Source organism: Struthio camelus, chromosome 5 (genome assembly GCF_040807025.1).
Source record: "Struthio camelus isolate bStrCam1 chromosome 5, bStrCam1.hap1, whole genome shotgun sequence".
Lineage (NCBI taxonomy): Eukaryota > Metazoa > Chordata > Aves > Struthioniformes > Struthionidae > Struthio > Struthio camelus.
The window spans coordinates 84,174,131-84,316,772 of record NC_090946.1 but is presented as its reverse complement, the minus strand read 5'-3'; the positions used below and the strand labels follow the sequence as shown (position 1 = coordinate 84,316,772).

Here is a 142,642-nt window from a genome sequence, read left to right as displayed (position 1 = left end):
GGCTGCGGCGCCGGGAGCACCGCCTGCGGACGCCCCGCTGCGGGGCCAGCGCCGCCGGAGCCGCCGGAGCCGCCGGAGCCGCCGGAGCCGCCGGAGCCGCCGCCGGAGCCGCCGGAGCCGCCGGAGCCGCCGCGGAGCCGCCGCCGCGGAGCCGCCGGAGCCGCCGGAGCCGCTGGAGCCGCCGCGGAGCCGCCGCCGGAGCCGGGTCAGCGCGTTCTGCTGCTCGGGCGCCTCCGGGCGCGGGGTCGGCCCGTCCTGCGCCCCGGGCGGGCGTGAGGAACCGGGAGCGCCGGCGCCCCCGGGGTCCCGGCCGGTTCCCCCTCCCTCCTGAGCCCGCACCGGGGCTCCCCCCGGGAACTCTCACAAGAGCCCCTGAAGTATTTTTTGAATTTAATATAAAACTGTATCGCTGCTATAAAATTGTACATGACACTTAAGACTGTAACTTCAGAGAAGTTACAGCGCCTCACAAAGCTCGTTTCTCCGACCGCTTCTTCCAGCCTTCAAAGCGCCGCTTCAGGCTGCTCAGGCTCCAGGAAACCTGCTCCAGCCCGGCCCCGCTCCCGCTCCCGCTCCCGGCCCGGCCGGGCGCGCTGCCCCCCCTGCGCCCCCTGGGCCCCCCGAGGGCCGGCCTGCCCCCCCGACCCTGCGGCTGCCGAGCCCGGCGCCTCCCCCAGCCCCGGTGCCGCGGCCGTTCGGGGCCCGGCGCGCCCGCGTCCTGCCTCGCCGCTGCCGCTCCTCGGCCCCGGGCCGCTGCAGGCAGCAGCTCCTCCCGGGGATTTGTTTTGGCCACAGAAGTAGTTTAGGGCCACGCGCATTCCTAAACGCTGCCGGCCCCCGGGGAGGGACGGACGGGACCCGCCGGAGGGACCGGGAAGCGCGGTCCCCGCGGTCGCGCCGGGGAGAGCAAGAGCAGCGGGAAGGAAGAGCCCAGGGCTCCTCCACCGCGGGAGCGGCCTGGCCGGCCCGAGCCGTTCGTCGGGTCGCAGAACAGCCCGTGTCTTCACCGGCTGGAACTTGCTCTGGACGCTGGCTGGGGAGCCGAGGGGTTTTATTTATGAACTTTTTTTTTCACAAAAATACCACTTTTTTGATCATTGCAGACCTGCTGAGATGCTCTCCACTCCGAGAATAAGGGAAATAAGAAGTGATAGCTAAGTTTTGACAAATACAGGTTTTTATAAACTCTTTGGAAAACAAATCACATTTTATATTAAGTTTACAATTTTCTTTGTAGCTTTAAATATAAATATGTATTTTAAATATTATTATTATTACTACTGTTTCCTTGTTGCTGATGTCTTATAACCATCTAAAATGTTTTACTAATAAGCTTACAATCAACTTTAACAGATGCCACTCAGTGAACATCCTTTTATCTCTTACTGAACGTCCTTTTATCACTTGTCAGCCCTCTATCAAGCACTTCAAGTGGAACTTTAATGTAAGGGATGAGGTATATAAAGGTTTTTAAAGACTTCTAGGTCTATGCCTCCAGATTTTGGAAAATAAATCTAGTAATCTTTGGGTCCAGTCCTGTTTGGAAGCTCTAACAAAGCAAGTAACAAGGGAAACAGGGGCCATGCATTTAGAACTTGAATAAAAGGTGGGTTCAAAATATTTTTTCTACCTTTTGATTTTGCTTTGGTGGGCTAGAGTGAATTCTTATGAACACAAAATGTAGCTTAAATACCCAACTCCTTTTCGGAAACAAATTTCAAACAGTATGTTTGATTTCAAAATTTGTGATGCATGCTTCCCTGTTCAGTTGCATCATCAGTCAACTGTGCAAGGAACAGCAGCGGTGCTGCACACAGTGTAAAATTATGTTGCTTTTCTTTTCTTATAGAGGCAGACATTATTCCAAATCTAATAGCCCATGACGCTGACACCTGGGGAGAGGCCCCGGGGACGGGCCCGGAACGGGAAAGGCGCAGAGGTACCTCTCGGTTTTAGACGTAAAGATGCTATGGTCTTCCAAGAACGAAAAATGAACTCTAGTAGGTAGTCAGCCTGCTTTTACCTCCGAGAAAGTAACAAGGGAAAAGGAGACAACAGGAAGGCACCAGCCTAAGGGCATTTGCTGTGTGTTTGTAGACGTAGTTAGCTCAGTTGCACGCGCGCCGCGCAGATGCTCAGGGTCCCCAGAGTTGGTCTGGGGCCGCACGGCGGCCGTGGCCCCGAGGGAGCCCGGGCCGGGTCTGGCCCACAGGCACGGGGGACGCGGGGCTGGAAGTCCTGGGCGAGAGCTGCGGCCGGCCGGGGGTCCTGGGAAGGCACGAGCAGCCCCCACTCTGCCCGCAAGCGCCCCCGCCTCGCTGATGGACGTGGATCTGCCAGCTCCTGGGGAACAAACCCGCGGCCTGCTAGTGCTCGACAGCAATGACGATTCCTGCGCTACGCTTGCTCGTTGGCAGCAGCTGCAGTGATCGATCAATGCGACGGGTTGGCCTAGGTTTGTTTTAAAGCAGGTCTAAGGAACGCTCTTCAAACTCGTGTCCAAAGCTAGCGGTGTAGCGTTCAGAGAGGGGAAAGTCTGCAAACTGAATAAGGTGGACAAATTATCAAGTATGTGGTTGAACGTGCTTTTGATCTATCTGCTCGCCTCAGGTCCAGCGAACGGCCAGGGCTGACTTAAGGTAACGCACGTGAATAAAATGAGATGCGGGGGCCTGTGAAGGTTGTTCCTGGTTCCCCACTAGGCAAGTGTTGGCGGTAGCCGTACATCAAAGCAACAGACAGCCATGGCTTTGCTCTTCAGAGTCTCCGAGTGGGAAATAACATTTGAAATGTGATGGTGTGTGAAATCCTAGCTAATTAGGTGAATGATAGTTTTGCTATTAATTTCAGTGATGTTTAAATGGGTGTTCAGAAACATCGATCCTAAGTAACATGGAAATTATATTGACAATCAGTGAGTTTAGGCTGATATGAAGCGCAGTTCTGATTCTCAGAGTTGCAAAAGGCTTTTTTTTTCAATTAGTGCTTCATTAAGGACCTCGAGATATTCAAAGAGGAATGTGATAGCAATAAACAAGCAAATACAGAAAAGTGAAGGCTCATCCTGGGATATCCCCTGTTCTGCTTTGGCCAATTACTTCCTGCTACTGAATCAGAATAGACATACTGTCTCAGGAGGACACTCAGCAAATTATTCTTGATGATAACTTTGGGGTTCAGGGCTGGAAACTGGCCTGTGAGCACAGGTTGTGTGGGTTTGCTGGCAGTCCCAGAGTGAGATCCAGAGGTTAATCCTATGGACGAGTCTCCATGGAAATAGCCAAGTGTGATGAAGCTCATAAGGGGAGCGGGGAGGAGTCCCAGCTGGACCCAGCAAACCCCCCTCTGCCCTTGGCAGCCCGGCCCAAGGCAGCCTGCGCCGCCAGAGAGCCGGCCAGCGCCCGGCAAACCTGCTCGTCCGTTGTCAGAGTAGCACTGGTCCGCTGGCCCTCTGGGCTTTCGCCTGTGCGGAGGAAAAGGGATCGTCTTGGTCACGAAGTGCCACAAATCCCTGAGCTTGTTTTGGCAGGGCAGTGGGGTCAGGGCGCCCGGGAAGCGAGACCCAAGCGCAGCTCCTCCTCGGCAGAGCGAGCGTGCCGGTCTGAGCGCATCTCGTCATTCCCGCAGCCTCGCGGCCGTTCATCGCTGAATCCCGAAACACGGCGGCGGCAGCGGCGGTGGCGGCCCTGCTTTGCCAGGCAGCTGCTCCCTGGTGCCGCTGGGGAGCTTTGGGCTTCCACCGCTGCGTGGGCACCTGGGACACGGGACACCAAAGCAAGGCGCTCTAAGGGGATGCCAGGGATAACGTTTGAAGAAGAAACCCACTATTTATCTCCAAAGGTCCATGACTGATTGCCTAATCACCAGAAAGGATTTCGAGATGTGATTGACATCTGCTAAATCACCAAATCAGACACCAGAATTTCATACACTTTCTGCTTGGAGTGACAGATAGGAGTTCCCTTTGGGCATGAGTTTCTGATATTCAAAGAGGAGGAAAGGGCGCCATGCCGATTTATTCAGTTCTGCTTTGAATAAGTTGTCTAGAAACGTATATGTTTTGAAAGGTGAAGAAAACTGCTCTGAGAACTACTTGCACGGGGAGGCGAGGTCCCCGCCGCGCTCTGCCGCCTTCTCCCTTCGCGCCCCCTCCGCTCCCTGAACGGCAGCTTCTGCTCGGGTGTAAATCTGCCTTTATGAGCGCTGCGGTGCCCTTCATAGATACTGCTTTGAGATCGGCTCTTCATATGCAGATGAAGTAATAAATATCCTTGAAAAGCTTGAAGTGAAGGCTTGCAAAGAAAGATATATGCAGCGTTATCCTTTAAGTGTATAGCGCATTGTGATTACAACATGCAGTATTTCTAAATCATTTTGCTTGGATTCAGCAATGAGGATTAACAAAAAAATAGTTTTTATTTATTGCTCAGAGTGACTAATATACAGAAAATAATTGAATTTAACTATGTAAGTACGGTCTTGTTTATAAACAAAACCCACATGTCCAAACATAGAAAGTGTAGAAGCAACAGCCACATAATTTTTGCATTTAGCATGAGTTTTCTCTACATGGACCACTAATCCACCTTTCTCGCAGGAATTTATTTCATCATTCCAGATTCCTTTGAACTCTTTTAAATCAGGCTTAAAGAGAGAAGGAATAAAATAGAGCCATCTCTCCTTCTTTCTCCTCCAAGTAATATTTCTTCATCCACTGAACAGAAAAGTTAACGCTTCCAAACTCCTGAAGGGAAAATATATTTCAATTATTTTGTAGAGATGTTTTGCGTATGTTAGCAATGAAGTCTTTTCTGTTGAGGCTTATATCATTGAACTCATTGTATTAAGTTATTAGGTCACAGGCAGACAGACAAGGAAAGTAACTGCCGTGCAACAAAATAAAACAAAAATAAAACAAATAAAACCAAAGTTCCCCGTCCGGAATCAGCTTGCTGGGGACCAGCTGCGCTGCGGAGCAGGGGGCGGGTGCTGCTGCCTGCGTCCCCCGGCCGGACCCCGGTCAGACCGAGCGTCCCTGTTTCCCACCTGGACCCATCCAGCATTCCTGCCACAAAACTTGGCTATGTATACCTGGAAACTAGCAGCACTCTTAAGTAGCTACACCAACGCCTTCGCCAGCTGAAACACCCAGGCCACGAGCTAAACAGATGCTGCACAGAAACAGCTGCTCAGCAGCACCCTACGGCCCAGCGTCGCTCGGCATCGACGGCTCCGTTTGCACCAGCACCGCGTGGTTTGGCTTGGTGGAGCCGCACCTGCACGTGCCACCGTTGCTCTGCAGCTTGACTCTGCTTTTTTCCCTTTTTCCTAAAAGGCCCTTTTTCAGAGCCGGCTGGTATTGCCAGTAGACAGGTACGTGCAGTAGTTGCCATATGGGTGACTGACTGCTTCCAAGAAACCCTTCATATTTGCATCATCTGATACTTGCATACCTAAGTTTTGAATATACTGTTGCATCACAGTTCTGTAATTAATTTTAGTAATAGAAGTTTGGGCTCTACATTCGAAAGATTCAGATATCTTCAGTCTGGTTAAGTAGGCAAAAGCTATTTCTTTTGCAAAACACTTATAAGATTAAAGTTAATACAATTCCTCACAACAGACTCTTATCCGAATTCCATGAATGCAACAGTAATTCTAAACGATGGGGCGCTAGTTGCCAGCATTATGAGATAAAAGCTGACGACATGCTCTGCAAATGTGTTTGCCACTAAGTATGACTTTTAAATCGTTAATTACTTGATATTTTGCATTTTACAGATAAAGCCCCTATTTCTTATCCCCCTCAAATCATTTCAGAATATTTATTAGCTCTTCAGTAATAAATAATTAAGCATTTTATCTGCTCACTGCCCAGAAGCAGCTACAATTCGATGTTGCTGATGTGGCGCCCTGCGCGCAGCAGTGCTGGAAGACTCCTGGGTGAATCCGGCCGGCGAAGCATTTGCTGCCGGTTGCTCGGCCCCGTCGTCCGCCTCGGTGGCTCCGAGCAGCGGCGGCGGGCGGCGGACGGCCATCGCCCCGCGGGGTCCGCAGGTGGCGCGGGCGTCTCCCTGTGCCCCCGGCCCCCGGGACGGGAGCTGCCGGTGCCTCCGCGGCCGGGGTGACGGCCGGAACGAGGGTATAGATATATACATGTCCACACATATATGCACACATGCATATATGTATGTATATGTCTGTATAAATATATACATCTTTTATATATGTGAATAGGCTGAAACTAGCAGAGTTGGCCCAGAGTGTCCACAGTTAAAGCTGACATGGAGCTGATCGACCATTCTCACCACAGACCTGATGAGACAACTGCACTGGTTTTGGCGTGAGCAAGTTACAAGTTTCATGAGTTTATTTACTTAGCTTCATTAAAAAGAGAGACTGTGTAGTTGCTCATAAGGGCCAGAGCGTAAGCTGGGGGATTCGAGAATTGTGTCCTAGCAAATACTCAAGCACAGCCAAAAGCAGACATACAAAACGTACGCTCTAAATGGGTTTGAGACATACACAGCAACCCTCTTTCCATTGAGCTGCCTCATTAAAATGTCAGGAATAACTTTGAAAGTTTACAAAACTGTGGCATTTTAAAAGCAAATGGGAATTTTTCTTTTTTTTTCTTTTGCTGTCACAAAGCTTGCTGTTCGCCGCTCCCATTTGGAAAGAAGGCGAAAGCGACCGTCACCAGACGACCTGCTCCGCTGTCGGCGCCGGCACTTCGCCTCTGCTGGCAGCCGCTGCCGGAGCCCTGCCGCGTGCCGCCGGCCGGGGCGCTGTCCTGGGCTCCAGCAGCAAGGTGCCTGCTTGTGCCACCTGTGGGTAGCATACAGCACAAAGAAAGGTGGCTTGCCTTTAAAATGTTTTTTTTTCAATGTTTTACCCTGATGTTCCCTCTGGGAGACACACTGCTCGAGCTGTGTTTGCATGCCAGTGCTCCTGGCCCTTTGATCGAACACGCTCCCAGCACGCCAGGGAGGGGGAGAGGGTACGATATGCTTTGCAGCAGCTGAGGTGAAGCTGAGATTTTTATATCACACTCAGAAAAAAGTTGAAATGGAAATTGGGAAGCCTCAATAGGAGACCTATCCATCTTGCTGTCCTTTCAGGAAAACCCAGGTAGGGACGTCTGCTGCTGCCGCCAGCATCCTGCCATATACCAGTCCATCATCGCCTATGAACATACATTTTTATTTCATTTATTCGTTTGCTTGGTGGAGCAGTATGGAAAGGTGTCCTGGAGTCTGTTTTGATGACTTAGCCAGAAAATCAGCCCGCGCTCAGTCCTGGTGGCAGCGGGGCTGGCGGGTACGCCTGCTCCTCCTCCTCCACGGGCGGGTGGGCAGGCGCGTCGGCAGGCGCTCGCAGCGCCCGCGTGTGCCTGTCCGCCCCGGCGGCCCGGCCGGGGCGTCGCTGGATGGAGGCGAACACAAAACCGCCTGCGCAGGCGGAGTGCTCAAGGCGAGTGCCGTCGGCGGCCGTCCCAGACGGGGCTGCGCGGGGCCCTGGCAGCGCCCGCGGGAGATGCCCGTGGACCCACCAGCAGGTGGCGGAGCTCAGCCGGCAGCGGGGCAGTCCGAGCACTGGGGCGCTGGCGGGGTGGTGGGCAGCGGGGCGGTGGACAGTGGGGTGGTAGGCAGCGGGGTGGTGGACAGCAGGGTGGTGGACAGCGGGGTGGTGGACAGCGGGGTGGTGGGCAGTGGGGTGGTGGACAGCAGGGCGGTGGACAGTGGGGTGGTGGACAGTGGGGTGGTGGACAGCAGGGTGGTGGACAGCGGGGCGGTGGACAGTGGGGTGGTGGACAGTGGGGTGGTGGACAGTGGGGCGGTGGACAGTGGGGCAGCGGGCAGCGGGGCGGTGGACAGCGGGGTGGTGGGCAGCGGGGTGGTGGACAGCGGGGTGGTGGACAGTGGGGCAGTGGACAGCGGGGTGGTGGACAGCGGGGTGGTGGACAGCAGGGCGGTGGACAGCGGGGTGGTGGACAGTGGGGTGGTGGACAGTGGGGCGGTGGACAGTGGGGCAGCGGGCAGCGGGGCGGTGGACAGCGGGGTGGTGGGCAGTGGGGTGGTGGACAGCGGGGTGGTGGACAGTGGGGCAGTGGACAGCAGGGTGGTGGACAGCGGGGCGGTGGACAGCGGGGCGGTGGACAGTGGGGTGGTGGACAGTGGGGTGGTGGACAGTGGGGCAGTGGACAGCAGGGTGGTGGACAGCGGGGCGGTGGACAGCGGGGCGGTGGACAGTGGGGTGGTGGGCAGTGGGGCGGTGGGCAGTGGGGTGGTGGACAGCAGGGTGGTTGGCAGCGGGGTGGTGGGCAGTGGGGTGGTGGGCAGTGGGGTGGTGGGCAGTGGGGCGGTGGACAGCGGGGTGGTGGGCAGTGGGGTGGTGGACAGCGGGGCGGTGGACAGCGGGGTGGTGGGCAGTGGGGTGGTGGGCAGTGGGGCGGTGGACAGCGGGGTGGTGGGCAGTGGGGTGGTGGACAGTGGGGTGGTGGGCAGTGGGGTGGTGGACAGTGGGTCAGCGGGCAGCGGGGTGGTGGACAGCGGGGCGGTGGACAGCGGGGTGGTGGGCAGTGGGGCGGTGGGCAGTGGGGTGGTGGACAGCAGGGTGGTGGGCAGCGGGGCGGTGGACAGCGGGGTGGTGGGCAGTGGGGTGGTGGACAGCGGGGCAGCGGGCAGCGGGGCGGTGGGTAGCGGGCAGCGGGGTGGTGGGCAGCGGGGCAAGGGAGCGTAGCTGCCTGCCTGAACACGAGGTTGTAAAGGTTAGGGATGGCCCGTGCGGGTCTGTAATAACCCTGCGACCCAGAAGTTATTACATCCAGCATGTTCTTGGCCGCCTGCTGCCGGCTTTGCTTTTCCATCTCTGCTGGATGAGCGGCCCCATCCCAGCCGGCCGCCACTCAAGAGGGACGCGCTGGAGGCCACGGGTCTGGCTGGTGCTGCGTGGAGGGGAGGGAGCGGACCCAGATGGTGCTCGAGGACACGGTCCTCAGCCTGGCAGGGGATGAGGCCAGGGCGGCTCTGGAGACACCGGCTGGCTGGGGCCAGGGGGGCTCTGGGGCACGCGGGGGACCGATGCCTGCGGTTAGCTCAGCTGGCTGCACAAATTGCAGTATTTACACCTGAAGCACCCGGCTGCATGCGTGCGCTCTGGTACGCTGGCGCGGAGGAAATGCCAAGACTAGATAAAGGAAGGTAAACCCACCTTCCAAAAAACCAAACCTTTGCTAAGGAGAAAGCAAGGCATTGCTGCTGTCACGGCAGGAGAGCACCAGGGACTGAAGAACCTGTAACAAGGATGGCAAAAGGCGTAAGAGGATTGTTAATGATAGTCAAGTGAGAAAAAAGGCACTGACCTTTAATGCTGATGAATATTCACCTCTGAGACTCCGAGGGAAAACAGTGGATTTACGCCTCTTGAAGGCTGCACTTAAGTCAAACAAGCTACTGGGCTCAGCACGACTCTCTGGCTTAAGTTACTCAGTCTATTAGATAAAATGATTTAATGGTCCTCTTTGGTCTTAAAATCGATGTCCTTAAGAGCAAAATGCAGGAGGGAGCAGAGAGACGTCTCCGTGGGATCTTCCATTATGCGTGTCCTCCTTGGAGGTGGAGCTGCAGACACGACGGGATGGGACAGGACGGAGCCTCGCCGGGAGGCTCCCTTTTGTAGGGAAGAGTGCCCAGAAAATGGATCGACAAGGTGCCAACTGCGCATTTCACAGAAGATACAAGTGCCGAGAAGAGGCCAAGGTGACATCCAGGAGGTTTTGCTGGCATAACTCTGGAAGCAATTCAGAAGGAAGTCCTGGAGCGCTGGTTATAATGTGAGGTCATTACACAAGTCCTTTTGCTACGCCGTAGTACTAGGACAACGTTTTAATTTGCTTCCTGAACGTTAATTCAGCATTATTGAAGAGTTCTGGCAGCACAAGAACCTGGCTTCATTTCCTAGTTTGTTTTACTGTCATTGTGTTGGTGTCCATCCCGCCAAACGGTGTCTGCTTCACATTGTTATGTAAATCGTCAGTATTCCTGACCTCTCCCCTTATCACTGCCCACTGCAATTTGCAATTTAAAATACTTCTGCCCCCGCTGATACCGGGGCAGGAGCGAGCCTGGCGTGCTCCGTCCCGGCCGCACGCCTCCAGGCGCTGGCTGCTCCCAGAAACTCGGGAGCGTTGCGCCGGCGGCAGCCCCAACGCTTCTCGGAGAAGTCCCTGGCTTCTCCCCAAACGTTCCCGTTTTTGGCAGGAGCCATCGCTGCTGGAGGGGGCCGCCGGGGCAGTGCCGCGTGGCGTGCTGGCTCCGCGCGGCCGGAGCGTGCCCGGGGCGGGCAGGGACGTTTGCGCGGTGCCCTCGCAGCCGGGGTGCATGCGGCACCGGCCGCGCGCATCCCACCGTTCGGCAAAGCAGGACTGAATTCCCGTGACAAAGCACCTCTCCAAGAATCAGTCCCAGAGGGAAGGTAAGTCCTCGCTGCAGAACGGGTCGGGGCGCAGGCCTGCTGCCCGCAGAACCGGGATGCACGAGCTGGTGTTCGACGGGTGAGCAGGACGCACGTTCTTCTCCATCTCATTCTTGCGAACGGTGGACGCCAGCGGCGGGGGGAGCCGCAGCTCCCGGGTGGACACTGCGCCCTTCCGCCGTGCGGTACCCGCCTGTCGGCCCCGGCCCCGGCCGGGGGCAACCGGCTCCCTGGGGCGAGCCCGCCGGGCGCCAGCGTAATTAACAGCGCTGATGACGAAGGAATAATCATTTCGAGCAGAAATGCGGCCAGCGCGTGAGCGCAGTCAGCATCGCCAGCGCCGCTGTTACACAGCTTTGTCCTACGCGCCTATGACACCAGAAAAACCTCTGAAAGTAAATTAGTTTCATGGAAAATGTATGAAATATCATTCATCAGTAATTCCAAGGCTTGCAGGATTCGTTTAAAATGACTAAGAAAGATATTTCTTTTTTTTTTTTTTCCTCAGGACAAATGTCCCTGTCAGTTAGAGTCATCATAAATACAAGTACAAATCGCAGACGCTTGTATGCCTTGGCCAGATGAATAAAAACGGATGTGCTGAGTGCTGGAAGCAGAAATAACAGATGTGTAAACTACTTTTGAAATTTGCATTCTAATTTAAAAAAGAAATATTTATTTTAGTATTTTAACGGCTGGAGGAATCAAAATGGATCATGCCTGGGGCAGAGCAGCACGGCCCCCGGCGTGGGGCCGGACCCAGCGCGCGGGCGAGGACGTCCGGGGGGGCGTCCGCAAGGCTGGGACCACGGAGCAGAGCGACCCCTCTCCAGGGCAGGGGGACCTGGTGGGGGACGGGGCCCAGGCGTCCGGGAACCTGCTGTGAGCTCCCCCAGGGCAGTGCCCTTGCACGCTTGTGTCGTCCCACCAGGCCCACGTGAGGTCCGTTGGTCGCTGCCAGTGCGGTTCATTGCCCCCGACCTGGGTGGCCTGGTGCTGGGGGGTGGCCAGGCAGCAGCCCCACGTGAGTCCTTCCGATGTGGCATGGCGACTGCATGCTCCAGGCTGTATTTTGCTTCACCGGTTAAGGGCAGCGTTTTCCTCCGAAGAGGAGAGCTCTCTTGGAGGCACTGGCACCTCAAACAGCGGTGTTAGCGGGTAAAAAGGAAACACCCTGAGAAATCAAATTTTGCAAGGTCCGAATACCTCCCCAGGCCAGTTAACCCCTGGCAGCACAGAGTTACCCATCCCGACAGGGAAAGCTCAAGCTGTGAAATACTTTGGCTAAAGGATCCAAAGCAGGTGTGGGAAAGGCTTGGAGCAAGTTTCCTTCACCTGACTGAGTTCTCTAGTAACAATTGAGTGGAGGAGAACAACAGCCGTTCAGGCAGAGAGGGGTTTTATCAGTCCTTTCCTGAGCTCGTCTGGCAGACGCATCGAGCGATAAAGCAGAGCGAAGTCAGAGTCAGCGCTCAGAGCGCGCCAGCGGCGAGCGACCCGAAGGCGCCGGAGCTCCCATCCGGCCTCGCTCTCGGCCAAGCGGCAGCAGCGAGCGCGGCCGGCTGCGGGAGCCTGGGCGCCAGCCGTGGCGCTGGGGCCGCCCGGCCCGGCAGCCCCCAGCCCCCGCTGACCCCTGCCGGGAGCGCGGTCCGGCGGCGGCAGGGCTGCCGGGAGCGGGGCCGCTCTCCGGACACGCTCAGGCTGGCTCCTACCGAAGACACGCTCCGGGCTCGGCAAAGACGGCCACCCGTAACCTGCCCTTTCTCAAGCGCGTCGCCCGCAGACAGCGTGGAGCGAATATGTGACAGAACCGGTGCAAAAACTAAACAATTGGGGCCCTGCCTGAGGGCTAGAGCCAATCTGAGTCTTGAAGAACTGGAAGGTTCAAGCTCCTTCACTTGGAGTGCGACTCAAAACCTTCATCAGGTGTCTCAGATCCCTACAGGAGATCTGGGATCTCCCTTGGAAGGGGATCTGCATCCACCAGAACGTCGATCATCCTGAAATTAGGGTTATAATAGGAAACGTGCAGCTGCTCCGGAGCAAACCAGCCACGGGGAACGGTGAGGATGGTACGGACACACGCAGACAGGAATGACATCACTGGGTTAGAGCAAAGGCCTCATCTACCCAGTGTCCTGTTCCTGATAATGACTGCTCTCAAGCGCCTAAGGAAGGAGGGTGCTTCCTTTTATACAAGAAACAATCACTTTAAAAATGCAGCATGATGGTGGGAAAACCATCTATGTGCCTGGCTCCATGGAGTTTCCCTGCAGCTGAGCTGAGTGTGCCCATAAATCATAAGCATGTGCAATGAAACCATGTGCGTTTGGGCTGGCTACACATGTGCAATTAAAATGTGTGTGCAGCTCATTGTAGACATCTTACCCCACAAATTAACTTCAGAGTCTGGAATGTGGCAGAAGGCAGAGCACATGTGAAGTGTCTTTGCTTGGGATCACAGAATCACAGAATCACAGAATCGTTTCGGTTGGAAGGGACCTCTGGAGATCATGTAGTCCAACCTCCCTGCTCAAGCAGGGTCACCTAGAGCATATTGCCCAGGATCACATCCAGACCGGTTTTGAATATCTCCAGCGAAGGAGACTCCACGACCTCTCTGGGCAACCTGTTCCAATGCTCTGTCACCCTCACAGTGAAGAAGTTTTTTCTCAGGTTCAGGTGGACCTTCCTGTGGTTCAGTTTCTGCCCGTTGCCTCTTGTCCTGTTGCTGGGCACCATGGAGAAGAGGCTGGCCTCATCCTCTTGACACTCCCCCTTCAGATACTTGTACACGTTGATGAGACCACCTCTCAGTCTTCTCTTCTCCAGGCTGAACAGGCCCAGCTCTTGCAGTCTTTCTTCACAGGAGAGGTGCTCCAGCCCTCTAATCATCTTGGTAGCCCTATACAAAGGATATCTCAGAGAAAGCCTTTGAGATAACCACAAAATTGTATTATGTCAGATACATTTTAATTTATGTTTTACTACTTCTGCAATTTTCTTTTGGAGCTCTGCCTCCGATTTGGTAATGCAGAATTCATTTCTTTGCTGTGTTAAAATTATTTCCTTGCTTAGCTTTTGTGGAGCTGAGTGGCTTCAGGTAATCCTGAGCGTCCACGGTGTAAGGGTATGCGGAGAGCACCTGCTTCATCATGGGTATCGGAGCAACCCAAATCTGGTCAGTTCCAGGAGTCATAAGCGCCAGGGAAATGATAAAACACACAGAGGCATGAAGCTGATTGATAGACAAGGGATAATGGAGACAGTGACAAAGACCAAAAGTCTCCAGTCACTGACTGATGGGCCATTAGGAAACGAAAGGTGTAGTGCTGGAGAGGGCCAGCCTGGACTTTGCAGCCGATAAGGGGGAATAAGACAAAGATGCGAGGTGAGACCTGTCAGAGGGTAGAGCAGGCAAAGCCACCGCAGCAGAAGACCTGACTTCTGACCACTCTGCTGCTCTGCTGCGCTCGTCCCTGCGTGGCGCATCCACCCGCGGCAGGAGTGGCGGCTGTTCTCAGCCAGCGTTTGCTGCAGAGGCAGAGGTCCGGTAGGCCAGGCAGGGTGTCACTGCCCAGCCCCGTCATGAAGACCACGGCTGGTCCAGGACTGTCCCCACCTTTCCGGTGAGGACGCAGAGGCTCGGAGGTCAGACCAGAGGTGCCCACCTGCTGCCCCTGCTGCTGCTGAGGCAGACTCAGAGTGCGAGGTGCCCAGAATGACCTAGAAATTTTATTTTAAAATAAAAAAAAAGAAGTTTGTCCAGATCTGAAACCGCAGCACGGATGAGGACCCTCTGTTCCCCCTCATGTTGTCGGGTCTGAGTCTTCTGCATGGAGGCAACGGTACGACCCAGGTGGAGGCATCACAGCGGCTTTCCGAGCATCACCCGGCCGAGGGCAGCCCCGTTCCCACTGGCGCAGCAGGCTGCCCGAGTCAAAACGAAATGGCGGGGAAGGAAATGAGACAGCGGCAAAAAGTCTCAACAAGACACTACACTTCCTGCAGTCAGCCGAGCTCGCTGGTCCTTTTGTTCCCGGCTGGCAGGTTCAACTGAAAAATATGATTATCCATTATTTAGTGAGCAGATGGAAATTAGCACATAATCTAACTTTATTATTTTCATCATTTCTTTATCTTTCATGTTTTAATCATTATAGCCTAAAGCATGAGGTTATTATTAATAATTCCCTATCCAATTTACATTCCTGCTTTATATGCTAAGAGAGACAAATACATAGCCGTGCCTTTCTATGAGACAAATATCCTTAAAAAAAGTGTAACTAGCTAAATCCTGTTCCTGAACTTTTCTACCAGTCGCACCTGCTGCACCATGTGAAATAACCCCTTCCCCGGGAGCGGCAGCCGCGGCACAGGCGGCACAGCGCCGCTGTCCTGCGCATGCCGGCGCAGGGCAGCACAGGAGGCTCCGCACGCCCCGGCGCCCGGCGCCTGGCTTTGGGAGCGTACCAGCTCCCAGTTACTGCTCGCTGCTTTGGTTGCTAAATGCTATTTGCTCAAGTCTCACACCGCGTTGATAATTTGATGATTATCCCTTCCCTTTGTGAGAAAATACATGGCAAATGGGAAGTGTTTGTTGAACATCGGTTAAAAAGGTATGCTAGTGACAAAAGTTCTGGATCCAGGAAAGAACTGGGAAGGATAGGAAACATGGTATGCTGACTGTTAAAACTAAGTCATGGGCAAAGACTAGCTAGGATATAGTATACACGTTACCAAGTTTTTTTCCAGTTCTGTTACCCTTCTATGTGTTTTGGTGTGGTCAAAACCAAGAAGTTTTCATACCTGCTTTGCAAAAAGGCCAGAGCTCCGTTGTTAATGCTACTGCACTTTAGCTTTAATTCAATAAAATAGTCCTACCTCATGGCTTGCACATCTCATACACAATTTTAGCTCTGTCTCCTGCTGATATGTAATAACCAAAAGATATATGCATCTGATAGCTTTGTTTGTAAGAAGACCTCCAAAGGTCGATGTCTCCACGCCAGCCTTGCCTGCTCCGTGACCTGGGGTCACTTGCTGCTCCGTACGTCACCCTCGCTCAGCAGCTGACACGCTGCTGGACATTGCAAAGAAAGACAAAGGTTTGCACGAATGTGCCAGGTTAGTGCTGCACTCTCTTGCAGGGACGGCAGTGGACGCGGGCGGGAGAGTTGGTGCAGGTTCACTGCTACGTGTGTTTTATTGCCTCAGCCCTGGGGGCTGTCAGCCTGGTACCTTCCCCTACACTGTATAAAAGAAAGACCTAAGTGATGCCCAGCAGTGCCTCACGCCCAGTTAATTTGCTGTCGTAACCATGCCTGCCAATATTTGCCTTCTGTGGCCTGTAAATGTTTAATGCTGAGAAGAATTCAGCTGGCAAATAGTGGTAAACAAGAATAAATGGCTTTGATTGCTATCATGCTCTACACAGAGACAGAATGCACTGGCAGCGTCTCCGGTGAAGATAACCTAAGGTACCCAGAGCACCGGAGAAACGGCAGCTCCTGGAAGGGGAGTTACGTGAAGGGTCCTGCCTCGAACTGTCTGGGCCTGGAGAAAAGATAGGGAAAGAAGTAAGGGACCAGTGAGGTTGTGTCAGAAGCTTTTGGAGAACCCCAAACAGGAAAGAAGAAACATACAAAGCGTAGAGAAGAAATCGAGACCCATCAGAGGGAAACTGGAAGGACGAAGGCATAAAACCAGGGAGCAGCACGAAGGCCCTGACCGCGTGGTGTCACCAGCCCCACCGCGCCGGCGGCGGGGCGACACCGCGGGAAGAGCTCTGCCGCCAGCGGGAGGCCACCAAGCTCCTCTCAGGTGTTCGTTGACCCAGCCGGGCCAAAATAGGTGAAAATCCAGGCCAGATTTGATTAATAACTGCACCAGGGAAAAATACGGACACAGGGACAGGGCAAGTTGACAACTGCACAGTTTTCTGGTTTCTGGGGTAGATCCGGGGGGCCGTGGGAAAGGAAGAGTGCATCTGTAAGTCAGTGAAGAGAGATGGCTGTGCTGGGCAGTTATGGACAGCGAGCAGGGCCAGGGCTTCGAGGAGGCGGGAGCAGACAGCCCTGGCTGCGGCAGCGCCCGGGGGGCGTCCGCCGGCTCAGCCCCCACCGCCTCCAGCCCGGCGGAGGGAGCGGGGACGCTGCCTCCGGCTCATCTCGCAGTGCAGGCGCGAGAAGTGGCAGCACGGCTCGGGCAGAGGTGATTTCTGACATACTTAGGATGTTTTCTTGCTATTTTTTAAAACGTATTAATCTGCCACTTCAAATACTTATTTCAAAGACCAGATTTGCTGGGGAAAACGCAAGCAGCTTGTGACACAGTCTTGCAGGTGAGCACGTGTGTGGGGGTCCGGCGGCGTGCCCGCAGCGAGACCCCGCGCGCCTGCAGACCCCGTGGCACGCACAGCTCTTGCCAGCGTGAACCGTTTGCTGTCTGCTGCGACAACAGACTGGTTTCTATCGACACCACCCAGGGACTCATCCTCTCCATCAACATCTTCCCTTAAACTTTCCTGCTGCCATGCGCAACATGCTCATCCCTGCTGCAGGCGAGGGGCTAAAGTTTCGGAGGTTGCCGAACAGTCGCTGGCACCTCCAGCGCCTCGACCAGAGCACGTCTCTGGAAACGGGTGTTTTCTGCAGTGTGCTCTGTCACGGTGCACGCGGAGGGCTGCGGAGCGGATGCTCCTGCCGGGACGCCGCTCCAGGAAGCCCTTTCCAAACCCCCGCCGCCGCGCTGGGGCCAGCAGCTGCCCAGGCGCCGCAGGGGGACCGCGGGCGACCGCCTCTGCCTGCGGCGCGGGGACGCGTCCTCCGCCCGGTGCCCGCGGGGAACGCCCCGATGCGAGGCGCGGGCGGGCGGCGATGCGGCCGGAGGGAAATCCTGCGGGTGGGCGCCGAGCTGGTGCCCGGAGGGACCGGAAGGGCCGGCGGGGGGGCGCCGACGCGTCCAAGGCGGCAGAGCTGCCGCGTGCATCGACTGCTCACGTTAGCGCCGGGAGCCTGGCTGGGCGCTGCAGGCCGTTTACCGATGGAAAGGGGAGACAACAGCGCTGCGAGGATGTGATTTTTGCACCGGATCAGACCGTACGGCAGGCTAGTCCGGCTTGCTTCGCAGCTGACCGTTGCAGAGCTGTGCCGCAATTGATTTCTGGAGCAGGAAACACTGCAGAGAAAATACAGACAGAGCAACTGCACGAAGCAACCTGGAGAGTACACAGTGGTGCCGGCTGGCAGGTCAGGGACCAGCCTCTGAGCCTGGCCTGACCCTGCATACTGGACAGCGCAGCTCAGCACAGCGTGGCACGGCATGGTGCAGCACGAAACAGTGCGGCATGGCACAGCACAGCACGGCACGGTACAGCACGGCACAGTGCGGCACAGTGCAGCATGGCATGGCACGGCATGGTGCGGCACGGCACGGCACGGCACGGCACAGTATGGCACGGCACAGCGCGGCACAGCACGGCACGACATGGTAGTGCAGCATGGTATGGCACGGCACGGCATGGCACAGCACGGCACGGTACAGCACAGCACAGTGCAGCACAGTGCAGCATGGCATGGCACGGCATGGTGCGGCATGGCACGGCATGGCACGGCACAGTATGGCACGGCATGGTGCGGCACAGTGCAGCATGGCACAGCACAGCACGGCACAGTATGGCACGGCACAGCGCGGCACAGCGCGGCACGACATGGTAGTGCAGCATGGCATGGCATGGCACGGCATGGTGTGGCACGGCACGGCACAGCACGGCACAGTATGGCATGGCACAGCGCGGCACAGTGCAGCATGGCATGGCACGGCACGGCATGGTGCGGCACGGCACGGCACAGCACGGCACAGTATGGCACGGCACAGCGCGGCACAGTGCAGCATGGCATGGCACGGCACGGCACGGCGCGGCACGGCACGGCACGGGGCAGCACGGCACAGCATGACACGACACAGTACGGCACAGCATGGCACGGTGCGGCACGGCACAGCACAGCGCGGCACGGCACGTGGACGCCGGCAGCCTCCCGCTGCCGCCCGGCAAGCGTCCGGCGCTCGGTCCGCATCCAGCCCGCGGTCGGCGCTCCCCGCGGCGCCGCGCTCCTCGGCGCCCGCCGCCCCCGTTCACCGCGCTCCGCTCCCGGCGAGGGCTGCCGCTGACCGCCACCGCCGAGACGTGCACCTCCGGCGCGCGGCGGGGAGCCGGCGATGAAAACGGGGGCAAACGCAATTTCAGAGTCGTGCTGCTACGGCCTTGCGGCGGGACATCGGCATCCGTCGGCGGGGACGAAGCTTTGCAGTTCACTGAGGCGCGCGGCGCTGTTTGCAGCCCGGTCGGTCGGTCGCGCCGGATGGCGATTCCCGTCCCCGGCACCCGCCCGGGGCCCGCCGGCCCGGGGCTCCCCCGGCGCCGCTCTGCAGCACGGCCGGCCCCGCACGGCGCTGCCGGGGCGCAGGGAGCGCCGGCCCGGCTCTCCGGGCAGACGGCGGCGAACGAGCGACCCCCGTGCGGCCGCGCTCGCAGCCCGCCCGCCGGCTGGGCTGGACGCACAACGCGGTGCGTGAGTTATTCATTGCGACGTGCTCACTCAGCTCCATTTGTCACTAAAGACCTGCTTTAGGAGCAAATGCTGCACTACCTTGCTTTACACGAGTAGCAGGGGATATTGTTTTTGCAGTACATCGCAAACCTAGGCACGTTTCCATCTCGGGTGCTCTCTCTCGCTTTCTTTTTCTCTTTCTCCTTTTCTTTTCCTGTTGCAATACATTTCCTAAGCTAGATTTTTCTGTGAATTAGTTTTTAATGCCTCCTTATGAGAGGCAGTTTTTCATATTTTATATCTCCATCAATAAAGATTTCTTCCTTATCACCAGTAAAATTGGACTTTTGATTAAATACGATCCAGCAGCTCTAAGCACACAGTCTGTATTAATTCCAATGCCCCATTATATGCCAGTGATATTTATATGGGTTTATATATCAAATATACTATGTGTGTATAAGCAGAGACTTTCAGAACAAATACCAGATATATGAACCATAAAAAATATTTAGAATGGAAGAAAGCCTCTCACTTTGACCAGCCAAAAGAAGAGCATTTACTGCTCCCTCCTCCAAGGTCGCGGAGGCAGCGGTGTGGCAGGGACCTTTCCAGCGACAGCAGAGCCCCAGGAACAGCAGCATCCTCAAGCCTGGTGCTCCTGCACCAGACGAACCCAAGGGTGCCGGGATCGCAGGTCGCCGCCCACGCTGCGGGTTGTCCTCAGCTCTCTGGGACAAGGACTGATGGCCAAACATCTCTAGATAGACCTCTCTCTCTGTGGAGATGAGTGAGGCAAGCCTTGCAGTGGCCACTCTGCATCCCACCGAAGTGTGGTGGTCATCCTGCGCCGGCATGCAGATTTTGAGAAGTAGTTCTCAGTCCCAAGAGGCAAACAGCGCTGGGACAGCAATGCAAACCCCAGACAGACCGCACTTGGCCTCACTGTGGCTCCCCGCTGTGTGAACTGGGCATCAGGTCCAAGGAGAGGCAGGAGAGCGGTCTGCAGACCAGCCCTGAAGCTTTGCGAGCACCAGCACAAACACAGCCCCGGAAGGGACTAATGTCCTGAGACCAGAGGCTGACACCCCAGCTAACCAGGACTGCTCCTGGTTGTCACCCAGGGAGGTGCTTCAGCCTCTGTAAAGGAGGAAAGACAAAACCTTTAAGCTGGAGTTTGTCTCCCTTTTCTGAAAGTCCAGAGAAGGAAGCAGCGTGAGACTTTTCGTGCCAGTTGCTGATAGCTGTCAGCACTGATGCTGCCTCCAGGAATGAAGCCAGTGTAAGGAGCGCTAGCTCCATCACAGGTGCCTCCACACTTCAGGCATGAGATGTTTGTTTGAGCATCATGCACCATTTGTATCTCAGGCTTTTAGAGCATCCTTTTGTGGACAACAGATAGATGCTGCACCAGAAAAACCCTCTGCTGAAAGCTCATACAATGTCCTGCGCTGACAGTATTGATGGCTGTCAGTTCATTTAGGAAAAATGGTGATGTTCACATGTTTTTATTCACTCTTCTTTCCCAACATGATCTGCTCAGGTTCAGGGCAGTCCTAGCTGTGTGAGCACTACATAATATGGGACCGTGCCCAGGGGCTTGGTCACAAATGACCACTATTGCGCAGGAACTCCTAGCCTAGGGCTCAGCATCGTACAGGCTCTCCTGTTGGTCCTTTGGAAAAGCCCTTCCTATTGAGAGAGCATCATTTCTTTATCACCAAAACCCAAATTAAACAGAGGCAACAAGAGTCTATCAGAGACCTTGACAAAGTGTGCAGCTCCTTGGCTGTAGAAGAAATACTCCATGAGAAGTGAGCCTGGTCTGACCGGGGCCAGAGGGGCTGCACTGAATACAGCCTCCAGGGCTGCTTGCACTCCGGTGTTGTGTGTTCGCCTTGAGGAAGTGTGTGGTGTTTTAGAAGTCACTAAAGGGAAAGTGGACAACGCAGACGTCTGTACTCAACCTGATTCCCCCACAGCAGCTCCCCACGGTGCGGTCTCCCTCCTTCAGTCTCTCCATTACTTTGTCTTGAGCCCTTGGACAGGCTGGAGGCATGTGCAGACTGTCCATACACTTGTCAGACTTGCTCTGTGCACAGCGGCTGGGCCGTGCGTGTCCAGGAGACCGCACTCGCCCGGAGGCATGGCTCTGGAGCAGGCAGCCGCGCAGAGCGTGCACGTGTGGAGCATGAGACATGTCTGGGGCTTCTGGACTGCCAGCCGCCAGCTGGAGCTGCTCCAGGCTCAGCACCAGCCATCTGGAGACCATGCACACTCGAGCAGGGACTGGACATTCCAGCTCTCCGTAGGGACAAAACCGTGGGGTGGAGAGAGGGATGCACCCGGATGGAATTCAGACATATGGTAGCGTTAGATTAATTCATGTTCAGCAAAAGCTGTCCCTTCAAATGCCAGGGAACTACCTGTGAGCCTGCTTTCTTGGGTTAAAATGTGTTTTTTCATACTAACTTTCCTTACATCTTAGCCTAGAGAGTGCTTCAGATCCGCACCTCTGCCCTCCTTTCTCCACAGTCGGATCTTGCTTATAGATAAGACTGAACGGACCAATCCAGAGGACTGGAGAAAGAGGAGGAGAAGTCTGAATTCTGCTCTGCTTCCTCACACAGTGCCCTATCATCTCACCAAAGTTTTTCTTACTCTTATTTGGGCTAGTTTGACACTAGGAGCAATGACATGCTGCTGCCTCCAAAGGCAGTGCACACCTGGTGATGCTACTGACGTCCCTGGGAACTCTGCTCTCATTTCTTCCTCCGCTAGACACAGCGCAGGCGTAGCACAGCCTTGGTTTACACGAAGTGCATCAAGATGAGCAAGGTCAGGGTGACTGATCCCTCACAAATCCTCATCCAAGGCAAGCTTGGAGCAATGTGGGAGTGTCCGTGCTCGTGCTGGAAGGGGACAACTGGTGAAGGAGCAAGGCCAGGGTGAGCGCAGCAGGAGGCATGACTCGTGCTGGTTGGGTCTGGCATGTCGGAGGAACTGCATTAGCAGCTTGGGTAGCAGCATCAGCCTCCCCACGCGGTGGCAGATGCCATGTACCAGGGGTTGATGCAGCGCAATTGCTTGGCTCCCGGGCCGTGGGGCCCAGGACGCCATGCTCAGCTCTTCTCCAGGGCCTGGGGCAGACGCGTGTCCGTGCTGCACGCACCCGGCCGGAGCCCACCAGCGCAGCCCGCCAGCGCAGCTCCCCACCTCCGGCCACCCCGGATGGGCTTCTCTGCGGCGTTGGGCAACGCTGTGGCTGATCTGTGCCTGTTCTCAGGCTCAGAGCCGGTAATTGCAATCTCTCCTTCTTCATTTTGTTTCTTGCTGAGAAAACATCTCAGGGGAACATGCCTCAGTTGTGCCATCTGACAACAGCTGTGAGATACCATCGGCAGAGGACCAGCGGAGGGATACATTTGCTGCTATTTCCCACTCCCATTAATAATGGTGTCACTGAATCAGATAAAAATCCTCACTACTGTTCTAAAAAATGTGCACCGTGTGGCTCCCTGAAAACAGATTAAGATTTACTGCTCTCCATTTTGATAACAGCTGATGAGGATAATGGGTTATCTCTGCAGGGCACCGTGCAATTTTCACTTGCACAGACTCTATGGAGCACCTTATTTTTATTCTCATATTTATAACCAAATATGTCAGAAGAGTAGAAAAGGAAACAAATAAATCATCCATATTTGAAATATAGTTATGACTCAAGTGAAGAAAAGTGTAAAAATTCCAGATTGTTCTCAAGGAAAATTATTGGTATGTACCCAGTAATGGAAGCTTTTCTTATCTCTTTTATGTTGAATATCTTTATTTTCCCCATTTGCCATTATCAGAGAAGAGCAGAAAACAATTAACTTCTAATAGTCCTTGAACCTTCTCTCTGAGGGTTCTTTACGTTTCTTTAAAATAAAAGGCATGATTTCACTGTCCTGTAATGGGTGTCGTATGTGTGGTTTGCAGCTGCAAAGCTGATACTGTAGTTTGCTCTTGTTCCTGCTTGAGGGGAAAACATTTTCTGTAAATGATGAATCTCATCTCGTCCCTATTTAGAGCTTTTTCATGTATTTTAAGAAAAAGTCTGGAATGGAGGCTTGAAGTTAGCACTTTTCACAGATGTCCACGTATTTTCCCTTCCTCCAAACCGTGCGTGCCTCCACATGGCACACGACCGGCAAGCAGCCGCGGTGGAGCTGGGCTAGCCTGCCCCAGCTAAGACCGGCTTTTAACCCGGGCAGGAGCCTGGCCTGCAGAGCCGGCCTGGGAGGCCTTCGGTCCCCAGGAAAAGCTGCCGCTGCAGGAACCCGCTCCCGAGAGCAGCAGTTTGGAGCGCCACGTGGCGGGCCGTCAGGAGGGCAGGACCTGCGTCCCGAGCGGACCCGCGCTCGCCCGTCCGCGTGGCGGTCGGTCCTGGAGCGCAGCCTTGTCGCGACCAGGCAGCCGGACGAGCGCCTTTGCTCTGGGTGGCTGCAAGCCTGCTGCAGAGCCTTTCAGTCTGACAATTTTTAGTGCTACATCTGCTGAGGACTTCTTCTCTTCATCTGCCTTTTCCAAGAGGAACACGCATGGACTAGATGTCAGAGGATCCCTGGTCTGGCTCACAAGGCCTGTGAAGATGCGTTCGCACTCTCGCCACGCTGGTGCCTAAACTGCAGAGGAGAACGAGGGCAAAGGGGAACTTGCCTCCCCGACATATTTCTCCAAGTGTCTCTTGGAGGGACGGTATGACCACGCCGCTGCCCCTCTCCAGGAACACAGCATGAATAACCTGATGCATGCAACAGGGGGCTGCAGGGAAGAACGTGCTGAATGCAGTAAATGTAGTAAAACTGTCTCTGGAATTAATAGCTTGAAGTGGCCACAAAGTTGGTTGGAACATAATTGCTACGGATGACGCTTTCCTGCTTTTTAGCGGAGAGTTTTGGCTGGCTGGGCTCAGCACAGGGCAATGCATGTTGGCTAGGAACAAAACTGTTCCCAGCACTGCCCAGGCGCCTAGCACGCCAGCAACACACAACAGCTCATGCTGCGCCTGGACAGATCCGGGATGCTGGAGCAGGACAGGGAGTCAGGTAGCGGGGTGCTGTGATGGCCCAGACACAGCCAGAAGCGGCCCCAGGGCAACTCCTGCCGCCGTGGGGCGTGTTCAGGCCATTCCCATTGTATGCAGCTCGTTTAAGACCAGCCACGGAATTACTCAATCTAGTAATGAATAAACCACTGCCTCCATTTGCAGTGGTTCAATTTGCATTTGGCAAAATAGAACTATATGGCTGCGCCCCACACCTCCACCCGGCCCATACCCGTCCACCACAGCACCCCGCCGCGCGAGCTGTCCTCCTCCATCTCTGCAATTCCCCTCAGGTCACAGCTCGACAGCTCTGCCTTGACTTCTCATCCTTCCTGTTTGCTTGCCCTGCTGCATGCATCAGCTTTAGCTTCTTGAAATATTAAAAATTATTTAACTTTAAATATATTTTAAAATAATATACGTTGCTGGATGGAGTCCTATCTCACTGCAATAAACTGAGAAATTATCTTGACTTCAGGGGAGCAAGGCTGGGTTTTAACACTCAAATGGTCTAACCTGAGCTCACGTGCAGTCTCACACACTTTCTTCGGGTTAATCCTGTTCCAAGCCCCAAATGTTCAGATACTGCAGAGAGAAATTGCCTGGAAGCATCCAGTCTGCACTGAGTAACTCCCACCAAAGGAAAATCCTTCACAACTACTGGAACTACTTTTTGGAGGAAATCATTGTTTAAAAGATATCTCATTTTTAGTTATCTAGCTTGAAATCATGGTTCTGAATCCTGTAGGATGTTGTCCAAACTTCATTAGGATATAAAAAAAGAGTAATTTTACATAACTTAATAAGCTAGCATGCCTGTGAAATTTGCTTTTTATCAGAAATCCTGATTCAATGACAGAAAGAAAAAAGTAGAGATCAGATATTAAAATTATCCTTTATACTAAGATGTTGCAAAAGACACCAAAGTGACAATGTGATTTCAAGACGATTAATCAATCTGTTCACCCTGCTATGGGTGTAATTATATATGGGTGTAATTATACCTTCCTGATGCTGTGACTGCAGCAGCCGTCCTTCCTAACAGGTTCTGGTTTTGTCTGGAGCTCAGGCAAGTCCTGGAACTTAATTACAGTTCTAATACTCGTGCTAATGAATTTGAGCATAATTATGGCATGGAGTGATTTCAGAGGTACTTTACAGGAATACTAATCACTGCCTCGCAATGCCCACGCTTTGCAACGCCTATGCGGGTTCCCCCCGGCGGTCCGCAGCCGCCAGGGAGCCGGGCGGGAGCGCAGCGCAGCGCACCCGCACCCGCGCAAGGCAGTGCAGTGCAGCGCAGCTGCAGCCGTGCAAGGCAGTGCAGTGCAGCGCACCCGCAGCCGCGCAGTGCAATGCAGTGCAGTGCAGTGCAGCGCAGCGCCTCGACGGCCGCGCGGGCAGCGCCGCCAGGGAGCCGCCGGCTCGGGGGCGGGGGCGCTCGGCCCCCCCTACCCTCGGCCCCCCCCAGCCCCGGCCGCGGCCCCCCCAGCCCTGGCGCCCCGGCCCTCAGACCCCCCGGCCCCCCCCAGCCCCGGCCCCCCCAGCCCCAGCCCCCCCGGTCCTCGGACCCCTCGGCCCCCCGGCCCCACTTCCCCCCGGCCCTGGTCCCCCCGACGCGGCCGCGGCGTCGTGGGGGAGGCCGGTCCCGGCCGGCCCGGCCGCGGCGGCGCTGCTGCGTGGGAGAGGCGGCCCGGCCTTGCGCCTTTCCTTAAAAAGGGCGGTTTTGTGCCTGTCCCTCTATGCGCGGGGCTGTACGCGCGAGCCCCCGGCGGCGCGGGCCCCCCCTCCGGCTCCGCCCCGCCCCGCGCAGCTCCCCCCCTCCGGCTCCGCCCCGCCCCGCGCAGCTCCCCCCCGCGCAGCCCCGCCCCGCCCCGCGCAGCTCCCCCCCGCGCAGCCCCGCCCCGCCCCGCGCAGCTCCCCCCCGCGCAGCCCCGCCCCGCGTAGCGCTGCCCCAGCCGCGGGGGGGCGCGGGGGGCGGCGGGGGGGGCCGTCGCGGCCGCCGGGGGGGTGCGCGGGGCGGCTGCGCGGGGCGGTCCCGGTGCGCCCGGCGCGGGTGGGCGCCGTGGCGGTGCCCCTCTGCCCGGCCGCGGCCCCGGCGGGCTGCACGTGGGACACGCGTGGGACGAGCCCTCCCCGCCCCGCGCGGGGCCGGCGGGGCCCGAGGGCGCCTCTTCGGAGAGCGTCGCGCCAGCGGCGGCGGGAGCACCGGGGTCTCCACCGCGGCCCGGCGGTGGTCCTGGCCGGGCTCGTCCTTGGGGAGCGGCAGCTGGAGCTTTCGTTCCTGCAGCAGCCGTGGGGTCGGCGGGCCATAGCTGCGGGGCGAGGAGCAGTGTACAGCAAAGCTCAAGCAGAGACGTGGTGCTGGATGGATGCTCTTCTAAACCGTGTACGGTGGAACGGAGAAAGAAGCTGCCGCAGAGTCGACGGCTGAAGGATGCAGAGAAGGCTCTAGCTGTCAAACGGGCCAGCCTAAACTGAAAAAAGAGCCTGAATTTTACGGACTGTGCACAACTAATAAAATCAACAGAATTCTGTTCCTCCAGGCAAAAATAACACTGCTGCTTTTCTGCCTCTTTTTCATGTCTCATTCTATGGTAGCAAAGCATTCCAGGAGTCTGAAACATGACATTTCTCTTCGTAGGGTCTCTGTCTCAAGGCAGAATTTAACCTCTGTGAAAGAATATTGATTTGAGAAGTTTTGCAAAGATCAATAAAAATGACAACTGTTATTAAAATGAAAGCTCACGGTTTGCTTTGAATTAATGAAATATCCATATTGAGATGTGTTCTTTTCTTTCTTTCAAATAATTTAATAAAGTTCAGATCTCCTCTGAGAAAAATAATTAACTGAGCAAAATGTTAATTAAGGAAAATTATTTTTCCACAGAACAGTTCTTCTAATGGAATAATACTGAGAGAAATGACTAAAGTGTAACTTGATTAAAATTGGTGTCACTATTTGCATAGTCTCTCAGTGTGTGCACTCTCTGTGCCTGGCAAAATTAAAACTTCAGTTTAGCGTTACTACTGCGAATGGCCCACAATCATTTCTTCAGCCCTTCTGCACTGTGACAAGTTATGACACCACTTGCAGAAACCCATTTTTAAGTGGAAGACATATATCTACCTTGTTATATTTACATCATGGTAATTTACTCTTCAGTGCCAGGAGGTGGATTACATGCCGAATGTCGCTACTGAATCCTGCTTTCCTCAAGAATTTTGACTCTGGAAAAAAAGTTCAGAGATTTAGACAGGAATGCATATATATTAAAAATCAAAGCACATTAACACATGAATCAAATCATGGTCACCAAAAAGCACGCGTCGACAGACGAGGGTGCAAGGGCACGTGCACGCCGTGGGCAGCCGCGGCGCGTAGCGAAGGGTCGGGAGGAATTCCCGGTTCCCTCGCGCGGCCGCGGCGGCGTCTGCACCGAGCGACGTGTAACGAAAGCGAACTGAACCTGAGAGCAAGGCACTTAGAGTATGGCCGGATGGACAATATGTCTTTGATTTGATTTTAAACAAATTCTTCCTTCACCGCTCTGCTTTTGATCTTTGCGTGGCGGGGCAAGGTTTATGTAAGACAAATGTCTATCAAAGTTTTATATAAAAAGCATGCTTTTAACAGAAGGTGGGACACTGATTAGAGTTGGCATTTGCAGCAAGGCAGTCTGAACAGCCCAGGAATGCAGAAGAGAAGTCTGACATAAAAAATATTGGTCTTTTATTAGGCAAGTGTGGCCTTTTAGGCAATGGAGTTTGGATGCTATTAATCTATGCTGACAGATACCGGTTAATATCTGGGCAGCTGTGAGTTTTTTTCTGCTATCTTTTCTGGTTAATAGAGCAAGACGGCGCAGAAAAGACTTTTCAACGGTTCTACTAAATGTAATTTTGGGGACAAATAATAGCTATTTCACAGCAACACTGTGTCTAGCTCTCGGGGACCGTTGGAAAAGCATCATTTGCAGTCAAGGCTGAGATGGTTCGCAGCTCCTAGGAGCTAAGGACGCCGAACCGGCTGCTCAGGGCCGGCGTTACCGCGCCGCGGCAGAGCCGGCGCAGAGCCGCGGGAGCGAACGCGCTGGCCGCTGCAGGCGGGGGCCGGGCTGCGGTCTGCAAAGGGGCTGTTTGCCCCGTCGGCACGACTTGCCGGGATCCACGTCCCGCAGAAACGACCGCGAGGGTCTCGTGGAGCGGGGTGCTCGAGGGCGGGCACGGCGCCGAGGCGTGAGGGTGGCGCTGGCGAGGGGAGACGTCAAGGGAAGGCATTGCCAGCCTCTGCCTGCGGCGATGCCCGCGCTGGGGCATCCTCCCGGCTGCATCCTGCAAGGTGGGTCTGGGGACCTCCCGGTGCCGCGCAGAAAGCCGCGCGGCTCTGGCCCGCGTGTTACGAGTGGCGCAGGCCTCAGGTGCACCGGGCAGCTCGGCGCGCAGGGAGGAGCTGCGGGATCATCGCTGCCGGCCGGCAGACAGCGGTTTCCTGCAGTTACACAGACCAGGTTTCAGTGCTGTGATTATGCCTTGACTCCGTCTGGATGATTTCAGGCAAATCCGTCAGGATCTCGGGAGAAGCTCCTCCGAAAACGGACAGACTTGGCTCCTTTACATCCACAGGGACCTGGGCGATGTCTCCCCAGCCCCCGGCAGCTGGTGCTGCCCAGGAGTCAGGCACATCCCACGCGCCTGCTCGTCCGAGGCAAACGCCGTAGGTCAAACAGGAGCCGCCTGCGCGCAAGGACTCTGCAAACAGTGTGCGAAGTAGGGCCATCGCCGTCAGGATGGCAACGACCCTCGTCTGGTGCCGGGAGTCCTGGCCCCGCGGTGGCCATAAGGCTCCTCCCTGCCCCAGCGGAGCAAGGCAGAAGGGCGGTGGAGACGCGCGGGGGAGCGCGCGTGGCACGGTCCCCGTCGGCACCGCTGCAGGGGTCGCAGCGCGTGGGCTGCAGGGCGCACGCAGCCCGGGGAGGATCAGCATTTGGCATCTTTTCTTTTTAGGGCTGTACCATCAGATTTCTTCAGTGAAAAGGTGCACAGACCCTGGTAGTGCCCGTGTTGTTGTCTCAGTGGGTTCACAAAGTGCAGGGAAAAGTTTTAACTGGTACTAGCTGCCCACACTCTTTAGCTATGCTTAGTGTGCACAGAGAGATCTTCTGTCCTGCTCTGTGCTATGCAAACCCATTGCGAGATTGTTCCCACTTCTGAACTATTGCAACATTTTGGAGAACCATGAGACTTAGTGTTAGAACTGTATTACATTTCTTGTTGATTACTATTTCCTTTTGCCTAATTCATTCTCTTGCATAGCAGTCAGAAAGGTTGAAGAATAGCATTTATTGCTGTAAAAAGTAATAAATTTTCCAGCAGAACAGAGTTGAATTTTAAGGAACGCGATTGATTCACAACATACTAATCTCAGTTTCTATTTGTCTATAATAAAAAGTGTCTATTCACGTCTTTGCACTTCTGATGATCATAAAAATGAAACAATCAAGAGACCCGGCTGATTTATTCCCTTATCAGATAGATCAGATCAGAGACACAAGCTGCATGTGCGTGGACTTTTTCATTTGCCCCAGGGGACAATTTACAAAGCACTGCAGACAAAAAAGGTCCAAACATAAGAAGCCGACTTGAGCAGCACCAAACACATGATCCTGCTTCCCACTGGTGAAGGGAGCTCCGTGCCGCTCTCCCTGCCGAGGGCAGACTAATGGCAGCAACGGAGCAGGTCAGTCGGGGGAGTTTGCAACGCTGGAGCCATCCAGCGCTGCCGGCACACCAGGGCACCAAGGCAAGGGCTGCAGCGAGTGGTGATGGAGCACCCCAACATCCTCTTCCAGTGGAAAGGAGTCGATCCACGCCGGCCATGGCACAGTCAGCACCCTCCCCAGGCTTTTCTGTCCATGCAGGCTGGTGGTAAAACCCCGCAAATGGGTGTTGGTGGCCCAGGCTCTGGTCGGAGGCAATGGCCCACCTCACGGGACAACAGCAGACACATTAGTGATCTCCTGAGCTTTGGTCTCTCCTCGACCAGGGTGGCTGGTGTACCCTAGCGAGACAGTCATGAGCTGCTGCTCATCTGGGTTAAGGGCATTTTGAATACATGTGCTAATTTCAAACTGAGTGTGCTAAATTCAAACTAAGCATGAATGCGGATATGAACATCCTCTGCACTGTGGGACTGGACTGGTTCCTGCATGAGCTTTCCTAGTAGGTACTACGACAGTAATTTTTAGAAGTCTGGTCCACTCTATAAAATGATTAACACTTAAAATGCCATGACTGGTGTCTGAGAAGGAAGCTTGCTGAGAGGGGTGGATGCTGCAGCAGGCGTGTAGCCCCCAAGCAGCACCGGGGAGCAACAGCCCGCGGCTCCCTGCTGCCCAAGCAGGTCTGACCCTCATCCTGACGTCCCCCTGCCAGCGGGGCTGCTCCCAGCGCCGGTGGCACCAGGCCGCCTCTGCTCCTTTTTCTGCAGGAGCAGGAGAGATGCAAGGATGGAGCATCCCATGTTGTGCAGGTGATCTGTGGAAAAATCAGCATCTTCATCCCCGTCTGGTGCTCACCCTTCCTACCTTGCTTCCTTTGGTGACTTAAGGACCGAGCAGTAAGTGACCAGGAGTCGAGGGCTTGTGTAAGTCAACAGCGGCAGCATTGAGGACGGCCGCAAGCAGAGCTTGCAGGATCTAATTAGGGAGCCGGGTCCTCGGTCCACCGACTGACATCACTAATGGCCTGCCATGAGATAATAATTGTGCTAAACTAAATACCCAGCCATTAGGGACCTGAAGGAGTTATAAGAGCACAAAAATAAATTAAATGTCAGCAAATTAAATAGTATCTGGGTAAATCTTTCAGTGCCTTGTAATTAAATAAAGGATTCTTTCAACTGGGAACGGTAAAAGCCAAGTTTTAAGTAGGGCTGGTATCAAGGTATTAGCAAGGATGTTTTGTCTGCGCAAACTGACCAGGCCCAGGCAGGAGGAGCCGCAGCGCCTTGTCCCAGCGTGGGAACCCCGAGCTCCCGGCGGCTACGCTGGCACGCGGGTTAAGGCGCGCTCTCCGGACCGGACTCGCGGGCCGAGCGCTTCGCGCCCTGTTTGCCCAGACCCGGCTGGGGCGGCCGAGCCGACGGCCGGGGCGGGCACAAAGCGGAGCGAGCGCGGAGGCGCTGCTCCCTGCGCCTCGACCGGTGGGCTCGTCCTGGGTCCTCCTCGTCCTTGTCCGTGCCTGCACCTGCAGGAGCTACCTTAGCAGCATTTTCAAAGACCAGGAACATTCCGGTTACACAAATTTTTTCCGCGTGAAAGAAAAATATTTTTCCCAGACTAATTCCACTCAACGGTCAGTGGGAAATAGAGCAGCAATAGTAGTTGTCCAGCCCGGAAACCGCTGAACGCTTTCCTGGTAGCTAGAAGGAAGGAGCTCCGGGAGCGTGCCTGCTGTGCTCGCTGCAGCCGCGGCGCGGACAGGCGCGGGCCCCGGCGCAGCGCTCCCAGCCCGTCTAGGGGCAGGGAGCCCAGCGAGCCGCTGCGGCTGCGGCAGGCCGTTCTCGCGGCACTGACCTGCGGCGGGAAGGTGCCGCCGCGGCGTTTGCCGTGAGAACAGCTCCGGGGGCGGCAGCGGGGGCTTCCCCGGGTCTGGGGGTGGTGGCGGGTGCCGCTCCTGGACAGCGTGCCGAGGGGCCGCGGCCGCGACCGGGGTGCTGGGCAGCGCTGTCTTCCTTCTAGCGGAAACAACATCCCTCGTGAACCGTCTGGAGAACGCTGGGACGCCAGAGCAACGGCGGAGGCGGGCACATCCTCCCGAGCGACAAGGAGCGTGGGCCGCCCGAGGAAGGATGACCAAAGAGTTTTCTCACTGCCCAGAGGCGTCTGGCACGGAGAGGGAAACACACTGGGACAAATCCACGGCTGCAGCACAGGCTGCGCCCACGTCACCTAGGGCGCAGACAGGGACAGCGAGGACGGCGAGCGCCGGCCAGACGCCGGCGTGAGACGGGGAGGAAGAAGAAAGCGAGGGGGTTCAACCCACGACTGCTCATTCAAACTGCGAGGGAGGCTCCGTCCAGCTGCGCTGAGAGCAGTCTAGAGGCCGTGCGCTAGTGGCTGAAATTCTGAGCACTGAAAAAATGTGAATAATGAGGAAAATTTGATTTAATACTGATTCAATTAGAGAGACTTAATAGCGATTTAATAAGAGCGAGTGTCCGCACCATACGCCCAGCTGGTGGAATTAATCATTTGGTCAGAAGACAGACTCCCCGAGGCGTTCCCGCCCAGCTCGAAAGGCAAACCCAAACAGCTGCTAGTCAGCGTGATGGAAGTCGTCACAGGAAAAGGAAACTCACGACGGTCTTCGGACAGCTAGCCGAGGGAGCTGCCCACCGGGGAGCGCACAAACGGGCGCGGAGGCTTGGGGCAGACGGCAGTGCAGGGCCCAGCGCCCTGCTGCAGGAAGGAGGCTACGGCCGGGCGAGACCGCAGCCGAGCGGGCTTCCCCGGCCGGGCGCTTTCCTCACCGACTTCCCGGGAAAAGCACTGCGGGAGAGAACGACGGTTTGGTAAACCCGGGGGTCATTGCCTCTGCTTTCCTCCATGCTGTGTCTAGCACGGAAAGGCTCCGGTTTCCTGGTATTCATGCCAATGAAATATTTCATTGAAATAAAATATTGTTTCTATCCAATTCCTTTCCCTGCTCAGATATGGTAGCTGATCCCCAAAAACATTTTTTTTACCCCCAGAGTCATAACTACAGGATCTCACACTGGGTTATGTTAAAATAAACGATCCAAACAAAAAGATCCCTCACACTGGACACCTGCCTGGGGCAGGTAAATACTGACATCAGAGAAAGATTCAGTGCTGGAGGGATTCAAGAACGAGACCGACTTGTTGCTTCCCTCCGAGCACCTCTTCTGGCATCCTCAGTGCCAAGGAGCCCTCCGCTTCCCTTCCCGTCCCCTCCCTTGTTCTACAGCCTGCCATCCCATCCCTTGCCTTTACTGAGCAGTGAGCTCCTTACAGAAGTAACAGAAAAGGAAAAAATCCTCTCTTCTGGTGTGAATTTCCAGACAGAAATCTGTTCCCAGTTCTCTGATTGCTCTATTAATAAATTAGTAACAAAATAGAGATTGACCCAAAATGATTTCATTACGTGTTGGGTGTAGTATAGCTATACTGTAAAAGATTCATGCTTAGAAATTAACTTAAATCCTTCAATGAAGTACTCAAGTATTGCTTTTAATTACAAGTATTAGTTACACATTACTGCTTTCAATTCCAAGTCACAACAAAATCTGTATTTTTCTGCAAGATGCTTTCAGCAAGTGATAAATATGGAGCTCTTGGAGAAATCATGTTTCTTCGTTAGCCCTGTGCACTTGTTCTTGATTTATCTGATTTGTCTCCTATTGCAATAATAAAAGGAATGATAGACCCCCATCTGCTTATCACTACATGAATCAATGCATTATTAAAAAGTAAGGCACGTTTTTGGTTGACTTATGCTGGCAAATTACATATTTTCACTTCATGCAATGTGAATGTTTATTAAGGGAATGTTTATTAAGGGAAGAATATGTTTATTAAGGGAAAAATGTTTATTAAGGGAAGAATAGTCACTGTATCACCATTCTCCACTCTCTGGGACTAACCAGTTTATTACTGGTCTAGATTTTGGGAAAATCGGTTTAACATGGCAGGGAGCGTGTAAATGTGAATCAATGGTTTCTTTCCTCTGGCTTGTTGTTGCTGTGGAAACAACCCTTTTTTAATCGTAAATCATTTGATCATAACATTTTCCATCAAGCAGATTTATATTCCTCGCAGTTTTGGTCACACTTTGCTAGTAACAGTTTCTCGAAGTGATCACTAGCTATGCACTACCCCAGCTTTTAACATTTCTTCATTACTCCAGAGACACAAAGCCGTGAAATCCTCCCAAACAGCTTGTCCTCTGCAGCAGCAGCGTCACGAGGCACATGGGGCTCTGCAGGGCGGGAGGCGCAGCGCTCCCACGCGTGTCCCGGCGCTGCAGAACCCCTGCTCCCACGCGTGTCCCAGCCCCGCAGCACCCCTGCTCCCACACGTGTCCCAGCCCCGCAGCACCCCTGCTCCCACGCGTGTCCCAGCCCCGCAGCACCCCTGCTCCCACGCGTGTCCTGGCCCCGCAGCACCCCTGCTCCCACGTGTGTCCCGGCGCTGCAGCACCTCGCTCACACGCGTGTCCCAGCCCCGCAGCACCCCTGCTCCCATGCGTGTCCCAGCCCCGCAGCACCTCGCTCACACGCGTGTCCTGGCCCCGCAGCACCCCTGCTCCCACGCGTGTCCCAGCCCCGCAGCACCCCTGCTCCCACGCGTGTCCCAGCCCCGCAGCACCCCTGCTCCCACGTGTGTCCCAGCCCCGCAGCACCTCGCTCACACGCGTGTCCCAGCCCTGCAGCACCCCTGTTCCCACGCGTGTCCCAGCCCCGCAGCACCCCTGCTCCCACGCGTGTCCCAGCCCCGCAGCACCCCTGCTCCCACGCGTGTCCCGGCCCCGCAGCACCCCTGCTCCCACGCGTGTCCCAGCCCCACAGCACCCCTGCTCCCACGCGTGTCCCAGCCCCGCAGCACCCCTGCTCCCACGTGTGTCCCAGCCCCGCAGCACCCCTGCTCCCACGCGTGTCCTGGCCCCGCAGCACCCCTGCTCCCATGCGTGTCCCAGCCCCGCAGCACCCCTGAGCACCCCTGCTCCCACGCGTGTCCCGGCCCCGCAGCACCCCTGCTCCCACGCGTATTCCAGCCTTGCAGCACCTCGCTCCCACGCGCGTCCCAGCCCTGCAGTGCCCCTCACTGCCCCCGTGGTTCCTGGCCCCGCAGTGCTGCCATGCGTCTCCTGGTCCCGCAGTGCCCCCACGCGCGTCCCAGCGCTCCCCTGCCCCGGGGCGCCCCCCCACACTTCCCGGCGCTCCTGGCGGCGCCCCCACGCGTGTCCCAGCGCTCCCCCCAGCGACCCGCCGGCCGCGGGCCCGCGCGAGGCGGGTGGAAGAGCCGCGGTGAGATGCTGCTCGGGCTGAGGCTGGGGCTCTCCCGCCGCTGAAATCCGGCCCCGGGAGGAGTCGCCCTGCCCGAGGGCAGGAGGGCGCTGCAGCTCCTGCCCCGGCTGCAACGCCGGTCAAGCGAAGCGTTTCCTCAGCGATGTCTCAGAACTGCTTTGGCGGAAACGTCTGTATTCTGCCTGGGGGGAAAAACAGATTAAAAACAGCTTGGGGCAATCAGCCAGTTTTCACAGCTCCTACACAGACAGCTAAGTTTGAAAACGTTCTAAACACCGGAAAAGAGAGTATTTAAAAGAAAAGGAGCCTTGGGCAAGGAAAAGAGTATCCATGCAGTGGCTCAAAACTCCTGCGGGGAAAGGAGCGTGTGTGCTTGGCCCCGGTGAAGGGTTTCACACAGCTGTTAAACCTGCGCGTGGTCCTGTCTCGTCCGGGAGCCGCTGCTCCTTTCCAGCTCCTCCCGCTCCCCCCGTCTGCGGGCACCGGCAACGCTCTGGACGGAAACGGCATGCGCCAGCGCCAGGGATGTGAGCGTGAAAGACGACGCCGTGAAGTATGCAGCAAGGTGCACTTTGAAATTGCATGATGTTCCAGGAAGGGCACTGCAGGCGTTAGAGGTTATCAAAGAGAAACTGAGCAGCACGAGCAAGCTGAGTACAGCAAGAGCTGTACTTCCATGGAGAGGTGCTTCGGACGTTTTCTTCACACCCACAGTTCCCCTAGCTGTAAAAAGATAGTGTCCTTAGTTTGTCATTAGACACTTGAGGGACAACTGCATTGGTATCTATTACCTCCCATCTCTGTGACAGGGGAAAGCACGGACCGTGTTTCTTGGACTCTAGGGTAATTAAGGTCGAGATTCTGCTTTGTCCAGTGTTTGAGAAGCTTTTGGATAAAACCTTTTTTTTTTTTTGTTTGTTTTCTCCTTCAACTCTTGTTATTATTCTTAATCTCTAAATAAAGATCTCTCTAGCCCGTATATCTGTCTCAGCACTCAACTCTCCAGCGGATACTAGTCCCTCCTAGGGTAGCCAGGGTAATCCAAACAAAGTAGTAACCTTTCTTGCTTGAGAATGGTACCAGCTGTTCTTGAAAAATATCTAGAGACCTGCACCTGCTTTTTTTCTATACAATGCGGTAGAGACTTACTGGAATTATCAAGGAAATACCCTCTTCCTTGGAAGTATGTGGGCACTAAAGAAACTAGAGCAGCAGCCTTGAGGTAGAACAAGATGCTGAAGAGGCATATGGGAATTTGCTGCCATTCGCTGCCTTTCCACACAGTTGCTAATCAAAAGGTATTGCAGTGTTTAAACCCCATGAGGTATAATGACTCCCAGGGTCAGCAACGTACCTGTGATTTGCTTGTGAGGTGAGAAGGAAGAGACACCAGCCTAAAACGTCCTTGTGGACCTGGTGCACGTTGCACTCGCATACGGGGCTCTTCGCTGAGCACCGCACAAACCCATTGGAAGACATTCCCCAAATTTACCATCGAATTGTGGCCAGCTTTTTTCCTTCTGTCAGTGTTTACGAGCCTTTGAGAGATATCGCCGAGACAGACTGTGGCAGGCTAAAGCTGAACAGCTTGTGGAATAACAACTTGTCTTTGCCCTTCCTTGCCCAGTGGTGGAAGTCCAGACAAACACCTCGCCTAACATCGAAATGCCCAGGCACATTTTTGGGGTTCAAGCTGTTCACAGACACCACACAGGTAACCTTATCACTGTCCTAGGGGCCAGTGGCTCTGACACCATCATTATGAAAGCCTAGTTTCCATGGAAATGGGGTTATTTCAAGCAAGCGCTTGTTTAGAGCTGGAGTTTGGCGGGTCTCCATGCATGTTCGTGGCAGGAAGAGGCAGACTGGGAACTGCTGCCTGTGTCGGGCGCGTTCAAAGGCTGGTACTTTGGAGACACAAGAGGCGAGCAGTAGCTCACCTCTCGTGTGACTGAGACAGCGGGGAGGGCAACCGAGTGCTCCTCAGCACAGGCCTGGTACGTACGTCTGCGGGTCTGCTCATGGGCGCGGGGTCCCTTGGGGCACGGCCACCAGGCACTGGCGCGGAGCAGGGCCCGTCTCCTCCAAGGGGACCGTGCCGTGGACCCGCTGTCCGTGCGAGCGGGGCAGGGTCCTGCCGCGGCAAGGCAGAGGTTAGCTACAGGTCTGCGGTCTCGCTCACCAATCCCAAAGCAAATTAAATAAACTTCAGTGCATTAGCGCGCACAGATCTTGTTGAAAGCCTGATCTGTTTCTTTCCTTTTTCACCTTGCTACGGGTCTTTCGAGGACTTCCCATCATCAGAAAGCATAACACTGACATAACATCCTAATTTCCTTCTGCAGAGTCTGACCTAGACTCAGAAATGTCTTTGTGTTCGTCAGCCGCAGCCCCTTGGATAGCTCTGGTGGAAGTGGACAGAAAGGGAGAAAAAGGGGATTTTTAAATACAGCCTTGAGGTAGGTAAATTCTCAACAGACAGGTCTGGATTTATTTATTTTGGCAAACAATTATGCTGTGGACTCTTGGGAGGTATTTTGCTTAGAAAGTAAGGTTCAATCTACGGTGCGTGCCGCGCACAGCTCTCTGTGCTTATTTGGTCAAGCATTACAGAAGGCAGAAGAGCACTTGGGCTAAATTGTACAAATCTTTTTGACTTTCCTCTGAAGACTGGCAGTTTCTTTGCAAAGCTTCTGAAAAACGCAGCACGTAAATGTTTGACAACAGTTCTGACTGCTGAATAAATGCCAGTAATTATACGATCAGTTTATTGTAATTTATTGCATTAAAAATCCTCCCCGTTAATCAAGACCCACCTGTGTACATTATTTTCAGGAAAGTTTCTGTCTTGTTAAAGTTGTACTAAGTATTTTGATGTTAGATGTAGGCTTGCCTGTATTTTTTGTTGTTTTTACCTCACAGTTGATGATTAATGTTCTTATTTATCATCACACGCAAGTCAGAATCTGGGCTGATGAATGTTGTTCTTTGTGCTTTGCCTCCCACTCACACATTCGCAGCGTGATCCTAATGTCAATAGTCTTAAACCTGGGACTCCTCACTTACACACAGCTGCTTCCAGGGGTTAATGGCTGCAGCAATTAACTTTGTTTTCACTGACTCTCCTTGGCTGTTCTCTTGCTTTTTGTGCAAATTTGGTACGATATGGTACTTACATTTTTAGAAAAACAGATTGATAATATAAGGATGTACATTCCTGGAAAATTAGAAATTATACTCATCTCATTGGTTTGTATATTGAGATTATAGTCAGGTTAACATTGTCGAAAACGGTTAATAAGCAAGCGTCTACGCATGCCCACAAACACGGGTCAAAACTACCCTGGAAAAAGGAAATAAAAAAAAGCAGGAAACAGCCTGCTGCTTGCACAGCAAGGAGACGCTCGCCGAGCTTCACACATCGTGTGCCTTCTCCAGCGCGCGGTGGTGCCTTGGACGCAGGCGGGAGCAGGGCTGAAACCGGGAAAGAAACGCAGCGCCCCGCTCAGCAGCGCGAGCGGGCGGACGGCGGGGCTGCGGCGACAGCCGGACGGGGGCCGCGGGGGCCGGTGGGGGCCGGTGGGCACCAGTGGGCACCAGCGAGCACCGGTGAGCACCAGTGGGCATCGGTGGGCACCAGCGGGCATCAGTGGGCATCGGTGGGCACCAGTGGGCACCGGTGGGCATCCGGGCACTGGCGGGCACTGGCGGGCATCGGTGGGCACCAGTGGGCATCAGTGGGCATTGGTGGGCACCAGTGGGCACCGGTGGGCATCGGTGGGCACCAGCGGGCACTGGCGGGCATCGGTGGGCACCAGTGGGCATCGGTGGGCACCAGCGGGCACCGGCGCCATCGCGTCCTCCCTCGCCGCCGCTGCCGCCGCCAGCCCCACCGCGTGAGAAGCAAGACCCGTGCTGTAAGATGCGGTTTCGGAAAGGAGCAGCGTGTTCCCCCATCTCCCAGAGAAAGAAGACGACAGACTGACAGCTTGTAATGAGCTGCTGACTTCAGCTCTCGGCTCCTCGGTCATGAATAAATGATTTATGACATCTGAAGGTGAGCGTGGTGCAGAAGGGACCGGCCTCGGGGCTGGTGTCGACTGACTGCGCAGAGACAGCTAAAGCTCTTTGTTTTGCCGGGCTGCGTTCGAGACGCTGATGAAGGAGAACTTCAGTCATTGGAAGGAACTTGGGCGTTTCAACGAGACACGTAAAAATTGCCATGGGCACGGAGAAGAGGACGTTTCCCTTCCACCTCAGCGTTCAGTTGTTCGGGGGCCGTGTCCGACCTTTTACCTCTGACGTAGGAAAATTAGTTCCTAATTATCATTTTTATTATACCTATACATGTATTGTGATATACAATACACAAGATATACTCAGTCATTAACATTAATTAATTAATCATTTTACCATATCTTCCCCCCCCCTTTTTTTTAATCTGACATCAAAAATTGTTTCTAATGTGACGGAATCGATAGATCTGTTTCTTGAGAAAGAAGTTAGAGCAGCAGAGGAAATGTCACTGCGCTGCAGTGTGACTATTTTTTTTTATCTGCGGAAATATGAAAATATTAGATCATTTTGTACTTTCTGTTTTTCCTGCCTTGGTCCCAGACACCGCACACGACACTTGTCAGCAGGGAGTCTGCAAGGTCGTCATTCTGTGTTCAACCATTTTTATGGCCATGCTAGTACACAGGACAGCCAGTAGAAGCTGACCCAGATCTTGCCTGGCTGGGACATCTGTAGAAGACCTGTATCCCAGTAGGCCGGGGCAAGGTTCAGCCCTGAGAGTGCAGGACCTTCTCAGGGAAGGCTGGAACCAGTTTATGGTTCCTCATCAAACCATGCTTAGTTCACAGCTTTTGGGTTGCCTGTGGGACCAGAGGTTTTGTTCTGACTGTGGAGAAAGTTTGAAAGCAAATTTCAATAGACATTTTCCTGAAACCAGAGGCAATGTATGCATAAGCGTCTAGTTTTCACGTGTGCTCCTTTATTCCGGTCAACACTCATACACCAATCGTTAATGTGAAACACTGAGCGCATATGGAGAAATGAAGAGCCTGTAGGCAACCCCCAGGCCATGTACTACAACGGCTTGAATTTTTGTAAGTTGTTCAGAAACCCAGAGATGCTGGGAGAGCTGTTCTTTGGTGCCTGACACAACAGGCAATCGGATCCATAATGACGGAGAGGAATGAAGAAGAAGCAGGAAATTCTCCCTCAGCTGCACTTTCTGTTTTTCACCCAGGAGTCTCATTTGCGGAGCTAACGGGGGTGTGCGCAGGAGGTACTGCTCTGCCGAGCGCACACGGCGCGCCGGTGGCGTGCACGCTGGCGTGCCTGCACGCTGTCTCTTCCCGTCCTGCGCTTCTGCCGAGCGCTGCTGCGACGCTGCAGCTCAACGCCTCTCACGCCTGTGCCCTCCTGCAGCGTTTCACCGTCACCGCTCAGCGCTCGGCCTGGGGACGCCTGCAGTGACAGGACCTCCAGAGCCTGCGTCATCCCTCGCCCCGCTTCCCTGTGGAAGCCCAGGCTGCGGAGAGCTCGGCGCGCGTGCGCCAGTGCGGCCGTGTGCACGTGGGAGGGCCAGGCGCAAAGGGGAAGAATAAGTATTAAGCTGATAATTTCCAGCTGATACTGGGCAGATAGAGCAACTCTTGCCTTTTGCAAGAAAGTTTTTGTGACAGAGGACATAAGCAGCATCCATCTAGACGTTTTGTCTGCCCCTCTGATTAAGAAGGGAAGTTCTCCTTGCTTTACAACTTACTTTTGATTAATTTTAACTCAAGTTTGATGATGCTGTCCTTAGAAAAGTTCAATGGCATGTCTGTGTCGTAGGCTGTGATAGGACATCTGTAAGACGGTACTCAAATGGTGCCTGGATAGGTTAGTAACATAAATGCATGCAGGGCAAGAGAATTATTGCTGTGAACTCTGTTCAAGCAGTGACAAACGCATACATGTGCAGAGAACGGGGAAGTCTGGTTGTTTTACCAGTAAGCTGGTGAAATGGCAAGTATAGTGAGTTTGATTTCTTTGCGAGCTCTTTCAAACATCTTTAATTCTTCACAGTCTTGTTTGTTATCTGTCTGGCTCTTTGTGCTTACTACTGTATTTTTCTCATGTGCTCTTACATTTTGTTGGAAGGGAGAAAATAAACAAAAATTATTTTTCCCCACAAACTCATATGCACAATTTTGCTACATCAGCTTTGTGGTGAGCTGGCTTTGGGAAACAATTGACAATATATACATTTCTTCCATTGTTTTTAGATGACAATCAGCTGTGCTTTTCTTAATTGAAATGTTTTAAGCTTGTCTTTGTTAGGTAATATAATTGTGTTTCTTTTTATCACTAAATAACTAGCGATACCTATTTCAAAGACTGACATTTCCCATGCACTAACACCCTTGAGAGGCAAAAAGCTATTCAATTTCATGTGTAAATTCATCCATATATGTATTAAAGATGCAAAGAAAGGTCAATAAGGACACCGGCAGCGTGGTTTGAATGCTCCACGCTGACCTTGTCCAAGAGCAGTGGTTCAGCAAAGGAGAGAAGGGATCTGGCATCAGAGTTCGTTTAGTGAAGTTAATCTTCGCATTTGATAGGTTGCAAGCAGTCTCAGCAGGGAAGCTTGAAAAAGCAGCTAATTATAATAAGAGCCCTCCAATATGCTCCTCAGTTTTGAGCTCTGAGCTCCAGGCACTTTCATACCTTTCCTGTTTATCCAGAATCCGAGGCTGGTGCCCTTCACAAGAATGCCTCATCACAGATTTTATTTTGTGCGTTCACACAAACAGTTCCTGTTCGGTCTGTTTATTGATCTATATTGGAGTGAAACACCACCAGTAAATTTTTAACTTTATCTCTGTGCTAACTGGTGCCATTTGGCAACTTTTGGAGTCTGCCCCTTTGGAAAGGTTTGCCTGCATATTTGATGCACTGTTTTTCCTAGTCGGACACTATTCATGCGCTGGCTTCAGTTTTGTGAAACAGCTCGTTCAAGGTGCAGTGTCCGATGACGGCGGGCGTGTGACCGCTGCGCTGCCGCCCCTGGCGCTCAGCCACGGCGTCCCCAACCCTTGCGGTCCTCCTGGACGGCCTCGGAGGCGTGGGGAGAAGCGCTCTCGGGCGGAGGTTTCCCTCGCCCTCTGTCATCCCTCGGGGGCTGCTGCTGAAGGGGCACAATCGAGGGTCCCAGTGCCCTGTCCTGGTCCGATCCAGCTGGTGGGGCGAGACGTGCTGACGAGCAATGCCAGCACCGAGCGCGAATGGAGAGCGTCCCACGCCGATGGCCAGACTTGGTTCGTTATTCTGCCTGAGCGCTTGCGCTGCAGCGGTCCCAGGTGCGAGTGTGCAACCCTGCATCACCCTGACACGGGACAGTGTTTCGAAACGGGGAGAACTTCGTGTCTGAGGCAAGAGGTCCCGTGGGACCGATCTTTCCTTTGTGTGAGGGCAGCCTTGGCTCCTTGCGGGCATCACTCATTTTTGGAGCGACTTGCAAACACCACCCAGGTACCGCATAAGACAGGGGGGTTACGGGACAGGTTAGAGCCTTAGCTGCTCCAAAGCAAGTCTCAGGACAGAGCCAAGACGTGAACTTCACGTTCCTCATTCCTGCTTCATTCTAACAAAACCACATGTGCAAACAGACTGAGTTAGAGAGAAAGGAGCTACCGGTTCGGAGGCAGCCTAACGGACGTTAATGACTCAACATATTTTCTGGGGATGTGATAGTGTCTCCCTCACTAATCTTGCCGTAAGGATGGATCATTAAAAGCAGGCCTCTAGGACAAGCTCAACACCTGAGCTTGACAGGACTTTCACGAGATGGCGTCATCTGGCTGGGATGCCACAGATGATGACCACAGTGGTACCCTGGATTCTGCTGTGTGCCTGGGGGGTGTCAGACTTTTACCTGTGCTATGGGCAGGATGACATGCAAAGACCTATTGACTTGGGCCCTCTGCTCTCTCACAAGCTCTATGAGGAAATCACGTCCATCCAAACCACACACCCGCCCTGCTCCATGGGCAGAGGTGGCCAGGACTGGCTACCCATCCTCCTCTACACTTTTGCAGTGCCTGAAGCTTCTTCGTGCACCACTAATGCTGGTGCAGAGGGAACCAGACAAACATAATACAAAGGAAGAGGAGGGTTGAGTCCACACTTGACTCCTTTTAGGGCAGTGCTCCCCTTGTGATCCTGGTTCCCAGAAAACTCTTACCAGGATGGGTAGCTGTCCTTGTCCTGCAGTAATAACACCATCTACTAATGACGCTGGGGTAAAAAGCACCCTAACTACCTACCATAACAGCAGGATTGCTGTAAGAATGATTGACTGTGCCTCTTGTTTGAAAGTGGTGTTACACCAGCGTGGTTCATGATGGAGCATTTCAGGGAGTGTCAGCTTCCATTACAGCCCCTGTCACTGAGACCGACACGCGATGTCAGCCGGAGACAGGGGTGGCTGAGGTGCCAGCAGGAAAATTCAGAGGGGCTCGGGGAGGCTAGAGGTGACTCTGCAGGCAGCAGGACAGTGGAGACCTATCTGGGCAATGCAACAGTCCTTGGTGGCTTGTTCTGTCGCCCTCCCTGAGCAGGACCCAGCTGGTTCGTGATGCAGCTAGAGAGGCAGATGCTGCCCTGGATGCACTAAGCAAGCTTGCAGCCTGCAGAGCGTGCACAGCGGCACTGCTGCAAACCCTGGCTGGAGCAGCTGTGCCCGTCCTGGCACTGCGCTTGGGGAAAACACTGCTCAGTGGGGAAACCCGAGCAGTGAGGGGCCAAATGCCAAGAAAACACGACCTGCAAAGAAAGAGGTGAGTGGAGGGGGACTGCGGGAGGCAGGAGGGGAGGCAGGTAACAGCCTTGACTACATGTGATCTGGTGCAGGGTGGAGTAATCTGTCCTCCTCCTCCACAACACTGGAGGGAAGGAGGAGCTGAACCGGACCTGCGGGACCTGCTGCGGTGCGGGTGGGGACACCAGGAGGGCCCTGCCACAGCCTAGACCGCTAAGCTGAGGGCGACCACAGTGAAGCAGGTCCCACAGGCAGGGACAGAGATGACTCCTGGCGCTGGATGCGGCTCCTGCATGACAGCTTGGTGTGAGGAACTGCTCCCGTGCCATGCAGACAGCCAGTGCGTGAGCAAATTTGATTGCATAATATATCCATAGGTACCTGCCCCTGAAACGGAGAGAAAATAAATAGACACTGGGCTCAGCCTTCTGCCGACGTTCAGGACTGCTCCCCGGTGCTCCTGCTGCCCCGGGCTGCTGGGCTTCGCAGGGAGGTGAACCCAACTGGTGGACTTTGCTGGGAGCTTTAGCCGACCCCTGGTCCGAACTGCTGAGAGGGCAGGACCCCTTGGGGAGCGCCTGCAGGTCAGCGAGGACCAACGCGGACGCATCGAGACGCTGCAGCCCGCCCCAGGAGCTGCAGCCGCGGCGGGGAGCGGGACGAGCCGAGGCGCCGCACCGCGCCGGCACGCCTGCGCTCTGCGGCGGGAGAGGCAGCGACGAACCCTCGCCCCGCTAGCAGCAGTCGGCTTCACGCTGCGAAACACGGCGAGGCCATCTCTGCTGACCCAAATCTGCGGAGCTGCCACTGCGGGGAGCGCAGCACCACGCGTTTCAGCCTGGTGCGTGACACGAAGCAGAAGGGCCACACAGCATGAGCCAAAATTATCTCCAGACAGCTGATTTTACTTTCTGGTGCCAGGACTGTAGGTCATAAAGACAACACCAGCCTCAGCTGCTTGCAGCTCTCTGCGCCTTGACATTAAATATTTACGTCTCCTGCTGTCCTCAGTGCGTGGGAGTTGCTCAGCTCACCCAGTGAGGGGAAGCTACGATGATAGCTCGTGGCACTTTACCAGGCAGCTGCTTCGGAGCGCTGCACGTGCTTCTCTGAGGCCGCGGGGAGAAATTTTCTACATGTGCAAAACCAAGAAGCGGCCACTGATGCCTACGCTTCCAGAAAGCTGCATCTTCAGTTTCTGAGGGACTTCGTGCAAAACCTTGCCAGTGACAATCCGTGCCCTGGCCAGGCTGGGGCGGGTGGCACGGACGCCGGCCAGGCCTGCGGCAGCCTCCTGGGTCGGATCCCTCCTGGGTGCGTTCGGGTCCGCACACGCCGCGGCATGGGCCTGCACAGCCAAAAGCAGCGTTGGCGTTGGGCTGAGAGAGGCCGTCTAGCTAGAACCGAAGCGTTTTTCAGGAAAGCATAACTGTGGGCTGCAGAAGTACCAAGGCTTTCCAGCTGAAAGTATTTTCTCTTGAATAAAAACTCTATTAGAGCAGAGAGATGAAGGGGTCTAAAGCATTGGCTCTCCTGCTAGGGTCCTCCTGCATTTGCCCGTTAACAGGGGTTTTCTGGGAGGTGCATTCCTACGGACATTCGTCATTGTCCTCTAAAAAGTCCTGCAGAAACAGAGGTGAAAACGGAGAGGGAGAACTAATGCCTGGGTGCCCTGCTATGAATATTCATCCGGCAATCCTTTCAAAATGTGAGTTCCTTCTATTTTTTTGTTCTAAAAAAGTTTATTTCTATGTTTATGCAGGCTTGAAACTAGGGCTAGCACAGGTTTTGTTAGTCCTGGTTATATTAGATTTAGGCTTTGCACTATGGTTAGCAGAACCATAGTGTGGAGGTTTTGAGATGTAGAAAAATGCTCATCAGGTTCTCAATAAGGACCCAAGCCTCATTTAACCTAAAATCCTAGGCAAATGTGAAATGAGACATTCAAAGCGGAAGACAAGTGCAGAGCAAGAAAATGGATTAAATTTTGTTTAATTTAATAATGGATTTTTTTTGTCCATTCTCAGTTTTGAAAGTCATACACAGACAGTCAATTTTTAAAATTTGAAAGATGAGAAGCACAAGAGTGATAAATCCAGTCAAGACCCTACAGTAATAAATTATTAAAAACTTTCTCAGCTTCACATGCTATCACACATGTATAATAACAGTATGTGTGCGCATTTAGGAGTATTGAGAATGAAATCTCTCTCTCAGATATAATAATTACAGTCATGTGAATACATGTATGTATAAAGAGAGATAAAAAGATTTTATACGTTGAGAGAAAGAGAAAAACAAACAAGAGCTATCACTTCTCCTAAGTTTCTATGCTTAAATTTTACACCTACGCTTTTAGGAGATTTGGTTAGAATTTATGAAAGAGCACTGTTATATAATAATTTAGGTTAAAAGGGACCTCTGGAGGCAATCTGGTCCGAAGGCATGCTCACGGCAGGACAAATCTCAACGCTAGGTCCAGTGTCGAAGTGCAGCTGGGGCGACAACCCGCCGGCTCTGGGCGTCCCCCGGACGGAGGTTTCTGCACCGCTCTGGGCCCGTTCCAGCGTCTGATCGCCCTCATGGGGACGTTTTTTCCCTGACATCCGATAGGAGCTTTCCACGTCCCGGTGCCGTCCTGCCGCCCTGTGCGGCTGCCTGCTCGGCGCCGGGGGTGGCCGCCGGCTCTCGGATCCCCCGCGGCCCCCGGCCCCCGGTTTGTGGCGGGAGAGGCTGGCTGGCTTGGCCCGGCCGGCGCCCAACTGGGGCCGTCCAGCCGGAGGCGGCCAACGATCCCGCTGCGGCGCCAGCCCCGCAGGAGCAGGGAGCCTCCGGCCGGCGCCGAGCCCGGCGGCAGAGGGGACCCCTGCTCGGGGGCCAGCGCCGCCCAGGGCCGCTCGGCGGGCAGGGGGGACGCAGCGGTGCCCGGGGCCGTCTGCCAGCCGGGAAACCACCCTGCTGCAACGGCAAAAGGCAAAAGCACCCTTGAAACCGTGGATGCCGTAAACAACCTCGGCGGCGACGGCACAGCAGGGCGCGACTCAGACCGGTCATTAGGATTCAAGCGACGCCAGCATGAAGGTTGAGTTCTCACCCGCTTGAAATGCGCTGCTGCTGCAGGACAGAGCCGGGGGAAATGCCGGCAGGGGAGCCGAGCGCAAGCTTGGGACCGGCCGGCGTAACGCGAGCAGGAGATCAGGCACAGGGCTGAAAAGGGCGCGGGAAATCCTGGGGGCAAGCAGGGACTTCACCACAGCACAGCTTGGAAACCTCTCTGTATCGTCTTTACTGCATCTCGTGTCTCCTGACTGCTGGGGGCCGGTTTCTTCATTTCTTTGAAATGTTCAGTTATTCTTTGCACTGTTTTATACCTTTTCCACGATGGTCAAATGTTCATACTGAAAAGGGGCAGCACCGGGTTATCTCAGTGCACCTCTCCCCGGGTGCCCCGCAGCCACCGCGCGACTCTGCTGCCGCTAGCGGGGCGAGCGCGGGGCAAGAGGGGCGGCCTTGCCGGGGCAGCCGCCCCCCTCGCTCGAGCCCGTGAGCCCCGGACGTGCTGCTGCGACCGCTCCTCCTGCCGTCTTCAGTCTGCTGCAACCGCTCCTCCTGCGACCGCTCCTGCTGCCGCCTTCAGTCTGCTGCAACCGCTCCTCCTGCGACCGCTCCTCCTGCCGTCTTCAGTCTGCTGCAACCGCTCCTCCTGCGACCGCTCCTGCTGCCGCCTTCAGTCTGCTGCAACCGCTCCTCCTGCGACCGCTCCTCCTGCCGTCTTCAGTCTGCTGCAACCGCTCCTCCTGCGACCGCTCCTGCTGCCGCCTTCAGTCTGCTGCAACCGCTCCTCCTGCGACCGCTCCTCCTGCCGTCTTCAGACTGCTGCAACCGCTCCTCCTGCGACCGCTCCTCCTGCCGTCTTCAGACTGCTGCAACCGCTCCTCCTGCGACCGCTCCTGCTGCCGTCTTCAGTCTGCTGCAACCGCTCCTCCTGCGACCACTCCTCCTGCCGTCTTCAGTCTGCTGCGACCGCTCCTCCTGCGACCGCTCCTCCTGCCGTCTTCAGTCTGCTGCAACCGCTCCTCCTGCGACCGCTCCTCCTGCCGCCTTCAGTCTGCTGCAACCGCTCCTCCTGCGACCGCTCCTGCTGCCGTCTTCAGTCTGCTGCAACCGCTCCTCCTGCGACCGCTCCTCCTGCGACCGCTCCTCCTGCCGCCTTCAGTCTGCTGCAACCGCTCCTCCTGCAACCGCTCCTCCTGCCGTCTTCAGTCTGCTGCAACCGCTCCTCCTGCGACCGCTCCTCCTGCCGTCTTCAGTCTGCTGCGACCGCTCCTCCTGCGACCGCTCCTCCTGCCGTCTTCAGTCTGCTGCAACCGCTCCTCCTGCGACCGCTCCTCCTGCCACCTTCAGTCTGCTGCAACCGCTCCTCCTGCGACCGCTCCTCCTGCCGCCTTCAGTCTGCTGCAACCGCTCCTCCTGCGACCGCTCCTCCTGCCGCCTTCAGTCTGCTGCAACCGCTCCTCCTGCGACCGCTCCTCCTGCCGTCTTCAGTCTGCTGCGACCGCTCCTCCTGCGACCGCTCCTCCTGCCGCCTTCAGTCTGCTGCAACCGCTCCTCCTGCAACCGCTCCTGCTGCCGCCTTCAGTCTGCTGCAACCGCTCCTCCTGCGACCGCTCCTCCTGCCGTCTTCAGTCTGCTGCGACCGCTCCTCCTGCGACCACTCCTGCTGCCGCCTTCAGTCTGCTGCGACCGCTCCTCCTGCGACCGCTCCTCCTGCCGTCTTCAGTCTGCTGCAACCGCTCCTCCTGCAACCGCTCCTCCTGCGACCGCTCCTCCTGCCGCCTTCAGTCTGCTGCGACCGCTCCTCCTGCAACCGCTCCTCCTGCCGTCTTCAGTCTGCTGCAACCGCTCCTCCTGCGACCGCTCCTCCTGCCGTCTTCAGTCTGCTGCAACCGCTCCTCCTGCAACCGCTCCTCCTGCGACCGCTCCTCCTGCCGCCTTCAGTCTGCTGCAACCGCTCCTCCTGCGACCGCTCCTCCTGCCGTCTTCAGTCTGCTGCAACCGCTCCTCCTGCGACCGCTCCTCCTGCCGCCTTCAGTCTGCTGCGACCGCTCCTCCTGCAACCGCTCCTCCTGCCGTCTTCAGTCTTTCCACTGGGGCTCCAACGCTGGTTCACAATATACCATTATATACTTTCTTAAAGTCTATGCAAGTGGATTTACAGGGACTCCAGATGTTTCCTACCTATTCTTTTATTTATTTTACCTTTTTCCTCATAACGCGACCGAGATTAGTGAAGGTGAAGCGTTTCTCGCTCTTTCCCCCCGTGCGAGGTCTGGGGTTGGTTTAGGAGCAGCAAAGCGCCACCACCACCACCGCCGGCCACTTTCCTGCCCAGCCCACGGGGTGAGGGCAGCCAGCACCCGCCGTGCCCTGGGGTGCCCGGTCTGCCCAGAGCCCCTCCGTGCCCCCGTGGGGTCCCCCCGGCGGCGGTGGTGGCGGTGGCAGCTCGGTGCCCCGTGCCCCAGGCTGGTCGGGGCTGTGCCAGCCCGTGCCCGCAGCGGCCTCGGCTCCGGCCCGTCCGCCCTCCGGCCGGGGGGTCCCAAAGGGCCGGGATTTCCCAGCGATTTTCCAGCTGAAGGATGTTTTGCAGCAGATGCTGCCGGTTAAATTTAAAGAGAATGCATTCAAGGGAAAGGATTGTTTTCAACATATTCCCCAGGGCAGGAAAGAGAAGAGTGGAAATGTTTATGAAGCTGTAGTTTCTTCTACAAAACCCTTTCTCACATTAAAAACAACTTTTAAATAAACTTTTAAAATAATCAGTTCATTTTACCAACCCAGACGATTAAAATAAGTTTCACTTGAAATAAAACTATTTGAAGTGATATGAATGAAAGATTTCCAGTGTTCCTATGGTATTATTTTACTTTGATATTTTATGATTATTTTTTATTAATTCATATTTTCATTTGTCTTCCAAATAGCGATAAGGGAAAAGCAAAATCTCACATTTTGGATCCCTAGTAACAAATGCCTGCATGAAATGGTGATGGTGAATCCCGTAAAAGGGAGAAGTGTGGCAGTGGCCGCAGTATCCATCTGGGGCTTGCTCGCAGCAGCGCCGTGGCGCAGGGTGAGCCTTGCCCTGGCCGGTGCCTGTTGGCGCGAGACCGTCATCCACACAAGGTATGCTCCGGTCGGGCTGAAGATGTACTTAAAAATGCTTCATTTTAACGTTTCTTGCATACTCACAGCTTCTTAGCTTCCATAGATGTGCCTGGACTACCGAATTCTTCTCTCACGTTTTCCCTTTTTTAATGCATTTAGCATTTAGCTTGCTAGCTAAGGTGCGCTGTTCACATCTGTCACCATGGCAGCACAATCAAGCCATCCAAACCCCCACAATTTTAAAAACTTTGATAGTGTTTCATAGGCATGATTAACTATAAGCAGCAACCTTGTTGGGTTTTTTTGGTACAGATTTCTTCAAAGAAAGCAGAGTCAACAAGCAATTGTTGATTGTTCAGCTGTCAAAGCTCAGTGATTATTTTCTGCGTGAAACTAAGTGGAGCACAGCATTAACTCGCTTCTTTTGCAACTGAAAGCAAAGCTGCCAGTGGACAATTGGAATCTGTGTAATAGGAACAGAGCAAAGCAGAAGACTTTTTGGAAAGCTAAACAAGAGTCAGTGTTATTGGGGCACATGTGAAATCTTGGGTGCTCTGGAGAAGTGGCAGAGGAGAGAGCGCAGATGCTGTCAGGCAAGCTTTCAGTTTCCAGAAGCATGTGGGTTCCTTGGAGACCTGCTTCAGAAACCCCCACAGGCCTCGCGTTACCCTGGAAATTGCTTGACCCACGAGCTGAAGAACCTGAAGATCTCTCATCCAAGATCTTTGTTTCTCCACCAGTTGTATGGCAGAGGAAAAGACTAAGAGAAGTGATTACTGCTTTGAATTTTTTTTGGCTTTTAAAAAAAGCAAGAAGCGGATGCATCCAGGCAATTTCCTTAGGCGAACTGCTTGACGTGAGTGCCTCCGAGGTGAGTGGAAACGAAGTCTCCCAGGAAGAGCCCGTCAGCGCAACTGGAAGGACGGGGCCAGAGCGCTGGAGCTGCACACGGACCGAGCCCCGTGGGCGCCCCTCCAAGGGCTGCCCTGCATCCAGGCAGCGGACATCAGCAGCACCGCGAGGCCACCCGGCACCGCCGCGTGCACGACCCGTGGCTGGAGGGACGCGGGCGGCCAGCCCCTGTCAATTCCAGCCTAAATCCCTTCATGGCTGGCTAATTCCTGTTCGTTCCTGTGCTGGCACTGCTCTTCAGTTCTGTGTGTTATGGGATGACTGCTGTGAGGATCTGTGGAAAGTGAAGGGTATGAGGACATCTGGCTAGTGAAGACATCTGCCTGGTGAGGGCATCTGGCTAGTGAGGACATCTGCCTGGTGAGGGCATCTGGCTAGTGAGGACATCTGCCTGGTGAGGACATCTGCTTAAGGGTGGCCATGGGGAGGGTCGGCCTCACTGCAGTGCTGGATGCGGAGGAGAACAAGGTGGTGTCGGGGCCGGCAGGAGGGAGCACAGACGGTGCTGGGGGTGGTGGGAGTGTGCACAGCTCCCTGCAAGGCTTTCTGTGGGCATGTTAAGGTTATGCTGGGGTGGTCAGAGAAGGGCCAAAGGTGGGGAAGAGGGGCCTGGGAGGTGGCGAGGGGGGCACAGGGGCCAGTGCAGGGCTGCCCAGGGCTCACTGCTGGAGCCTATGTCTGCTGGCCGCAGCCCCTCCACATGGCCAGATGAGTGGACGGTGAGGTGGATTGAGAACTGGCCGAATGGCAGAGCTCAGAGGATCGTGATCAGCGGTGCAGAGTCTAGTTGGAGGCCTGTAGCTGGTGGTGTCCCCCAGGGGTCGAGACTGGGCCCAGTCTTGTTCAATATATTCATCAATGACCTGGAGGAAGGGACCGAGTGCTTCCTCTGCAAGTTTGTGGATAATCCCAAACTGGGAGGAGTGGCTGTCACACCAGAGGGCTGTGCTGCCATTCAGAGCGACCTGGACAGGCTGGAGAGGTGGGCAGAGAGGAACCTCCTGAAGTTCCACAAAGGCACGTGCAGGGTCCTGCACCTGGGGAGGAACAACCCCATGCACCAGGACAGGCTGGGGGCTGAGCTGCTGGAAAGCAGCTCTGCAGTAGTGGATTAATATGCTAAGTGGTAGACTTGAAATCTGCCAAGTATGTTGTTTCATGGTAATCCAGAACTCGCATCCTTGCTGCATTGTCACAGATCATAAATGAGGACACTCACTTACATTTGAATCTGTCTTCTCAGATTCCCAAACTTCTGCAGTTTGGGACTAGCTCCAAAAAGCCCCAAAAGTCAAGCATAAAATAGAGAAAAAATTTGTTTTAAATACTTTTAAAGTGACTTTTCCAAGATTTCTTCTCTGCTACTACGGCTAGGTAAAGTCTTTGCTCACTTTTGTGTATTTTCAGCTTTTCTGGTGGGAGGGAAAGAGACAATTATGAAATGGGCTTCACAGACCACAGGTGGGTTTCGTGGGTGGAGAAAGTGAGCAGTCCGAGCAGAGCACAGGCAGTTCGCAGCAGGGGACATTTGCCTTTATCTTCCGTTTCTCCCTGTCCAGAAAGGAGCCTCTGATTTCCCCCAGATCTTGTGCCAATGTGAGAAGCTTGCCCCGGCCCGCAGTGAACCCAAGCAAGGAGGCCGGGTCGTGCACGGCAGCCGCAGCCGAGAGCGTGCAACGGAGACCGCCCCGAGGGTGGGAGGTCACCCCTCGCCCTGCTGCACCGCTGCTCCGTAGACTCGAGCGTGGCAAATCCTCCGAGGTTCGGACTTGTGGTGAACCGACGTCAGGCTTAATGGCCGCTGCTGTTAGATCCGCGCTGAAAAATAACCTGTGTGACTTCCTGGGTTTAGCACAACAAATTACCAACGTACGGAGCCGTTTACGCGTGGAGGCCAATCCCTCCCGCTCCTAAGGGAGGGTGTGAAACGTGGAGGAACGAAGTGCGACAGAGGCCTTTGGAGCAGCATGTATAAAGCATTAATTGCATCTGTCTACGCTGTATATGAGCAAATAATTCCTCAAATTGACTTTGAGCATTTCTGTTTTTACTGCTATCACATGTTATTTTCTAATTCTCTTTATAACACCGAGAGAAAAGGGGAAAGCACTTTTTCAGCAGTCTGTCTACTAGCTAAAGAAAATACCTTATTTAAGCTTTCATGGTTCTGTCTTCTCTATTCCTTTCTCAAGAATTTGATCATGAATTATGCATTTCAGCACAACATGAAATATTCAACTCAAGCTCTTCAATTCCTGTTCAACTTCCCAAACAAAGAAATGAGTTTGAGTACAGAAGAGACGGGGTATGTAGATACGAATCCGCTAGTGCTTATAAAGTGCTTATAACGGCTCTCCCCTGCTCAGCGCCCAGATCAATAGCTCCGCAGCCCCCAGAAGGCCTCAGGTGGTCAGCACCGCTCTGTGTGCTGCTCCGTTAATTACAGGAGAAGCCCGGCTTAAGCCTCTGCAAATACGAATTCAGGCTTGATGCTCTGAAAATGTGCCTGCAGCTTTCTAGAGGTTAGGAGGAAAACGTAAGGAAAAAAAAGTACAATAATTGCTCGTGGATTGTAGCTATTCCCTTGTTTTAGAATTTCTTCAAGCCAGCAGAAAGATCATAGCGCTATAAGGGGATAACAAACTGTAAGGCAGGACGCGGTCTTAGCGTCCTGGACCACTCGCTCACGCGGTCGTGCTGCGGTCGTGCGGGCTCCTTTCAGAGCCGTGCGAGAGGAGAACCGGCACAAAGGGCACGTGAATCAGGGCAAGTGTAAGCAAGTGCATTCAATGTAATGTTAATGAGTGTGCATATGCATACAATGACAAAGAGACTTAAAATAGTTAACCAGAAATAGTGTATCTGTCAGGGCCTTTATGGGACCTTAGCCTGGAGCTCCTGCTGCTATGTTTTTAAGATTGATGGATTTCATCTCAGGACCTCACTCTCAATGGACTACTGCCTGCTTAAATTTGGAGGCCAAACGGCCAGTGAGCGGCTCCGACAGCAGATAACAACGGCTGCCCCAAATCCCTGTGGAGGGGGCTGCGCTGCCAGCCCGGCAGAAGGGGCCTTCGCAGCTAGGGCGATCCTCAGCAGGGTGATGTCTTACGCGAGCTTGGCAGACACCGAAAACAGCTGGAAACGGAAAAGCACATCCCTGACGAAGTGGTTCATTTACACATAGGTTATAGAAGATCTTTTATCGCAGCCTGTAAAAACAGCCACCGCTGCAGTGGTGGGGGCAAACGCCGTGCCGAGGAGGGACCGGCCAGCTCAGGGAGCTCCTCCGGCTGCGGCGTGGATGCGTCCTGCGCTCGCGCTGCCACGTGAGCCTCCTGCTCGCGCCGGCCCGGAGGTGGGAGCGGAGGAGCAGGGGCAGCGCCGCCCTCGCCCTTGTCCTGCTCCCGGCCTTGCGCAGGCTCATCAGGACTCCCAGCGCCTGGGACAGCCAGAGAAATCGTTCATCTGCTGCGCAAACTTCCCTAGGATTATGATTGACTCTTCAACCAAATTAGCTTCATTCCAAGACTTGCGTTTGCTGCTTGGTAATGGGGCACTACTGGGCCACGGAGGCAAGCGTGTTGAGATGAAGAGTCAGGTAGTTCCCACAAACAACATCCCTAGAGCACGGGAACAGGGTCACGTCTCGGAGACCAGAAGCAGCTCCTCGCAGGGTGAACGAGAAATAAAAATGTGTTTGTGCATGTGGCAGAAGGTGGAATAAATACACTGCTGTTTCTCTCTCTGGGCACATGTGGCTTTCTCTCAAGCGGATGGTAAATCCTGAAAGCAACACTTTACCTGAAATGTGCCCCTAAGTGTTATGGATAGGGGCATTAATCAGGTAAATAGGCACTTATCATATGCAGTTGAAATCCTTACTCATAGTAGGCATGTTTTATACATGAGGGTGAAGTAATGCACGTATGTAAATTATTCAGGCTCAGTTTTACACTGGTAAAGAAATATGTATTTTCCTGGGCCAGTAAAAATAGACCACTTGTAACATGATTCAGCCTTATGAGTGCCCCTGAGTGGAGTTGCTCTGAAGTTATGGGCTACGTGCATTTCACATGGGAACGTCTGCTGAAATTAAAACTCAGCAGGAGAAACGTGCTTTGCCTGGGCTCATCTCCTGCTACTGGCCCTGAAGGGTCATCGTGGAAACCGCAGCGCTGCGCCGTCACCTGCAGAAAGACCCACTGTGAGGGGACGTGAAACGCGGCTGCTAACCGAATGGACAGATGCTTCGGAGGACGTGTTTGGAGCAGGAGTGTGTAAACATCTGGAAAGCCCTGGACCATGACCTGGCCTTTCTGTCCATGTAGATGTCTGCTCCGGCTCCCACACCGTCCAGCCCTGGACGTGGAGGTGTGGATGGGAAGGGCACCATGTGGGACTCGCCGGCCGGGCTGCCACGTTGTCCTCAGAGCCGGTGGGGCCTGGCCCTGGCGCCATTGGCTGTCCCCATCCACTGCAAACGGCTACTCTCTCTCTGCAGAACTGACCAACTTCTTGTCCCCTCCCTCATCCGGCAGTTACTGGGTTTTATTCAGTTTCTTAGTAAAACAGCAAAATCCCACAGTAAAGCTGGGTGCATTTGGCTGATTTTCCGTAGATCCTGTCTCCTGAGGAGACGCTGTGGTGTGGGAAGAAACGTAAGGCAAAGACTCATGAAAACACAAACCTCAGACCAGAGACAGGTGAAGAGCGGTTGTTTGGGTCTCAGCCAGCGGGGAGTTCGGTGGAAGCACACCCAGCGCCACCAGGAAGTCACCAACATCTGCCTTGGAAAAAAATCCTGAGCTCTAAAATTTTGCTCTGCATAACTGAGGAGAGAAAGTCCGCTCATCGGTTATTTTGGTTATGCTTCTGGCCACATTACAGAATTGCAAGGAAGCGACACAACGTAAGTAGAGATAAGGAAGTGGACGTCAAAAGGTGAGAAGTAACTCAGCCTGGTACTCTCCGTTTCAACGGTGCCAGCTTGCTCAGGCCCAGCTCTGTGTCTTCATCAGCAAAGCAGAGCTGCAAGCACAGAGAGCCCCGCAGCCGTGACCAGCGCGCGCGAGCACTGCGCCCGCTGTGCTCGTCTGGCTGTCGCTGGAGTTTTGCTCCATGGGTTTCTTAGTGCAAGTCAGCTGGTGGAAACCCTCGGTTTGCAGTATGCACCTGGAACAAAATCAGATGGTGCTTGAACCAGGAGCTGGTTCTCCCGGCTGAGCCCTGTCACCAGCACATGCCAATGCGCCATGCAGTAGACGGGAAAGCAGCCCAGTCCTCTCAGCCCTGGGAATTCAGCTTTTTATGGAGGACTGTTGTATTCTCAAGATACCTGGCCTCCTGCCCCACACAGCCTTCTGGGGGCTGGAGCAGGACGTGCGCGCCTGGCTGGAGATGCTGAGCCTGGGGACACAGCAGTGTCCGGGTGGCGCCAGCAGCCGTGGTCCCCGGCCCGTGGTGGCATTGGGAACGCCCTCGGGAGCAGGAGGAGCTGCTCCAGCACCAGGATGGGAGGTGGGCAGGCTGTCTCCCGCCCCGGGGCACAGCTGGGGGGAGCAGAGCGCTGCAGGCAGCTTCCTTGGCTATCTCCTGGGCACAAAAGCGACGTAACAGAGCTTTCGCATCACAGATATGGCAGATGATAGTCGGAAAACAGCGCTACCCACGATCTTGAGCAAAACGCAGAGCGGGCCCTGGTGCTGTTGCAGCCATTCTTCAGGTTCGGCTTCAGGGCAACAGTGCTTTGGAAGCGATGTGTAAAGATCTGAACTTAAAACAAAACAAAAAACCCAATCTTATTCCTTCTCATTGAGAGATAAGAGTTGTTATTAGTGATTAATTCTATTTTTTTAAAAATTATTTTTCATTTCTATTGATGTAGCTACCCGGGAAAGGGGCCAATGAAGCAGTGTTGGGTGCAAGGTCAGTATTTATCCCCAGATTTTCAGCATTTAACTAGATACTTATGTTATTCATATCTGGACTATGAACATTTAAGTTCTGCATCGGCAAACGGTGCTGGTGGCTCCTCTAACAAAAGCCCAGGCATCAGTGCAGGAAAATCAAAGGGTGACCTTCTCTTGAGTGCTTCCTTTGCTGCTACTTCGAATCCCATTTGGTTACTTTTTATCTTCCCTTTGTAGTTTTGGTGGTGGTACTTTTTAAGGCAAAACATAATAATACTGAGAAAATGAAAACAATTCTGATGCTGTTCTGGCCAATCTTTTATTATTTGCTTTGTGAAACTATTCACTGAAACCTTAAAGCTTCACAGAGTTGAGCAAGGGGAGTGATTTCACCGTGGAGAGGTTACCTTTTTCTCTACTTTGGGTAATTTCATGCTCAGGTTTCTCTCTGTAACTGTAGATGTAATGTATATGTAAGAGCACGGCTGTCATTGATGTTGATCAGCCAACGCCAGTTTTCCTGCTCAGAGAGTTCTTAACAGAAGCAGAAAGAGACCGCTCGTCCTTTAGACAGAGAAGGCGTCACACATCCATTGTTTTCTCAAGCACAAAATACACACTCTTAAAAACTAGTCACAACAGAAAATCCAAATGACATACGTTTGTGTACGCTGTCCCTCTGTGAGGGTCAAGGGCAAAAGATAAACTCATCTAAAAAATACTAATGAACAGCAGTCAGATATTCCCATCAGGAGTAATAACATCTACGGACCAGAACAGACACAGAGACACCCGCACAGACTAACTTTAGATGACCCTTTGTTGGCCAAAGCTTTATGGAAGAGTTCATTAGATCCGTGCTGCTACTGGTGTCCTGCAGGTCTCCTGCGGGATGGTTGCAGTGATGTTGTGAGGAAGGAGAAGGGCTGCCTGACGGACCAGACCCCCGTGCTCCCTGGCTAGCGATCTCCCAGGGCATCAGAAGAGTTAGGAGCTTACAGACCGGCAGATGCATTTATTCAGGGAAGCTCTCAAACACAGCACAGTCTTCTCCCAGACCTACGCACGCCAGGGAAGGTGGTGGAAGCGGGACCGCAGACACCTCAGTGAAGAGCAGATCACGCTCTCTCTGGACAGCCCATGACGCATTTTCTACTATTGGACCTGGAGCTTGCCTAATAGACCATTTTATTTTAAAGTTTTCCAGTGTGGTTTAGTTTCATAGATCAATAGAGGTAAGGCCAGAAGGACTACAGCAAATACCTCCTGCACTCTCCTCACCAGCAGCCCTTAGGGAAGCTCAATCAGAGCCATACACCGAGCACACACATTACCAGGATGCATGTTGTGGAGGTCATCTGCCTTGACATTAAGTAATGATCCAGCTGATGTAGAATCCACTTAATTCCCTAACTACATTGCTTCAACTGTTATTTACCCTCACTTGTAAATGTGCCAAAAAAAGGTAAAAACTGAAAATTCTGATCCAGAATTTTCTTGTTTCAGCTTTGAGACCCTTAAGTTAATGCTTATTCTTTTTGTCAGACTAAGCAGCAGTCCAGCATATCTAACTTTTCTCAGATAATGAAATAAAAGGGTCTCTCAGTCCCTCATTGCAAGTAAGGTTTCCTGAGCTCTTGCCATTCCTGTAGCTTTCTCCTGGATCTCGTGAGACTTGTCACCCCCTTTACAAACACCTGCACCTCTTCAGAGCACAGTACCTCCATGTTACCCCTACCAGTGCTTTTAGTTCCCTCCTTCTTTAGCTGCTAGCTATCCTCCTCCCTAACCCCAATGTTAATATTTCCCCTCTTGTCTATCAAATGCACAAGTTCTCCCAACTCCAACTACTGCAGAGCTGGGGCTCCACCAAGTCTGTTCACTGAATGCAAGCATGGTTCCCTAATTCCTTTCCCTTAAGCTGTTCCCTTGTTTTAGAGAAGCTCCCCTCTGGCTCATTGTACCACTCCTTCCCAAAAAGCAATGCTGTGATATTTATTTATTTTTCCCCCTGCAGTGATCCTCTTCCACCTCATTTAGCCAAAGCTTGGCAAAAGGGCAGCCTGCCCTTTTAAGGCCTAAGCTGCAGAATTACCTGCACCTGCTACAGTTCTGGGGAGGGATGAAGGAGGGGGAGAGGGCAGCTGTAAAAGCTGGCAGGAGAGAATGGACCTGAGAGAGCTGGTGGTGCCTGTCCTGCCTCTGCAGCCTGCTGGGGTAGGTTTAGTTAGCTGCAGCATTTTTGGGAAGCTTTGTATGCTGAAGTAAAGGAAAAACCATGGAGGTACCTACGGGAGTCAGCCCTCAGGGACAGGAGCTGATGGGGTATGTCACCTTGCAGGGCAGGTGTGGGGTCAAAGGAAAACTGGAAAAATGTATGGCTTTCAGAAGTGGTGTGGGGCAGAGAAAAGCTAAAGGCTCTGAGCTGTGGGTGGAAAGTAGGTCTGCTGCTGCTGTGGGATGAAGAGGATGTGGACTGCTAGTGGGCCCTGCTGGGGTGGGGGGGGCTGTGCTGCCCCTGGACCCCTGCCTGGCCCTGCTGTGTGGAGCAAGCAGGGGGATTGGGGGGGCTATTGTGGAACTGCCCCCCCCCCCCCCGCTTCTGCTGCCTCCTCTTATCCCTGAGGCTTTTTAAACAAGTGCACTGCCCTGCTGGGTGTTTTTTAAGCCAAAATGCTGCCAATAACTCAGTGGGAGACCTTCGGCCTTATCCCTAAATTCACTGGAAGTAACTTGTGAGGCTGCTAAAAATGTGAAAACCTGTAAATGAGAAAGCTGCCCTGGTAGCTGCCCGGTGCGCGTGTGCTGGCAAAGAGGGTGTGTTTGTTCTGGGAGCACTGCTGCCTGCGGGGCCTCACGAGGCGTCTTACTGCAGTGCTTTCTGGAGAATCTGATTTAATCTCCCTAAAGAATAGCCATTAATACACTAACAGCCTTCCTGGGCAAGCCTATAAATTGAGAGCGCTATGTGTGTATGGGGAAAGCTAAGGGAAGGCAGTAGGTCATGATCAAAGAGCTTATTATGTAATTTGCACTATTCAGTACAAATGACTTCAGCCTTTTAGGATCCTTAATAATTAACACATCACCAGATAGGGTACTAACTTCTTATCTTCTGTAAAAGGTAGACACTACAAAAAAGCAGGATGTAAAGTATACATAGGGGCTGAGAAGGTCTTTCCTATCCTTGCTTCTTTTTGTCTTAAACAGAAGTTTAGGAATTGCAGTGGCACTGGGATAATTTTTTAGGTTTTTTCCTTTTTTCCTTTTTTTTGCCCTAGCACAGAAATTTGAACTGATCAAAGACCAGTGCGAATAAAAGTACAGCTGAATGAAGGCATATTAAGCATTTAATTCAACCTAGATTTTAAATTCTAATTATCAATATAATACCGTGAAAAGGAGCTGAATATCTCAGTTCTGAAGCTCAGTTGTTATCTTCAATTAATCAAATGTTATGAGTTTTCTTTACTAATGCCTTTGAAAGAAATACAGGTATCTTGAAAATAACAATGGCATAGTCTGATGGGAAAAACCTCCCTGCTCTTAACAAATGGTAATTTAAGTCTTGTGAAGTGTCTGAGCAGAGGGTGTTGCATCGGTCAGGGCCATCAGTGAAATCTGAATTGTTTGAGGAATGTTTTCCCCCCTGTAGTTGAGGCAAGGGAGACTGAGCTGATCCTGATTTCTGCGTGTCCAAATGCATTGGCCTTGCCCAGTCCGGTCCAGTGCCGCGTGCCCGGCTGCAGCGGTGCAGGTCCCCGCTCTGCGCTGGGGATGAAGCTTTTCGGGAGCGGTGGTGGCAGGAGACGGGCCCGGATCCAGGAGCTCTGGGAGCTGAAAAGCCTCGGAGGTGCTGGATGACCCGTGCAAGGGGCCAGGGTCCTGTGTGGCGCTGATTGCTTCCTCTTCCTCCCCGAAAGAGCTTCCCCGTGACTGGGGACATCTTGTACAATTTACTATTGTTGGACAGAAATGCTGGCGCTTGTAAGGAAGCTTGTTTCCTTGCGTGCTGCGCGCCTGCCCTGTGCATGCCTGGCTTGGCGCTGGTCTGCTCGAAGGAACAGCCGAAAACTCCTGCTGCTCGTTCGTCACCTTCCTCCCACTGCCTGCAGCCTCGACACCTCTGGCAAGGCGAGGACACGAGGAACAGGGGCTCTGCGCTTCGTGAAGGTTTGGTAGAGAAGTGCTTGCTGGCAGACTGTGGTGAAGTAGGTTTCTGTAATTTGCAGGGCCAGCACTGTCAAGAGAGGCACAGCTCCTGTTTCTGTCTTCTGGTGCTCAGGTTGCTTTTCTGATTGTGATCTGTTCCCCATGAAATGAAAAGTATTTTTGGTGCTCTTCCTCCTTCCAGCACTGTATAAGGGGCACAGAGACGAAGCAGGGAGCGATGCAGTGAAACACTGCAGCTGTAATGCTGTGTTACAGCCCAGCAGAAGTGATGGAGGTCATCTATATCTTATATAGTACTTACAGAGTGTATATGCTAATGAATACAATATATGAATACCAAATATTTAAATATTGCATTTAAGTGTTCTACAATTGCTTATTTTTAAAGTACAGTAGGGCATTGGGCTGGCTCTGAATATAGAACCTAATCTGTGAGGCTTTGGTTTGACCTAAATGAAAAGAAAAAAAAAATCTCACAAACTTCCCAAAACTCAAAGGGGAAGTTAAACCTTCAGTTCTTACAGATACACTTAGAGGTGCTCAGATGAGCATGCAGCTCTAGCCTAAAGGGTTTATCAGCTTTCTAAATGTGGGGTGGATAAACTGCAGCATCCAATAGCTGCGTGTCCATACGGATGCTGCTGTTAACCCTAGGCAGGGTGGCCAAGGGGCCTAGAAAGGTGTCCAGTGCTGTGCATCAAGCCTGTGTCCAGGGCTTGTACTTCCATGCCAGGAACAGGGCATGGATGCTGCTGGGTCCTGTCGCTCCAGTGGCAATAGCGAGCCCTTGTGGAGCAAGGGGGGATGACGGTGGGGAGCTTGGTACAGGTATGGAGCCTGTCTGCTGAGCTGACCTCAAGCCATGGATCCACCTTGACCCCAATCCTCTGCTCGTCCATCACCCAGATGCACGGTGTTGCCAGACAGGCACCTGGGAGAGGCTCAGGACTATCCTATCTGGCCTGCAGGCTGTGATGAGAAAGATGAGAGAGAAGCTTTGTGCTGCTTTCCCCACAAGGATGCGTGCATGAGATGGTCGTAGCCTTTCCTCTGTTGAATTGTGCTAGTTTTACCTGGGTTGCTCTTAGCGCACTGGTCTGGTGGGCCATGTACTCAGCCTTCCTCAGTCAGCTCCTGGCTATGTCCACGTTCCAGTTGCAGCACCTGCCTGGGAATGCAGAGGGTCCCCAGTTCATTTTTCCTTTCTTGCCCTCTTCCAAGGTAACTAACCAGCTCCCTGCTCCTATTACTCCTCACATCGAGTCTGCAGAAAGATTTCCAACAAAAGCTCTTCCTAGTCTGTAATGCAGGAGGCAATTACTGAGAAACCAGTAAAGCTAGCATGCTTATTTTATTTGGCTTGTAATAAATACGACAATATATATAGCTAGTGAATGATTCTTAATCAATGAGAAGAGAAATCTTTGTATGTTGACAGTATCACCAGCTGTGGCAGATGTCTGAGTTATAGATGCACCTCTGCCGTACAGGGGAGAAAGGCGCCTAAACAGTGTGAAGGGGACATAACAAAGCAGTGGAGTCCCTCAGCATGGTGGGATATTAAAAAACACATCCTCCAGAGTTCAGTACCATAAAGGACATGCAAAAGGGTTGAGAAGGGTGGGAGAGCCTTTTGCTTGCCTAAGGAAGTAGAGTTAGAGGCTTAAGAGGTGTTTCTGTTTTTGCTTGGACGCACTGCTGCAGGTTCGTTGCGGTTGCCTGGAGTGCTGCATGAGCTGGAGGAGGAGGGCTGGGGGACAGGCAGGCACAGCCTTTCTTGTTAGGGCACAGTGCTTTCTGAGGAGTCAAATCCTGTCCCTGTTGCTACAGGCTGCCATGTCATGCGATTCCTTTTGTAAGCTGATGTCAGTCCACCCTAAAACTAGTTAGGCTTCTTGCCCCTTCTGCTCTTATGGAAGGCTGTTCCAGAATCCCTCTCCTGGACAGCTAGAAGTCTTTCAACTTCTGGTTTACTTTTTTCCTCACCTAGTTTTATACTTTTCTTTGCTGGCTTCTAGCTAAAAAATCTCTACCATCCATGTTTACCTCTCTGGTCTGTGGACCATGATCATAATGCTGCAGTATGTGTTTTGATGGTCTAAGCCAGCCATGCTTTTCATGTCTCTGGGCTACCGACTGTGCCAGGCCCTCCTGGGTGGACTCCCACTGCGCAGCTGCAGGGAAGGATGGCTGCTGCGAAGGTGGGTGATGATGGTGCAGCTGTTCCAGGTCATGCCTTACATCTCAATAGTCCTTCCCTTTCTTTATGCTTCCCAGCAGATCATTGCATCTCCTGGACTTGCAGTACTTCATAAATCATGAGAAGCAGTAGCAGTAACTGCATCTTAACAGACTGGGTGCATCTCACTTCATTAGCTCTTTGTAGAGGGCATACAGGACATCTGAGAACATGAATGTGACTTGCTATTTCAAGAGCATTTCTGCACCAGGTCTTCCCATCCTGCATGCCTCTTAACTGCTGTAGGGGCCTATGACATCTTAGTTAAATAACTCTCCAGCAAGTGTTATTGCAGTGCTCCCGAATGCAACCTGGTACTGAGAATAAGCAAGCTTGCTCCTAAAACCTTGATAAATCAGGAAGCTGCTTTGGCTTTACTTTCTTTGCAGCACAGCCCATCCCATCTCCCTTTACCTGGCTCCTACCTTCCTCGTGTTTCCTGTAATAGGTCCAACTTTCTCTTCCTTTGCTTACAATTTCCTGAACAATCCCCGTAGCTGATGACTGCTGACCAGAGAGGATTCCCAAGCCTGTGACAAAGCTTTTTCCCAGTACTTCTGTCAGGATACCTGCTGTGGTCTTGAGCGCTGTCCTAGATGCTGCTGCAGTAGAGGTCTGCTTTCATTCTGCGATGAGTTGGATGAAATGCATGTTTTGGACACATCAAAGCCTATGATCAAAGAGAAGGACCGCACTGGTGAATGTCAGTTTGTGCTCCCTCTTCTGTAAAGTCTCTGTCCAAGCCACCTGCAATTCCCACTACCTGTAAATGCTGGGGCCAGGGCTTGTCCCGCTCACCACCTAGGAAAAGGACTTGTTCGTGCCTTTGGGAAAGCTGAAGTAAAGAGAAGGGTTTGCAGTATTATAGAAACATACCAAGTCATGTAAACATTTAAACCATCTACAGTTCAGCAGGAGGCTTTAAGAGCTGTGCGCATTATGGATATATCGTGCTGAATGTTGTTGATATGGGCTAAAGTACAAGGATGTCTTTCTCTTCCTTTCCTTTCCCGTGTGTGTTTTTTAAGTGTTAAGGCCACTTAGTGTTTCTTGTCCCATATCCGACTTCCCTTATTAACCATGAGGCTCGGTTACCTAGAGCGCCTTGGCTGTCTCGGCAGCGCTGCTGGTAACGAGAGAAAAGTGAAGCGTGCCTTCCTCTGGCAGCAGCAGCAGCAGGAGGAGGAGGACAGGCTAAGGGACTCGGTCGGGGCTTGCAAACCAGCCCTAGCTTCAGAGCCTGCTCTGTTCAGTGATGGGTGCTTTGGATTAATAGAAGATCACGGTCTTCAGGGAAAAACAAATGTTTAGTTTGAATAAGATTTCAGAACAGAAGCGGTAGCGCTGTGTTTCCTTTTTCCAAAGTTAAAAGACGGTCCTCAGTAAAGCAGTGCAGGAGGAACAAACGAGGTGAGGTGCCAGGGGTTTCGCTGATGACGGTCACCGACTCCTCTGGCAGGTTTCAGACCTCACTGACTCACGGTGCCGTTCGGGGCTCAGCGTGCAGCCCCTGTCGCTGCGTCCCGTCCCCTCTTACGGGCAGAGCGCTGCGAGGCCCGTGGCCGCGGTGGTGTTGTGCGCCGGCCGCCGCGTGCGGTCGCGGGGTCCGGGAAGGCGGTGGGCTCGGAGGGGTGCGGGGCCCGGGCAGCGCTGTCGTGGCGCGACCCTGGGGAGAGGGTTTCACCGCTGGACCCGTGGGGCGCTTAAGCCCTCGCACTGGCGGTAGGCCGTGTCCAGCCGAGCTGTCCGCGCCAGCAGCCGCCTTGAGGTAGCTCCAGGGACGAGCTGTTTTCCTCACCGAGAAGCTGACGTTTAGAAGAGACACTTAAACACAGTGCTGAGCTTTAAACACTTGCAGCTTGAGAGCCAGTCAAGTGCCAAAAAGCACCTTTATTTGAAAGACTGGCCCTTCCAGAAGCGCTGCCGGAGGCCGCTCCCGACGGCTGGCGCGGGGCAGGGCGCGGAGGCGTCTCGGCCGCGCGGGAAGAGGGGCCCCCCCGTCGGAGACGTGCCTCTGCCCTGCCGGCCCGCGTGCGGCGGGGCGGCCTCCGCCCCGCTGAGGGAGCGTCTTCCACCGCTGCCGCCGGCCCCGCGTCTCCCTCCGGGCCGTGCCCGCGGCCCGCTTCACCCCCGGCAGCGCCGGAGGGTGGGAGACGGCTCCTCGGCCACGCGCCGCCCGCCGGGGGCCGGCAGGACGGCGCTGAGGCCTCCGTCCCCGCTCCGAGACCTCGCGCAAAGCTGGCGGGGCTTCCCGGGGCCGTGCTGCCTGCCGGGGTCACCGCGGCTTGGTGGCGGCGAGAAACACCAGACTGTCCGGAGACGGAGCCGCTGTCCTCGAGCCCTGCTCAACACACGGCTCTGCGCCGCTCCCCGGACGCCCTCTTCTCATTCCCTTTAGGCGTATTCACGTGGTGAGCGCTTCTTGGCTGCTCGCAGCCCGCCGCCACGCGCCCGGAGGAAGGAGGCCTCTACACGGCGTCTCTAAAACCGCTCGGCTGCCGCCGGCAGCTTTTGAGCCCTGCGCCTGCCGAGTCGGTTACCCGCGACGGGCTCAGGCCGCGGTGGAGCTGAGCGTGTTTCAGCCTGGTGCTGCACGTTGTCCACTCCAGCGTCTGGGGGCAAAACCCAGCGGGGGTGTTGGCAGTGTGTTTTTCTGGTGTTATACGGTGGAAGAAATGTCACTTTTTCAAGGAAAGAATTTGGCTCATCCTTCCTTCTCTCCCCGGAGCAAGTTTGGTGCTCTTCTCACGGCAGCACTGCGCTCCTCTCAAAAGTGTCTACGGACGAGGGATTAGAGTAAAGGAATCTTTGAAATCTCTAATTACGATATAGCTGTGCTAACTTAGAAAACTGGAACATTGTGTTTTAACACAATGAGACTTGTGAGCAACTTAAGAGCAGTGTTTAAACTGGTGATCTGGGGTTGGAGGCGTCCAAGTAAAATGTTGGTCAGGTCTCAGCAGCAAAGACTGAAACAGTAGAATAGCTGGTTTGTGGTTGTTTTCAATAAACAAATGTATTTTTTTAATTCTTTCAAGAATCACTGTCAAGAGAGCACAAGAAAGTGGTGCAAATAAATATGCATTTAAGGTTAAGGAGTTAGGAAAGTAATCGAACTTTTTAAAGGCAAAATCTAGATATTCTACAATCAATTAAATGCTATTTTTATCTGGGAACTTTTTACTGAGAGAACTGAAGTCAGTCCACCTGTTCAGTCAACTTGCTGCAAGACCAGGCTTTGTGTGGACTATCAGAGCTGTAGTAAAGCAGGAGCAGTCATGCTTATGGGACAAAATGGTGTTGCACCAGCTTGATCTGCACTAGAGCTACTTCTGAATTTTCTTGGGTATAATAATTGCTGGGGATTGTATGTAAGAATCTCTGTAAAGATGATGAATTTGTTCTTGCAGATTTTTTGTTTACCTAAAATACTGAGTTGCATCCTGCAAATGGGCGTCTACTGAATTAGTGCTGTCCTTGGAAGTGTTTATTAGACTTTCATTATCGGCTTTCTGGAAACACCAAACCTTGTGGATACCAGTCTTGTGTATGAATCATACACTCCCGCAAATGTATGTTAAGAGCACTGCTCTGCACTTGCCGGGGTAACTGAAAACAGCTTACGCAGAATTGACAGTGATCGTTTGACAGGCGTGCTGCTGAAAGCGCTTTGGGTGGCGTGCTCTACAGTATTGTTAAGTAAACCCACTAATTAATAAATATCTGTAGTCTGTTCATGGATAACATGGTGACAAGAGAGATGGGGGGGACACACAAAATAGTAATTTTAAAGACTTTGCATTGCCCTCAGATTTGAGCAAGAGCGAATATTATAAGATAACTCTTTCCAAAACTCAGTTGCCCAGCAGAGTCATCTTACTTTGTTTATACTTTGAGTTTATTAGATGTATTTTTTTCCCCTCTGGAAAAGCAATAAGATCACCAGGTTTCTGGAGAACAAAATTAGGTCAAGCAGCAAAGTTAGCCTCTTCAACTGAAAATAATGTAAAATATGCTGTTTCTATGTCTATTGCTCATTTAAGAGATTAGAAAACTTCTGTTTGAACCAGCTATTTCTATACTATTTGGTAGACAGCTGAAATAGCCATGTGCAGGTCATGCTATGCCCCAGCAGAACATTTGTTTGTTAATTTCTTTAGTATGAGACTAATCAAAGTTACATGCTGCAAAGCTGAATTCTCATTATATATTCTTATTAATATTTTATCTTATATAGTTCTCAGTCTTATCTGCATTAACTAAGACCCCTGCATGGTACCAGAAGAGAAGGTGGGCACAGTAGAAAATACCTAGACAAGACAAGGCAGTGGACATGGTGGTACATGAGCGATGGATGCGCGAGTGCTGCCTGGGTTGGCGCTGTGGAGCGAGCGGGGGCTTGCAGGGGGTTTCAGCAGCCGGTGGGTGTGCGGTGCTGGAGCCTGGCCGGGATGGAGGTGACTGTGACCGAGGTGACCATGTAGAGTCTCCTAGATCTGTGCTCCGCTCGCAGGTGGGACGCGGCTCTGCTGCAGCTGGCCGGCACGTGGTGTGTTGGCGATGTGCTGTTGGGGTGGAAGGTGGGGATGCCCTTCTGGAGCCATTTTGGGTGAGTAAGGCACAGGAATAGGTCATTGCAACTGACAAGTTTTGAAGTTTTGTTCTTATTTTATTTTTTCCTGGAATTACAGAAATATGTAAATAACATACAAGGTAGGTCATCCCTACGAAGGGCAGAGTGTGAGCAATGTCTGGAAATCTGAACTTGTGCAACACTGCTCTGCGAAACTGCACTGCAGTACCATGGGGTTTTTTCCTGATCAGGTCTTCTGGGATTGTCTTACCTTCTTTCAGCACCAGCAGCACTGCGGGAGCAAACTTTTACCTTGGCTTTTATGGCAATTCATGTAGGTCCTCAAAAGGACTGGGAAATTAAAATTAATGAAAAAAGTGAGGTATGAAGGGTAAGAACTTTACAAAGCTTTTTTCTGTACCAAACACAAAATGCGTTTTCTTTTGTGTGAAAATCCAGCTCTATGCATTAAAGAAGAGCATTTATGCTCTTCCCTTACACATATTAAGCATGTGTTTGTCTGTTTTCATGTGCGTTTGTTTGGCTAGCTGTCAATCCTTGCTGTTCAAATGGCTTGGAAGGCATAATTATTTTGTGAAGTTGCACAGTAGGCTCATATTAGGCATAATGAGGCTGATTATTGCCTGATGGAAGTGTGGAATCCATAGAAGCTACAGCAGGGATTAGTTTAGTCCACTGCATTCATGGTAGCCTGACTTTTTTTCTCAAATATACAATTTTTCAAGAAGCTTAAAAAGAATGGATTTAGAGAAAGAGATTGGTAGTTACAGATGAACTTGTTCTTGATGTACTAATGGGATGCACAAGCTCCCTTGAGATTTGAGTTGACTCCCAGCCAGCTGGGCTGCGCCTTGGGGATCGCAGCAGCAATCCCAAGTACCCCGTGCACCGTTCCAGGGCTGTCAGACAGTTCTGGCCTTACACAGCATCTCATCCTGGAAATTTCTTTTCAGAAGCTAAATCTGACAATCCAGATGCTTTTTATTATTCCATTCAGCTCCTATCTCCTCATTTGCTATCCAGAACTGAGTTTAGAGTCTTATTTGCATGCATGTAAATTGTCAAGAATGTAGATTAATATTTTTGAAAACAAGGATAAATCTCAAGTTTTTGCTTGTTAGGGTACTTATTTTAAATTAATTGGCTGTTTCATTGTTGATAACAGGACTGTGAAATCCATTTTAATTTTGGGAGGAGCGGGGAACACAAGGAATTGATTCAAACTTCTCTGTTGAGTAGAAACCTTGTCAAATCTCCTTGGCACACTGGGAGTTTTCACCAGCTCGGTGTCTCATATATCGGATAATCCGATTAGAACCTTAAATTATATGTTTTGCTAGAAATAATATATGTGGAAATGCAGTAGACTTCATAGAGTTTTAGATGCTGGTGAGAAAATAGTAACGTTTTATTTTGTCCCAGTGAGATACCCAAAGATGTGGAAGTATGCATAATCTGAGGTAGTTCATTAATCTGTATTTGGTGGGGTTGGATTCTGTAAGTATAAGCACATCCTCTATATGCTGTCTCTTGTTTAGAAACAGCGTAGGTACAAAATGAGCCAAAATTATCCTGGCAAGGAGTCTTGATACAGATATCCTCAAAGAGGTAAGTGGGTATGGATGGAGCTCCATTTAGGAGTGAACGGGCAGGTTGCCCAGAGGGGCTGTGGAGTCTCCTTCCGCGGAGATATTCAAAACCCGCCTGGACGCGATCCTGGATAATGTGCTTTAGATGACCCTGCTGGAGCAGGGGGTTTGGACTAGATGATCTCCAGAGGTCCCTGCCAACCTCAGCCATTCTGTGATTCTGAGTAGATAAAGCTCTTTTTTTATTAGAATTTGATTTTTTTTTCCTGTGCTTTGAGTGCCAATGTCTTGTCTTCCAGTTACAGTTCTGTAATTATAAACATAAAATGCTTCTTAACGGTATTTCACTTATCTAGCTTATATGCATACAGCATAAGGGTTCACAAGAACTTTATTCCTTTTTAATACTAATTTCATCCTTGTCTTCATAGTATTACAAATAATTATTGATTGTGCACATGTGTCACAGTCCAAGTTTACCAGGTGACCACACCAGAGGAGAAACGTTGTACCCCTCACAAGAAAGTTATTTATTTGACCAAATCCGTGAACTGAAGGGTAGATTCAGCTGGCGGCATAGGAATTATTTTATGAACGGTTTTACAACACTTATTTACAACACTTATTAATTAACAATGCAACACAATACAATGTATTATATTAAACTATTTACACATGTACATTAAGCTTCAAATAAGTAACACAAATGAACTAATAGGGAATATAGGAAAAGAATACAGGAAACCCTGATGCTTTGTGAAGCGGCGCTGGATGATAATAAGGTAAGAGTCTTAATATAATTCTGCCTGAAGGGGAACCTCCCTGCTGGGGTGGGAGTAGAGGCTTCCCAAGAAGCCTGTGAGATGAAGCCCATCACATGTTGCTGGTGGTGTTTCCTGTGACCTCCCATCATCATCCATGGGAAGTGGGAGAGGTGTCCTGATGAGATGGGCTATTCTCAGAGGGCTCCTTCCCTAGACTTCGCGCACTGTGGCTGGTATCTCATGGAAGGAAAACTCTGGCTGTGACTTTGCCCTTACTGCCTTGCTCTCTTCCAGGTGCCCTTTTATCTCCCAACCTAGGAGCAGCTCCCCCTCCCCAGACCTTTACTCCTTCTTGAAATCTGGCTGAAATCAAGGAGCAGATTCAGAAATTGTTAGGGACACAGGTAGCATGAGGAAACAAGGGTCAACACTTCAGATCTCGTTCTCAGTCCAGCACGGACCTGAAATAAATCTCAGCCACTCTTTTTCTTTTTTTTTTTTTACAAGGTCCTAGGGGATTCTCATGTTCTGGATAGCCAGCTTTCAGCAGATTATTTCGTTCCTATGTGACCTTTTTTGTGTTCCCTTGGTTGTTGCTGATGCTACACAGTGATATTAAGATGAACTTTCTGTACCTATCACCAGATTTTCTAATGTGAGGGCAACCAGTTTAAGTCAGTGCTGTTTGAGCAGATGACTCCTTGTGGTGTCCCCATAGCATTTATGCCATGTGTAGGCATAAGAAGCAGGACAGACGAGTCACGAGGGGCAGGCAGCAGCTATGACCAAGTGTGCTTCCAAAGCAGGAGTACTGCTGTTCAGAGGCTGACAGGTCTTGGAGTTCATGTGGTGGCTGCAGGGTCTAACTGCAAACGTGTGCTGTCCCTGGTGCCCAGGCCACTCGCACAATAACTGGTTGCTACGCATGCGTCACTGGAAATGGGATGTTCTCCCTGTAGGATCAAATGGCCTTCTGGAACAAAGCAATCCACTGTGGAGGTGGCAGGGCACCCTTGTGTTGCCACAGGCCTTGGCAGGGCAAGCATGAGATGACTTGTCTCTCCTTACAGCAATGGTCTTGAGAAAGTCTGAGCTGGTTTGTCCTTCCTGGTGGCCACGTGCATAGAGGCTGCACTCCTGCTTAGAATAGTGCAAAATACTGTTTAGAAATAGGTTATGTCCTCCCTCACCCATTGCTGGCTTTTACGGATAGCAGTGAACCAGCTGTTTGTGGGGCAGACCCTGTTGTCCCTTGTCAGGAAGACTGCCTACCAGGCTTGACACTTCTAGGCCATGCAAGGAAACTGCAGCTGAGAAACTTTCATACTGTAACTGGCATGCCCCTAGTTTGAATAAAACTGGAAAGAAGTTCTTAAAGCAAGTGTCAGTAGATGGCACTCAAGATATGCGACAGATTTGATGAATTTTGCAAGAAAGGGGAAAATTTATTCCTTCTTTTGTGCGCTTTGGCTGGCCTTCACTGACAGTTTTGCATTCAGCTACTGACATGTATGGCCCAGTGGAAGCTGAGAGCAGCAAGGACCCTGGCGAAAGCAGGATGAGGAGATCCAGACGTTTCCAGTGCCAGCAGTACAGGCAGTCCTGCTCCTGGCTCGAACGGTCTAGGCTGCCCACAGGGTTACATGCCCTGCAGAATGGTGCTGGGTGCTTCGTGTGTCTGGGCATGCAGCTAGTCACAAACTAGTCCCTGCTCGCACTTCAAGCTTCTGTTTTCTTAAGAAAATCCATCAGTGCAGAATATCACTGAAGGGGTGAGTTTGTCTGTTTTAATGTGAAGTCAGCTCAGTTTCTAAACACGTTACTGGCTGATTCATCAGTCTGCATCCATCTTCTGTGATCACACCCCTTTCTGTAGCTCCCTAATGTGCTGGTCTCAGGTGTGGGAACAGTGCTTCAGCAGAGCATGGCTTCAGGATTAATATCATAACATGAAGTGAATGATTACATGTTTGATATGACTTTCAAAAACGTCAATAAATCAAGTGTCAAAACCCCATTCCAAATTGTTTGGAACTGAGACATGTTTTTGCAGTCTTTGCAGACAAGGTCTGCGTGCCAGCATTGGGGAAGAAAGGAACAACCAACAGTGACAGTGCAACAGGTTGGGAGCTGCTTGGAGGAACGAGGTGTGCACAAATCTGTGGGGCTGTGTGGGGCTTGCCATGGAGGCTAAAAGAGTTGGTCAGTGTGACAGGGATGCTCCTGTCTGTCATCTGTGAAAAATCATGGTCACTGGGAGAGGACCCTGATGATTGGGGGTGGGGGGGAGGAAGACCCTAATCTTTAAGAAGAGGAAGGCCCAACAAGGGTGTTGTGAAGCTCAAGAAGCAGCAGGTTGAAGTCCTGCCTCAGGGCAGGATGACCTGGTGCACTCACACAGGCTGGGAGGTGCCTGCTGAGCTCAGCCCTGCTGACAAGGGCTGGGGGTTTCAGGAGACACCATGTCAAGTAAGCGCTTGTGCTCCGCAACAAATAAGGCAAGCTGCTGCCTGGGCCGTATGAGGAGAAGCATGGCCAGCGTGTCATGAGATGCTGTTATCGTCTCTGCTTGGAGCAGGTGAGGACACACCTGGGATAGCATGCCCAGTTGCAGGTCTGCAGTTCAAGAGGGATGTGGAGGAGCTGGAGTGGGTCCAGCTGATGGCTGCCTGATGGCCAGGCATGCAGGGTATGTGACTGCAGGGAGAGCGTGGAGGGAGCCAAGCTTGTTCGGCCCGGCCACGGGGAGACAAAGGGCTGGTCGAGTCACAGCCTGCCACTGCCTAATGGGGAGTTATCATATGAAACCCGATGAAATCAAGAAGCCAATGGAGCCCAACTCTTCTCGGCAGTGCTGGGTGCCTGACAAGGGCCCATGGCCAAAGCGCGCTGCCTGGGAGGTTGGTGGACATTGGGAAACTCCTTGCTGCCGGGAGGGTGGTGCAGTGGTGGGACAGGTACTGATGATTCTGCATAATGTTTTGGGAAAGTGAGGAAAACTGGCAGATTTCTCACGGACTGAAACTAAAAATGTTTGGTTTCATACATTCCTTCCTTTGATCTATTTTTTCTTTTAAAAATCTCTTTCTTTTTAAAAGCTCACTTATGTGATACACAATTTATAGAATTTACATTATAAAATCTTATAATTTATCAAGATTGAGGATATATGATTTGTCCACAATTCAGATTTTATTATGTGAATTTCTGTTCTATTACTTCTGGAACAGGCATCGAGAAGAACAGTTATATTAAATACAGATGCATTACAAAATAAATTGTTTACAAGCATTAAAAGCTCATGGAAGATATTGATGCAATGACCCACGTTTTAAAAGCTGTATATCCAATTTTTCCTGAATGACTAGCAGTGATGCACGCTCGTAAGCCAATTGCTCCACCACAGATGAAAACAGAGTATGTTCTCTGTAGTTCAGGCTCTGGTAAAATATGCACGGTATTCCTGAGAATTTTGTACAAATAATGCCTGTGAGAGACAACTGATAATCCAGTGTAAATAGGCTTTAGCTAAATATTACAAGGCTATTAGGAAACTAGAATCCTACGTGTAAGTAGACACATCTGTCCTGCTCTTTGTAGATTAGTACAGTCTCTTAAGTCAACTATTAATACATTATGAAAATATTTACTAGTCTTTTGCTCACATGCTTCAGAGCATTTATGTCTTTTAGATAACAAGTGGCCCTTCCTCCATGGATCACAGGACGCATGACAGCGGAGGTCTGCTGCTTTAACCCTGCTTTATTGATATAGAAATGCAATCTCAGAAAAACAGCATGACTTGTGCAAAAATCCCTTGGCATGTCAAACCCCTTGGCTGAGACAGGGACAGAGGGTGGGTCTGCTGCCAATCACTGCATCGGAGCTCAGCCTCAGCAATGACAGACGAGTAAATATTTGAATGAGCTGGCAGTACTATCTCCTACGGCAGCGATCCCCCTTCCTGCCTGGCCACGCGCCCGCCTGCGGGACTCAGTGGGCCGGGCGCTGGTGAGCTCGGCTCTGAGCTGCCCCGCTTCTGCTGGAAGGATTGCTGCAGCCGTCTCCCTCCCCGAGAAGGGAGATGGTGGTGGTCTGGGAAGGCAAGCCCTGAAGACCAGAGCGAGTGATGCTTGGTTTCCAGGAAAGACTAGAGGTCAGGGAGCACACGGTGGAGGAAGGCTAGTCCACTCTAACCTGAGGAAATGCACTGTCCGATTGCTCCCTGTCCATGAACACCAAGCTGCAGCTGACTCCATAATGGCAATTTTATGGTCGTGTCCCAGGAATGCAGCTGTCCTGCTCGTACAAAGTGTCCATTGGTGTCAGGCAATAGCTATACTGCTGATTTTCTGTTTATTTATGATCAGAGTTTATTCCCATATGAGAGTTTGAGAGCTCCCCCACCTCTGTGGGCGCTTTGCAGCTGGGGATTGGCCCCTGCCAGACGCGGCCTGGGGCTGAGGTGGAGCGTGTGCACTGCTGGGCACCTGGGAGGCATCACTGCTACTAGCTTTTTTTCTGGTCTGGCATTCAACTGGAAGTTGAAACATTTAGAAAACCGACTTAAGAAAAATAAACTCAGAAAAGTAATATAAAATTAACCATTTTGCTGAAAGGTCATTTTTTCAAATTGCAACCTTTTTCCCTTTCCCTAACGCTGACTGATGGCTAATCAAGGTATTTCATCAGAATATTCATTCTCCTCTGTTTCTTGTCCCTTCCCCCCTGTGAAAATCATCCACAACCAAATTCAAAGAAATCAAATGAAACCCTCAGCAGGAAGAACTTCTCTCTGGTGCATTTTAGTGGTTTGTTTCTAAGGATTCATGTTTGCCAGCAACTTTGAGTGGCATCTCAAAACATTTCCTTGGTACAAAATGAGTATTTTAAAATCATAGCTTACAGGTTAAAAAGTATACAGGACAGTTCTGCATGTTGGTTGTCTTGTGTCCGCCTCGCTGATGCATGAGGCTAACGCAGGTTTTGTAGGTCCCAGCACCCAGGGAGAGCAGGAACAGCCGTAACGTAGCAGAGCAGCAGAGATGATGGTCCCCATCTGATGTCCCCAGAAGGTAAATGATGGAATAATCTACTGTTACAGTTTGAGACTTGTGTGAAATATCTGTGAAACTGGAAGTGAGAAAGTATGTTCCTCTGCTAAAACTGTGCTAGCCCGTGGCGAGTGGCACAAGCCAGGCGCGCTGGGGGATGCGGCACGTGGGTGCGCCACTGCTGCTCACCGGCACTGGGAAGCTCTTCCCCATTTGATGCGTGCTAACAAGGATAACAATGATGGGAATAGTTTTACAGAGGATTTTTTAGGGTACATAAAATAATGACTATTTTAAGGGTAGAAATAAGAGACTGGCTGCGCTCATGACTTCATTCCCATGAGCACCCTCTGCTTATAAATACCTCCTATTTGCATTGAATTGTTTATTGTTAATAGCTTTGGTGTTTAGAAGCTACAAATAACATCTCTACCGGGAAGAAGGAAATGTCTTCCCTGACATATAAAATATCTACTTTGTCTACTTTTGAACGAAGGAGAAGTATTTTAAGAACCACTAAGTAGTTTTTAACATCTAATGGGAAATTATGGTTTGACTCGTAACACAACCATCTTGCTGGTCCCTGAATCCTGAATATAAATCTAGAGCGGGCGATGCCCTGGGCTGTATCACTGCCCTGCGTGCCATCGGTGGTACACGTGCTGCGCCCTGTCCACACCACGGCGTGGGTCTGCAGCCCCCTCCCAGGCCGTGCTTTTCGCCTCTCTCCGGGGGAAGATGTGCTCGTGGTGCCTGGTCGGCGGGGTGGGGGAAAGGGCTGCGCCGAGGCGGGGGAGGAGGGCGGACGTGTCTGCCCTGGCCGAGCCGCTTCGGAGGCTGGCGCGGCTCGTGCACAGAAGCCAGCGGTGTGCGTGAAGCTGTGCATGTCTCCTGGGCGGATGCATAAATTTCATAGATTCCCGCCAAGGAGCATCGCTTGACACTGTTCAGGGAGGATTTACGGATCCTGGCAACATCATTACATCAGCCACATGGAAATGAACCTGTTTCACTCAATGCTGTTGTCTGTTGGTTTAAATTGCAGTGATAAATGAAGAAATCACCTGGTAAATTCATTTATTAGCCCCTTCAAAATCTAATAAAGAAATATGTTGGACAATTTACCTGGGAAAATAATCAGGCAGACCTTTCAACTGAAGCAGGCAGTCTGGCCACTGTCTTCTAAATTAATAGTCTATAAAGCCAGAAGCTAAGAGTCTGTGTATCTAGTCTTCACTGGCTGCTCTTTTCTGGTGGTTTATGGTAAGAGGTAGCAGAAGAATGTTACTTTTCTCTGAAAATTCTCTCCAGCCCTTCCCCCAGCCTGAGCTCCGCACAGCGCATGAAGAATCCTGAGTGGAAGATCTTCCTTCCTGGGGCAGCACTTGGCTTTGTCCTTGCTGAATTGCACAAGGTTTCCGTTGCCTGTTCCTCCAGCCTGCCCAAGGCCCTCTGGGCAACAGGCCTGGTCACCCAGTTGAGTGTCCTCTGTGAACCTGATGAACAAGCACTGCCTCACCTTCTCCAGGTCATTGATGTAGATGTTAAACAGTCATATTTTCACTTGTCCTCTGCTCACAATACTGCGGGCCCTTCCTGGGCAGGGGGAGTGGGGAACGACTGCTGGTCCCAGTGCCCGGGCTTGTTCCTTTCCCTGTGCTGCGGCTGCAGCCCCAGCGCTGGCCTTGCCCACCCCGGGGATGTCAGGTGCCCATGCGTTCCCATGCTGAGGACTGCATTTCATTCAGTGCGGCTCTACTGGGCTCTGCCTTAGGGACGTTAGGCTTGCTGGTGGCTTTGCTTGCATCCCTGCAGCAGTGGTGAGCATTTCCCCAGGACTGCCCAGCTCTGCTGCTGGGGGACTTGCTCCTGCCGGCAGTTAAGGGGAGGCAGCGGCTGAATCCTGGAGGACCCCAGCGGGCAGAGCACGGATACGTCCAAGGGATCGTGCAGAGTCCTGAAAAGCACACGCTGGGTCCCCAAGACGTGGCCTGAGCCAGCAGCGGAGGCTGCTGTAGAACCATCTCATGGAGTCGTGCGGTGGGTCTAGCTCAGGGCGCCGCGCTCCACAGCAAGTGCATCACCAGCCTTCCCCCCCCCCCCCTTTTTTTCCATCACGTTCTGGGGCTCTGTTCTCCTACTGGAGTCCTGAACGTTTTGCTCTGCGTGTGCGGTTGCTCTCCCGCCCCTTCCCCGGCGGAGCCGAACAGCGAAGCGCCGGCAGGTGGGGCTGCGGCACCGGCACCGGCACCGGCACCGGCAGCGGGGGCCGGGGGCCGGGGGCAGCGGGACCGGCACCGGCAGCGGGGGCCGGGGGCAGCGGGACCGGCAGCGGGACCGGCAGCGGGGGCCGGGGGCAGCGGGACCGGCAGCGGGACCGGCAGCGGCAGCGGGGGCCGGGGGCAGCGCCCGCCCCGTCGGGAGCGCGGCCGGGGGCGGCTCGGCTCGGCTCGGCACCAGCGCAGCCCCGCTCCGCCCCGCTCCGCCCCGGACGCGCACGGGGGTCCCGTTACCCCCCCCCCCAAAGGAGTCCTGCTGCCCCTGCCTGGGGGGTCCCTCTGCTCCCCCAAAGGAGTCCTGCTGCCCCCGCCTGGGGGATCCTGCTGCCCCCACCTGGGGGGTCCCGTCTCCCCCCCCAGTGGATCCCCCTGCCCCCGCCTGGGGGGGTCCCTCTGCTCCCCCAAAAGAGTCCTGCTGTCCCTGTCTGGGGGGGGTCCCGTCTCCCCCCCCCAGTGGATCCCCCTGCCCCTGCCTGGGGGGGGTCCCTCTGCTCCCCCAAAGGAGTCCTGCTGCCCCCGCCTGGGGGGATCCCGTCGTCCCCCCCCAGTGGATCCCCCTGCCCCTGCCTGGGGGGGTCCCTCTGCTCCCCCAAAAGAGTCCTGTTGTCCCTGTCTGGGGGGGGTCCCGTCTCCCCCCCCCAGTGGATCCCCCTGCCCCTGCCTGGGGGGTCCCGCTGCCCCCCCCAGGCTGCCGCTCCAGGCACCTGGGGTCCCCGCGGGCAGCGCCGCCGGGGAGGTGCTGACAGCGCGGACACATCCCCCGGCACAAGTTCCGGGGAAGTTCTGGTGACTTTAAATAACGTACAAGTTGGCAGCAGCATCTGGCACAAGTCAGCGGCCTTGCGAGTGTTTTTGCCCACATGAGAGCTGCTTGCTGGGGATACTCGCTGATGAAATTAAAAATGGCTTTGGGATTTCAGCAACAGCCTATTTAAAGGAAATAGCAGATACTTTACTAATTAGCAGTATAACGTATTTAATTCCTACACAGCACAGCTGATGGCTTCATTTGTCACTTGTCTTCTTCCCATGTTTTTCGTGACTGTCACAATGCAAATAAACCAATTACATTCTCACAAAATTGCCTTCAAAAAGCCAGACTATACAACATATAAATCAGAACATAGAGGATAGTTGACTGCTCCCTTAGCTTCTGTAGAGGACCTCTTGTTTTAGTCTGGAGAAGGCAGCTAAAACAGGATCAGAGTCTGTAAAATGGTTGCATTCTCTCCTGGATGAAAAAGGCTGTACGTTACTGTGGGTGTTTGCCATATGTTAAGAAGGAAAATATCTCATGAAGTTAAACGAGCATTACTTTTACATTTAGAGGCGATAGCCCAGTTCCAGTTTTTTCTTACTCTAAAACTGAGGGATGGAAACATGACATTTAAAATGCAGAATATCCAGAATATCCACCAAAAATAGAAGCTATGCAAAATGCAAAATAACATAACGCAAATGAAATAAAATACTATACCAGTGAGGAACAGCAACTGCATAACCCACAGGCCAGATGCAGCCTGCAGAACAGCTCTGTCTGGGCCACAGGTTTCCAGGCTGGCTTGAACGCGGTCTTGTGAATGCACCGGTGCACGGGGCTTTGGGGAACCAGCTGAAGTGCCTCTGTGAAATGTTCCCCAACACTCCTGGATCTGCAGAGACCTTGGGACTTTATGCACTTTGGACATAGACTGGCCATGGGGTTACAGAGTTTTTCTTTTGTTCTGTCTCACCTGTGTGCTAATACCCTTGAGACTGAGGAAAGCACGCATCAGATGAACGGCGTGGCATTCTGCCCGGCTTTTCGCTGTAAGTAATGTCTGCCTATAATGCAGTTTTTACCTACAGTGTTTCTGAAAACGAATTACCACTCAGCGTTTCCAAGTAAAAATCAACGCTTAAACATTCTTTCCCTCTTCTCTAGAGATGGTTTCCTCTATACAGAGAAATCAGTTTATAGCGATTTTATTTTTTAAGTTTACTTTTCCTTAGGTACAGTACAACAGAGGTGATTTAATGGATTGCGTAGCTTTTCACTCGCTAAGTCTGAATGGCTTTGGCCATGTGGCTTAGGTGCAGCCTGCAGGAGGAGCCCAGCACCCTTCTCTGAACAAGCAGGGAAACGTGCCGGGCCCCGCGGCGCAGAGGCCGAAGGAAGGGCAGGCGTTTTGCAGCCTGTTAGTGTTGGTTAGGCAACTCACGGTTAAGTCTTTTCTGGGTTGTTTTCTTTGTGGACTATATTTCACCTTTACTTAAAGGTGCATTTTAATTTAAAGTAGTGCTAACTGCAGAAGTCGGTGGAGTTAGGGCAGTGGGAATCAGCTGTTTTCTGACTTTACATAACTCTCAGCTCTAACCGGGCCAGCAGAAGCCAGGTTATGCCACTTCACAGATGGCTCACTGCCCTTTTCTCTCAATACTGTTGAAACTACTGCCTCCATCTTCCACTGAACAACTTTTGCTCCCTCTTATTTCTACTTCCACTTTAGCTGCAGTTCATCAACTTGTATGAAAAATTATGAACTGCCTTCTGAACATGGGAGTCGGAGGAGATTTGAGCAGCAGTCTCTCAGGAATTGCAATAATCAAAGGTGTACGTATTCTCCCCACTCGCTAAACCCAATGCACATTGCTTAAAATCCAGTAATCCATGTGAGCTGAAAAAAGTGACTTCTCCAGGATTTTTTTCTTCTCTCTATCTTAAACACATTAGGATGGCCATACCAGGTCTGTCTTCGCTAGTTCAGACCTGTTGTCATGTGGATTTCCGTTGCCCGAGCTAGTCTGTTCTAGTCAGATTCCTGCATTGTAATGGCCCTATATGCTCCATCTTTTTTTCCTTAAAACTTGCAGTTTTCAAAAAGACTAGAAACTCCACATACTGCTGTGGGAAAGGCATATGGGATATTTGGGACAGATAGATGGTAATTTTTCCAAATCCTTTGTTTGCTTCATTGCCTGTGTCCATCTTTTGATTTTGTATACTTTTCCTTTCTGCCCTCATTTGATTATGGTCTACCTGGGCTTCAAACCTTTGTGAATGCTGCTGTCTCATTTTGTCACGGCTGTGTCCACAGCCATGTGCATGGAGTACCATAGAAATGGTATGGATGGACAGAAAGAGAAGTCTTGTATGGAAAGGAAATGCCCATTTCACAAACGCAGGCAGCAGCATCTGTAGGCAGAAGAACAGAGACATTGTGCAGGATGATCTTAGATTGACATGATAGTGCTGTTCTGCTTCATCGCACACCTAACTGCAAACTCCTGCTTTTTAGGCCTAATGACTAGAAGCAAGAATTCTTCAGTTGGAAACAGCAGAGATAAAAGGTGCTGAGCTGATTGCAGAGTCACTTTGAGAAATTAGGAGATGCACCTCCAAAAGTGGCAGAACTGGCTGCTCCTGCGTGGCATCTCAGGGAATAGTGCCGGGGGGGGTGAGAGCTGTGATCCTAGCTGTTTCATGGAGACTTTCTTTGGGATACAGCATGTATCACGGTGAAGGACAGGTTACAAGGAGGTGGCCGTTGGTCTCCGCGGCCGTCCTGGCTGCGCTCGGGGCCCGCTCTGCCACGTGGCGATGAGTCGCCCCGGGCGAGGAGCCCCCGGAGCAGCGTTTCCCACCGCGGAGACGCTGCCCATGCCATGGTTGGCAGAGTAGGGGTAAATGCTGTTGGTGGTGTTCCTCTCTGACAACTCGTGCGCCTGCAGCCACAAGCACGTTTGAAAGCTGCCGCAGCGCCCTGTCGTGGGGTCGGTGCTGCAGGGACCGGGCTGCTGCTGATAGGAGTAAGAGGCCTCAACTGGGGGGGCCGGGATGTGCACATTTCTCTCAGTGAGAAGTTAAATTTCTGCCCTTTCATGCTGTATTTTATCTTCATTTCTGATCACCATAAAAAAAAGGAAATTTTGCATTTTGTCTTAAAAAAAAGAAATCAACAAGCTTTCAGTTTTTACTAAAAAAAAAAAGAAAAAATCATTTCATTGTGGAGGAAGTATTTGTTCATCTTCTATAATATAAGATTTTGTGCTAGGATTAAAAGATTTTTATATATCTTTCTTCTCTGTCCACTGTTTAATTGGCTTTTTCAGGGTCACAAGCCATTTTGTGTATGGAAAGACGGAAGTACTGCCTGTTCTCCAAACCTAGAGTCTCTCCTGCCATTCCAGGAAGTCTCAGGCAAGCTGTGTATTTTGGAAACAACAGCAGATTTCCAGGAATATTCTAGTAAGTAAAGACTTTCTTACCAAAACAGAGCGTGATGGCACAGCAGCAGCCTTCGTGGCAGGCTTGGCGCTGCCGGGGGCGGCCGCGGGCGGTGGTCCTGGTGGCGGTGGTCCTGGTGGCGGTGGTCCTGGTGGGGAGCGGAGCTGCCGACGGGGACGGGGCAGCAGGACCCCTGACGGGGAGCAGAGTGCAGCTCAGATTTGGGAAATCTGCTTCTGAGAACTGACCTTTTTAGCAATCCTTAGCAGAAACAGCTGACCAGCGGGATGAAAAGAGCTTGAGGCTTTGCACGGAGGTGGCTGCAGCTGCCCTGTCCGGCTGGAGCGGGGGGATGGAGGAGCTGAACATTTCGGGAAGCATTTGCCATGGGTTTGCTGGGTGCAGGTCCTCTGCAGGCAAATTGCACCGGGATTTTCCGCAACAGGAGATACCCTGGTCCAAACCTGCTCCCCAAGGGGGTCCCAGTGGGCCCTGGGTGATTCCCCTGTATTCAGCTATAAGCAGGGCCTGTGCTTACAGCCTGTGCACTTTTTCGCCTACGCTTTTTTGCCTGTATATGCAACTACATCTTCTAACCAGAAGGAAGGAAGGAACTCAGGCTTCTGCCGTGTAAAGTACAATGTTGAATATGTTTGGGAATTGCAAAATAGCTCAGTTTAATGACAGCCTTTTTCCTTAAAGATAGATGTTGCTATTAATCAGGTGTTCGCTTGCTTTGCTTGAATAACCCACAGCTCATTCCATGAACAAAAGAGCTGCCACTGGAATAGCCCGGCTTTTCAGTTTCAAACCATCTGCAGATTACAGAATAAATGAAATACTCAGCATATACAAATACTGTACAGAATGATATGATACAGACCATTTCACTTTCTTTCATCCTTTCCCAACTTACTGGCTTTTAAGTAACGGATAGGCCTACATCAAAAGCTTCACTCGAATAAGAATAAACAAATACTTAAAGCACCCGTTATGCCTGGCATTCCTAGCCCTCTGTAAAGGATACAGAACTATTTTCTGAAGAACAGAAAGCAAGATTCTTAACCCCTCCATGAGACCGGAGCATGAAACCATGGCAGGGTAACGTGTTTGAACATGCTGCATACACGGGGTACTGGCTAAGAGTGCGGAGCAGCTGTATTTTTTATGACAAAAGTCAAGGCAGTCTTTGCTGATAGGACCCTAAAACACTGCAACCTGCATCTCCCAATGGTTTTCAACCCTTTCATCTCCATTTTTCCCCTTTACTAGTAAATCACCTTCAATATTATCAGCCAATCTTTTTTTTAATGTCAGGTTTTGTGCTTCATCTTCCACGGCTCTGCCTCCTCCTTGCTCTCCTCTTACTTCTCTAACTACCTCCTAAACAGGTCTGCTGGAGGATGCTCTTCCTCTCCTCATCAGCTTTTTAGGGTGACAGCGTCCTCAGTTCTCCCCTTTGCCCTCTACCCTTCAGCTCTGGAAAACCTCATTTGCAAGCAAATTCCTCTCTCTATGCTGATAGCTCACAGATTGCACCCCTGCTCCAAATCTGCCTCTGGTTGAACAGCTCTGTCCTCATCTTGCTCACACCCAAAAGCTGCCGGTTCTTTTCCCATTACCTCTCTAACAGACAATGTTTTCTGGCTGTTCGCACAACTAAATTCCTAGTTGGAGCTTTCTTTATCTCTCACTCATGTTTGCAACATCCTTTTCTCTTGCTGTGACACATGCAGTCCTGTCCCAGTAGTCTGGTCAGAAAGCTGTTGCAAAGATCTCTGTGTTACTCTATGTCACCTCTCTTTCAATTGCTGCACTGGAACCCATTTCTCTGCCATATGAAGCGTAAGCTGCTTGTCTTCACGTACTGGGCTCTTGGCACCAAGTCCCCTCTCTGTCTGTCACTCCCTCGCTAGTGAGATGAGCTCCCATCTCAAATGGCTCATGATAGCACTCTTCAGCACCACATTGCCAACTTTTCAAGCACTCTCGTTTGTGATTCTCGTGTGCCATCCCTTACGTTTGGGATGTGCATTCAGTGAATGTCTGAGAAACCGCTTCATTATCTGCCTCTGCATCTGCTTCAACGTCTTTGTCTGCCTTGCAGAATGACAGTTGGCCGGCTGCTGCATTGCATTGCCGTGTCCTGTTGTTCCCTTGAGTCCCCAAGTACCTGGGCACGTCACTTACAGTTAGACTGCACCACTTCATCACCCCGGCTCTCCACATCAGGCACCATATGTTTATTTAGAACCGTACAGGAGCTGTTTGTATTTGTACGGGAGCTAGCGCAGGGCAGGCACCGTGGTCAGCAGCGCTGCAGCATCAATGCAAGATGGGCCCTGACGCCACGGGACAACCACACCCTAGGAGAACGGGCATGCAACCAGAAGAAACCATTGGACTTGTCCCAGCCAATCCTCTGTGACACCTAGGGAACACACGCTGTGCAACATCTTTGAGATACAGAGGAAGATCCATGCTAACACTGGCCAGGTCGCTCACCCCTGGTGCCAAAGGAGGACTCTTGCAGGAGCTCATTCCTTACATATATTTTGGCTAGTTATGTCCAGTCATTCACTGACTATGCTTGTAACCCTTCTCCTCGCTCATTCTTGTTGGAGCCAGTCATTCTCAGACATGAACTTTTAGCCTTATATACCAAGTTCCAGGTGTTGATAAGGCCTGTACAACAACACTCATGTTCTCTTATGGCATCTTTATAAGCCATCCATTAGGTACACTGATTCAAGTCATGATCACTCAATCCATATTTACTTTTCATGATCCGGTTTTCTACGACACCTTCGTCATTTTCCTAAATGAGCTCTAAAATAAGGTTGCCACTTTTTTTTTGGATCAATGATTATGCCATGTATCCTATAACTGGCCATTTGTACCATTTGTTTCCCCTCCATCTCAGAAGTTTCCCATTCTGATACAGTTTCCAATTGCTTCTGCTGTTAGAAAGGTCTCTCTCTTCATATACACACCTTCCCTGCTCTATGACAAAGTCCCACCGCTACCCACCTCTTTGAAACTGTTTCTCTAGATGTTTTTGGTTCAAATTCGTTGTGTTTTAAACATGCCAGCACTCTGTGCAGATGGATCTGTACAGCCCATAATCTTGCTGATGTTTAGTGCTGCCCCACCAACATCAAGCATACCAGGCTGTTTCTGGAGGAACCCAAGCCTTTCCATGTTTTCCAGTGTTCCTATTACAAAAGTTTGAATGGGAAAGACCCCAGCAGGGTGTGACCTTATGCCTGGTCTAAGCCCCCCTCCTAGCTGGCACAGGACAGTTCCCCGAAGCTTGTCCTTGTTGAAGTAGTTGAGCTGATATTTCCACAGCCACCAACCCCTGCCCTGGTACTGTCCCACAGTGAGCCTGACGACTGGTATTGAAGGGCAAATGAGTCAGCAAAGCCCTTTCTAGGAACTCCCCTCCTTAATTCTTAACACAGCTGCATTGCAGTTTTGATTATGTTTCAGCGTCTATGAAATTGCAGTGAAACACTATTAAGCTATCTGAAATTGAGTTGCTTTTGTATGCAGAGGGCAGATTGGAATGGTTATTTTATCTTTCTCCTGCTTAGGTGATTGTTTGAATGAAAGCTTTACCTGAATCCTCCAAACCTTGCAGCGTGACATCATTGGGGAACGCTTTTGTGGCACTGTTATCCTACACAGCGCATATATCACATATTAATTACGCAGCAATTCCAATAGACTCCTGCTTTGCAACGTGCTGCTGTCTTTTTTTTTTTGATACCACTAATGATTCTTTTTCTAAATGATACAGATGGCTGACAGTGATTTGGAGTGGCTTGTCCCCAGCACCTCCTACTCACACCACCTTTCGTTAATGTTAGTAGGTCAGACTGTGTCCTAGACATTATAACTTTTCCATTGTGTTTCCTCTCCCCGAAGTACCCCTTCTCGTATCTGATGCCAGAATTTCAGGCCCCTGCAGGCGGGTGCCCCAGCTCTGGGCAGAAGCGCACAACCATTTCCATGTTCCTTGCTCCCTGCTTGTTAGGCAACAGTCCTTTTCCCTGACCACATCATCTACTCAACTGCTGTTCTCCAGGATTTATCATTTATTTCTGGGCATTCTCCATCCTTTTACATTTTGATGTTCCAGTTCCCATTGCTAAATTCTTGCTTGCCTGATTTCCTCTTCCTTCATGTAGAAGTGGACTGTCTGCCTGCCCTTTCCCTTTCTTCCCTTAATGTTCATTTCATTTCTGTTTACCTTCAAGCCCAGGAGGACAGCCCTGAAGGGTAGGTCTTTCTGTGACTAAGTCCATTATCCTCCCCAAACTTGCCCTCTAGCACCACTCTTGAGCCATTTACTTCCCTCCGTTATCCTGTCACATCTTCCCATTCCTTCCTTAGGAGGGTCCTAATCACCCAAGTTTTCGCATCACGTCTGTCACTGCCTACTAGTGTCAGCCCTTTGCGTTTTATTCTTTAAAGTTAGTCGTCTTCTTTTTTGGTTACGGCTCCTAATGGGTCACTCATTCAGCTGTGATTTATGGAGTCTCTATAAAAGGTTATGGAAAAGGCACATAACTCCCTGAGCAATTCCATTCATCAGGGCAGAGTCAGAGTAATCACCTATTTATCTCCTGTTCAATAGACCTGCTACAGTGCTCATTATGAGTTCATTTAGACTGAAGTACAGTGTCCCATTATGTGCTAATGGTGATGAGCAACATGACTAAACAAACACTGTTTTAAAATTGCAAACTGTAGATGTGCAGCAAACTGCATTACTACGCTACTTAGGGATTCTTACTCGTGGGGGTCTGTTTTTTTGTTTATGTGTTGAAACTTCATCCCCAAAGTCTTGTCTTGCCATAGCAGTGCTGCTCGTTGCTCTGTAAGCAAACACCCCTTGTCACATTGCTGCCGGTCCTCGCATGTGCACGGCTGCCTTCGCGGGTGGCACCGGAGGAGGGTGCCATGTCCCGGACGCGGGGACGTAGCTGTCAGGCTCTGACCGGCCTGCTCCCTCGCAGCTGGAGGCCCGGGGCAGTGACGTGTGCTTGGGGGGCTCTGCACAGGGGGTCCGGCAGGGATCGTGGGGCTGCATCGTGGATGTGGAGGCAGTGATCTCCAGCCAAGGGCTGCAACACCCAGTGTCTGTGTGTGTGTGTATGTGTGTGTGTGCGTGTGTTGCTGCTTGGTCCCAGGGAGGCCTGTGCAAGCTCTTCTGGCTGCTGGACAGGAGGTGATGAAACTTTTATCCACACTGCTTTTATCCTCACAGGGCATTATTCTTCGCTTATGGTTAATGCATATCCTTTTTAATTAGCTGTTGTTACTGCTAATTAAAGAGTACTGCCAGCAGATAATCATGCTCTTTGCTGGCTGGGCTGGGATCTCCTTCCTTCTCGGTCTGACTGTGTTGGCCCCAGGGGGCTGCTCTGGCTCGTAGCACGTGGCTCTGCAGAGCTGCCCACCAGGCTGGCTTGCAGGGGCAGCTCAGCTGGCAGGACTCTCAGTCCTTCGAGACCGCGCAGATAGCTCAGGTGACGTCGCCTCTCTCCCGTGCAGTCCCTGTGGTTGGCAGCAGCACCTGGATAGCCGCAGAGCTGCCAGCATGGTAGTGCCAGAGCTTCTGGGAGCGGAGGTGACCCTCCTTCGGGTGTCCTGGCCAAATCACTCTATTGGGGTCTGAGGCCACCGTTCCTGGTGTGGTTCCTTCCAGGTGACACTGAGCGCCACCACCAAAGCCCCTGCGCTCCCTGACTGCCTGGGCAGCCTCCGGCCCTCCGGCCCAAGGGGCTTTTTGGCTCCCCTCAAACGCTGGGCCAGGCCTGCACATAGGTCCTGTGCTGTCACTGCTCAAAGGAGCTCACGTCCAGGCCCTAGACTTCAGTGAGGACATTAATCCCGTTACGGCATGCGCTGGGTGGCTGCCAGGCCCCCCGGGACAGGATTTCCCTGAAATCCCTGCCGTCTTGCCGGTGCCCCAGGGCTTCCCGCGACCTGTGTCGGATGGCACCAAGCCCACCTTCCTCGGGGGTGCCTGCCTTTGCCTTGTCTGGGGTGTTTGCATTTGCACCAAACTACCTTCCCTAGGGTGGGACGAGACCTGCTTCCTGCGTGTCCCCAAATGCCCGAACTCGGCGGTGTGACACCCCGGGGTGCTGCAAGCATCACTTCATCTGCTCTGGAAGGAATGAACCCGAAATTTAAGTCTGTTCCTTATGTCCTGAGAAACTTCCTCCCCACTCCCCCACCAACATGCCTCACTCTGACTCTTTTCTTCCCTTTAAGGCTATGCAAATGTTTTGTAGCTGTTATCAGGCCTTCCTTAAGTGCTGCTGGGGGGAAACAGAGATGTAAATAGGGACTCGATTGCTGTAGCAGTGACAGACAGTAAGTGCTGGTCCTGGGACTTTCCAGGATGGTGAGGGAAAAAAACAGGAAAAAAAAGGTTTTAATTCAGCTCCAAAGACACAGAAGTGTGAGTATAGCCCGAGAGAGCACTGCCAGTGCCAGCACTGATCTAATCTGGAAGTAAAGCTGGTCCATAAAGGACGAAACCAAACAGGCGGTAACTGGGGAAGCTAAACCAGGGGCGACCGAGTTACGCTGCGACTTCACAGGTGCAGAGCAGACACCCCGCTCTGCCTTGCGTGTCCGTCTCCCTTCCAGCCTCCCAAGGGGCCGTGGCCGCGTCCGTCTTTCACCCCAGGGCCCCGTCCCGTCTCTGCGTGGGAGACCGTCGGGGCGCAGCCGCGTCCCTTGTCACACCGGGGGGCTGCCCCGATCCCCCCGCCCTGCCGCCGGGGCCAGGCGCCCCGCGCCCGCCGCGGCTGCCGAGCCTCCGCGGTGCAAACCCCGACCCCGCACGGTCCGAGCACCCGCCGACCCCGCACGGTCCGACCGCCCGCCGACCCCGCACGGTCCGTACACCCGCCGACCCCACACGGTCCGTACACCCGCCGACCCCGCACGGTCCGAGCACCCGCCGACCCCACACGGTCTGAGCGCCCGCCAACCCCGCACGGTCCGAGCGCCCGCCGACCCCGCACGGTCCGTACACCCGCCGACCCCGCACGGTCCGTACACCCGCTGACCCCGCACGGTCCGAGCACCCGCCGACCCCGTACGGTCCGAGCACCCGCCGACCCCACACGGTCCGAGCGCCCGCCGACCCCGCACGGTCCGAGCGCCCGCCGACCCCGCACGGTCCGTACACCCGCTGACCCCGCACGGTCCGTACACCCGCCGACCCCGCACGGTCCGTACACCCGCTGACCCCGCACGGTCCGTACACCCGCCGACCCCGCACGGTCTGTACACCCGCCGACCCCGCACGGTCCGGCCGGCCCCTCGCTGCAGCCTGGCCGATCGATCACACCGTGGTCCCCGGCGGCGCTCCCCCCACGGTTACCGCACTGCGCCGTACCACCGTAGCTCTAGCACTGCCCGGATAATGGGGTTTTTGCAGTCTGTTTGGGAGGTATGGATTTGCAGTGATGTTAAATCATTTCCTATGTGACTTAGAGCAACCTCCACAATCCTGTGATGTTTTACAACACCAAGGGGAGGAAGCCTGATATTAAATAAAATGAAACAAGTATTGCACTCCTATTTTCCTGATAATTAGGAGCAACTGGAATTAACCTGGTGAGACCAAGGAAGATAATGTCACACATGCAGCAGAGATGAGCTTGCATCGGTGCAATATCGCCTGCCCCTGCTCGGAGACCCTGCCAGGCTCTCGCAGAGCAGTACCTCGGGGGCAGGAGGGAATTCCTCTCTTGCTCACATCAGAGATGTGTTTTCATCTTATGCAGTTCTTCAGCGGTTCATACAGAAACACCGGACTAACGAGACAGCTTGGAAAGCTATCTATTCCCTTCGCTGGCTGCTGCTAAGAACATCAGACAAACAGTTTGTCTAAGTGGAGGAAAAGGCAGTTTTCAAAATGCTTTTGCCATGCACGGCTGTTCAGAATAGCGCAGAAAGAGATGGTACAATAAACACAGCTTTTGCAGACTGGCATAAGCTTTGCAGCAGACTGTGCCAAATGTCTTATTACATCAAATTCATCTCTGGCCTTTTAGAGATACTTTCATTTTGCAGGTGCGGAGAGACAGTTCCAAAACAGAACGAGACTCCTAATCATGAAGTAATGATTGCTCTTGGCACAGCACCTGATGGGCAAAGGTGAACCTTGGCACGAGCTACCGTGCTGCCAGCTCCCGCCAGTGTCCCGGCCGCCTGCCCAGCCCGGCGCAACGCGGGGCGCGCGCCAGCGGCCGGGTCAGCCTCGCCTGGGGAGGCGCCCCGCTGCGGTGCTGCACGCAGCCGGTGCTGCCAGCACGTACCCATCACAACGTTATGCATTTATTTCCATGCAGAACCAGCTCTTGTGCCTTGTCATCTAGATGATGCTTTTTACATCGCTCCTGGAGACTGTCTGCAGCCTGGTGCAGAGCAACCTGCTCAGCGGTCTCGCCTCGCGCCAGCCCTCCGTGCCGGTTGGTGTCTTCAGACGGGGGAGACGAACGGACGGGCTGCATCCTCCGAGTGCTGCCGGGGGCCTCTTCCAGGGGCAGCGAGCTCCCGCGGCCCCTCGCGGTGCCCCCCGGGGCGGAGGGGAGTCCGGGTGGGAGCTCTGGCCTCGCCGTGGGCAGTGCCAGCCGCCCGGGGGGCTCGTGCGGCGGGACGCTGCCATCGCCTGCTGCGGGGTCCCGCTGGGCTGCCTTCTGAGCCGTGGGACCCCCTGCTGCCCCTGCCTTCCCACCGAGCCCTGGCACCTTCTCCACGGACCCCGACGGAGCAGGGTGCCCGGGAGGGAGCATCGCCTCCACCACAGGGCACGGGCTGCGGGCATGGGCACGCATGGCAGTGGGACAGCACGGAGACATCCCAGCATGATGCTGCCTGCCAGAGCCTGAGTTGTATCTGCCAATCTCAGTGTTTCTGGGGGAAGGTTTGGTAACAACAGAGTGAGACTTGGGCCATCCCTGCTGCTCCAGCAGCTCCATGCTGGCTGTGCCGGGCAGGGCGCTCTCGGGATGCTCCGGGCACCTGCACCATCCCTGCTGCTGCTCCAGCAGCTCCGTGCTGGCTGTGCCGGGCAGGGCTCTCTCGGGATGCTCCGGGCACCTGCACCATCCCTGCTGTTGCTCCAGCAGCTCCGTGCTGGCTGTGCCGGGCAGGGCGCTCTCGGGATGCTCCGGGCACCTGCACCATCCCTGCTGCTGCTCCAGCAGCTCCGTGCTGGCTGTGCCGGGCAGGGCGCTCTCGGGATGCTCCGGGCACCTGCACCATCCCTGCTGCTGCTCCAGCAGCTCCGTGCTGGCTGTGCCGGGCAGGGCTCTCTCGGGATGCTCCGGGCACCTGCACCATCCCTGCTGTTGCTCCAGCAGCTCCGTGCTGGCTGTGCCGGGCAGGGCGCTCTCGGGATGCTCCGGGCACCTGCACCATCCCTGCTGCTGCTCCAGCAGCTCCGTGCTGGCTGTGCCGGGCAGGGCTCTCTCGGGATGCTCCGGGCACCTGCACCATCCCTGCTGCTGCTCCAGCAGCTCCGTGCTGGCTGTGCCGGGCAGGGCTCTCTCGGGATGCTCCAGGCACCTGCACCATCCCTGCTGCTGCTCCAGCAGCTCCGTGCTGGCTGTGCTGGGCAGGGCTCTCTCGGGATGCTCCGGGCACCTGCACCATCCCTGCTGCTGCTCCAGCAGCTCCGTGCTGGCTGTGCCGGGCAGGGCTCTCTCGGGATGCTCCGGGCACCTGCACCATCCCTGCTGCTGCTCCAGCAGCTCCATGCTGGCTGTGCCGGGCAGGGCGCTCTCGGGATGCTCCGGGCACCTGCACCATCCCTGCTGTTGCTCCAGCAGCTCCATGCTGGCTGTGCCGGGCAGGGCTCTCTCGGGATGCTCCGGGCACCTGCACCATCCCTGCTGTTGCTCCAGCAGCTCCGTGCTGGCTGTGCCGGGCAGGGCTCTAGCGGGATGCTCCGGGCACCTGCACCATCCCTGCTGTTGCTCCAGCAGCTCCGTGCTGGCTGTGCCGGGCAGGGCACTCTCGGGATGCTCCGGGCACCTGCACCATCCCTGCTGCTGCTCCAGCAGCTCCGTGCTGGCTGTGCCGGGCAGGGCGCTCTCGGGATGCTCCGGGCACCTGCACCATCCCTGCTGTTGCTCCAGCAGCTCCATGCTGGCTGTGCCGGGCAGGGCTCTAGCGGGATGCTCCGGGCACCTGCACCATCCCTGCTGTTGCTCCAGCAGCTCCGTGCTGGCTGTGCCGGGCAGGGCGCTCTCGGGATGCTCCGGGCACCTGCACCATCCCTGCTGCTCCAGCAGCTCCGTGCTGGCTGTGCCGGGCAGGGCTCTCTCGGGATGCTCCGGGCACCTGCACCATCCCTGCTGCTGCTCCAGCAGCTCCGTGCTGGCTGTGGAGGGACACTCACCTGCTGTCACCGACTCCTCCAGCAGCACGTGCAGTGGCACCTTTTCACTACCTGAGCCAAGAGCCCTGGTTTGTCCTGGCTGCAGTCATTAGCAGGGGCACATTCAGGATGCTTCACAGAGTAATTTCCATTAACTCCTCCGTCCAGCAGAGCTTTAGACCCTGTCCCTTGCCCCTGCCATCTCAGACCACCCTGTGATTCAAGTGTCTTTCCTAACAAGCAGCAGTGCACATCTGAGCAAACCTGCAAAATCATCCTCCACGTGAGCAAACCGGCAGCTAGCGCGAGCAGCTGGGCACCCAGCAGTGATTTGAGGAAGGCTTCTGAACGCTCCAAAAGCTGTCCTTGTCCGTTATTAGAGAATGGGGCAAAACAGGCAAAACTTGGGAAATGGCACAAGAAGAGTGGGACATACATGACTGCTGAGCTTAAGTCAAGCAGGGGAAGACATATGCTATTGCACAGGGTACAATAAGATTTTAACATCTCTGTAGCGTTTTTTAGCACGCTCAGGAAACATCGGAGTGTTAGAACACAATAAACCTAAAACGTTATCCCGTTGTCAGTACACCGTGTTTCTAACGTCGCCGCTGCTGGGATGCACCTTCGGGACGTGTCTGCAGAAATGCAAAGACTGGCTGCGGCCCGCGCAGGCTTGGCCGGCGAAAGGGGCTCCGGGGCGGGGGGCCGGGACGGCGGCCCAGGCCCCGGGGCGGGCGGGAGCGCGGGCTGTGCCGGGCGGCGGGGGACGCGCGTGGCCAGGCCTGCTCGGGGGCGGCCCAGCTCGCCCCGGCCGCCGCGGAGAGCGTGCCCGGGGTCGCTCTGGTCTCCACGGCGGTAAGCCTTTCTTCCAAAACTTGGTGACTCCTAGGGGGACCTGATGGGGGCTCAGGACCCCTTGGAAACCTCGGAGCGGAGGCCTCGGCGGAGAGGAAGGGGGCGCGACCCCAGGCTGCTAGCCCTGGGCAAAGCCCCCGCAAGCCAAGGCGCAAGAAGGCGTCGGGAAGCGAGAGCAGAGGGACGGTGCAAGAGAAGGGGGGCCGGGCAAGGCGGCCGGCAGCGAGGCGCTCCTTGGACGGGGATGCCCTTCCCCCGGGAGAGGTGATGCAATCTCTTGGTGCGTGCATGGGAACTTGCAGAATTCTGATGTTTCAGAGCTTTATGTGCGTCTAAAACAGCAGAAATAACATAAGGCCGTGGGTCAGGTTTCAGCTGTTGTAAGCCAGCGCAGCGCGGTGCCTCCCCCGTCAGAGACCGGCGGGCGCAGCGCCTGCCTGGGCTCCCCTCCCGCAGCGCCGGCCGGAGGGGTCTCCCCACCGCCTCGCGGTACTTCACCAGCAAGCCAGGTGCCTCTTCTGAGTCATCTCGTTTCCGGAGTCGCAGCGCACAGCGCAGACTAACTCCTACTGCGCCGAGAGCCCTGGCTCCGTGTCCCTTCGTAGGGCGTCTTCTGGTTCCTTGACTCAAAACCCGCCTAAATAAGGGCCAGCGCTAAGAGTGCGTGGTATCATGAAATCCTTTGTCTGCTGGCAACAGCTGTCATACGTGGTATAATTAAAAGAAATGTGTTGCCTGGAGTATTAATTAATAGGCAAATAACCAGCACTGTACCTGTGCACCTGAGCTCCTTAATCACATCGCAGAAAGGCAAGTGCTGACCACTTTGCTAGAAAGCCAACTGCACGGATCAGCGCGTTAAAATGGTCCCCTGCTTACTGCAGTTTTGTTAAAGGAAGTTTGGTGAAGAAATCTCATTTTCACTGATGTCAGTCATCTGAAAAATCCCCTACTTGTACTGAGTGCAAATTAATTTTAAAACATTCATGTAGAGAGAGAAGGCAGGAAAGCAAAGAAGAATTTTCTGATTGTTTCAGGCCTGTTCCCGCCAACTCTGCGGCTCTGCTTCCCCATCCCCATCCCCGTCCCGTCCCCGTCCCCGTCCGCGTCCCCGGCCCCATCCCCGTCCCCATCCCCATCCCCATCCTGTCCCCATCTCCGTCCCTGTCCCATCCCCATCTCCGTCCTCGTCCCTGTCCCCGGCCCTGTCCCCGGCCCCATCCCTGTCCCCATTCCCATCCCCGTCCTCATCCCCATCCCCATCCCGTCCCTGTCCCCGTCCCCGGCCCGTCCCCGTCCCCGGTCCCAGCCCCATCCCCGTCCCCATCCCCATCCCCATCCCCATCCCTGTCCCCATCCCCGTCCCGTCCCCGTCCCCATCCCCGTCCCCATCCCCATTCCCATCCCCATCCCTGTCCCCATTCCCATCCCCGTCCCCATCCCCGTCCCCATCCCCATCCCCGTCCCCATCCCTGTCCCTATCCCCATCCCCATCCCCATCCCCATCCCCATCCCCATCCCCATCCCTGTCCCCATTCCCATCCCCGTCCCCATCCCCGTCCCCATCCCCATCCCCGTCCCCATCCCTGTCCCTATCCCCATCCCCATCCCCATCCCCGTCCCCATCCCTGTCCCTATCCCCATCCCCATCCCCATCCCCATCCCTGTCCCCATTCCCATCCCCATCCTGTCCCCATCCCCGTCCCCATCCCATCCCCGTCCCCATCCCCATCCCCATCCTGTCCCCGTCCCCATCCCCATCCCCGTCCCTATCCCTGTCCCCATCCCCATCCCCATCCTGTCCCCATCCCCGTCCCCATCCCCATCCCCGTCCCCATCCCATCCCCGTCCCCATCCCCATCCCCATCCTGTCCCCGTCCCCATCCCCATCCCCGTCCCCGGGGAGCGGCTGGCCGAGTCCGACGCCGGCCGCAGCTCTGGCCGAGGTGAGGTTGTGCTCCCCCAGCGTGGGCGGTGAGGGTGAAGCACTGCACGTTTTGGGAGAAAAGTCAGCGTGTCAGGTGAACCATAATCCACTCCACATTTGCATCTAGTCTCAAAAACGGTTCCAAAACCACTTTTTTCCCCCAGGGCTGTTTGCTATCCCAGCCTGTCGGCCGGACGTGCCGGGCTGCGGCCCTGAGCCCTCCCCGTCCCTGCACGTCCCCACGCTGAGCTTAATGGCCCTCCGTGGATTTTTCTTCCAAGAACCTGTCTTTTTGGTTTCTCAAGTTACCCGTGCTTTCGGTCTCTGTAACACTCACTCTAGCTCAGCAAATACCACCATTTAATTACACGTTTCTTTTGTTGCTTCAGAACTGCCACCCGATTACTTTTTATCTGGTGCTCCCAGTTCTCACACAAAACGAAAGAATAAGGAGACTACCTGCTTTCTCATTGCCAGTTGATTTTTACAGACGTCCAGCGCTTTCTTGCACTCATTCCTCTCCTTCCCGGTTTGAAGAGCCCTGCTCTACGTGGTCATCCTTGGCTCTCTTCTCCACTGCCCTTTCCAAGTCACGGAGGAGGTCAGGCCGTAAAGGACCTCCGGAGGTCTCCGCTCATGAGCTCACGTCAGCTGTTGTCGAAAACCGCCGCCTGCGGACTTGCCCCGAGTCCGTGTTGGCCTGCTGCTGGCGGAGCAGAGCCGGGGCCTCCGGCGGAGCCGCCCGGGGCAGAGCCCGACCCCGCAGGCCCAGGGGTCCCACTGGGGTCGGACCTCGGGTCTCGGCCGCGCCCGGGACCCGGCCCCGAAACGCCGCCTCCAGCGGCCCCGGGCTGGGGACGGCGCAGGTTGGCGCCACCGCGGGCGGACGGGGCAGCGCGCGGGAACCGGGCATCTCGCCACCGTCTTATCTTCTTCAGCAGAACGTTTCTAACGAGCCTGGGAGCTTCCAACAAATTAGCTTCGTTCATTCACCCTGCATGCAAAGCTGAATAACTTACCCAGGGAGAGCTGGTCTAAGGTGACCGCAAGAATGGTTTTTGCAAATTGTTTAATTAAACAACTCCTGGGCGATTTCCTCAAATGGTTCTGCTGCCCACAGATGCGCTAGTGCTTACCGCAGCTGGCTGCACTAATTCTTGGTGGATGCGGGATTTTCAGGCTAAGCACAGACACAATTTTTGGCTTTTAAGAGCGTAACAAAGGCAGTGAATAAAAGTGGAATTTCTGAAGGCAGTTTCATTGAACTAATTTTAGCTGATTTAATATTTGACATTCCCTGTGACGATCTGGTAAACTTCTGCTTTCAGTAGCTCTCTCAGTCATGACCTGAAAACATTTCTCAGCTGATCATGCCCGGTGAACAGGCGCACTGGGTGAGGAGGAAAGCAGAAACTGAAGAACAGCCAAAAGAAAATGGAAAAAGGACATGAATTTTAAATATCCCCTAAGATGTACAGAGGAATTATTGAAAACCTAAAAAATCAAAATTTTTTCTGAACTAGAACAGGGTCCTTTTTAAAAAAGGAAAGAACAGTATTTTTTTCCTGTCGGCGAGTGGTGCCGGCGGCACCGGTGGGTGTCTGCTCGCCCCGGCCAGCCCGGGCGCTCTGCGGTCTCTGCCTTCGCCTGCGGGCGGGCGGCGGACGGACGGCGGACGGACGGATGCACGGACGGACGGACGGACGGCGCGCGCGTGCCGCTGCAGAGCAGCAGGGACGGGCCGGGGTCTGGCCGGGAGGAGCGGGGACGTCCCGCGGGGGACGGGCGGTGGGACGACGGGGAGCGGCGATGGCCCTCCAGCCGCCCGTCCTCTGCGGGGCGACTTGGAGGAGGAGGGAGGGCTGGAGGGACAGCGTGTGGCAGCGTGGGGCAGCGGTGGAGCAGTGGTGGGGCAGCGGTGGGACAGCGGTGGGACAGCGGTGGAGCAGTGGTGGGACAGCGGTGGGACAGCGGTGGGACAGCGGTGGAGCAGTGGTGGGGCAGCGGTGGGACAGCGGTGGGACAGCGGTGGGGCAGCGGTGGGGCAGCAGTGGGACAGCGGTGGGGCAGCGGTGGGGCAGTGATGGGGCAGTGGTGGGGCAGCGTGGGGCAGCGGTGGGACAGCGGTGGGGGGACAGCGGTGGGACAGCGGTGGGGCAGCAGTGGGACAGCGGTGGGGCAGCAGTGGGGCAGTGGTGGGGCAGTGGTGGGGCAGCGGTCGGGCAGCGTGGGGCAGCGGTGGGGGGACAGCGGTGGGACAGCGGTGGGACAGCAGTGGGGCAGCAGTGGGACAGCGGTGGGACAGCGGTGGAGCAGCGGTGGGGCAGCGGTGGGGCAGTGGTGGGGCAGCGTGGGGCAGCGGTGGGGGGACAGCGGTGGGACAGCGGTGGAGCAGCGGTGGAGCAGCGGTGGGACAGCGGTGGAGCAGCGTGGGGCAGCGGTGGGACAGAGGTGGGACAGCGGTGGAGCAGCGGTGGGACAGCGGTGGGGCAGCAGTGGGGCAGCGTTGGGGCTTTGCTTTCCTTTCTCGGGTACTCAGGACTGGAGGGTTTAACGACCCCGCCAACCAAGAGAAGGAAGCTTTCAGCTCCCAGTGACTCCAGGCGCCGTCTCTCCAGCGGGAACGGGGCTGCGCGCTTGTCTCCTTCTCGGGACCCCGTAGCCTTTGGTATTTCTGCCGAAGCTTAATTGCCAAAACTTTTCTCCCCCCGTCCGCCTGCAGCCAGGCTGACTCGCAGGAGGAGGCGTCGTGCGGCTTGCAGCAAACGGAGGGGCCAGGTTCGGTGGCCGAGCGGGAAGGTCCTGTCATCCTTTCGGCGGTTCCCATAGCAGCTCTCCTATTCGCTGCGCTTAAACCCCAAGGAAGACTTCTCCTCGGCTACTGCTCTTTCCCAGGCTGATGGTCTCGGTCTCCGTGTTTGGTTTTCCATGTGTAAATCCCCTTTCGGTACCCACGGATCACCTGGAAGAGCAATGTGGATGGCAGTGGTTGAAGACACCTTTCCCTGTCTCTCTCTGGTGAAGGCAGTTTTGCTTTGCGTTTACGGCAGTCGCGTGCTGCTTTGCTGCTCGTGTACACGGAGAGCTGCGGGAAGCTGAGCACGCGCTATGCGCGGAGGCTCCTGCACCTCGTTTGACGCACGCAAGCGGAGCTGGTGAGTGGGGCACGGCGGTGCCGGTGCTGCGCCCCTGGAAAACCCCGCGCCGGGGCTGAGCAGAGCAGAAATCACTGGCGGAGCTTTCTAATGCAAGCTGTAAGGCCCGGCTGCAGCTCACGGGAAGGGAGCTCATTCTTTTTTTGGTGTGTGTTGCAAAATCCCTTGTTTTCCTCAGATCACAGGGCATGGCTGAAGGCTGTAGTTCCCCCTCTCGGAGCAGCCGAGTCGGCTAACAACGCTGAGGAGGAGGTTCCTCGACGGAGCATTGTGTTGATGCTCTTCAGCCACTGGCGCTGCTTCAGGGGTGAGAAGAAAACAGGTTTCCCTGGCAATGATGAGCAGTATCCACACATGAACTGTTTTGCCAGGATAGCACGGCACTACTCCTGCTCTGTGAACGTGAGTGATCCAGGTCCGGCCTGCCCTGAAAATCGCATTTACGGTGACTGGACAAAGAGCGTTGACTCCGGTCTCTGCAAGGATTTCACTGTGTGGTGGCACTGTGGCCCTGACCAGGCAGCCCGGGCGGTGAAATCATGCAGTAGCGTTTGATGCTGTCAACATTTGTACTGGTTAGCGGGAATGTCGCTGCACATTTAACATAGTGATGTTTACGTTGCATTTAGCTGCAGACTCTCTATGCGTCGCTGAAGATTTAGCTGAAGAGGAGGATACGCCTGGCTTTTAATAAGACAGATACAACAACAAATCTTCCTTCAGAAATGATGACTGTGCTCCACGTGCGCAGGAAAGACGCTGGCAAGCAAGCCAGCAAACGCCTTCCCCTCCGAGACGCCTGCCGCTGGGAGAGGCCACGTCTGCGCTAGAGAAACGTGCAGGAACTACTGCAATCCTTACACGGAAAAGTAAAGCAACAGAAATGCAACCAAAATTCAAAAAGCTTTGGGTTTACAACTTTGAGCTATTTACAGGCCAACACTCTTCAAAATGGTTTAAAGAAAATAATGGTGATACGCACACTCCACGCAGTCATCATAAAAAGGAAATTGTACAACAAACCGTCCATCAGAAATCACTGCGAGTGAATGATGACTCCCTCCAGGAAAATCAGAAACATGCTGAGTTATAGTCACCGTCTAGAAATGAGGCATAAAATGAAATGAAACAAAATGAAGAAAGTCAGGAGACACTCGTGGGAGTATTAAAATGCTGCAGTTACGGGTGAATCGCAAGTGAAAGTGTCCCAATTCCATTAAAATGCTTTAGCTGGAGGTCTGACAGCAAGGCTCCTCGCCCAGTTTCTCACGCCCAGGCCAGGGATTTTGACCGATACGGGCAGCCGCAGGCCTGCGAACACGGCCTGAACAACACGCAAGGTGGAAGAGCAACGCAGAGGAAAGGGAAAGGGGTAATTAAAGACTTGGATTTAACGTGCGGGATGGGTTTACTGAAGATAAATCATACCTGACAAAGCTGACAGCTGTTTTTCTAGGCAGAGGAAACCCAATAAATCCCAGCTATCTGAACGTGACGAGAGACCGATGCAGAACCGTTCGGGAAGCTAGCGTGTGCGACTGCAGAAGACCGGCACTAACAGAGAATGGGGACTTAGCAGGGAGCACTGCAAGGGAGAAGAGCATTGTTAGATTTTCCAATATACTTTCTTTTACGCTTTCATGAATGATATCAGTAAAATGTTATGGCTGGGCTAATTAGATTTTGCAATAGCGAAGCCCTCCGGGACCGTTCCAGGAGAGGGAAGGCTGGGGTGTACCCAGAGACGGCCCGGAGCGTTGAAGCTGTCGGCACGGCGCCACAGCATGGGCTATCTGATTATTAATACTGAGGAAAATACTGTGTTTTTAGAAATATGGCAAATGATACCACCACCCCTCCTAGCTCTACGGACCTTTTTTTCAGATTTCTAAATGAAACTCCTCAAACACTATAATTAAAGGCGTCTATATGATCAAAATACGGTTTCTTAGATTTTAGGCTACATGCAAGTCTCATTTTTAGTTCTTTTTTAAGAAGCATCACCGGATTCATAAGATCTGGGTTTGGTTCCCAACTTGCACATCTGTTTTACAGCTAGTTTGCAGCTAGGAAATGCTTACTATTTCCGTTGAGAAGTGAGCGACGATGTATGTGTCTATACATATATATGTGTGTGTGTATATGTATATATATGCATTCACATAAACTCTCCGGGCCCTGTCCAGTGTCTAACCACCCTCATGATCAAAAAGTGTCTCCTAACAGACCAGCTTTTTGTTTCACAGCCTAAAACACACCATAAAGGTCCCTCTGGCTACTCTGCACGTCACTGCTGACATTATTTGGAGGATGTGGTGCCCTGGAGAAAACATTACATCCCGTGTTCCTTACTGAATTCTTCAGATAAGATTACTTCTTTAAGCTTCAATTAATGCACGGGGTCTCTAGGTGCTATCAAGGGAATTCAGAGAAACGCCTTTGTATTCTGCCATGAAATTTTCTGCAGCTTTTCAAAGAAAACATCATTCCATAATTCTCTTCCTCTGTGTATCTCTCTCTTTTTTTTTCCCGTCTTCTCCCTCATCAGTCATTTGGAGCTGGTGATATTTTCCATTGGAAATCATATTTGTGATACAATGTGATGTGACAGATGCAATTTGACACAACCTGACAAATCAGCGGAGGAAAGTGCAAGACGCGTTTTTCCTGAAACTGCAGTTTTGAGAGCAAATCAATTACTTCAGCAAAGCTGTTGCTCAGAAATTAAACAGTCCCGGTTATCCCCAAGTAAATTTCAGATCACAAGAGCTCACGCGGAGGATGTTGCAGCGCTCGCAGGAAATCTTTACTTTGGAGTGTGGACTTGCAAGAAGGGAGGTGGCAGCCCTACCCTTATCGACAAGCAAATCTACTACTTTTTGTAGCAGAGATGTTAGACGGGGATCCTCAGAGCAAGCAACACAACGAAGTGATAAACGCCCTGCACGGGTTCCTCTGCCGACGCAAACCGTGCGTTCTGCAGCGCCCGGCAGCGCTCTTTTTCCAGGTGGTCACACAGCCTTCGGCCACAAAACACAAACCGCGGGGCGCAGGGGGGCAGACTTGGCCCTGGCAGCGCCTGACGGAGCGTGCTTGACACGCTTCGGGGCAGAAACGCCGGCCGAGCTGTCGAGACGCCGCCGCGGCGGGCATCGCCGGCGCCTGCCCGGCTCCGCTCCCGGCCCGGCCGAGCTGTCGAGCCCCGTCATCGCCCAACGGAAAGCGCACTGCACGCGGGCCCTGCAAACGCCCTTTTACGTGACGGCTCAGCCGCCGGCCAGTAACTGCAGCTCCGCATGTTCTTTTTTTATTCTTTGAATAAAAAAAAATATTATTTTTTAATTCTGAATATTATTTTTTTATTCTTTGGTATCAGCTTTTTGATTTAGGGATTTTCACTCAGCCGAAAGCACTGATCCGCGTGACGGCATAATAGATCGAGCAGCTTATTTTCCAAACGGCGGGTTGCGTTGAAAGAAGGAAACATCAAAAAAACCCCCCGTATCTGAAAACAGGCAGGGGCTCGCTCCCACCCCTGAGCCCGGCAGGGCAGGGCTGCAGGCCGCGCAGCTGGAGCGCGTCCATGGCAAGTCTGCAGAGCGGTTGAGTTCGCCTGCGTTGCCCAGGGCGATTTCAGGCTGAAGGGGCCCCGGGAAGTCAGCGTTCGGATCACGGTGCCCCGCGCAGCAGCGCTGCTGGGCGAGCGCCGCGCCGGCCGGCTCTGCTCCCTTTGCCCCGTGTTCAGCCCCGGACCAGAAAACGTTAAAACGCGAAGAAACGTGTCGTGGGTGTCTGCGGCAGACGTGTGCTGTTGCAGCTTCAGTCCGCATGCCTCATTTTTGATGCTTTGTTATTTTATTCCCAGTCATGACTGAGCTAAATATTAGCTGCAAACCCCAAAAGGAGAAACTCAAATAACTGCAGAAACTGGTTTTTATTTTTTAATGAAAGCTACGTTTTGATTTGCTTTGTTTTCACCCTGTACGTGATTTTTACCCTAGTTTTTCACAGCAGGAAAGAGCTTCCCAGCCCTGCTGGTTTCCTGCCATCCACTTGTCCCTGCTGCCTGCCGAGAGCCCGTCGGCGCCCTCCCCTACCCCAGGTCCCCACGTCCTTGTGTCCTCGTGTCCCCATGCCTCTGTGTCTTCATATTCCTGTGTCCCCAAGTCCTCGTGTCCCCGTGCCCCTGCATGCATGTGTCCCTGTTCCCCCATGTCCCAACACCCCCATGTCCCTGTGTCCCCATGCCTGCGTGTCCCCATTCCCCTGTACGCTTGTGTCCCCCTTTCCCCATGCCTGCGTGTGCTCGTGTCCCCTTGCCTGCGTGTCCCCGTTCCCCTATATACTTGGGTCCCCCGTCCCCATGCCTGCCTGTCCCCATTCCCCTGTATACTTCACACAATCACAGAACGGTTGAGGTTGGAAGGGACCTCTGGAGATCATCTAGTCCAATCCCCCTCCTCAAGCAGGGTCACCTAGAGCATATTGCCCAGGATCACATCCAGACGGGTTTTGAATATCTCCAGCGAAGGAGACTCCACGACCTCTCTGGGCAACCTGTTCCAGTGCTCTGTCACCCTCACAGTCAAGAAGTTGTGTCCCCCTGTCCCCATGCCTGCATGTCCCCATTCGCCCTGTATACTTGCGTCCCCCTGTCCCCATGCCCCTGTGTGCTCATGTCCCTGTGTGTCCCCACTCCCCTGCACACTTGTGTCCCCGTGTCCCCATGCTGTGCTCATAGGGCACGGGGCGCTGCAGCTGGTGCCTTGGTGCCTCCCTGGGGTCCGACAGCTGCCCACCCGGGCTGGGTGCGCGGAGCCCATTGCGCTCCGGCTGTTCCCGGAGCTGCCGGCACGCCGGGACGCGGCTGGTGGAGCCGGGCTGCTCCCGACGTCCTCGCAGCGGAGGGAGGCGAGAGCGGTGCAACCCCAGCCAAATGGCAGCAGAGGCAACAGAGAGAAATCAAGTATATGATCCAAGGGTTGCTTTCCATTATCTATTTTTAATTGTTACAAAACTTAAACAAGCCCAAAACTTTATAGAAAAATTAAAATAGAAGTATTCTAATCACATCATTGAGAAACTTGAACATTCCTCAAAACAGTAGTCACGTAAATGTCTGTCATCATTTTTGCACTTACACCAGATAGCTGAGGAAAGCAACTGTAAGAGGGAATTAATGAGTCTATAATAAAATAACGTTAACAATTCAAATAATCTGCAGGTCACAGAATCACAGAACGGCTGAGGTTGGAGGGGACCTCTGGAGATCAGCTAGTCCAACCCCCCTGCTCAAGCAGGGTCCTCTACAGCACATTGCACAGCATCATGTCCAGGCGGGTTTTGAATATCTCCAGCGAAGGAGACTCCGCAAGGTCATGGTTTTTGTTTCTTACTCACCTCGGCAGCAGTGTTTCTTTACCTTCCTTGTTAGCAGTGAAAATCAGTTCTCCATGGAAAATTTCAAAACAGGTACTTGCACAGGCACCCAGGAGAGCGCTGCATGCAGAAAGCATATTAATTCTCTGCAAAGAAACTTAAAAATTACTTACTACATTCTTAATTGCCCTTTCACACCTAAACAGTCTTTGAAAAACAAAACAAGGAAACAGCTTTTTAAAAAAATAAGTTTATTTTCATTGCCTAGCAATATTCTAGTGCACAAATGTGGGGTATTTTGATTAATTTAATAGTGTGGTGTCTGTACGCCGGTGGCATGCAGGCGAGCGACGACGGCACGCGCAGGGCGGGACAGAGGGTGCAGCCCTGCGCCGCTGGGCACGGAGCTTTCGATAGCCTATAAGTCCTGTTAGAGTGATATTAAACAAATAAAATTCTATACCTATATTGTTTATTAAGGTTAACTATACATTCTTAGCTAGGTCAGCTTTTTAACTTACTGCTAACGCGTGCAGCTGCAGGTGAGGGTAGGTGCATGCCTTCTTTTCTCCCTGTCTCAGAGCTCTCTTGGGAGCTGTGCATGCAGCCACGGGCTTTGTTATATATCCAGTGTGCGCTGCGTACTTATAACGGCAAAGAACACAAAGGGAAGGTAACTTAAGTACAGTAAGGGAACAATACAAGGAAATGTGAAACAACACACATTCTGCAATGGGGAGAAGTCTTCACAGTAAAAGGTTCAAAAGGATGTGAAAACAAAAGAAAACAATATCACCATCAGTGGAGCAGACATTATTTTTCAAGTCAACCGCTTTAATTGTACAAAGTGTTTAAATGGGAGGTTACGCTTAGCAATTTGAAACAGGTTGCAAATTCTTGAAAGAACTGGGTCTGCTATGAGCATGGCATAGATTAAACAGCTGACAAAACTGCCTGATGTGTTGCTCTAGCCATAACGAGGATCCCATGCCACTCATTAATTTCATTGCAAGTGTGATACATGGATGCATAACGTATAACACGGTAACGTACAGATGTACATTGCTCATAACACTGTCATTAATTCCACCACTGCTGACAATCAGCTCGTGGAAGCAAGCTGCCAAGTCCCAGCAGGACTCTGCTGCACGGAGTTTGCTCCTTTCTTATTATAGACCAACATCCTGTGCAAAACTGCTGGCTTTTTTGAAAAGCACAGATCAAAACTCTTGTGAATTGAATGGTATCACTTATGCTACAGCTAGTTACGTGCATCTTTGTTCTGCTCTGGCTTAAGCAAAATCTTCTGAAATATTTTAGTAAAAAAAATAGAAAAATACGCCCAGTGCAGAGCAGTCATATGAGAGGACGCCCGACCTCAGTGAAGTTGAGACTCGGTGACTTGTTTCCTGCGCAGCTCAGTGCTGCACCGGCTGTTGGACACTGGAAGGGGCTTCCTGACAGCAAGGAAGGGCAGCGATCCCTGAGGACAAACTAGACTGTTCCCAGGAATGTCGTGAGCGCTTCTCTCCTGCCCCAAGGAAGGTAAAAGTCAAAATGAGCTCTCAAAATCTACCTGAGCTCAGTTTTCAGCCATTCCACATTTCCGTCTCAGCATTTTCTGACAAAAACTAAGCTTCAGCAAGAAAACTCCAACCTGCTCTACTTTTTGCAACCGGAATCGAATAACCAAACTGAATACAATGTCATTAATCTGAGAAACAAAACGAGGCAAGTGTTTGAATCATGCACTCAAAACTGAACATTTAAAGCGACATGGGTTTAGACTTGTATGCATGACAGACTTGAATATAGCTCACGTGTGGAAGCAGGGTCGACAAGGAAATGTGATCATTGTCTGGGAGCGCTCATTTCTGCGACTGCAAACGCTGGGTTTACTAGGAGTTAGCGCCATCAGAGCGTCACACTCCTGAATGCTTACGCTTAGTACTAAAGCTGTAACAGGAAAAACGTCAGTCAGGAAGATTTTAGTGGATTGCACTAATTCCTCCATCAAACTCTACATCTCTTAATGAGGAGATCTTGATTAGCTATCAGGGAGACCTGAACAGAGAAGCCCAGGAGCGCTGCGCTGCCTTCCCTTGCTGGATGCAGTGTCCCCCATGGCCAGCAGTCCCCAGGGCCACCAGACGCGGGCACTGTCCTGGAGATCGGTGTCTCGCCCCAAACCTGGGAGCGGTTCGGCCGCATTTGGCAGGAGGACGCTCTCCGGTGGCTCTTGTAACTTATTCCAGGTTTGGCTCAAGCAAGGCAAAGCCGAGCCGGCCGCTTGTACAGGCAGCGACCACGAAGCGTCCACTAATAAGCCTAATTCTCACTGACCTGAAAATAACGTTTAACTTGTCCAAGGATGTAGTTAACATTTCATGTTTTTCAAACTAGGCTCGTTTTCTATGCAGGCCATTTTGCAGTATGGTCTGTGGATTTTTGTTAAAAGAGCTTTTCTAAGCAAAACAACGATGATGTATTTTCATCTCTTTTCCGGTCGGTTTGCAGTGTAGTGTAACCGACCCCACAGTGACACACTTCTGCTGTGAAAACGAAACGCAACGGGAAATGCCATTAAGCGCCATGATGTCGTTACGAGCTGCGAGGTCTGGAGGCTTCCACCAAGGAGGGGGCCTGGCCGGGAGCGAGACCGCTGAGGAAGGTTCTCATCTCCAAGGGCTTTTATCTAGTTACACCAGGCTCACAGTTTCTTTGATGACTAAAATATGATGGAAGAAAGCACTCTTGTCAGTAAGACTGATGCTAAAATGCCTCCCAAAGTTGAAAAGTATTTTCTTGATTAAAAAAAAAAAAAAAAGGCAAGACAAGAGGAACGGGGAGCTCAGCAGCGATTCCTTCGGTCCAGCTCCAACTTGTGCTCACCTGTGGCAGAAGCTCTATCTGAAACTTCATATTGACAGTTCAGGTTCAGTTCTGGTAATAAAGGCTTTCTCAAAACAACCACCAGTGTTAAAACCATTCCTAGCTCAGGCTCAGTTCAACCCCTTGAGAAGCCCTTAGCACAAAACGGCGCGTGGAGGAACGCTGCGTTTTGGGGCAGAACGCGGGGCGCAGAGCACGCGGCCGCCTCGGCGAGCCCCGCGCCTGGGAAAGGGAAGGGGGCTCGCCGAACCCGTCCCCCGGGGAAAGACCGGCTCCGCCGGCCCTCTCCCAGCCCCGTGTTATCTCTGAATTACCGCACCCCGGGGAGCGACCCACTAGTTGCTTTAAGGTATCAAAAATATTTTTTCTTTTCAGCGCTGTGGGAAATTTCAAGCTCTCCTTTTCACATTCAAGTTGTGTAAAACCGGTATTAACTGCTGTCTACCAATCCTGTTTTAACACGCTTTTAAAGATAATGGAAGTTTCTTCCCTGGTACATTGAATTCTAGTGTTCACTGACTATTTTTGATAGAGTGTACCAGAATATGATTTTTCTTCTTAAATCATTAAGCAAGAATATGTAACTATGCTCATAGCCTCAATTGAGCTAATCTCTACATCTTTTCTACACTTCTCAGTGCCAATCTTTTTCTGCAATCAATTTACTCTCAAACCGATATGTCCTAGAAGGAATCGCGGGCAAGAGGAAGCCAGGCTAGCGCCCTGCCACGGCGCTCGGCACGTTGGCGCAAATCCGCTAAGACGAAAGGCGGGAGCTCCCGAGCTTCGCCGCTTCCCGCCCCGCTGCGGCGGCCCTCCGGCCGGCGAGGAGGCTGCGCCAAGGGGAGCGGGGGTCTCACCGCGGTCTAAGGCCACCGGCAACGCTCAGGTCCTTCCCAGGAGAGGTGCACGGAGACGCGCGCGTGGCTTTTGCCGAGACTGAGGCTCTTGGGGCTTTGCAGGACAAGGCTGCGCTGGCCTCTCAGCCTCCTCGGCTGCCCCGGGACTGCTCAAGTGTCCGATGCTGGAAGTTATTTGTTTGCTCCTGGTCTCGGGCTGACGTGGAGCTGCAGGCCGGATAGCTTTCAGTGTCAGCACCACTAGCCCGTTCCTCGTGGACGCTGCTGAAGAACTAAGCCTTTCACATCTTACACTCTGTATGGGCTGAAAAAAAACCCCTGATGCAAATAATCTGTCGGAGCGCTTTAGAGACAGAGTCGCAGTTGCTTCCGTTCCTTCTCAAAAGGAGGGACGCTGGATCAGAGATTCGCTCGTCTACGTGACATTCCCGTTGCTGCGTTCCCAAGCCCTCACCAGCGAGGCAGGGACACCCGCTGCAGAGCCTCTCCAGGCCCCAGGGCTGGCAGAGTTTCTTTCCTAGCGCTTCCTTTTTTCATCGCAGCCAGAGCAGTATAATCGCTCGGTATGAAGGGCTCTCCTCGGTCTGTGCACGGCGCCCATCTCCATCAAAGCCGCTTCGTGGGAGAAGGTTGGTTTTGTTTTTCACATGAATTATATCTGCCACAGCTTTAATATGCTGACTCAGTGGGGTCAGTCTGCATCATTATAAATCCTTTTCAAAAAAATCTGATAACAACGGTTTCTTCCAAGCTGGGGGGGTGTGTGAAGGGCAGAATGATGCCTTTATTCTGAACAAATTCCCAAGAAAATTTTTGCAAAAGCAGGTGATGAAATGGGAAACCAAATAAGCACAAGCAACAAGTGCTTAATGCTTCACAGTTGTCTTCATACATCTATCAGTTTTACATGGCTCGATCTTTATAAGGATGGGAGGAGCCACATGCATGAATACAAACTGCATTTCTTAGTTTGAAAGTGAATTCAGACTTCGTGAGAGGCAAGTACTTTACTCAGCACGACCCTAATTCATCAAGTGCAGTGAAATCAATGAAAGTATTTCTTTTGAATTCAGAAAGAATGCCAGAACTTGTACGCATTTGCTTAGCTATAAAAACTAAAAGTACATTTATACACTTAGTTTACCCAGAGAATGATTTTCAAGTTAAAGAGATATCAGATTAATATGCAAGTAGGACAGACACTAAGCAGCTTTCAATATGTTCATTTTCTAGTACAGAAAATGTAAGCTTTTTTGATCAACAAAAATGACCAACAATACCAGCCAGGCATGACCCACATTTTCAGAAGCACTAACTGTTCCCCCCCATTATCCAATTACCCTGGAGGCAAGTGAATTTAAACTGAATGGCTGAGAACAAGGACAGCTTTCCTTCTAACCTTAAGGCAAATAGCAGCAGAAAGCCTTTCTTACACAGCTGCAGACACCGCAGGACAGAGACCAGCGCAGCCAGCAAGAGCTCAGATAACCTGCACTGTGTCTGGGTATCAGGCTTGTTACAGGCTGCTGTTCAATGCCAGAAGCTAGCTTCAGCCTAACAGATTTTGTCAGTTTCTCCAAATAATTTATGATAACAGCTTATTAATGTCCTACCTTTCCCCAATAGGGGATTCCTCCCATCTCTGTCTAGCTTTAGTGATTTTTTTAAAATAAGAAAGCTAGTTCTTTAGATACAAAGATTTGTTTCTTAAAGTAAGCTGGAGGATAGGTACATATTGTTTTCACAGAGGTACAAAGAAAAATAATAGAAATGGGACAAATTTATCTCAAACAATTCAGATTTTGCAACTACAGATGCTATTGAAGACAGAAAATATCTACCAAAAAGAATGCTAGGAATATTTAAAGAAAGTGACCTTATAACAGGAAATGTTAGTACAAGAAATAGCGTAGAGATAAATGGATGAAATAAAGGTCTCCATCAACTTAAGTCATTGAAAATCCTCCCAGTGCTATATTAGGCAAACGTAGATTAAGGTAGATGAAGAAAAAAGTCTTTAGACATCTTATTTCTGCATACTCTTTGGGCACTTCCCCAGCATCCTTCCAAGGAGATTGCTGCTGAGCCTGTCTGCTCCCCCCCCACCCCCCCCCGGCTCTTTGCTGGCCCCAGCGTAGACACAACAGTGATTGAAGCGCTGGCCCCCTCCTCCCTTAGGCTTCGAGCAAATGAAGAATAGGGACAAGCGCTTTCTTCTCAACTAGCGGCTCCTATACAGCTCTTTGTGCACAGCTTCGCCAAGAGCGTTGCACCAGGCAAACGTTTCTCAGCGCTGCCCTTGGCCTACGCTGTCTGTAGTTGAGTGAGCAACACGTTCTTCGCTCACCACTTCGGAGCCCGGGAGAATTCCTGATGTTTTGCAAGTGAACAGGGAGACTTTATCCCCAACCTGCTTTTGTGATCTGCTAGAAGACTAATAACAGAGATGCTTGTGGCATTCAGGATGCAGGGTTGAATTAAGATCAGGATGCGAGCGTTGCACACGCCATTTTTGAAAGTATTTTCTTGGCAAAGTCTGTCTAGAGGGAGCATGTGAAAGTTTACTTTCACCAGATCCGAGAGCAAGAAGAAATATCACAACAGTTTTTCTGTAGATGAAAATAGTTTTACAGTGATTTGCAAATTAATCCTGGCATAATTAATCCTGAAAATGAGTCTGGAGTTACAATATGTTCAACATGGACAATTCAGGGACTCCTAGATCTCAGCAGATTGAGGTGCTCGGGCGCGTTTGGGTCGTTCTGGTGCTCTCACCTTGCCGTGGAGAGGCGTACTGAAGCACAGATCTCCGGCTGCATCACTGACCTCGCTAGTCAGGGGCTTTGGGGGATGGAGCCGTCATTGCAGGCTGATGACATTGCTGCCCTGTTTGGCAAGGCTGCAGGCAGAGGAGATCAGATGCCTTCGGTCAGGCCAACACCTTGATCCAAAGCCTCCCCCCTGCCCACAAGAGAGGCCACTGGCCACCTTGGTGGCTGAGCCCTGGCGTAACGTGGGTGCTGCCCCGCTCCCACCCTTCCTGGTGGGGCCATTGTGGGGACCAAGCTGCAAGACCTCCATCTGCCCCAGAGGGTTCATTTTGCACAGGGCAGAGCCCGATTGTGCACTCGGTTTGGGCGAGCGCTTTCCCCTCCCTCCTGGGAGCGTACCCAAAGGGAACGGCAGCACGCGTTTCCTCGTTTGCTGGCCCAGGGAACACGATGCACATGTTAATCACACGCCAGGTGACAGGGGTCATCCTGAGAAAAGGCAGCATTCAGCACTGACAGGATAAGGGATCAACGCCTCTCTCACAAAAAGCAGTAGAAGTGCACGGAAGACGACGGGTCATTCACAAGCACACAGAGAATGCCCTTCCAAAGCCAGCTTGGTAACGCCTGGCCCACAACTCCCAAATAAGAGCGAACCCATGGGAGCTTGCCCTGTGCTGGGGAGGCCCCAGCCATCCTCCCGGCAGGCAGCAGTGAGCAGCATCCACAGCCTGACACCACCGTGGCAGCCAGTGAGGCTCCCAGGCAGCTCCCTAGCACCACCGGCACAGCAAGGAGCTTGGACACCATCAGCATCTGCTTTGTTTTCTGTCCGAGACACTCCAACACACTCAGCTTTGGCCAGGAAGTGCAAGGGAACTGCTAGCAAATGTTAACAATATTGCTGAAAATATGATTTCTTTACTAATGGTCACAAAACCAAACAAGGGCAATGGAAGCGAGAGCAGCAAGATCAGATTCTCACACCTGATTGTCCTCTGGACACAGCACTTGCTCAAACACATCCTCCCAGGACTGAGCATGTTCCAGGCAATGGCAACATCCATCCAAGGAGAACCATCCTCTTGGAGGACTCTTACCACACCACACACTGAACAGGACATGGAAGATCTGTGCTAGATTCCTTGCAAGGTAAGAAGAGACACATAAAGCCACCACAAGCAGCAGGACTCACCACACTTGGCTGGAGCCATCCATCAGCCCAGGGTCCCAACAGGGGGCTCCCAACAGCCAGCTCCACCACAGGACATACCAGCCAGGCTCCTGGCTGCACCTGGCCTTGGTGGGACCCTCCAGCCAGAGCCCAGCACCCACCTGCCTGTGCCAGGTCCCAGCACAACAGGATGGGATGGGGCTGCTCTGCCTCCACTCCATGCCCTGCCAACACCCTGCCTCTTCCCAGGTAGCTCCATTTCCCAAAAGCAAACACAAGCCAGGGACAGAGGCAGAGCCCTTCCACAAAACCCCCAGTGCATAACCAAGCCACCAGCATGCACACAGCAGCAGTCAGGCTGCTGACACCACGCTCACCCAGCCCTCCAGCACCTTCATTAACAAAGCAGCAATCAAGCTCAGCCATTTCACGCTTCTCCTCCCTGCTGCCACCTTACCCACACTCCCTTCCCTGTTTGACCTGCCCACATCCAGCTTCTCAGGCAAACATCCACCCTGCAGCAGCTGTAGCTGTGCACACACACACACACAAACGCACACACGCATGCATGCATGCATGCATGCATGCATGCATGCATCTGTCCATCCATCTACATGCCACTTCCCCCCACACACCTCACCCTAGGACAACCCTCACCCTGCCCTAAAGGGAGCCTAAATATATCCACGGTAGCTCACATTAGTCACAGCTGAAACTGCTCACAGGGAAATCACTAATAAACCCTTCCCAGGTGAATCTGGGCTCTCTCAGTTGAATAGCCACATTCAGTTACTCTGATCAGGAAAACAAAAGCCAAATGGATATATTAAGTTTTGCTATTTATATTTAAAGAAAAAAAGTATTATTCACTATCTGGAAGGCTGCTGAAGCTTTATGTTTCTGATTTCAGTTAGGCATCAGTTATTCCAAAATGAATCTGATGAAACCAGCAGTTACAAGGGAAAACCAGGCTCATAGGTTAGTTTTCTGAGTCAGAAGAATAATAATTATGCTTTGGAAGAGGAAGACAAGGAATTAGCAGTAGCCTGTCATCATTAGCTTATTTAAGCATTTACTGAGTCTCAGGTAAATTTGCAAAGTCAAGACTAGATGAAAACATTTGCCAGCGAAGCATTTCCCAGTGCAGGTGAATATGCTGATAGAGCTCTGGGAGAGGAGGGACCAGTTCCCTCCTCCGCTCCAGCTCTGACATCCCTGCTGCTCCTCATGCCTGCAAGATCCCTTAACACTGGACAAAAAAAGTCCACGGTTAAATGCTTCCCGATGCTTTAGGCAGAACCTGAGGAAATCAGGGTTTCCAGCTTTTGGCTGAAGTGACAGAATCAGCCCTGCAGGGCTTTTGCATGCACAGGGCCGTCAGTGGAACTGGCAGCAGGTGATTTCTTCTCCAAACGTTGTGGTCCGTTAACATCTGATGAGTCTCAGCAGACTGAGAGAACGGGAAATTCCTGACGTACAGCTGACATGTGCGGTAGGATGGAGGGTTGATAGTCAATTTTTTGCCAGATATGTAAATTACTTCTGAAGGTTTATATTGCCACTGCTTGTGGGCGGAGTCACTAACATTTTCACTATTAAACCAGCTGTTGTCAGTAATTTCCTTGGCAAGGTACGTGGCATGATTCATATGTCGTTTCATTTTGAAAGGTGAGCAGTTTGGGCCCGGGTGGACTGCGACATGCTCACGCTACCCGGGGACCAGGTCCAGAGCCAGCAGGGCCCTGCCAGCTCCACAGCCCTGTTAATGACATGTCTGAAGATACTGTGCGTAGCGTTTGCTTTAAAAAAACAGTGTGTTAGGACTGTCAGCATGGGAGGACGCACATCCAGGGACTGTGTCTAGCAAAATGCAGTTTCTGAGGTGTTGGGAGGGTACGGGGGCGTTGCAGTGGACCCTCGGAGGCACGTCGTGTGCAGGGACCTTCACTGCAAGTTGTGCGAGTCAAGCATGTTTCCCTTGTGGGTGAAAATAAATCATAAAGATTGTCTAGTTCCAGACATGAGTACCGGCGAGGCTGACAACCTGGGGTGCTTTTACCTTCAGTGAAAATAAAACCGAATAAAATGGTGCACCAAGATGGAGCAGGGAGCTGGCACCCCAAGACCATCTTGTGAGAACTCCAAGGTCATGGTCGCCTTTGGCCACCTGCACAGATTGCTCTGGGCTGCGGGGCTTTGTGGAGGACTTTTATCCGAGAGGTACAGACAAGGTAATCAGAAGAAAGAAAGACATATTGCAGCTTTGGGCTCACTCCCAAACTTCCACAATGTTCTTTTGCAAATTGGAGCACAACGTGTTTCCGGACTAAGAGCTCGCAAATTGTTTTGCACCCAGGATTGCACTCCCAGAGAGGAGTCCAACACCTGGAAAAAGAGCATGTAATTAAAATGCTTAAGGAGCCATTACAACAGAGGTGTGAACATGCCGCAGTAATTATACAGCTGTTTGTTCATTAAAGGAGGAATTTAATGCAATTATAATATTTACAATTCTGCACACTAAAAACCAAAACAAAATTAAAGTTTTAGGACAGATACAGGCTGTCCTATCTCCTCTCAAAACTGGCATTTAGACATCAGGGCTTACAGAACAGCTTTTACGAGGGGCAATTTACCCACGGATTTACCAGAACTGTCCTCATTCAGCTGCTTCAATCCAGAACTGAAGACAGAACCAGCGGCAGAATGCCCCTTCCTGACAAACAGCAGGCAAACTATTTAAAATGGCAAATTTATCCCAGCGGTGCAGGGCGACGCTCTTGGGATAAGAACTGGAGGGGAAGCAATCCTGGGGCAGACGGGCGCCAGGCGGGCTCCAGCCCCAGGGGCTCTGCTGACCCCTTGCCCAGACAGGACAGTCCTGCGCGTTGAGCACCAGAGCGGGGCGTTTCCCTCCTCTTCTCCCGCGGAAACCGAGCAGAGCGGCCCCAGACCGTCCTCCCAGCAGTGCAACGTGCGGGCGCACGAGGCGCTAGGGGACTGAAGAAGACAAAACGATGCAAACCAGGAGCAGCGCGTTTGGGTTCAGCGCAAGGAGATAAAACAGAGGCACTGCAAGAGTGACCCCCACCGCGTGCAGCTGAGACGCTGCTGCGGGCACCAGCAGCTCGGAGCAGGTTGAACTGGTCCCTCCTCTAACACATGCAATAGTTTTTTTCAAGATTAATGGGAGATAAATGTGCGCATAATGTCACAGAAGCGCGAGAGCCTGCCTTCTCTGAAACGTGAGCAGTAACTCCAGAGAGCTCCACAGGGGCTCTTTGGGACCTCGTCCTCGGCCCACCATCACTGTGAGACTGCGGCAGGAGCCAGTGCGATGGTCAGAGTCCGGAGGATGGTTCATCGTCTCAGGGTTAGAGCTCTGTGGGAACGCCTATTTTTTATTTTCCTCTTCCTTTTTGTTTTTCAGCTTGCAGCCAGACTTTTCCTTTCAGTCAAATCAGTTTTCACTGAAGGAGAATGGACACTTCCTCTGCCTATAAAATTCAGTCTTAAACCATAGTCTTTAAGCAAATATTGGAACTTTTTCATTTCGACTCTCAAAATGAACATTTCGACTTTTTGACTTTTCCCCCTGTTTTTAGACCCAAACTCATTGCTTCGTTTGATCTGAATTTGTAAGCGATCTCACTTGACCTGAACTTGCATTTTTGTAATTAATGAGCTATTCCATAAAGAGCTGAGACCCCACGTTGCCAGGAGATGTATGAAATCCCTCGGAACAGCCTGTTCATGGAGTGTTTTGATCGAATCTCCGCAGCTGCTGCTGAGCTGCAGGGTTTTGCGGGGCCGGAGCGGGGAAGACGTTGCACGCAGCGCAGGGATGACCCGATGTTAACGCAGCATCGCGGTCGCTGGCGCTGCCCCTCCAAGGCTGCCAAGACCCGAAGCCGGGCTCGGCCAGCGATGCTGAGACCCGACGCTGCTCGGCGCGGCTCTGCCGGACGGCCGCGGCTGGGTAGTGCTGCCCGCCAGAAGAAGGGCTCAGGCCGCGTCAGCGGTGCCGATTCCTGGCTAAAGCCTAAAACCCTCTGCGCTGGCTGGCTGTGAAATGTTCTGCGTTTACCAAACTGGCTTAGAGGCAAGAAAAGGAAAAGGGTATTTCTTGGAGATTTACCTTGCTCCCCTTTGCACCGCGAAAAACACCCAGCATCACGCTCTATCCTCCTCAGTCCTCCGACCTGAGAAATCATCCAGGGGTTGCAAACAGCAGGAAGCAGTGTGTAGATAGAGAGCGTTTATTAAATGTAACTGCAAAGGAGAAGAGACAGAGGAATTTGAACAAATCTTCAGTATTTACTACCTCCTTTTTTATTTTCTTAAATGAACAAAGTTTGGTATAAAATAAACTTAACTGGAGACTGCAAGGCTAACTGAGGAAAAACTGAGAGTATAGCTTGGACAGTTTCGGTATTTAACTTTGTTCTAATATTAGTTACTAATGAAAAAGTGAGATTAATTGCACACTAAAGGTTGCACTTGACTTAGATGAAGTGGAAGCAGCTAAAGTGTCTCCAGTACATCATTTAGACGAGTACAAAGTAACAGGAAATCAATTAATCTCCACCAACATTTGTTCTTTCTAGTGTGAAGCAGTTTTAATTAACTTGCTGTGAGTGGTCAGTCACTGCTCGCTCTGGAAGAATTTGCAGATTTGAGGAAGCACCCCTCTCTCCCCACTGGTGTGGGAAAAGTGACAGGGACAAATTCTGAAGTTGAATTACTTGGCATATGCAATCAGTTAATGGAACACCTTCCTCATCCCAATTATTTAATTCCTGTCCTGTTATTTTTCGCAGTGAAGCGGTAGTCTTCTGACGCAGGCTGCGAGCGCCCGAGCAAGCACACCAGTGCCACTTTGCAATAAAATAGTATGCATACAAGAAAACCGCTTCGCTAGGGCAGGCAGCTCTTTTGTATTCATTTGACACTGTCTGCCGTCTCTGAACAGTCGGGACGAGCAGAGGCCGGAGGCAGGCTGGGGCACGCGCGGCAGACGGGACGGGGCGGCGGAGCGGCCGGCGCGCCACGCGGCTCCTGCCCGCTGCGTGCAACGCGCGTGGTCGCGCTCAGGCAGAAGCCAGCGAATGTCCAGTTGGAAGGAAAAACAACAGCAGCAGCAGCAAAGCAGACGTTCATACGGTTCCGATTCACCACTTTCGCCTGCGTCACCCACCGCGCTGCCTTGTTTCCTTCGGAGCCCAAGTCTCAGCACGCGGAGGAGGACGGGACTCCCGCCGAACACGTGCTGAGCGCGTCTCCCGAGCCGGCACAGACGGAGGAGCAGTGCCGACGCACACGGCTCGAACGGACGGCCGGGCAGTCGGGGCTGGGCGCCCGCGGCACCTGCAGAAGAGCTGGTGCCGGGAGAGGGACCGCGGCTGGTAGCCCCGGCGGGCGGCCCAGGTCGGGCCCTCAGCCCCAGCGGAGACTGCTCACAGCCAGAGGCATGAACGTTACCGCTCTTAACGAGTGGATGCCCAGCGATTGTTCAATATATTCATCAATGACCTGGAGGAAGGGACAGAGTGCACCCTCAGCAAGTTTGCTGAGGATATTAAACTGGGGGGAGAGGCTGACACACCAGAGGACTGTGCTGCCATTCAGAGCGACCTGGACAGGCTGGAGAGCTGGGCGGAGAGGAACCTCCTGCAGTTCAACAAAGGCACGTGCAAGGTCCTGCACCTAGGCAGGAATAACCCCATGCAGCAGGACAGGCTGGGGGTTGACCTGCTGGAAAGCAGCTCTGCAGAGAAGGACCTGGGAGTGCTGGGGGACAACAAGTTAACCACGAGCCAGCAGTGTGCCCTTGTGGCCAAGAAGGCCAAAGGTCTCCTGGGGTGCATTAGGCAGAGCGTTGCCAGCAGGTCGAGGGAGGTGATCCTGCCCCTCTCCTCAGCCCTGGGGAGGCCTCACCTAGAGTACTGTGTCCAGTTCTGGGCTCCCCAGGACAAGAGAGACATGGCACTGCTGGAGAGAGTCCAGCGGAGGGCTACCAAGATGATGAGAGGGCTGGAGCACCTCTCCTGTGAAGAAAGACTGCAAGAGCTGGGCCTGTTCAGCCTGGAGAAGAGAAGATTGAGAGGTGATCTCATCAACGTGTACAAGTATCTGAAGGGGGGTTGTTGAGAGGATGAGGCCAGCCTCTTCTCCGTGGTGCCCAGCAACAGGACAAGAGGCAATGGGCAGAAACTGAACCACAGGAAGTTCCATCTAAACCTGAGAAAAAACTTCTTGACTGTGAGGGTGACAGAGCATTGGAACAGGTTGCCCAGAGAGGTGGTGGAGTCTCCTTCGCTGGAGATATTCAAAACCGGTCTGGATGTGATCCTGGGCAATATGCTCTAGAGGCCCCTGCTTGAGCAGGGAGGTTGGACTAGATGATCTCCAGAGGTCCCTTCCAACCTAAACGATTCTGTGATTCTGTGATTCTGTGATTAGTCGAGTGTTAAGCAGGCGGCCGGTGGTGCAAGGGGGAGCGCTGCACAGTTGCTCAGCTGAGGGCCAGGGACGGGGATCTGAAGCTCTTCTGTGCCTTTCTAGTGGCAATTCTCATTTTTTGCTTCAGAAGGGACATGACATACTGAGTTACATGCTGCAGATCTCAGTGCACGCTTTATCTTGGTTTGTGTTCGCTTTTTACAGCTTAACTCTAGAACTTCGAATCCCAGCTAAGGGGCAGAAAATGGCTTTTCTCTGAGATGTGCTGGTGTTAGCCAGCAGCATCCAGCCCAGGCAGGGCTGGCTTTAAAGCGGATGCGAACACCCCAGCAGAAGCTAGCCAAAATTCAGTGTGTTTCATCCTGGTTTCGGCTGCGCCAGCGCGGCCCTTGTGGGGCGACGCCGTCTGCCCCGCTGCGGCGCTGCCCTGCCCCGCGTCTGCGCCCGCCTCTCCCGTGCTGCCTGGGGTCTCTGCGCACCTCTCCTGCCGCCTGGCTGATGCGGGGCACGGCCACGGAGCCACCGCTGCCCCCAACGGCTCTCCTCCCTCCTGTCTACAGAGGGCCCTTGCACCCCTCGCCAGCCCTTGCCTCTTCCGACGCTCACTCGCCCCGTTTCCGCTCTGCCGTGGGGCACCGCGCGGCCCCTTTCCCGTGCCGGCCTCGCGGGTTTGCCGCCCCCGCCCTGCTCCCACCCAGGCGTCTCCCACCGCCACGCTCGCCTGTGAAGGGGAGATGTCCAGCCTTGGATCAGCTTCGCGTTTGTCCCTCTCCTGTTACTGCAGCCCCCAAAGCCCTCCGGTTTCCCGTGTGACAGTCCAAGTCCTTCTGCACCGATGAAGCCCCTCGGCCGGATCCACAGCGCGTTATCGCTGCTTGGGCAGAAACATTGGGCGAAATACTAAATAGTCCATCCCCTAGACCAAATGCTAGGAGCTTCTCTTCCAGCTTGTATTTCCATGTTTAGAAGCACCTATTGTCATCTCTTTAGCCAATTCCCATATCACAGCTCAAGTCCTCTATTTCAGTAATGATTTTCCATGTAGCACCATAGAAAATGCTTCACTGGAGCCCGGAAAGGCTGGGCAGACCATGTAGTCGTCGTATGGGAGTCGTGAGTGTCTGGAAGCTCCCTTCTGTCATCCGTCCCCCCCGGACAGTGTGTGGTTATTGCCAGAGAACATGATACAGGTTTCTCCATACAAGAGGGGGCTACCAGGAGAGAGGAGAAGCTGCAATAAGACAGGAAAAAAAACATATTTTCAAGAAAGAACTTAGCAATGCCAGAAATCACAAATGTTCAAGTATTTTTAGGAAGCGTCTGATCTCCACTGTTTTCAGCAATGACTTATTCTGAAGGTGCTCTCTGCCCATGCTGTAAGGATAAAGATTTCATATGGGAAAGAAAGTCATAGTTAAAAACCTTATAAAGATAGCTGAAGATAGGGAGATGAAGGCAGAAATTAAAAAAAAAAAAAAGAAGCTTGTGTAAAGGTTAATTAAAATATTAATAATGCAAGGATTCAATTATTCATGCATAAATAAAAAGATATTTAATGTCAGGCATGCGTGGAGCATTGGTACCATGGGCATGATATTGTCTTGGAGAACGAAGGAGAGAGAGCTTGGATCCTCGGCAAGGGAGGTGGTAGCAGAGCTGGGAAGCGTTGGACATGTGGGGGATGCGAGCGCCCGGTGGGCAGCGTGCGTCCACCCACGGGCACCTTGGTGCGAGCCGGTGGCAGTGGCACTGGGGTCACGCAGCCCTGGTGGCACCTCTGCGCCTGGGGCAGGCGGGCCGCGTCCCGGCCTCTCGCCGCTGCTCCTCGCCGCCGCCTCCTCCAGCCGAGCCAGGCTCCAGCCTCTGCGACGGGTGGTGCTGCCAGGAAAGCCTGCACACAAAAACAATGGGTTTTATGCTCCTATTGGTCACGTCTTGGACTTTCTTCTTCTCTTGTCATAAGTGATTGCATTTGCATGAGTGAATGTTTATTTGAATTATGTAAACTTTTTAACCAAAAGGCAAAGAAAAGCGTGCTATGAGGCACCTTCCTTCCTTTTGGTGCCACCATATTTGATCTTCAAATACAGAATTCTTGTGCAGTGACAACTAAAAAAAATCTGTAATATTTTTACATCTGTATTTTCTACAGCTATACATGACCGGCGAGGATAGGGGTTGGGCGAGCAGGACTGCTGTCCTGCCTGCGTCCCGCTACGTCCTTAGCACGATGCTTCCAACTTTGTCCTCCCTGAACTTGCCCATGCGCTGGCCATCCCAGGCATCCGCTCGTAGCATGACTTACTCTCCTGGACCTGGACACAGCCCTGCGCTCCCAATACGCCTCTTCCTCTGTGCGTGTCCTTATCGCAACGTATCTGTGCAAATGCTTAGTTGCTGTGTGGCCATAATTGTATTCTCAGTTTCTCTCTTTAAGTTGTCTTTGACAAGTCATTTATATTTTGCCTGCTTTCATGAGCTTTTACAGTAAAAGAAAGTTGGCAGGCAATTCTCTACTATCCTACATGTCTCTTGTCTGTCTGATGATTGATTTCCAGTGGGAGTAAGTTTTGATGTTTGAAAAGATCCAGACTATTATTATTGAACATTTGAGTTGTGTAATGGAGGTATCTGTCTGACAAATCCAGAAGGATGTCTAAGTAAAAGGTTCAAAGGCTTAAGGAAATTCTGGATCATGTATAAAACATTGCCCAGCGCCTTGTCTGTAACATCAGATGGAGAATGGAGACAAGCCACAACACCTGAAGAGTACAGCCAGGTTAAGGAAGAAAGGGGTGCGAAATGGAATATTTCAAAAAAGTCACGAGAAATATTCTGTTCTGTGAAGACTGAAAGACATGACAGGCAATGAGATGAAAAGGATCGAGCCTGACCTATAAATCCAGGCAAAATCCCCACTGACAGAGAGGAAACATGACAGCAGTGATCTGCAGCTGAGGTCAAGAGTGGGCAGGCAGAATTGCGTGAATACTGCCGAAAAGGAGAACACAAAAACCCAAACAACAGAAGAGCCTGGGAACTTGTTTCAGGTGTATATTAGCAGCTTGCTTTGTATTCAGCCCGGGCTAAAACTGAGGATTGCTGAAGAGCAAATAAAATCCCCCACTTGGAGCCCGAACGTTTGTGAGTTTTCTCAGGAATGGGAGTTTTGCCAGGAAAATTGCTAAACAAGGGAGCTAGTCACCCCGAGAAAGTGAGTTATAGCAGAGAGCTGGTTCTCGGACCGGTTCCCGAGGGGCTCTTCGGAGAGGCTTAGTCCCAGCTTTGGAGTTACGTTCCCAAGTCTTACACAGGCTTCAGTTTGCTTTTCCCGAGAGACAAGCAAAACTTGCTGTCTCGGTCACGAAAGCGTCGGTCGTGAGCTGACCGAGGCGAGCTCACGTGAAGGCAGAGTGTGTACCCGGGCTGGGGACCCCGGGGCACCTCCGCGCGTGGCACTCGGAGGGGAAAACGCGTTTGCCGTCCCGACCCCCGGGTGCGGGGCTGCCGTTGGGTGCAGGGGTGGCGGGGGGGGCGGCGGGGGGTGTGGGGGCGTCCCGACCCCCAGTGCGGGGCTCCCGTCGGGCGCGGGGGCGCGGGGGGGCGGCGGGGGCGTCCCGACCCCCAGTGCGGGGCTGCCGTCGGGTGCGGGGGCGGCGGGGGGTGCGGGGGCATCCCGACCCCCAGTGCGGGGCTGCCGTCGGGTGCGGGGGCGCGGGGGGCGTAGCGTACCCTGATATTAATGAGCAACGCCCGGTACTGATGACCGGCTGGTGTCAGGAGCCCTCGGGCGGCGCTGGACCCCGCTCCTCCGGGCGGGTGCTCATCCCCGGGAAGCAGCGAACCCATCTCCCGGCAGCGCCGAGCCGGCTTTCAGGCGCTGAAGGCTTTGAGAGGCGCCGCTGCAGACTGTAGGTTTGTGCAGCGTCTTTTGACTTGGGGAAAAAATATCTTTCTTTGCTTCAGGTTGTTTAGAAGCCGTTTGAAGAAGAAATTCTATTAAAGGTTTTCATTTTTAATGCGAGTTGTGGTTTTACTTATCATAAATCCAGAAAAACAGCTACAGAAGGACATGTATTAAAATGTAGAGACATATATATGAGGTTAAATAATATATTTAATTTAAAATATACCTCAAATATATAAATTATGTAATGTATATAGATAGATATAGATTTGATATCTGTTTTAATTTACATCAGGAAGACCGATTTTTCAATCAATCTGGTATTTAGCTACCAAAGCAAACAACGTTTTCTCTGAAGCCGAATCAGCATGAAAGCATTTCCGGGAGGGTCGTCCAGCCCCGCTGGAGCCCCGCAGCCGCCCTGCCCTCGTCTTCCTCCGCCCCAAGCGCGAGGGTCTCAGGGGGCCGCGGCCCTCCCTTGTCCTGCCGCGCGCCGGGACGGGGCGGCTGCCGGCGGAGGGCTTGGCCCCGGTGCGGAGGGCTTGGGAAGGGCGGCGTGCTGCTGCGGGAGAGGCACAGCTCTTGTTTCATGCTTTGTGGGACATTATGGCTGAGCATTAAATTATAATGAACTAGATATTAGCTATCCTGGGAAATGACTCTGTAATTTGTTTGCAGATGTAAGTAGTAAACCCAAACGTGACAACGAGCATATTACTGAGCGATTACAACATCAGAGGCTTTCCGGGTTTCCATCTGTCTCAGCTCGGTGAACCCAGAACTGGCGCAACTGAGCAGGAGTCCTTCTTCAGGCACCGTTTGAAGAGGGGGTCTAAGTCACTCGGGATTTCTATCATCAGGCCCAAGCATGTGTTTCTTTTGCTTTGCTAGATGGAGCGGGTCTATTATTTGTAGTGGCTATTACTCATCCTCACACTCTAATACTTCTCATCAAATAGTTTAATTCGTTCTCTTAAGGGACCTTTTTTTGCAATCCTTCTTGCAATTGTGTTTGTCTATTCATAATATCAGGGTGATCCATTATTCTTCTGCAAAGAAAGAGGTTAGTTATTTTTGCAGCAGATAGTAAGATATGAATCTAGCAGTCAAAAAGGATTGCAGTATTACTTCGCCCTTCCAATTGCTTTCCCACTTGAATGTGTCCTGACGGTATGAGACACTCTGTAAGAGACGTGCTTAGCATGCACCTCCCTGCGTCCCCTTGCATCTCTTCTGGACCTGCTGTCCACGCTTCTACCCAAGCGCCCTGGAGCCGGCTCATCCCGTCTGTCTGCACCACCACCTCCTACTTACTGCTCAGTCCAAGCTCCCTGGGGGTGCAAACACAGGCCAAGCTCCAGTGGGAGTGGTGACCTTGGGCCTTCAGGGCCTCCTGATGTGACATGTGGGAGGCTCCCTCCACAGATGGGAAACAGTGGTTTCTCTAGTGGGGCCTTTCTGCTGTTAGGGTCATGCATCTGCTCCTGATCCTGCTCTACTCTGCAGGCTCCAACGTAGTCTGGTGTTGAAACCCCTGTGCTTGTCTGCGTCATCTCCATGCAGATGGGAGACCGACTGACCCACAAGTCTACTTTGCGCCAGAGGATAGCAGCTTCTTGGTGGACTCCTCATTTCGTTCAGAAAGCTTGTAAATCCCAGGGGTGAAATATTGTTTGCAGATGTGTAGTGCCAAGGAACACTGTCTGAGGAGCAGGCTTCACCGTGCGAGGTGCTGCGCAGTTCCTCCTTCCCACACAGGCTGCGATTTACACCAGACATTTCTGGGGCTTGCCTCTGCCACAGTGTTGGTTAATGCCAAGAAGAGAAGTGAGGAGAATAACCCATTTGCCCTGCAAGGTATATGGCATCTACTGTACATGCATGAAGGTCACAGCCTGCAGGGTCGTCCTGGTCCCACCCAGTGCCTCAGCACTCAGCATTTGTGCAGGGCACTCAGCACTTACATGACCACACCCTGCTCCATGTGAAGCCATAGCATCCATCTCAGTCAGCTGGTGGTGTCGTTGACCTATCTCCAGCCTGTCCCAAATCCACCTGATACAGCATCGTAAAGGAGAAAAGTTGTTTTTCCACTAAGCCAGTCTGTCCTTTGGCCAAATTCACACAACAGAAGTCTTCTGAACTGCTCATAACAGCTTTCCACTGTTCTGTGGCCACAGATGAGACTCACAGTCTATTTTTTTAATCTTTTTTATATAATGCACTCATTAGTATCAGACTTTTTCATTGTTTTCCAATATCTTGCTCTTTAATTTGAAAGAGATTTTTAGGAAAGCTCCTTACCACATGGCTGCTCTCTCTTTTCCCTAAAAATTAGCCTTAGAGAACAGTCAATAAATTCTCACCTTGTGCCTGGCCATAGAATCAACTCTGCTGCCCATGGGGTTTCGATTAATTTACTTTTTTCTGTTGCTTTTCTTCTTACCGCTTATGCAAGCTTTAAGTCTGCTCAATCTATCAGATAGATATTGATTGTTTTTTAAATGATCACTCTATTCTATCAAGCTGTGCTGTGAGCTGCTGTGAGCCGACCCATAGCCCTGGTGGGCCCTGGACGCTCTGTTCTCCGTGGCGGTAGGTCCTCCTGTGGCAGGTGTGCAGTGGACACTGCTGCCACTCCAGGCTGTTGCCTTCCACCGGGGAGAGTCCCCAGGGAAAGCCAACCAGTTCACAGAGGTCAAAAGGCATAAGCAGGAGCTGGCCATTTTTTGCTTGTTTCCTCCCTCTTTCTCCTCCGTTTGACAGCTGTTTGCATTTGTTTTCATTTGTTTGCTGATAAGCCTGCTCCTGCAGGTAAGTGCCTGCATGCTTCCTCAAGCTAACGTGTTTGCATGTTGCCATTACCTCTGCCAAGCAGCTATCAATAGCCCGAGGACCTCTGTGCTGGCACCACAGCGCAAGGTGACTGGTCCTGGCATGGTTTCCTTAGCAGCTGATGCCTATTTGTCCTTGTGCTCATATTACATTTACCTCGAGTTGTTATTTATACCCTCCTTCTATTATATTTATGCACAAAAGTCACGTCACTTTGTTGCCTTCATTTTACCAAGGAAGTTGAGTGAAGTTCTTCTGATCTTCTCTTGTAAAACAGGTACTCTGTTCCTCTTGTCATCGCGGTCGTTCTTCTCTGGACCTGTTCCAGCTGAACTGATCTGCCCTGACTGTGATTTACTAGTGAGATATACAAGAGTTTTCAAACATCTCCACTTCAATACTACTCTGAGTATAACTCAGGACTGAGTTTGCCCTTTTTGCAACTACCTCGCAGTGGTGGCTTGCCATAATGCTGATAGATGAATGCATGGTTGCTTCAGCCGTGTTGCTGCCTCAGCTGTGTTGCTGGGTCTCTCCCACCACTTCAGAGATCCTCACTGTCCCATATGTACACAGCACACTTGTCAGTGCAAGGTAGTGTGAAATGCCTGAGGGTATGCTGGCTCCAGTGGTGGACTAAGATATTTACACTTTTGATATACCTTCTCCATGAACTTTATCTGGCTTTCCTCTCCTCTGAGGCACTCGAGAACAATTATTTTAACTGCTTACACTCAAATGACTCTCAGGTTGTAATATATTGTTAAATCAAAGCTACCCATCTGGTAGATTACTGTCTAGATGTGCTGCCCATCTGGCAGATTACTGGTTCTCTGTTCTAGTTAAGGATATCAACTCTTCCTCTGTTTTAACCCTGAGCAGAGTTTGTGAAACGGTATCTGCTCTCTTAGGCAGGTCTCTATACAATGCCGCTCAGGGCTGGGTCACCTCCAAGCACTTCACGAGGTTATTCAACTCTTCCTGGTAGTATTGCACATGGGGAAAATACTTCACTACTTTTAAATTTGCTGTCCTTGCTTTTAAAGCCTGCATAGTCTTAGTTCAAAATCTCCTGCCAATATCCTTATGCCTCTACTCCTGTTCAGTCATCTCTGGCTTTGGGGGCTGTCCAGAGGTGGGAGCTCACTGTTATTGAGGTTTAAGGCAAAGTTAAAAGCTCAGCTTTGTCAATTCGCTTTTGCTGGTGCTGATGAACGATGTAGGTCCCGGCCGGTTTCCCCACAGCCGACGGTGCTTGGCCACAATGTGCGTCCTCATCAAGTAGCTCCTCTGTCCCGTTCTCTGCACTTGCTCTAGCTCCGCTGTGCCTGTGTGCAGATGGCACACAGCAGCCGGAATGTATTTTGTGTATGCAGGTTTTATGTAGAGGCAAAATGACTCCCTCTTTTTTCATCTCAGTTTCCTGCCTGATGATGTTTAATGTTTTCTTAGCTCTTTTGGCTGCTGTAACACGCTGAGCTGATGATTTCTGAGAACAGTTCACGGTGACTCCAAGTCACAGTTCCTCAGCAAAACTGGCAGTTTTGCACTCAACCACTAGAAATTTATTGACAACATCCGAGAGTAACTCTGCTATAATTACAGAATTTTCTCTATGTATTTGTGTGCACGGCTATGCACACACACGTGCACATGCATACAGCGTATGACTACTTGCATGGTGCTTGCAGTATCTGTATTTGTCCATGAATATAGATGTACGTACATATACAATGGAACAGAGAACATGATTTTCCAGCATAGCTTATTTGTTGCTATCAGTTGCCCCAAAAAATAAAAAGCAGCAAGGGAAATAATTAGGCTGTAATATCGTAATTGTTCAGTGGTACAAAGTGACAGTATAATTGTTGACTCATGAGTGGATGAGGTAAAACAGGGACTCTGAAAAAGAGGCAATAGAACAACTATAAAAGCTAAAATAGAAAAAGCTGGATAAACCGTTATCACAGTAAACTAGACACTGAACTGGTGGACACTGTTGCAATTGTTCTGTATAAATGTTGTACGTTGGGTCCAAAAATGCTGTTTTAACTCATGCCAGTGGTATTGCTTTGGGAGGAGGAGATGGATTTTAGGTTACAGTTTGCACCTGCTGTGGTTCCATATACTTGACACTCTCTCGCAGCATAATACAAGCATATTTATAACTTCATGATTTTCCAAGAGCAGTTGGCTCAGAGCGTGATCCAAGGGGAGTGATGCAGTGAGCGGGCGGTGATGGGAGCTGGGGGAAGTGGGGTTCATCCAAAGCAGTGGTGCATGAGACGTGCACGCTGCCGGGCCGGGTGTCCAAAGCGGCGGCACTCGCGGCGTGCACGCTGCCAGGCCGGACAACGCTGGTCGGGGCGGGCCAGCTCCTCGTCCCTGGAAACCACGGATGCTGGGGCGTCCTCACTTAGCTGCCCTTGTGTCCCCAGCAGAGCAATGACACCAGGGACAGGGAAGCGATAGCAAAGCGGGTGAGCCTACAGACAGGTTGCACACACCATGCTGGCTGGAGCAGGCCTGGCAAATCATGGCAAGGAAACTGGCTGGAAAAAAAGGCAAAAGTCCTGAGGAACAGTAGGATTTTGCATCTCTGAACCTGTCAGAGGTGAGGTGCATTTCTGGGTCAGCTTGTCTGTAAATTATACAGCACATGCTGTTATTTTTGTCTTATTGTCACCCTGAATAATGCAGCACTAAAGCCACAGGAAACTCTTTAGAAGTGTTCTTGCTGTGTTTGGGAAGCACAGAAAACTTTTATTTCAAGAGTGAGCTGAACCACCCAACCACCTCTTTATTGTTGGCCTCTCTGACCAAGATCGGTACTGTCATGTCTGTTTCTTTACTGGCTCCCCCTCCATCCCCTCCCATCTCCTGTTGCATGTAGACATATCAATGCATGCACATCTGCATGCAATTCCAGGCAAAACAGTTCTCCCTGGGTAACCTCTGTGAAATTAGTACAGAAAAGAAGACGGCTGCAGAGAAGGGTGGCTGCTTTTACACCCACTAGCCCCAGCTGTTGCTGCTTTTTGGGGATGTGGTCACACGTGCTGGAGCCCCTTGGTTCAGCAACATGTGGTTGCTTGCACACGAATAATTGCAGCCCACATATCACAGTATTCAGGAGTCATTTCGAAGTATGTCTTCAAACTGGTCATGTATGGCCAGGTTTGCAAGTGCCCTCTCCATCTAGCAGTGCCTGCGCACAGCAGTACTGAAATCAAAGGAGCTGCATGTTTCCTCTGATTGGATCTGAGGCTGAAAAGCTCAAAGCAAACCTCTGGGAACTGAACCACCATGGACAGGGCTTTAAGGCAAATATGGCAAGCATGTTGAGCAACTGAAACTGCTGTGTTTGGGTTAATTATAGATTGCAAATAAATTTCCTACCCGTGGGGTTAAGGTGCAATTGCAAGCCAGGAAACTACCGGAAATGGAGTGATCCTCAGGCAGCTGATCCCAGGCCACCTGCTCCCTGGAAATCACGCCCCGGTCGTCGTGGAGAGCCTCCGCTCTGCACTTCTGAGCCGTGGCTATACGATGGGGATGGGGTGAGCTGGTTTTTTGGAGAGAGAGCTGTTGTCACCAGACAACTTTTACTGGCAGAATTTGAGCCTTTATCTTGACTGAAAAGTCTGCAGAGAGGCCGGGGGTGTTCCTGCGGCTGCAGTCCTGGCCGGAGGGAGGGTCCTCCTGCTGCCCTCCCTGCTCCAGCGGGAACCGTGTCCTGCTGCAGAGCCCTCCGCTCCCATCTCACAGCTGCTTTGGAGTGCGGCAGGGATGGGGTTGCATGTTTTAGGTGTATGTCTGACTACGGTAGGGATGAAACAGGTGATTTTTATTTTATCAAGGTAACTTCTGTCAAATACCAAACCGAGCAATTGACTTTTGGCTCACCAAGATTAGCCTCCTGCACAGGTCCATTCCCTCATGATGTGTTGCTCTAGCTAGTATATAAAATATTAAGTACTGGAGAAAAGTGAAGTCTATGCTCAGCGCCGCAGTTCTCTCCCATACTGTTCCCCTCCACAGTAGTTTGTTTTATTCTTGCTTTTCAGAGGGAGAATGACAGACATTCCTATAATCAATATTAATTTTAAAATGCAGTGAAAATAAAATTGCTTTGTTTCCTGGACTTCTGTAATCGCAAATTCTCCTTGGGGCATATGAAATGCACACATGATGCTGTACTTGTACTGTTTAGTTACAGCTCTAAGGGGCCAATAATCAATGCAGGCAGAATCAAAGTATCAAAACACAATCTTTTCTGTTCGTCATATCTGTTAACAATGAGAAACCCTTATAATATTCTTCCGGACAATTAAAACTGAAGTAAAAGATGTGGTAAGAGGAGTGTTTCAAAACTGGGCAGCCACAGTTGTTCCATGTCCCAGCGACTGACTTACAAGGCAGCTCCGTGCATTATCTTTTAAATTCCAATGGACAAGTTGACTAGACAGTGAGAAGAGTGACACATTGTATCAAATTTCCCTTTTAATTAGTCATTTTGATCATTGCAATTTGCAGTGCAGACTGCAAAAGATTTTCTGATCTTCTGGATGATCTTCAGGTTTTTAAGCCCTGAGGCATTTTGCAGGGATGCTTAAGGAGACAGATGTGGACTGAACACGTCATTGGTTCATGGCTCGTGCCGGTATTGCAAAAATATCCTGACTGCGCTTGTGTGTGTGCTGGGTGTTTCACCATAACAGACCTGTTAGCAGGAATATTTCTGGAGCACCTGAGTGGGACTTGAGAGCTGTGTGACTGGTGCTCTGAGGGCAGGGTAAAGGCATGTAGACGGCTGAAGGTTTTCCCTTCCCCATTCGTCACATAAAGACTTAAAACTCCCATTCAGTAATTATTTGTATCTCAAGACACTGAAAGTCCTTTAGAAATCTGCAGACTTGCCAGTTTATGAGGCTCACTAACCCAGGCCCTGAACAAGGCATTGTTCCTTTGGCAATTACAGTTTTATAAATGCCATCATTAGACAGTAAAGTATATATAAAATAATGTTAAAAGGTTGTTTTATCTGTAAGTCCTCAACAAACGGGTCTGCTTCCACCAATAGGCGTATACTCTTGTCCAAGGATATTTCTAAGAAAAGGAGGGCAAAGGGGCTGCCTGGGCAGGCTGTAAGTGCGGATGCAACTTTGGGCCAGTGGGAGGCTGCCGGATGGAGGCTGCTGGCTGTGCATGTCCTCGGGAGGGTGCTGGATGTGTGTGTCCTCAGGAGGGTGCTGGATGTGAGTGTCCTCGGGAGGGTGCTGGATGTGCGTGTCCTCAGGAGGGTGCTGGATGTGCGTGTCCTCAGGAAGGTGCTGGATGTGCGTGTCCTCGGGAGGGTGCTGGATGTGCGTGTCCTCAGGAGGGTGCTGGATGTGCGTGTCCTCAGGAAGGTGCTGGATGTGCGTGTCCTCGGGAGGGTGCTGGATGTGCGTGTCCTCAGGAGGGTGCTGGATGTGCGTGTCCTCAGGAGGGTGCTGGATGTGCGTGTCCTCGGGAGGGTGCTGGATGTGAGTGTCCTTAGGAGGCTGCAGACAGCCCAGGATGGCACTTCTCCCCGTGGGCTCCTTGGTAGTGCAGAGCCCTTATTTTTCACCACATAAGTGCAGCACTTTCTGAAGTGGTGCCCAGGACATGGAGACGGAGAAGTGACCATCAGTGCCACCCACACAGGGAAGGGTGGCCGTGGATGGCAGTGCCCCTCACCCTGGCACAGGGTGTCTTTCTATGCAAGACAGTTGCTCTACTGCTAGCATACCCGTGACACGTGTGTACATGGTGATTACATATGCATGGACAATCTTACTGTGGTATAGTATTTACAGCTTTATTTGTGTTTGATAATGTTTTTAATGGACAACTGGAAGATTCTCCTATAATATTAATATTAACATATGGTAACCTATATCAGCGTCTCTACAGACCGAAACCAATACCAGTAGTTTCAACAAAGCCCAACGTGGAGAAGTGCTGGCTCTGCGCTCTGCCCACCCTGGATCGGTGTGCCCAGTTCAACCGGTCAGCGAGCAGCGGCTGCTCGGAGCTCGGGGGCTCAGAACCGGCTCCAGCAGTTACTCAGCACCCAGAGGAGAAGCCCTTCAGATCCTGCTCTGCTCTTCAAAGAAAAGGCTCAGGCACAAATTGATTACACGCTGTTATGGGCAGCATGAGTAGCAGTTATCTGGCAGAGGGAAGAGTCTTTTCATTTTAACAGGAGAAATAAGTGCAGGAACAGTAGGAAATCAGATGCTGAAAAGTGAAACTAGAAATATTCATATCGGGAATGAATCGCAAACCTGAAAGGCAACAGCAATGGGTCCTAGTGATTCCCTGCTAGAGGACGCTGTATGGCTCTTGTTTACAGTCTTTAAAGAACACGTTATTTTTCAGCAAGTGACTGCCCTGATTACAGCTCTGCTGCAGAACGGTGAAGAATTTCTTCCACCACTGGATCAGGTTTAAAATGTACAGGCTTTGAAAAGCAAGCAGCCTCCGGGCAATATCTGGTGACCTGGCTATTGTGCTGTTACGTACTGCAGTAAAGCCAAGGCCTCTTCCCTTATATCACATTTTATCTCTTTAAAATGCTATCTGTGAACGAGAGAAAAGTGCATGCAGTTTGTGGCAGAGCGCTGTCTCACCCGCGCACCGAGGTGCCGCCTAACCGGGATTTACACACCTGGACCCAGCCAGGCAGTGGTGAGCGCAGCACAGCACTGCGGCGTCTGCCGGACTCGCGGCTGAGTTATCCGGCTCACTGCAAGACGAAAGACCAGAGATTTGCTCTAAAATACTTTCTATTGTGTTGGGAAAAGTAGCACTATATACGACTCCTGACTCGTGCATGGGGACCATCAGCGCCTGTTAGACAAGCTGGGCTGCAGGTCCAGTTCCTTTTATCGACTAGATAGAGTAAAATAAAGCAAATTAAACCACTTGCAAAGACTTAGCAGGCTTTCAGTTTCAGTAGTGCTGACAACTACCCGCTTATCTTTATACAGAAAGGTTTTTGTAATGGTAATTAGGCATTACTTTGCCATTGTGATCTACAACAAAAATGGGTTTCCTACTGTTTCCAAACCTTGATCGTTCCTCCCTTTGGATTGCTGTGTTTGTGGCTGTGAAAATGGCAGGAAATTCACATGATTTCTCTGATTTGTAGCTATCATTTCTACTCTCAAAGAACCTGCTAGATAGTTTGCAGCCAGCGTGCGTTTTACTGATCGCGTGAGAGGATTATGGCAATTCAGTAAGGTCTTTGCTATGTAGTTACAGAAAAACTAAGGACAAACTGACACCGTAGGGTTTGTTTTCACACTGTGACTTGGTGAAAACTTAAGTAAGTAATTTTCATCCTTTTTGAGGACCTGCCATTTTAATTTTATGAGTGCTTTTATTTCACTGCCTAGAGCTATTAACGAGGCTGGTAACTTATTACAATTCAAAAAGCAGATTAGACATTTACGTAGACAGTAGAAACATCTGCAATTGCACCAAATGAGATCAAAAGTTAATAAAGGGAATGACGCTCCCTGCCTCGGGATGTGTCAGCCAGCTGTTGGGGAGGTGCGGAGGACACAACGCGGTGTCCCAAGCTGTGCGCTGAGCCAACGGGGAAGGAGAGGAGCAGGGAAGGCCAGCTGGGATTGCCAGCCGGACCAGGAGGCCATCGTCCATCTTCCACCTAGGTCTGTAAGCCCAAGCTTGCGCTTCCTCCTGTCCTCTGGTCTGGGTGGGAAAATCCTCTCTTGCACTTTTTCCTGCTTGCTGCAGTCCCTCTGCAGATGGGAAGGCTCGCGTGAGCCGGCAGAGCAGTGTTCCCTGCTCACAGCCACACCGCAAAAACACTGCAGGTGCCTTTGTTTTCCAGTGCTCATATTTTACGTACATAAAGCCAAGTTCTGCACACAAAATACTACCCTTACCCATGCAGTTGTTTCACTGTCGTGCCTGTGGCTCTGTCTCTCACCCTGTTTCTGTTTTCTGCGTGGAAATTCAAGAAGAAAAGATAGGAAGATAGAAGACAGTAGAAAATTAATATCTGAGAAGACTTACTCCCATGTCCTGCCACGAGATCTAGAGCCCCCGAACATCCCACAGAAATTTCTACTTCTGTGCTCGCTCAGGTCCTTCTCCAGCAACACTGGCTGCAGCGAAATAGGCTTCCCTGGGGCTCCTGGGGCACCAGCCTGCAGCGGCAGCATGCAGCTCAGACCCTGCCACTGCTCTTACCTTGTCCTTTCTTTGCTGGACAATACTTATCACGTGCTGGGCTACATCTGCGTGTTTAACTTTTAGGCTTTGGTGGGTTCCCATGGGGCCATGCCCTTGCACGAAAGACCCAGTGGGGTGTGGGGGGGTGAAGACATCATGTGCCACAAATTAATACTGAGCACAAAAATGTCTGGAAAATGAGAGACCATTTTGGGGATGTTCTGCACCTGAAAAGGTCTGGAAGAAGTTTGAAGTCATGTCTCAGTAGGAAGAACCTATGTATTTTTACTCCTCTAAGTATCCAGTGGCCATTTCTTCTTGCAAGCTCCTCATGCTGTGATGGAATCTCACTAACCCAGTGTAGTGTGTCACATTCATTTCCCTTTTGCAGTGACATGCAAAGTGTGTTTGGCAACCAGAAAATATACACGTCTTCCAGAAACAGACAAATTTTGGGAGTATTGGAAGAACGTTTTGTTTTACTCATGACTGATTGTTCCAGTAAAGAGAAACAGATGCACAAGAGTACGTACAGAGAGATATTGTCATATTCAAACACAGGAAAAGATGCTGTGTGATATCTTATTAGCATATTCTCCTTTTTTTCTTATCGGGTTAGTATGAATAATTTTGCTCATGATTTTGTTTGAATGTATTAGTAAATCATAGATTTGAAAAGTCCAGTTTTTTAAGATCTGCAGAAAGCAGCAGCATTATTACTGAATTATTTTTAGAGAATTTTGCAGCTAGTGTACTCTGTTCTGTCACTGTTTCATTATAATAGGATTTTGCATACAGCCTCCAAGGAAAATGAAATGTGCCCTAGATATGTAGCTATTAGATAGGTCGGAATGATAAGCAGATATATTTCCTGAGTCATAAGTCATTTGACACCCTTGTACTGTCTGTCAGACAGCCACCGGCAATTCCGTGTCAAAAATATTGCTGCCGCTGATGTAGCTACTACTCCTGGCAGTGAGACAGAAACACGAGGCCAAACACGTGGCAGGTGTTAAACGCCTGAGCACGCAGCTTTGGAGCAGGCTGTGTCCTGTCCCCGTGGAGTGTGCGCCTTTTACTAGACTGGTTATGATTCAGGTTAAGGGTGAAACATGGTATTGCAATATCTATAAAAGAGGTTATAAGAAGTATTAAAAAATGTTTCTGACATCTGTCCCCATCCTGAGTTTAGCCCTACAGCCGGTTCAGGATTTCTCCGCAAGAGTGTTGCTTGATTATTGCAGTCCCAGCGTGCATCCCGGAGGAGGGCACTTGAGGTGGTCCGCCTCCTCCTGCACACAGCCGAGGTCAGCGGGATGGTCCTTCTTGCCCTGCACACCGCCAAGGTGCGTGGGATGGTCCTTCTCGCCCCGCGCGCAGCCCTGCTCCTTGCTTACTGGAGAGCCCAGTGAAAACAGCTGGACTACTGGGGTTTCCTCCAGACTTTGTGTGTACTTTCCATGTTTCAAAGCACACCTCAAAAACGCCTCTACATTAGCAGTAACTATTAACTAAAAATCTTCTTTTGTTATAGCTGGATGGAAACTGTGAAATTGCTAATGTAATACACCTAAATTTATTTGAAACTAAGTCTTATCAGCAAGAAAGGAGACCCTTTAAATCCAACTCTGCTACACCTGTTTATTTGATTCCCTTTCTGTTACCATTCATTTGTTTTCCTTCCCTCCACCTTGAAAGAGAGAGTGCACTAAGAGGAGTTCCATTAGTAGTGTTAAAAGCTTTCATCTACTTGACGTGATGCCTGACAGCTCATCGTTGCAGTGGACATATATAGGCCACACAGAAACAGCAAGGTTGAAACCCTGACTCTCTAACAATCTGAAAACCTGGGAGAGCTATGGCACAGACTTACTCTTTGGTGGACACACAAGGGCCAGAGCTGTGAGAGGGAAAATCCCAGTGGCTTGATGGCTGGAGGACCCTGCGCACCTTTTAGATTGCGGGTCTGAAGACGACTGCGATGAAGGCTGGTGGCTTTCATTCAATTGACTCCATAGTTTCAACCGAACATATTAAACCACACATATGCCCCTCAGTAGATAAATCTTGAATTGAAAAAGTGCTCAATTTTTCACATGTTGTGGCAAAAATGCTAAAGTTAGTTCAGACTTATGTAATTGGCAGTGTACTCTTTTTAGCATCATGTATCAACACAGAAATTTCAGATATTGTGAGATGGATTCCCGTCCTACAGTTTTAGTAATGTGCCCTCTAACAACCCCAGTTAGGAAGGAGATCTGCGTAGTATTTCTGCTCATTCTGCGGATGTTGTGGATTCACGTTCCCTTATCTAGAGACCACTCAGGTCACATTAATAACACAACAAAGCAGGCAAGAGCAAAATCTCATGATTTCTGGTATGACTTCCACTTTCAATAGTTTCATTAAAACCAAAACCCTCCAGCCATTTTCAAAGTCAGAACAAGGACATGTGAGTTCATATGCTGCCATTTCCTATATCTGCAAGGAAGTTATGAGAAATGCCTCTCTCTGCGTAGCCTTAGCTAGGTGTGCTCACCAATCATTAATATGGTCAGTAACTAGACAAGGAATAATCCTGCTCTTTTTTTCAGATCACTATTATATCAAATTGCATTTCTGGGTTGCTATTTTTGAGTCCCTAAAAGAAAATTAAGCATAGTTCAAAGGGAAGTATACTCATCATCTAAACACTTGCTCTGATTTCAGTGTTGCTAAACAGAACCCAGTGGTGCCACTACAGTTTCAAACTGCATAGATAAAATTTCATTTTGTAACTCACGCATACCTTGCCTGCACTTACAATACATCAAAGTGAACAGGAGATACTTTCTGCCCCAGGGGCAAAAAGCTATTTATCTGTCAAGCCTGAAGTTATAATTACAGGTGAAAACTGTGCAAATATGGAAAGTAGATTTCTATGTTACTTTAAATTTCAGTGATGGTCCTTTGAGATTACAGAGGTTTTAAGGCCATCACACAGCACAACTTTAACTGTTAGTAAGATTGACTGGTAGCCTTTATCCCAGAATCCCAGAATTACAGAATGGTTGAGGCTGGACGAGATCTCTGGAGATTATCTAGTCCAACCCCTCTGCTCAAGCACGGTCCTCTAGAGCACATTGCACAGGATCGTGTCCAGGTAGCTTTTGAAGATCTCCAAGGATGGAGACTCCACAAGCTCTCTGGGCAACCTGTGCCAGTGCTCAGTCACCCTCATTATAAAGAAGTTTTTCCTCATGTTCAGACAGAGCTTCCTGTATTTCAGTTGCATCTCATCCTACTGCTGGGCACCACGGAGAAGAGTCTGGCCCCGTCCTCCTGACACCCTCCCTTCAGGTACATCTACACATTGATCAGATCCCCCTTCAGTCTTCTCTTCTCCAGGCTGAACAGGTCCAGCTCTTTCAGCCTTTCCTCTTGTGAGAGAAGCTCTCATCTCTTAATCATCTTAGTAGCCCTTCACTGGACTTGCTCCAGGAGCTCCATGTCTTTCTTGTACTGGAGAGACCAGAACTGGACACAACACTCCAGGTGTCAACTGATTTTCCAGAAAGAGGAGTGAGGCAGGAGGACCTCTCTGCCAGCCCAGATGGCAACGTCTGTGAGGCAGAGCAGGAGCACCTGGCCCCATGCCTGCGGCAAGGTCACTCCTTACACAAAATGTCCTGGATTTCTGCACCCTGATGTCCATTTGCTGCCAGTGCTACTGGCCAGAGGGGTGCTTCTGGGGTTGCCTCTGCGATTTGGAAGAAAAACGTGGTGAACACAGCTACAGAAACCTGGAAGAGATCCATTACTGTGAAAACAGCATGGTCCTGGGGAAAATGGAGGGAAAAGTCTCTGGAGAACTCTAGGACAAAAGTCATCCTCCTTGCTATGAGAGGACAGGAGTGGGAAACTGCCATGGAGATGAGGATGGAGCCCTAGAGACATCACAGCTCCCTGTGCCCTTATCCAACATGAGCTCGTGGGGCTGGACTTGCTGGCGTTTTGGAGTTTCAGCTGAGGTGTGCTAAGCAGGAATCATCATATCGGCATTGGCGTTGGGATACTCTTGTACTGCTCCTCGGGGAGCTGTGAGAATCAGCTCCTTTTTCTTTATTAGTTGTCCTTTGTTAAACGTGTTATCTAATCACATCACTGGACGTCTCTTGGCTCTTGCATTGTGAGCCTTAGGGAGTCCTCACTCCCAAAATACATTCTCCATGCCGTCCAGGATCTCTGAAATGTCAGGTGTATCTCTAATGCAAGGTAACACCATTATTTCTCTAACAAACTGAATTATGCGAATGTCTGATGTCTCTTACAGTGGGAGCCATTCTGTATCTCTGATTGCCCCCATCACCCTTTCCAGAAACTTCTCACGTTCTTTATATTTTTGATCTCTATGGTGCATTGACAAAAATTTCATGAAATTTTCAAGTTAAAAATGTATTATGGATTTATCGAGGGCAGGATGATGCTTTCTGTTTCTTCTTTACCCTTTCCAAATTTGCAATTTGCCTTTGTGGCTGTTGGTGAGCTCTCAGCCAGTGTCTCCATGGATGTCCCCGACCCACAGTGACTCTGTGATCTTGCCCTTCATAGCTCATAGCTATTGTAGACATTGACAGTGTCCACTGAGTGTTGTTTTTGCATGTTGTAATACCTTATACTAAATGACAACCCATTTAATCTGCCATTTTACTATAGAAACAGTTTGGCAGCTCTTCACAGTCAGCTTTAGTTTTTCTTTTTGTGTGTGTGTGTTTTTGCCTCTTCTTCAAGCCTTGTTATAGTTCCAACAGTACAACTTAAGTTCTGAACTTGATAATCCAGGGCAATTCTGTATTACCTGAATAAAAATTCACTTCTCTGTTCATCTTCTCTCTCAGATCGCTGCTTAATTTATTTCTACAATTTGTTTCCCATCCTTTTGTCAGTGATTAACCTGAACTTCAGTATTGCACATCTCAGATTATTGTTGCAAGCACCTGTGTTATTTAATGTTTTGGACTGGTCATTTCTGTTTCTCTGGTTTGAGCTGCTTCACTCTGTACAAGCAATCAAGTATTCATTGCGCACACAGAGAATGAAAAATTATCCAACTATTCAGTATTTTCATAAATTACTTGAATGTTAATATAGAACCCGCACCTATGCAAAAAGATATGAACAATTACAGACTGGCAAATAGTGTTTCACACTCAATGGTCACAAAGAATAATATGGATCTAGTGGTAACTGAACCCATCTAAATAAAAAGTTATTCAATAAAGTGCCAGCTTCTCCTCCCAGAACAAGGGATGCTGGGTCTGAGCTGGCAGCGAGTCAGGATTGCAGCGGGAGCCGCCTGCCAGTGCCACCCAGGCTTGCAGGAACTGATGAGATCCTTGGAAGGGCGGGTGGAGCAGGAGAGCAATTTTTCTTTTGTAAGACTAATACTAAGCTACTGCATAGTGTTCTGTTGGGTGTGTTTCAAGGAAAAATGTTCAAAATGAATCACTGAGACAATCTGAAGGAAGGAAAAATATCCTTATTCTACAAGAATTAAAGAGCTCGACCTGTGTATCTTCCCTGAAACATAATCAAGATCTGACTTGAGTAGACAATTTTAGGGAGATAATCTGATACTAAGAAAGTTTTTAATCCTAGTTGAAAAAGCATAAAAAGAACACAACTGGAAGCTAAGGCAAAATTAATTGAATTGGCAGCAAGGCATAAGTTTTAAAAGAGCTAGAGCTTAACTTTGGATCACACAGCCAAAGGAAGTGAAATATTATTCAGTTCTTGGATTGAATTTCCTAAGATCAGGTCAGAATCTTTTGTAGAAGATAAACATGGCAGACAGACAAGCCATTACTTCTGCGTGGGGCCGTGTACACACCCCATGCGTTACAGGGGTCATTCCTGCCACGCTATGGTCCACCCAGGAGAAGGCCTTATTCCCAGAGACCATGTGGCAGCTTCGTTCCAGTCACTGTGGTGACTTACAAAATGCGGGGATCCTGGTTCCCCTAGACATCATGAACCAATGGGTGCTCATGATCCCAGCTCTCATTCATCCTCCACAAGGGCTACTTGCGATGTTGCAAATATTCTCTGGACTTTTATATCCATTCAGCCCTGGGCCTCAAGGTCAGATGAGTTCTCTCTGTGAAACTTACCCCCTGATTTCTGTACTGCTCTTCTTTCACAGAAGAGCACGTTTCTTTGGAAACAAAAGCATCAACAAATTTATCCTGTCATCCCTCTGAATCTCAGCTTCTTTGGGAAGTACCTGTTCTTTTTGTGCTAGAACAGAGCCTCATAAACCATGACAACCTATACCACTTCCTTGCTTCATTGCTTTAACCATCTGTTACCCTGGAAAGATGATTTTCTGAGTGTTCATCTGAAGCCCTTCAGTACGGACAGTCTCCAAGCAAGAGGCTACCTCCTGCTGGGCAAAGCCTGACGCACGGATCCGCATCCCGGCTCAGTGCCTCCAGAGGACCTCTGGCCGCAGGTGCTCCAGCTCGCTTGCAGCCCTTCTCGTGCTCACACACAATGCTCCCTTCTGCGAAAGCAACAGCTGTCTGCAAAACAGGCATGGACAGCTTGTCTGGCTAGAAATAAACGTACTTATTTGAAGGCAACTAAGGAATGTCTCTCTCTTAGGTGCTCCCTTGTAGTAATGCTGCTCAGCTTTGTAGACACAGGAAAAAACTTGTAAAAAAATGAAAAGTCACCGTAGTGCTTCAGCTGAGTGCACACACACACGTGTGCACATGCATGCATGCACATACATGAACACGCACACACACACATAGCAAACATATTTTTCTCCATTGAACCCTAAAGAAGACATTATAATAACATTTTGAGCATACACAGCTGATAAACATGTCGATTTCAATACTTCCAAGGGAAGCTGAGGATTTTCTGGGGAAGAGATTGGGTTTTTTTTGTTTGCTTTTTAACTTTTTAAAATATAACATTGACATTTATCCACACAGGAACTTTTTATTATCCCTTGGAGATTAAAAGCCTGCAGTCTCCTGCTGTCAATTTTCATGTGGGCATGGCTAGCACAGGTAAAGGGATTGCTTCTAGCATTCCATTAACACCCAGCAAGACAAAAATTTTCTTGAGTTAATTATGGGTTTAATAACAAACAATTATCAGCAATTCCATCATCTTCACTCTGGTTCATGAAGGGCAACTTTATTCATTTATTGTGTTGATGCAGGGAGACTGACTCTCCCCAGCAGCACGCTCAAGCTGGCACTGGCAGACAGTGCACCTTGCTGATATATTTGTTTTGTGCTCTGCCCAAAGCATGCAGCAGCTGACACCGAGCCCAGTGGGGTCAATAGCAAATTGCGTATGTCTTGTCCCTTGAACTCCTGGGCAAACAGGAAGCCTTGGCCATGTAACTACGACAGCCAGCAGCTGTGATAATATCTGCATGAGAACCAGCATCCGAATGGAGGAAGGAACAGAAAGATTGTGAGGTGGAGGGTGCCTCCCTTTCCAGAAGGGTGGTGGAGACAAGACGGACCAGGCTATTAAAGCATTATGCCGAGCAACGGAGCCGTCTGCATTCCTTTCATGGTCAGCTGAAGAGCTGACTCTTACCCTATGGGTGCCACACAGTAAGAAATCAGTGATTTAATTCCCATTTATGGCCCATCAAAAAGCTAACAGGCCAGACAACCACTGAAATGGTGCAATGTTTTAAAAAAGCGTGCAAGCCTGCATTAATTGCTAGTGGCAAAATTACCCTAGCCCAAGTTTGTGCAGTATCCTAGCGTAATGCGTGTTATGTGTCAGATTAAGGGTGGTTGCCCTGGGGCTTGGACCCACAGTTCTATCCAGTGGCAACCACGGTCAGTGGAAAAATAGCCTGAGTGTTTGTCAGCCTGTTTGCAAGCCTCCAGCTGACACTTCTGTGCTGAATGAATTAATAAGTTTTACTATTGTTGCCCCACAGAAAACAGGTCAGAAGTCAAAAAACAAATAAGTAGCACAGCCAGAATGGTAAACAAATTTGCTTTAAGGAATGGAAACCACGGTTAAATTTCTAGATCATGAAGCTACAGGCTTCCTCAAATTGGATTAATTTAATGGTTTATACATTTCCTCCATAGAGATGTGGGTACTGAAATGTGTGTCTCCAGATGAGCGCAGGCAGATCTGGCAGATACTCCTATCACCCCTTAAAAAAAAGCCTTTACTGTGAGCGTGAGGCTCCTTTGCAAATCTGCCTCTCAGCTGAGCGTCTTGCTCTGTCTCTAAAGCGCAGCATCAGGCTACCTCTGTCTCCAAAGCTCGCTCCTGCTGCCTCGACCTGAGGCCGGCACAGTGCTCTCCCCTGTGGAAGTTTGGGGTGGGCATGCTGCTCGTGAGCCCCTGGCATCCCCGTGCCCCACTGGGGAGGACTGTGCCGGTACTGCAGTCATTGGTTTCAAAAAGCCATCCACTCTGGGAACTAAAACGCATATCCCCGTGATCTGTGCAGATATGCATGGTCCGGGGATCATGGATAGTCAAAACAAGTAGTTTGCAAATGTCGCTGCAGGCTGGTATCTGTTGATTTGGTTTTATCTGCATGCAGCTACAGAAAGGTGATAGATGCAGATGCCACATCTGCATCACAGCTCGTGGAGGGAGAGCTAAAGACTCGCTGGGCAATGCCCACAGCCCGTAGCTTCTCCAGCTCTGGCCGTGGTCCGTAACCAGTAGCATCGCTGTGCCTGAGCGCCTGCAAAGCTGCCATCACCAGAAAGCCTAGAGCCACCCAGGTGCAGGGGCCTTTTCCTGCAGAGGGGCACCAGGAGCTGCACCAGGGCAGGCCCCGCAGCAGCAGGGTTGCAGACACTTCTGGCAGCTCCACATTTTCATGTTCATCCCATTTCCATTTCTGGCTTTTGCCAAGGGCTCTCTGTCTTGCTTCTCAGCCAGAAAGGTTCTACATTGCTATTCTCCAAATTACTTTTCAGTCATTTGATTAAGCCTTACTTTGTCTTTTGTCAAATATTTTTTCCTCATGTCAAAAGCACACGTCTTATTACTCTGCTCCTTACATCCACTTTAGCCTTAATGGCATCTGTAAATAATGAATTTGCATAATGAACAGTATTTATGAAAACCAATTGCACTCTGTGTAGGTGACCTTGTGACTTCAAATAAGCTAATAACCTTTGAAGTACAGACAAGATAATATAGCGATACATCATAGCTTCTTTGGAATATGAAGGAGCTTATCAGAAACAGTACAGGGATGCAGCCTGGCTGCCATGGCGGTAGCAGGTCTAAAGATCTGTTAACCGGCTATGTGAGTTACATGCACAGACTTGCCTTACCTAACTTTTTGTGAGACTACACAAACCAAAAACACTGGAAACAGAAATTCAGAGTGCACTGAACTCCTTAAAAAGGTAAAAGGACTTGAAAGTTCAGCATCGCCATAGTCCCTAAAAGTGGCAATACTTGGCCATACTGTGGAAAGCCCTGGAAACACACCCAGAGAAGTCCCGGGCGGTGCAGATGGCGTAGGACAGCCCTGTGCAGTCCTGGGCGGTGCAGACATGCAGGACAACGATGCTGCTGATCGTTGCTCTCTTCACTAGCCTGCCTTGAGACGCACATCTCCCCGCTTCTGGAGCTGGTTTCATGAACAATTACAACTCGCGCAGCGGAAGGCTACAGACCGTGGAGGAGCAGTGAGCTCTGCCACAGGGACTGGTGTTCAGCTTTGAGCTGTGTTTTTGCCAGGGTAGGGCTCGCTCCCTTTTGTGCTGCTTTGGGTGCAGAAGGCATAGCAATTCTCCTGCCTCATACACATTCGGAACCATCTGGCCTCTTGTTACATATTTTCCCATGTCAAACAAAGCACAATGCTGCTGAAAATGATGAAACATAAAGGCAAATGATCCATTT

The 142,642-nt window shown here is 51.9% G+C and overlaps 1 protein-coding gene and 1 long non-coding RNA gene across 2 annotated transcripts; both read left to right on the top strand.

Moving 5' to 3' along the window:
• Positions 1-7,536: 7,536 nt before the first annotated feature.
• On the top strand, positions 7,537-8,742 carry LOC138067568 (uncharacterized PPE family protein PPE62-like). The gene has a single exon (XM_068947653.1). The coding sequence runs from the start codon at positions 7,537-7,539 to the stop codon at positions 8,740-8,742; it is 1,206 nt and encodes a 401-aa protein (XP_068803754.1).
• A 70,426-nt stretch (positions 8,743-79,168) lies between these two features.
• LOC104148926 (uncharacterized) lies at positions 79,169-120,859 on the top strand. Its single transcript, XR_695225.2, has 3 exons — positions 79,169-79,469; positions 81,753-81,888; positions 119,915-120,859. It is a non-coding gene; the product is annotated as an uncharacterized lncRNA (long non-coding RNA).
• The last annotated feature ends 21,783 nt before the right edge of the window (positions 120,860-142,642 follow it).

Bases quoted from the DNA above. Each gene is read 5' to 3' on its own strand.
- LOC138067568 (XM_068947653.1), top strand. From the start codon at position 7,537: ATGCCCGTGGACCCACCAGCAGGTGGCGGAGCTCAGCCGGCAGCGGGG.